This window comes from Panthera tigris, chromosome C1 (genome assembly GCF_018350195.1).
Source record: "Panthera tigris isolate Pti1 chromosome C1, P.tigris_Pti1_mat1.1, whole genome shotgun sequence".
Lineage (NCBI taxonomy): Eukaryota > Metazoa > Chordata > Mammalia > Carnivora > Felidae > Panthera > Panthera tigris.
Window position 1 is genome coordinate 213,428,181 of NC_056667.1, and position 123,629 is coordinate 213,551,809.

General features: G+C 50.5%; 4 protein-coding genes and 2 long non-coding RNA genes across 17 annotated transcripts; 2 read left to right on the forward strand and 4 right to left on the reverse strand.

The window, feature by feature from the left end:
• The first annotated feature begins 3,259 nt into the window (after window positions 1-3,259).
• Window positions 3,260-28,056, forward strand: LOC102959578 (UDP-glucuronosyltransferase 1A1). 3 transcript variants are annotated; one of them, XM_007082986.3, is made up of 5 exons: window positions 3,260-4,123; window positions 23,545-23,676; window positions 24,290-24,377; window positions 24,666-24,885; window positions 27,602-28,056. In XM_007082986.3, the coding sequence occupies exons 1-5, from the start codon at window positions 3,260-3,262 to the stop codon at window positions 27,897-27,899; spliced, it is 1,602 nt and encodes a 533-aa protein (XP_007083048.1). In that variant the 3' UTR covers window positions 27,900-28,056. The 3 variants fall into 3 exon arrangements, with proteins under 3 accessions (XP_007083048.1, XP_042851659.1, XP_007083047.1); XM_007082985.3 differs by lacking the exon at window positions 3,260-4,123 and adding an exon at window positions 14,766-15,690; XM_042995725.1 differs by lacking the exon at window positions 23,545-23,676.
• DNAJB3 (DnaJ heat shock protein family (Hsp40) member B3) lies at window positions 9,129-10,083 on the reverse strand. The gene has a single exon (XM_007083003.2). It carries the CDS (start codon window positions 9,989-9,991, stop codon window positions 9,269-9,271), a length of 723 nt encoding a protein of 240 aa, XP_007083065.2. The 5' UTR covers window positions 9,992-10,083; the 3' UTR covers window positions 9,129-9,268.
• LOC122241065 lies at window positions 25,505-31,524 on the reverse strand. The gene is made up of 3 exons (XR_006221011.1): window positions 30,974-31,524; window positions 27,743-27,847; window positions 25,505-26,218 (listed from the first exon to the last, which is right to left on the reverse strand). It is a non-coding gene; the product is annotated as an uncharacterized LOC122241065 (long non-coding RNA).
• A 49-nt stretch (window positions 31,525-31,573) lies between these two features.
• MROH2A (maestro heat like repeat family member 2A) lies at window positions 31,574-76,132 on the forward strand. Of its 7 annotated transcripts, none has more exons than XM_042995717.1 (43): window positions 31,574-31,995; window positions 32,553-32,651; window positions 32,884-33,068; window positions 37,564-37,695; window positions 37,984-38,146; window positions 40,273-40,371; window positions 41,169-41,320; window positions 41,793-41,936; window positions 43,863-43,955; window positions 44,189-44,267; window positions 44,415-44,528; window positions 47,209-47,285; window positions 48,232-48,351; window positions 48,653-48,763; window positions 49,560-49,707; window positions 50,473-50,513; window positions 50,961-51,102; window positions 51,288-51,340; window positions 51,779-51,886; window positions 55,142-55,261; window positions 55,517-55,639; window positions 56,647-56,799; window positions 57,936-58,058; window positions 58,992-59,071; window positions 60,519-60,627; window positions 61,426-61,521; window positions 64,048-64,152; window positions 64,839-64,962; window positions 65,537-65,655; window positions 66,506-66,658; window positions 67,069-67,223; window positions 69,189-69,348; window positions 69,428-69,621; window positions 69,968-70,105; window positions 70,203-70,317; window positions 71,596-71,742; window positions 71,891-72,073; window positions 72,528-72,683; window positions 73,147-73,335; window positions 74,113-74,244; window positions 74,892-74,994; window positions 75,252-75,317; window positions 75,907-76,132. In XM_042995717.1, the coding sequence occupies exons 1-43, from the start codon at window positions 31,953-31,955 to the stop codon at window positions 76,026-76,028; spliced, it is 5,268 nt and encodes a 1,755-aa protein (XP_042851651.1). In that variant the 5' UTR covers window positions 31,574-31,952; the 3' UTR covers window positions 76,029-76,132. The 7 variants fall into 7 exon arrangements, with proteins under 7 accessions (XP_042851651.1, XP_042851652.1, XP_042851653.1 ...); XM_042995718.1 differs by having other exon boundaries at window positions 59,004-59,071; XM_042995719.1 differs by having other exon boundaries at window positions 37,606-37,695.
• On the reverse strand, window positions 36,280-41,153 carry LOC122241064. Of its 4 annotated transcripts, none has more exons than XR_006221008.1 (5): window positions 41,065-41,153; window positions 40,337-40,815; window positions 39,786-39,924; window positions 38,446-39,610; window positions 36,280-36,525 (listed from the first exon to the last, which is right to left on the reverse strand). It is a non-coding gene; the product is annotated as an uncharacterized LOC122241064 (long non-coding RNA). The 4 variants fall into 4 exon arrangements; XR_006221007.1 differs by having other exon boundaries at window positions 38,441-39,610; XR_006221009.1 differs by lacking the exon at window positions 36,280-36,525 and adding an exon at window positions 36,965-37,173.
• Window positions 76,133-80,140: 4,008 nt separating the features above from the next.
• On the reverse strand, window positions 80,141-95,740 carry LOC102960346 (Holliday junction recognition protein). Its single transcript, XM_042995727.1, has 9 exons — window positions 95,571-95,740; window positions 95,166-95,232; window positions 92,039-92,094; window positions 90,655-90,772; window positions 88,174-88,235; window positions 86,755-86,847; window positions 85,861-85,939; window positions 82,177-83,746; window positions 80,141-80,420 (listed from the first exon to the last, which is right to left on the reverse strand). The coding sequence occupies exons 1-9, from the start codon at window positions 95,664-95,666 to the stop codon at window positions 80,381-80,383; spliced, it is 2,181 nt and encodes a 726-aa protein (XP_042851661.1). The 5' UTR covers window positions 95,667-95,740; the 3' UTR covers window positions 80,141-80,380.
• Between the last annotated feature and the right edge of the window lie 27,889 nt (window positions 95,741-123,629).

The following is a 123,629-nucleotide window of genomic DNA, read 5'->3' on the forward strand; positions in this document are numbered from 1 at the left end:
CATCAACTGATGAATGGATGAAGATGTGGTACATATTCACAATGGAATATTACTTGGCAATCAAAAAAATGAAATTTTGCCATCTGCAACAACGTGGATAGAATTAGAATGTATTATGCTAGGTGAAATTGGTCAGTCAGAGAAAGATGAATATCATATGACTTCACTCATGTGGAATTTAAGATACAAAACAGATGAACATAAGGGAAGGGAAGCAAAAATAATATAAAAACAAAGAGGGGGGACAAAATATAAGAGACTCTTAAATACAGAGAACAAACTGAGGGTTGCTGGAGGGGTTTTGGGTGGGGGGTGATGGGCTAAATGGGCAAGGGGCATTAATGAGGGCACTCGTTGGGATGAACATTGGGTGCTATATGTAGGGGATGAATCACTGGATTCTACTCCTGAAATCATTATTGCACTATATGCCAACTAACTTGGATGTAAATTAAAATAATAAGTAAAAAAACAGTTGTTTTTCGTTCTTTTGAGTATATACCCAGGCGTGGAATCGCTGGGTCAGATGGTAATTTTATGTGTAACTTGTTGAGGAACTGTCAAACTGTTTTCTACAGTGGCTACGCCATTTTATATTCCCACCAGCAATGTATGGATATTCCAGTTTCCCCACATCTTTGCCAACAGTTGTTATTTTGCATTTGAACGTTTTTTTTATTACAGCTATCCTAGTGGTGGAGAATTGATATCTCGTTTTTATTTGCAGATCCTTGATGACTATTGATGTGGAGCATAGTTTCATATGCTTGTTGGCCTTTGGGCAATCTATTCAAATCCTTTGCAAATTAAAAAATTGTTTTTTGTTGTTGTTGTTTTTATTGAGTGTCGGAGGAAGCAATTGGGAGGATGTTCATGCTGGGTTACATCTGGGGGCTGAATCCAGGCTTCTCTGCTCCTCCATTGTCCCTGGAACGTACGCTCTGCCCACTGTTATCACAGTGGGAGCTGTTTCCGAGGATGTAGCCTTGAGAGAGGAAGATATTGTTGATGGTAGACCATGTGGATGGTATACATGACTGAACCCAGTTAAGGGCTCTCTTAAGATTTGGCAGACAGGGGTGAAGATCACTTGACCTTGCAGCCACTCAAGACAAGCCTTGTGAGTAAGTTCCCTTGCTTATTAACCCCAACACCCATCAATCTAGAGTGGTCTGCCTCTGTCTTCGGTCTCTCCTTGCCCTCCATGTACAGTGACCAATTTGTGAGCCAACAGTTGGTGAACCAGCCAGGAAACTGAAGAAACGGGCTTTGGGAAAGAGGTGTCACGGGAGAAATCCCGAGTTGGCCATCAGCCTTTCTGTGGGAGGTGGCATGTATGTCAGATGCTTATGGACCCCCAGATGAGTATGGGGACACATGAAAACACTGGCTGGTTTGGTGCACTCGTTGGAGCCACTGTGCAGAGCGCTCTGTGGCAGAGAAGAGAAACAAATGACTGCAGGATGGGTGGGCTGCTACTGTGGGCGGCTTGGTGGGCCTCCCTAGCTTAACTAGAGGCTGAAGGTCTAGTTAGAAGGTTGGAAGAAGAGCTGAGGTTGGAGAAAGATGTGCGGTGCCCGCTGCTCTGCTGGCTTCGGGGCTGGCAGACAAGGCATGGGTTGGGCGCTACGACAGAGACGGCAGGAAGAGATGACCTCTAGAACTTTGGTCCAAGCTCTGGAAGGGGGCAGAGACCCGATGGTGGGTAGTGGGTTGACTGAGGTGCTGGCCATCTTCTGCTATGTGGCCACAAATGGGATCTTGATCCCCTGTTAACAGGGAGGAGCTAGCAATGTAATGGGTGAGGGCAGAAATAGGAGAAGTGAGTGCTCAGAAGAGTGGGAAACTCTACCCTGGCTCCTGGCCACCCTTATGCCATCCCATCCCCCCTTTCCCCTTTAGTTTCTGCACGCTTCTGCTTGCTGCCTAACATTTTACAGGAGTTTGTCATCATTTTCCGTGGGGCCACTGGTCTGATAGGAACTACTCCTCTTACCAGAAGCCAGAAATGCTTCTCAGTGAATTGAAAAATAGTTTTTGGTCATGTTAAAAATTCCCATCTGTAAATCTATAGCTTAATTTGGGACGAAACCAGGAGCATTTCAATGTTAAATCTAACCATCCAGCGTGGTATATGTCTCCTTTATTTATTCTAGCCAGATTTATATCTTGGAGTTGCCAAAGAAAAAAATCCAACTGAGTACACTTGAAGATCCACTGGCTTTATTAAGGACTCATGAATCGGCAGCATCTCACGTAGCAAGCAGAGGGCAGCTCTGAGGCATTGTACAAAACGGATGGTTTTCAAAGGAAGGAGGGTGGGGCAAGGAAGTTATTAGCAAACGACCCCCATCCCTAAACAGAATAGCAGAAGATTGGAGAAGAGGAGTTGAGACAGAGCCTGAGTCGAGGCTGGGTCATGGTGTCCACATGTTCCAAGGTGAGCATGCCCTGCACGAGGGTGCTCTCTGCCCCCACTAGGTCATCGCTAAGGGTCACCTTGCCCATTTATGCTGTAGATAACAGCAACTCTTATTTCGTGGAGTAAATATAGAATGCTCAACAAACACTCGTGTTGTCTTCAAGTCTCCAACGCAGGATCCTTCAAGATATTTCCATATTTGACAGCCACCTCAAGTCTTCCCTGACCTTTGCAAGAGATGTCCTGATATGGAAAAAAAAAAAAAAAAAAAGGACAAAACCAAAGAGCTAGTGCTGCACTCCCTGTTTAGAGAAAGCTGCCTTAGCAACATCATAGATCTTTCTGGGTGTGCTCCATGTTACCCGTGCATGGGAGGAAAGAGCATTAAGAGTTTTCAGTTAAGGGCACATCCACCAGAGAGGTTAGTTATGCTTGGAGACTGGGGCACTGGGGACTCCTCAGAGCTTGGTCACAGCCCTTTAGGACACCATTAACAGAAATAGGAGGAGAGCCAATGAAGCGGGTATCCACAGTCTTGTTCTGAGAATTGGATAAAAAGCAAGAGTGAGTTAGAATGATCCTTGGAGAGAGCAGCGAAGGCAGGTGAGTTTTCCCTAGGTACAGGGAATTGATCTCTCCCTGTGTGCAAGCAGAAGGGTGGGGCCAGTGGTGAAAGACCGGGATAGATTTAGTTTGTAATGATTAACATAAGGAAGGCACGCTGCCTGCCAGTTACTTGCCCTTCTGAGTGACTCAATGATAAGATAAAGATGATGGAAATAAATGCAGGAGACACAGCCTGATTGGAAAAGTCAGCTGCTTTGAGCTTCTACGGACATGGCTGCAGGATTCCTGGTTCCCCTGCCGGCGCTCACGGGGCTGTTGCTGTTCCTGTGTGTCGGGCCCCGGGCTGAAGGTGGGAAGGTGCTGGTCTTGCCCGCGGATGGCAGCCACTGGCTCAGCATGAAGGAGGCCCTGCAGGAGCTCCATGCCAGAGGCCACGAAATAGTGGTCGTTTCGCCAGAGGTGAATCTGCATATCAAAAAAGAGGACTTTTTCACCCTGATGACCTACGCCATTCCGTACACCCAGGAGGAATTTGATGACCTCTTTCTGAGCCAGTCTTATCTGGTTTTTGAAAAACTACATTTTCTAAAGATGTTTTTGAAAATCGTGGAAAATTTGAAAACTGCTTCTTTCATTTTTCAAACGTCTTGCAAGGGGCTGATGTATAACAAGGACCTGGTCGGGCACCTGAACTCCAGTTCCTTTGATGTGGTTTTAACAGATCCTGTTTACCCCTGTGGGGCAGTCCTGGCTAAGTACCTGTCACTGCCTGCCGTGTTTTTTTTGCGCTATATTCCATGCGACTTAGATTTTGAGGGCACGCAGTGCCCAAACCCTTCCTCATATATTCCTAGGCTATTAACAATGAATTCAGACCACATGACATTCCTGCAAAGGGTCAAGAACATGCTCTACCCTCTGTCCCTGAAGTACATTTGCCACATTGCTTTCACTCCTTACGCAAGCCTCGCCTCTGAGCTCCTGCAGAGAGAGGTGTCGGTGGTGGATGTTTTCAGCTCCGCATCCATGTGGCTGTTCAGAGGAGACTTTGTACTGGACTATCCCAGGCCAGTGATGCCCAACATGGTCTTCATCGGGGGCATAAACTGTGCCAACAGGAAGCCATTATCACAGGTCTGTATGGGTGCCTACAATGTTCCAAGTGGAACACATGTTTTTGTTTTTTTTCTTAATTTACTTCCACGTGTTTACTTATCTACCAGTCTCTCTAAAGATGTCTATCTCTCGTTCTCCTGACAGTTTGGTAAGATGAATGTTGAAGTGCCTCCACTAATCCAGGAAAGGTTTGCCAGGGTCACTGAGAAAAACGAGAGGCAGGGGTGAGCGTCTGTGATAGGATTGGCAAGTGCTGCTTTGAGTCAACCAAGACTGTCTTCCAGGCAGTCTCCGTCTTCATAGTTGTGCAATTTTCTCCAGCTGTGTAGGAGCAGAGAAACCGAGTTGTGGGCTGATCCATCAGGACGTTTTGCTTGTGGGTGTTTGCTCATCCTGGAGGATAAAGGAACTATCGCATTGTGTTTGTTGACACGGTCGTTTTTAGTGGCTTCGTCTTGGAAGGGACTAAAGTGTGATCATAGGAGACCTAAACACCAAAAGGGAGCAGGAGTGTCTGAGAGCTTGAGTAAATGAAGGGGAAGTGAGACAATGCAGAAGAGAGAAGGTGGGGTCTCTGTGACTCGAGAAAGTAACCGAGTTCAAGTTTTCAGAGAGGGAGCTGTGCTGACAAGTTTTCCGACCAGGTGTTGATATCTGGTATATAACTCGGGACTAGCAGAATTGCATGGCAGGTCGGTTGAATGGCTTGGGATGCTGAAGTCATCAAAGGCTGGTCGGAGGGACTAAGGAAGAGATAAAACTAGGAGCCTGTAAACCCAGTGAAGCGGAGGACAGTGATGAAAAGAATGGAGTCTAAAAGGGGAAAGAGTTGTTGGGAGGGCTGACCGCATCACCAGGCCCACCCTCCCAGCCCAGGTTTCCATGGTAGAAATTATTGCTTTACTAACACTTTCAGAGGCATCTGACATTAATCCTGGATATTTGGGTTTCATTGAAATAGGACTCATGGGAGCTATTTTATTTCTTAATTCACCGAGTTAGCCATCTTTTTTCCCCCATTTATGCCATATTCACTTACTTTATATTAACTTCCATGACTTTAGATCTTTTATAGTTTTTGCATTCTTACTTCTGTATCTCTTCTTATTTATGTACATATTATTGCACAGGACTCTAATGCCATTTCTCTTTTTGCTTCAGACCACAAGCGAGCTATACTATCTGGCTTTTTCCTTTGTGCAATGCATTTATTCACTTAAAAACTATATATTAGGCTTGTAAAAATTGAAAAATAGGAAGGCATTTAAAAAGTAACTGGTGCTGTTTTCTTTTAGTGTTGCTATGTAAATATATCCTCTGGAGTTAACTGCACTGGTTCAAATTCTCACTCCCGTTTTTCTAGCTGAACGGGCAGGTGGGCAGGTGACCCAACTATTCTGGCCTTACTATTGTCACAATGAGCATACAATAAATATTATCTATTACCATTATTTAAAAAGTGCCCAGCAGGACAAGGTATGTCATCTGGAGACCGTTAGATGTTTGTGCCAATTTATTTGGTATGCAAAAGATCATTTACACTGAAATTCTCAAGTATTATACGTGATAGGCACACCATTATCACTTTTGTTCCACTAAATTCTTTTTTACTTTGAGATTTTGTCTCCCTTACTTTGGTTTACACTTAGATGTGACTTCTTTCGGTACTTGACGGAAATTTTCTCCAAATATGAAAGATCAAAGTCTAAGTCTTTCATATTTTTGCTCCTTTTCTTTCTTAAGATTTCTGATGGGTGGAGTTCTTTTATTGGTTTTCTCATAGAAATAATTTTTGGAATTGCTTATTCTTTTTACTATTTTTATTTTCTATTTCATTAATTCCAGTTTTCTTTTTATTAATGATTGTCATTCTTGTATCTTTTGGTTTATTTTATAGTTATAGTTATTTTTCTAATTTTCCTTTGGTAAGCATTAAGTTCCTGTTAGAGTTTTCTTAATAATGAAACACTGAAGGTCATAAAACTTTTCCTGTGTTTCCTAGGTTTTCGCATAAATTGCTCATATATTTTTCCTTTTTGTTTTTGGTAACTCAATGGTTTGATTTTCTCTTTAAGCTCATGGCTATCTTCAAAGCTGTTTCTTTATTCCCATATAGTTAAGGTTTATATTAGCTATATTTCTCTTATTTTTCTAATCATTTTATATTTTAATCAGAGAATGTTTAAAAAATTTTAGTAGGCATGTTTAAAAAAAGGCATGAAGAGGGTTAAAACTAATTTTGATATATTTTATTCAATCAAATATATCTAAAACATTATACCTTCAACATAAAATTATTAATGAGATATTTCACATTATTTTTTAAAAAGTTTATTTATGTTGAGAGAGAGCATGCGTGTGCTTGAGAGAGCATGAGTGCATGAGTGGGGGAGGGGCAGAGAGAGAGGGAGAGAGAGAGTCCTAAGCAGGCTCTGTGCTGCCAGCATGGGGCCCAAAGTGGGGCTTAATCTCACTAATGGTGAGATCATGACCTGAGCCAAAATCAAGAGTTCGATGCTTAACCAACTGAGCCACCCAAGTGCTCTGAGATATTTTACATTCTTTTGCTTTCATACTAAATCTTCAAAATCTGGTATGTATTTTACACTTACAGCATATTTCAATTTGGACTGGGCACATTTCAAATGCTTGGTAGTCACGTGTAGCTAGTGGCTTCTATGATCGGTAACTTATTATTAACATTTGTAAATGTTCCATAGATACACCTAAAAATGTATATTTAAGTTTTTTTCTATTTAAAAAACCGTGACATCCCCAATTCTGAAAATGGTGTCTTAAACTACTTCCTTATTTAACTGGGGTTGCTCTGTGGGAAAGTGCTAGTGAGTCCACGGAGAGTCCACTGCAGGGTCTTTGAGATGGTCATCTTTTGCACCAAAGGAAATGCCATTTTCTCCACTCTGAAAGCCCACTCAAGCCTTTCCATAAAAGAGGAATATTGATATACAGGACTATGATTCTGGGGCCCGAGACATTTTTTAAAAGAGATTTTCAATTTGGAAAATTCTTTAAATAAAATGGTTTCTTTTTCTGTAAAAGGCAACTTTCCACTTAGCAGCACTAATTCAGATATATCAAAACTGGATGCTGTTCGCCCTCAACTGTTATAACTAGCACCATTCTACTTTGTCTTCACGAATTTGGCCACTCCAGGCATCTCATAGAAATGGAAGCATACACTATTTGCCTTTTTTGTAACTGACTTTCTTCACTTAGCCTAATGTCCTCAAGGTTCGTGCATATTGTAGCATTAGGTCAGAATATCCTTACTTTTTAAGGCTATAATAGTCCGTCGTATGGATACACATTTTGCTTTTATATTCATCCATTGACTCATCCATTGTAGGTTGCTTCCACTAGAGCTGTTGAGATCCATGGCTTCTGAGTGACCCCAGTATGCCACCCAACTGAAGACTTTCCTGAACAATGAAGACTTATGTTAACCAATTGTACAGACACAAATGCACTTATTGTGTCCTACACAGAGCAGTAGTTGTTAACTCTTAATTAGCATAACCACCATGAAAGTGTGCACTTTCCTATCACTTCAAAACTCCTGACATCCCTTCTCCCCCTGCTCCTCCTCCCCTCCCCACCGACAACGATGAATATCTTCACTGGTGAGTCCCCTTGCCTGGCAGGCAAATGAACTCATTTTTTTAAAAGCTCTGGCAGTCTTCTTTATTATAATACTTCTTGTACAATTAGTGGCTAAGAAGCACTACCCAGGATACCTCAGTGACCACTTGATGTGGTTTTAACAGACTGTGTGCCCTTGTGGGATAGTAATGGCTGAATCCTATGTTCCTGCTAGGTCTTGTATGCACACCATTCCATGGGGATTGGGCTTAACTCAACTTCACGTGTTCTGAATTAAGTGTGCTCAGGCCACATGAGCTTCCTGTAAAGAATTACAAATAATGCTGCACTTTTAGTCTATCCAGTTCGGTTGCCTTTTTGCTCCCATGTCTTACGCAAACTTTTCCTTAGACACAACCAAAGGGGATGGATGGCACATTTTGTGATGGGCTATCCCAAGGTAGCCATGCCCAAAACAGTTTTCACGACGGGGATAAACCGTGGCAACAGAAATGTATTCTCTCCGATATGCATATGCTGCCTCACCCAACCAGTATCCCAGGCTCTCCAATATTCCTGGCTTTTGTCAACCTATTTTAAAATAGATACATTCTGCACATGGCAACGGGATAGTTTTGTGTAGTTTTATGGAGATACTTTCCACATTTCCATAAATCACAGTTGTAGAACCAAGCTGGGTACAGGCTAGTAATCCTATTTGTGTTGGGTTTTGAGTAATCACTACCACTGGTTTACTGCTTACGTGACCTGAACGGCATCCTAAGGATGTTGTTAACTAATCATGTAACCGTGAAGAATTCACTTAAGTATTTTGCTCAAGAATTCACTTAAGTATTTCCCCCACTTTGGAGGGAATATGTTCCTGCTAACACTGATGTCAGTCCATGAAACTCACTTTAGACTTCCGACCTCCAGATCTTTAAGAGAATAAATGTGCCTTGTTTTAAGCCACCAAATTTGTGGTAATTTGTTCCAATAGCCATTGGAACCGAATACACCACTTTGTCAGGTTAACCTGTTTTTTTAAAAAGGCTACATTTAATACTATATTTAAACGGAAAACTCTTACTAGTCACTGGCATTTATGTGGGACTAAAAAGCATCTTTAAGCCAGAAGGATTAATATACTCACATCCTTTACTACCATGTGTTGAAAAATTGGAAGTAAAACGAGTTATCTTGGCAACGTTAACTTCAGAGCAAACTACCTGGCTCACATTTCAAACAAAATGGAAAGGCAAGGTTCAAGGTGCTGTAAACCTTTTGTCCCAATACTACGAAATAATCAGCATCTGCCTCGGGATTATGTTTAATAAACAGCAAAGTGCATACAGGTATTTACAACAAGTTCTAAAGACAAATGGAGGTCTAACTCGTATGGTCCCAATAATAACAACAAATAGGCATTGGCATGAACTGTTTATAAATTCTCGAGTACAGTTGTTCTGAAAGTAGAGTGCACTTGCAATCTTCAAAAAAAAAAAAAAAAAAAAAAGTCCTGCTGCTCCTCACAATGTTTTTTCAATTCAACTTGGACTGGAATTACTTGGTGTCAATGTGTAGCAACTGCTCTCTGCCGTTTATGACCAGGGACTTTAACTCTCCGTCTTCTTCCACCTCCACCCTTTCTTGGCCATTCTCAATGATTCTCTTGGTGGTGACTTTTCTGCCATTGACGATTTCGGTGGAAGTCGACATGGATTTGAAGTTGCCGGTCCCACCACTACCGTAAGACATGGCGAAGGAAGAAAGGCCTCCATTCCCCAGGGAACCAAAGGAGCTAAATCCTGTATCAAAAGAAGAAACACCACCCCCAAACACTGGAAATCCACTGAAGGCGGTGAAGAAGGGCGCGGTGCCCCTGCTTCTGCTTCTCCGGGAGCTCCTCCGACCGCCCACAAGGTTCCCCAGCGGGTCTCCAAAGAAGTCGAAGGAAAATGGGTCCCGGCCGCCGAAGAACTCCCTGAAGACCTCGGCCGGGTCGCGGAAGGTGAAGACGTGCTCGAAGGGGTCGCGGAAGGGCCCGCCGCCCCCGCCGCAGTCCTCCACTCCGGCCTCGCCGTAGCGGTCGTAGACGTCCCTCTTCGTGGCGTCTGACAACACCTCGTAGGCCTGGGCCACCTGCTTGAACCGCCTCTCCGCCTCCTCCTTGTTCTCGGGGTTTTTGTCGGGGTGCCACTTGAGCGCCAGCTTGCGGTACGCCTTCTTGATGGCCTCGGACGAGGCCTGGCGGGGCACGCCCAGCACCTCGTAGTAGTCCACCATGGTGGACGGCGCGGCACGGCCCGCGGGCCACGGGCACGACGAGGGGACGCGGGACCGAGTGCCCCCGCGACGCCAGGCAGCAGGGAAGGGGAGCCCTTGTGACGTAGCCCGCGCCTCATTGGCCGAGGCCGCATCCCAGAATGCAGCGCCGGGGGGCGGGACCTGCCGTGCTTCCGATGAGGCTCTCTGTGGCGTGGTTCGCTGGGGCGCGGACGCCCCGCCTACCGAGGCCCCGCCCACCACCTGGCCCCACCCACCCGCCTTCTGGCTGGGGCCGGTGACCTCCAAATCCCGCTGGAAAAAGAGGAAGTTAGCGGGTGGAAGTGGGGGCCCACGTTCTGGTGGTGGGGCAGAGTGGTATTTTTAAAGAAGGCTTTCTGTCAGACCCCCCCCCCCTCCTTCGCCCGGTGGGGGTAGACTGATGGCGGTGCGTTTAGTCTGACCTTGTGCTGAAGGTCACCCACATCGTTTGTCCAGGACAGCAGTTCTCCTGTGTTTTGGCCCCAGGACCCTTTTGCTTTAGTTTATATAGGTTGTAACAAGCAATACTAACACCGTTAGAAATGAAGGCACTCAAAAAAACCCTCAATAGTCAATTTAATAGCAATAAAACCATTACACGCTAAGATAAATCATATTTCTATGGGAAAACAACTTTTTCAAAACAAAACAATTACTGAAGAAGGGCATCATGTTACATTTTTTGTGTCTCTCTGGTTTAAAAGAAGAGAACTGGATTCTTCTGCTTCTGCAGGCAACCTATGGCTATATTACAGGTGATGTGGCCAGAGAGAGACTCCACTGTACATAAAAGAGATCATGTGAGTGAAAAAGCCAGATAGTATTATGGAAATAGTTTTGACTTTGCAAAATTCCCCTAAAAAATTCTTGGGTATTCCCATGGGGCTTTGGCCCACAGTTTGAGAACTCCTGGTCTAGTATATCAAAACTAGTAAAATTTGCTGGCAATAGGGACACCTGGGTGGCTCAGTCAAAGGTCTGACTTCACCTCAGGTCATATCTTGCGGTTTGTGACTTTGAGCCCCGCATGGGGCTCTATGCTAACAGCTTGGAGCCTGGAGCCTGCTTCAGATTCTGTGTCTCCCTCTTTCTCTAACACTCCCCTGCTTGCACTCGTTTCTGTCTGTCTGTCTCTTTCAATAATAAACATTAAAAAAAGTTGCTGCTGTGTTTACAGTGCTGGTCAACTTGGGTGCAGTAATTATTTCCACTAAAACTGCTCTACCTTGACTGTGATTTTCTTTTTGGCATTTTTGGACCTCTGACTTCTCTCTATTTTCTCCTTATTCTCTGACGCTGTATTTTTTGCTTTAATAAATGGTAAGTCAACACCAATAAAGGTCACTAAGCTCTAATAGGAAAATGATTAACCAATGAACTCTGTAATATTTCATCATAAAGGGTACTAGACCCAATAAGGCACACTCTGTCACCAGAACAAACTGCTGACTTTATGTCACCAGAACAAACTGCTGACTTTAGGTCATTTTGAGGGACCGAATACAATCCTATAATCATGGATTCGACATTTTATAATCAAGAAATAAACAGTATTACGAAGCGGATTTGGAGTAGAGTCTAGCGTGAACCAAGCAATGTGGGAAAAGCATGATTGGGCGAGGTCAAGTGCTCCAGAATGTCTGGAGGGAAAGGGGCAGAGGGAGGGGTCTAGTGAAAGGGCTGGAGAGGAGGAATGAGCTTGGATAGGTGAGCTCAAGGTCCATTCCAGTGAATTCTGAGGGCAAGCCCAAAGACTCTGAATTTTATTCTGGGTCCTAGGAGACTGTTGACCAAGGTTTCAGGGATGGTGGTGGGATAGGGCAGTGCAGGGGGCAGCTGATGGAGGGTAGACGGGGGTTGGGAGCCTTGGGGTCTGAGGCCCTGATACAGGACTATGGCATCTCTGAGACAGTGGATCCAGCACTTGCTTGCATGGATATGGGGCCTTGAGCAAAGGAGAAGGGAAGAAGGGAAGACACCTCTGTACAAAAAACATTTACTGAGTATTTACTGCCTGCAAAACCACCTGAGTGAGTGATTCCAAAGCCGAAACCCTGCTTGTAAGGGTAGAGTCATGGCCCCAAACCATGCAGGTGCAACAGAGGCCTCAAAAAGTTCTGAGGCTTTGAATGATGCAGGGAAAGTCATAAAATTATCACAGTGGTGACTGTGTGGGTTTACAGCCCTTTTGCTCTGGGCCATCTACAGATGAACTCTTATGACACTGAGAGTTCAGAAGAATGATTGCCCTTAATGTTTAAATTGGATTGTGAATTTCAGAATGGCAGATAGGGGTACACCCAAGGAGCCAAAACATTGCTACCTCTTTGCTACCCACTCGGAATCTTAGTCCTGGAGAATGGAAAGTGCTTGGGGTGGGGTGGGCGTGGGTGGGGAGCTTCGGAGCTCCCATGTGTAGGAGTGCACCTATATACAAGTAAGTACCAGACTGGATGTCTGTGGAGGAAGGATGGTGGGAAGGGAAATCTTGAGTACCTATTCTAGGCACCAGAATGAGGGAGGCCCTGTGAATATGCCCCACAGGACATCAAAACTTTAAAGTTAGCATTTTCTCCATGACCTTCTAACAGGTCCCTGAATATGGGTGGCCAGTGACGTCCATGGTCAAAATGCTGGGGTCTGTGCTCTCATCCTGGGATTGTAGAGAACAGCAGTGATCTCCAAAAGAAAGGGCAAGGTGATCAGTTCTGTCTGCACTTGGATTTGCCATTTCTTAGAGAGAGGCATTTTTAAAAAATGTTTATTTTATTTTTGAGAGAGAGCCAGCGAGCAAGTGGGGGAGGGGCAGAGAGAGAGAAAGGGAGACAGAGGATCCCAAGTGGGCTCTGCATTGGCAGCCGAGAGCCCGATGTGGAGCTTGAACTCACAAATTGTGAGATCATTGAGCTGAAGTCCAACGCTCAACTAACTGAACCATCCAAGTGCCCCAGGGAGGGGCATTTCTATTTGCCACTCCCATGCTTGCTCTCTGACCCTTCACTTGATCTTTTGGGGCTCCAGCTAGTGCTGGGTGTTGCTGTGGGAGCACATTCTACTTGGTCCCCAAATCCTGCCCTCTGCCTTCTCTCCATTTACTTCAATTGAGTAATGACCTTGGGAATCACAGCTTTACTTCTGACTCCTAGTTGGCTGTAAATTTTGAGCCCGGCTGTAAGATCTGGGAACTGCTAGAAGCCATGGGGAGCTGTAGGTAAGAGCGAGGTCTCTACACTCTGACGCTTAGGGCCCGGATCTCAGTCTGCCGCTTAGTAAATTCAGGACTCTGGCAAATCACCTGGTCTCTCTGAGCCTCAGTGTCTTCCTTTGTAAAATGGGAATAATAGTACCTGCTTTAAGGGGATACTTCTAGGGGATTACATAAGATGTGTTGTAAAGTGCTAAACACCACACTTGGCACCTAGTGCGTGCTCAGTAAATATACATTCTTACTGTTTCTGTTCACCTTTCCCCTTTGCTTCAATGGGGTCATCAGAATTTCTCAGAGTATCTGCTTTCCTTGGGCCTTGGGGCTGTGTGACAAGCACGGTTTCACTTACTTTTGCTCACTTACCGATTTTCGTTTCTGACTGACAGAGGGCTCTCTCACTGCCTCTCTGAGGGAACGCGGATCTGCCCTGGAAAGGCCTTCTGTGTGTGGCACACTCAGGTGGCTCTCCTTTCCCGCCATTCGCTAGCCAGCGGCGTTCATTTCCTTCCTGGCGTGCCTCTCATGCATCTGCTCACCTGTTTGCGTCGTCAGTCTGTCCCTTCCGGTGGAACCGGAGTTCTGGGGAGGTGGGGGACTCATCTGGACTCATCTCTGCTGGTACCCCAGACCCAGCCCCAGGCCCAGCGCTGTACACGCTGGACTCAGTAGGTATTTTGCTGGGTGAATGAATCAAAAAATGAGGCAGTGATTGGGCAGAGAGCCCTGAGTCACCTGTGGGGAACGTTCTTCAAGGTTACCATGGGCCCAAAGTAGGCTTGCAGTGTCTCGTTCTTTCCTTTCCATTTTATTTTTTTAATGCTTATTTATTTTTGAGAGAGAGAGAAGGGGGAGAGGGGCAGAGAGAGAGAGAGAGGGACAGAGAATTCCAAGTGGGCTCCGAGCTGTCAGCACAGAGCCTGACGCGGGGCTTGAACTCACAAACTGAGAGATCATGACCTGAGCTGAAGTTGGACGCTCAGCCGACTGAGCCACCCAGCTACCCCATGTTCTTTCTAAAAAGACCTATTCTGCTTTCTATTTCATTCCTGAAAAGGAAGTCTAATTTGTCACCCCATTGCCTTTTTCTCCCTCTCTGGTGACACTCTCTTGGTCCATGGAAATACTCATCTAATCCATTCAAAGGTGCTGGTGCTGCATTCCCTTCTCTGGCCCCTCAAGAACGGGACCTGAGTGGTTGGAAAAGAATTCCAGCCAGTCAAACGGTTGTTGTCTAATGAGAAACCTAGTACGCTCGTCCTGATCAGCACCCGGTGATGTAGGGAAGTGTTGAATCACCGTATTGTACACCTGAAATGAACTGAACTGAAATTACACTGTAGGTTTGCTAACTGAAATGAAAATAAGAACTTGAAAGTAAATAAATACAAAATAAAAATACTTGCGCGGTGGGGAAAGAGACCTAGAAAAGCTCTTAGCCCTCGTTAGCTGCAAGGGTAAACTTCCGCGATCTTTAGCTGACTGACAGCGACAGTCATGTGATACAATCAAACATTAACTTTGAGTGTAGATTGGTTCTTGCGACATATAAGTAGAGGAGGGCAAACTTTTGGCAGGTGAGAGGCTTGGTAGCCGATACAGGAGAACCATGGCAGCGAGGTCCCGGGGGCCACGTCCGCTTGTGCTGAGCCTGCTGCTGTGTGCCCTGAATCCCCTTCTGTCCCAGGGCGGGAAGCTGTTGTTGGTCCCATTGGACGGCAGCCACTGGCTGAGCTTGTTCGGGGTCATCCAGCGGCTGCACCAGCGGGGACACGACGTAGTGGTCATAGCTCCTGAGGCCTCCGTGTACATTAAAGAAGGAGCGTTTTACACCTTGAAGAGCTACCCCGTCCCATTCCGGAGGGAGGACGTGGAAGCATCTTTTACTGGTCTCGGGCTCGAGGTTTTTGAGAAGAAGCCTTTCCTGCAGCGTGTGGTCGAGACATACAAGAGGGTCAAGAAGGACTCTGCTCTGCTTTTGTCTGCCTGCTCCCACTTACTGTACAACAAGGAGCTGATGGCCTCCCTGGCGGAAAGCGGCTTCGATGCCATGTTGACAGACCCTTTCCTTCCTTGTGGCCCCATCGTGGCCCTGCGCCTGGCACTGCCTGTCGTGTTCTTCTTGAACTCACTGCCATGCGGCCTAGATTTTCAAGGTACCCGCTGTCCCAGCCCACCATCCTATGTGCCCAGGGTTCTGTCCCGTAACTCAGATCACATGACTTTCCTCCAGCGGGTGAAGAACATGCTCATTCTTGTGTCAGAGGGCTTCCTGTGCAATGTGGTTTATTCCCCATATGCATCACTTGCTTCGGAAGTCCTTCAGAAAGATGTGACTGTCCAGGACCTTATGGGCTCCGCATCGGTCTGGCTTTTCAGAAGTGACTTTGTAAAGGATTACTCCAGGCCCATCATGCCCAACATGGTTTTTATTGGTGGGATCAACTGTGCCAGCAAAAAGCCACTGTCCCAGGTGTGTATTTGAGGGGGAGCTTTACAAGCCTGTCTCCTTGCAAGTACTTTGGATGGATGAACTTGCCCCTGACACCTGCTGAATGAGCACGCTGAGGTAGTGTCACATGCCCTCTTTCGTTAGTTTCTGCTGTACAAATCCCGGGTCTGGGGTCGTAATTTGTATCTGTCTTGGGAATCACCTTCTGGGTTATTTCTTTGTATAGGACACTTTAAGAAAGCATACTTTGGGCTCCAGCGGAGAGTAATCAATTAGATGCAACAAAGGTTAATTGCCGTAAGCACAGAGCAGTGAGTTCAGGGATCCTTGCAGAGCACAAAAATCTGCAGCATGCACCTTGCTGCCCTTGACTGGGTTAGACACCCAAGGTTCAAGACTGCTAGAATAATTCTTTGACATCTATGGACCATGGTGGCACAAGCTGCCTTTATGTTTCTGGGGTTGAAGCTCCAGTTAGTCGATAGTCTGCTAGGAAGCCGGGTCCTGCAGTCCCCTGTCTTCTAATAAGTAAACATGAGACAGTCCGATCCTGGCATTCGGCAGAAAGGTCCTGAGTCTCAACCTCTGCAATGCTGCTAAGTTAATTTTTTCCCCATAGAGATTTGAGGGATGCAAAAACATAGCATTCACAATCTTCTTCCCACATCTCAATGGAGGTGATAGAGAATAGCAGGAGAGTCTCTGTCAGTTGGGAGGTTGGGAAGGATTCTCCAAGAAGGTCACATTTCAGTGGGCATTCGTTCATTTATGTCACAACTATTGGTTGAGGATCCATTGGTAACCTAGGCACTTTGCAGATTCTGAGTCTGGCTTCTACTAAAGGGACTCTACTCACCCTCAGACAGCACTGAATCTTATTTCCAGGGTGACTCCATTGTGATTCACATTTTAAACGATCATGTTAATGTCACGGCAAGGAGAAACTCTAGACAGCAGAAAGAACCCTGCGGGAGAATTCCAGTGCTGTGTGGATGCCTCCACTCCGTTGCTGCATGACCAGATCACCTCTGTGAGGCTCTGATTCCTCCCCCATAATGTGAAGCGACATCTGGTGACTCCTACCAATAAGATTCTGATACCCCAACAGACCAGCAGGCCTGTTGGAGAAGTATGTGCCTGATGAGGTTATCTGCTTAAGAAAGGAGATGGTGTTGAGTTTTTAGAAAGCAAAACGACAAAACCTCATGTTAATAGAAAACCAGTCATAATTCTCTTTCATATATAGGAAAAGGTGAAATATTACCAAACCAGTGGGCATATCATAGATCAAAGGAAAGAGAGCTATTCAGCATGGCCAAGTTAAGAGTGAAATTAAAGAGAAATATTTTTGGCATCATTATATAGGATACAAGTGAAAATGATTGTTTGACATTTACTTTGAAATTTAAAACTTTGGAGATGTGCATGCATAATAGAAACTCCATTTGAAATAGAAGGGTTTGTTTATAAACCTGCATGGAATGTCCCCAGTTACACTGGCCTTCTTTCTACTCCTGGGACATTCCAAAATCTTTCCCGGTTCAGGACCCTTGAACTTGGCGGTGTGTCCTTCTGGGATGCTGTGCCTGAGTTTGTGAGGTGGCTGTCTTCTTATTTTTCAGATGAGCTGCGATATCACTTCCTCAGGGAGTCCTTCTCTCCAAGATAGCGTCCTGTGCTATTTCCTTCATAGCCCATTAAATACCGCAGTCATTTCATTTAGATAATTGTTTATTGACCATCTCCTCCATACATGTGGGGGCGGGGACCACTTCTGCCCATCACTGCATCCTTAACACTTGGCAAAAGGTCTGCCTGTGATTGGTGTAAATATCAGAGTCTAATAGGCGCTTACCAAATGTTTGTTAAAGGAATGAATGAAAACCAACAAAGGGCGTGAACTGAGGACTAGTCACCAGATAGGCAGTGATCTCCACCAGTTCTCTGCACTCCTACAATTACATACAAATATAGGTACCTGTAGGTAAGTTTTTGTTCTTCATTTTACGAATTAGATAACAATATATCCCCACTGCTCACCTATCAGTATGTCCTGAATGTCGTTTTGATTCTAAATATTATATCTAGTTTTTAAAACTGTTCCATGTTTCATGGTATCTATGGGCCGCAGGTTATTCTGTTTGTCACCTAATATATATTAGCAAGGAAATTCTGGTGCTACTTCAAATATTATCTTAACCAAAGATCAAGTCGTTTGTAGTTTTCTTCATATTTTTCTGTCCTTTCTGGGTCAGATTTTCTTAAGTATTTTACCTTGTTTTTTTTTTTTTTTTTTTTTTGGTCATTACTGTGAATGTGATAGTTTTTCCATTTCTGCCTGTAGCTGGTTATCTACTCACTATTCAGCCCCAAATAAAAATTCAGCCAACTCAAAATATTGATTCTGTCATTTAAAAAACCAGTAGGCTGGCTTTCATCAATAAAGAAAATGTGATTTCTTCTGTTGTAAATTCCATGCCAACTATTGGTCTTATTTAAAAAATTTTTTTTTAATGTTTATTTATTTTTGAGAGAGAGAGAGACAGAGTGTGAGAGGGAGAGGGGCAGAGAGAGAAGGAGACAGAATCCAAAGCAGGCTCCAGGCTCTGAGCTGTCAGCATGGAGCCCAATGTGGGGCTTGAATCCACAAACCATGAGATCATGGCCTGAGCTGAAGTCAGACGTTCAACCGACTGAGCCATCCAGGCGCCCCTCAAATATTGGTCTTATTGAATTCACTAGAATCTTTCAAAATAATTGAATAATGTTGGCAATCACGAGGATTCTTGCTCCTGATTGTAATGAAGATTGATTTTCTTTTTTTTCTTTTAAGGTTTATTTATTTTGAGAGAGAGCGAGGGACCAAGAATGCAAGCAGGATAGGGTCAGAGAGAGAGGTGAGAGAGAGAGAATTCCAAGTAGGCTCCACACTATCAGCGTGGAGCCTGATGTGGGGCTCGAACCCATGAATTGTGAGCTCATGACTTGAGCCGAAACCAAGAGTCAGACACTTAACCGACTGAGTCACCCAGGTGCCCCCTGAAGATTGATTTTCATTTCATCATTTTGTATTATGTTTGCCATTGTTCTTTGGCAAATAGCCTTTATTTGTTTAAATGATTTTCTTCTTTAGGATGTTTAACAGGAGTGGCTACAGAATTTTATCAACTGTCTTTCTCAGTATCATAGTTTTTAGCATCATTTATTGATATATGTGTGTGTGTGTGTGTGTGTGTGTGTGTGTGTGTGTGTTTTAACGTTTATTTATCTTGAGAGAGAGAGAAAGAGAGGCAGAGGAGGGAGGGGTAGAGAGAGATAGAATCTCAAGCAGGCTCTGCACTGTCAGCCCAGAGCCTGATGCAGGACTCAATGTCACGAACCATGAGATCATGATGAGATCATGACCTGAGCCGAAATCAAGAGTCAAGACTCATCCGACTGAGTCACCCAGGCGCCCCTCCATATATTTTTTCCCCTGTAAATTTCTCTAAGTGGTGAGTTGTGTTGACTGAGTGTTAGTTGCTGCCTTGTTTGGTGCAAACAAGCCTCAGTGTGAGAATGTCTTTGTAAACTGTACCTGGCAGAAGCCCTCTTTGTCCTACTTAATATTTTTAATTTGAAATTCCACTTTTTTGATATTAATATCACCGCTCCTGCACTATCTTGCTATTTCCCTAGTGTCTTTTTGGCACCCCTTTGTCTTCAAGCTTTCTTTTTTTTCTTTTTAAATAACACGGAGCTGATATTTTTAGCCTGGTTGAGAGAATTTTGCCAGTTTGCAGTTCATTTAAAAATTGATAGACTGGATTCTAACTTTCCCAACTTACTTTATTTTTATTTTATGTGGTCATTTTTCCTTTTCCTGATTTTTGCTGGTCTGTCAAGCTGCTATTCATTTTCTTTTCTCCCTTTTGTTTATTTTTTATTTTAGGGAGAGAGAGAGAGTAGGGGAGAGGGGCAGAGGGAGAGGAGGGGAAAGAGAAAATCCCAAGCAGGCTCCATGCTCAGTGCAGAGCCCGATGTAGGGCTTGATCTCACAACTCTGAGATCATGAACTGAACCGGAAATCAAGAGTTGGACGCTCAACCAACTGAGCCACCCAGGCACCCCACATCCCCTTTGTTAATTAAAGAACGTTACTCCATGCTCCATTCCTTTGGCAGAGCTCGTGCTGGTCCCCATGCTCTTGGTCAAAGTCCTGATCTTCAAGAATAAAGATGCAGTATTTAGTTGATAAGGAGAGTCCACAGGGACTCTGGGAAGTCCCTACTCCATAGGGAAAGCACACCTGGCATCAGACATGTGTGGGATGCCTGATGGACAAAAGATAGTAGAACAGCATTGAGAGCAAAGGAACGAAGCTCAAGAATTCCAAGATATCGTTCCCCGCTCAGAGTGAGAGACCATCTTTGTGGACAGCAGCGATTCAGAGATGATATCCACCCAGACATGTTGGGTCTGAGGAAAACACCCAAAGGGACGGTGGGTGAGAACAGAGACTTAGAGGTGGAGAGAAGAGAGACTGGTGAGCAAGGAAGCTTGTGGTCTTTGTCAGCGGCTCTGAATGCGTAGTGATAAAGCAACTGGATTCCAACATGCCAAATGTTTACCAAGGGTTTTGAGAAACAGAAGCCATTTGGGAAGAGAAAATCTAATAAAGGCCTGGAGCTCAAAATACTAAACTCTCCGCAGAAGTTAGGATCTGTGTTAAAGACTTCAATGAGGTGGGCAGGTGTTTGCACTTCAGAGGTGGCCTCGTGCATTTTGGAAGGGGCTAAGAGGTGGAGGAATCGAGGATTATCTTCAGTTAACACACCGCCTCACTCTTTCACCATAGCAGAGTCTGTGGAGTTAGGGCCAGGTTTTTGGGAAGTTTTGCCAGTAGGGTGTGGACCTCACCATTATTAAATCCCAGAAGAGCTTGCCGAGAGTGGACGTTGCCCACGACAACACCAGCTCTGCAGTTTGCCCTTCCATGATCTGTAGATGAACTTCTGTGACATTTAAACTTTAGTCTTGCTATTTAAGTTTGGGTGTTTACGGACCTGTGGATTCCTTTTTATGGTAATCACACCTGGCTGGGTGCTGAGTGGGTGTGGAGGAGTGTGCAAGGAGGTGAAACCAGATATGGCCCTTTGTAGACATAGTTAGAGGAAGAGTGGGTTTCATGCAGGAGGGAAGGTCCTGGGAAGTGAGGTAAGCCGTGTACCTTCACTCAGGAGAAAGAACTCAAAAGGTCCTTGGAGAGGAGCCATCTTTCCCCAGGAAAGAAGGATGTAGTGCATCCTGGGGAGGAAGGACTTCAGAAAAGCCATCCTTAGGAGGTCTTTGCCACAAACCAAAAATGCAGCATGGCAGTGGGGAGGATGATGCTGGCCTCCCCAACCTTTCAGATGAGCCCCATGGAGAAGGCCCAGGACACAGCCACTAGGAGCTAGAAACCGTGAAGAAAGCTGTTGGGATGGGATGGGGGTGAGGACCAGGCAGGAGGCTCACCCCTGAGGAGATGTTGGGGCTTTCCTGGTCATGCTCTGAACCAAATTTGAAAAAAAGTCCCTTAAAATCATGTGTGCTGAGGCCTGTCAGAAGTCTTCTACGTGTCACTCCAGGGTGGCCAGAGTTCTGGTCTGTCCGGGACTGAAAGTGTCATATCCCAGGAAACCCCCCAGTTCTGGGCAAACCCTACCGCATCACACAGTCTCAATATCCGTGGCATTCTTGGGAGACATAGAAAACCATTTGGGAGATTCTAAGGGAGTTAATTAGATCATTGATAACCTACAGTTGGGGGGAAATTGCCATACTCACACCTTGCTCTATTTCCTCTATGTGGAATTGCCATGCTGTGTGTGTGCGTGTGTGTGTGTGTGTGTGTGTGTGTGTGTGTGCCTGTGCACGTGCATGTGTGCATGCTGGAGTGTGTATGTACTTTGCCTGATGACCACGTACTCTGGAGTTGGCTTTGAAAGTTGGGGTCAGATCAGACTGAGCTGTGATTATCGCTGAGGGTTGAGTCTGGGGGTTTCCTTACTCTCTTCCGGGGGCCACAGCCACCACTCATGACTCAATGCAGCTAATACTGCTATTTTGATTGGATTAATTTTTGGTTGCTACCTCTCAGAGCTTTTGTTTGACATCCGTCTCTAAAGTCGATTCCTTATTACTTCAGGGGTAGGGCCTCGATAGGTCATAATCTGTGATCTGCACTTACTAGTGGGGTCCCCACCATCACTGTCTCTCACTCTTATAACACACAGACACTTCTAAGATCCCATCCCCCTGCTTCATCCACGGGAACCACAGATCATTCATCTTCCAGTAGTTGTCAGGTTCATTATTCACTAGAAAACCACTCGCAGTTCAAATACACCAAAACTCACTCCATTAAAAAAAGTTGCTCCTCGAAAAAGAAGATGATTTCGTCGCAATAGAGCAGTATCTGCAATGGGAAAGGCTGACTTAGACCCCCCCGTTTTCTAATGACGTGGTCTTGCATGCAAGGCTCAGGTGGAGGGCTTGTCACACAGCCCCTCTCTGCTCTTCATTCCTTATTCCTTGGGTCATCTGGTCCAGAAGTTTCTTCAGAAACAAGCCCCACTGCTTTGTCTTGAGCTTTGTCCTAACAGCCAAGGCTGCAATGCCCGATGGTGGTCATTGTGTTGGAGGAGTGGAGCGGCCTTGCCGCTGCAATTTTCCTTGGATGGTGGCGAAGGATACACTGCTCGAAGGAATCAGGACACGGAAGCATCTCTGGAACGGGACATGAACACTCCAGGGGGGTCATGTGCTGGGTGGGTTGAGACTCATTGCCTGTTTATCCTTCCCCCCCCCGGTGGCTTGGGTACTCAGAGTTTTCTCACATGCCCCTGACCTTCTCTGAACTCCACAGAGGGGGCTCAGATCCTGATGCACACTTAGCAAGGTTTTCTCTTCCGCTTTCGTATCTTTCACACTTAGGGAGATTTTCTGCTCTCGACGGTACTTTATGAAACCAGCAAAAGAGAGATTCAGGTATCTTTCTGTATGTTCTTGCTAAGGCAGGAAAGTTGACTTCCATTCTAAAGAAAGCTCTTCTCCAGGAAAGGTGGGGAAATGCCAGGTTGACTGGTTAAATTTCAGCACTGAGTTGACATGAATATGATCCCCAATCACCCCCATGTATTGGCTGTGGGAAAGCAAGAATTGTTAAAGGTTGTCTTGGCTATTTGAGGGTCTTCCTTAATTGTGAGCCTCATCCTCAACACTATTTGCGGCTTCGTGCCTTGACTCATTCGTTCTTTCAACATAAAAGGAATATTCCAGAAGCCTTGAAAAGTAATACACATCTTTACTGTGGATTTTCTTAAAGGGGCTGTGCAGGAGTTTTAGAGTCTGCAGAAAGCTTTCTGAAATTCTCTTTGGGCGGCTTTCCTTTCTCCCAATGTCTCCCTTCACCAATCTGCTAAACGGTTCTCTCCCCTCTCTGTGACACTCATCCACCTTTCCTCCCTCCTTCCACACTGCCGGCTGCTCTCTCCATCAACCCCTTTCCTGAAAGCCTGCTTTCTCCCAAGATGCTCTCAGATGCTTGAAGCCCCTGGGAAGTGGATCTGGTCTTACCTCTGATTGCTTTTCCTTTGGGAAATTAGACACTACCTGGATTCTGCATCTCAAAGAAGAACCCAGAAGATAACCAGATAAGCAAGAAGCCTTCCTCCTGTGGAAGGAATAACGGGGGAAGGAAGTCTATAACATGCGCTAATATTTTGTGTCTCTACCACACACACGGAGACACGCATATTCTTAACATGAAGAGATCGGATTCATAGCTGAATGGATGCAGTTCCCAAAGAACGTGAGAAGAAAATTAACTGTAAATTTCTCTTCTGGTTCTAGGAATTTGAAGCCTATGTTAATGCTTCTGGAGAACATGGAATTGTGGTTTTCTCTTTGGGCTCCATGGTCTCAGAGATTCCCAAGGAGAAAGCTATGGAAATTGCTGATGCTTTGGGCAAAATACCTCAGACAGTAAGAACGTGCCATACGATTCTGTACCTTCTGTATCTGTATCTTCACGAGAGTTGGAACCCCAGACTTCTAGTATCGGAGTTAATCCTATCAGTTGGACTTTTGGCTTGGGGTTCCCTGTGACTTCCTGATTACTAATCCAAAGGTCTTTTTACCATGTCACTCTCAACTGTTCTGTTAAACCGCGGTCTGCTTTCCTTGGAGGTCTCATTTTCTCTAAGAAAGTCAACAGCGTATTCAGGAGAATTTATTTTATCGACAAAATGAACAGGACAGTGTTTCTTCGTGTTACATAAGGAGTATTTCTACAAAAAAAGCTGCTGGTCAGGACACAGGATTCATTTCTTATATTGCTGCGCCTATAATTCTCCATCCACTCATTTCATTAAGTAAACTTTCCCCTGAAGTGCAGAAATGTGCAAAAGTCATAAATGTATAGCTTGGTGGATTTGCACAAATTCACAGCTTGTTCCCAGTCCCCAGGAGCCTTCCCAGTTGCTACACCTCCCTCCCCTGCCAAGGTTATGTTCATTCAGTGGACTCTACATTCTAGCTACTGTGGCAGATGTTTCTGAATCATTGTGTTTTTAAACTCTGTTCCTGTCTCTGCAAGGTCCTGTGGCGGTATACTGGCACTCCACCACCAAATCTTGCGAAGAACACAATACTTGTCAAGTGGCTTCCCCAAAATGATCTGCTTGGTATGTGAGCAGGCTCTGGTGTGTAGGTCAAACCCAAGTGCAATTACGAAAGTGGCTTGCGTGTGGCTGTTCTAAAGGATTATTTAGCTGGAACATATCATGGCCAACATATTCCACGTTGCTTTTTACCTCGTGGGGTATCTCACCCCACGTTTTCCTCTGCAGACTTCTGCAAAAGCCACATGTGGGTGGCACTGAGTCCTTAGCATGCTTGCAGAGCATAGATGGTGTCAGACCGTGCAACTCGGTGACTTGACTGCTGGCATCCTTCCCTGTTTTGCTTCTCAGGTCACCCGAAGGCTCGTGCCTTCATCACACATTCTGGCTCCCATGGCATATACGAGGGGATATGCAACGGCGTTCCCATGGTGATGCTGCCCTTATTTGGTGATCAGATGGACAACTCCAAGCGCATGGAGACCCGGGGGGCTGGATTGACCTTGAACGTCCTGGAAATGACTTCTGAAGATTTAGCAAATGCCCTAAAAGCTGTCATCAATGACAAAAGGTAAGAGAAAACGTACAGAGGAATACTACTTGTATCTTGGCCATCTCATTCACAATAAATATTCAAATGTGAAAACAAATACATAAAAACCTAATTAATAAGTGAGATGACTTTGGGATTATTATTATGCATTTCATTAAAGGATGCTTTAATTCCTAGAGAACTTCTCATAGAAATGATTTTAAAGAGGTTTTTTTTTTTAATTTTTTAAGTTTATTTATTTATTTTGAGACAGAGAGAGAGAGAGAGAGAGAGAGAGGAAGGGAGGGAGAGCACGAGTGGGGGAGGGGTAGAGAGAGAGAATCCCAAGCAGGCTGTCAGTGCAGAGCGTGATGTGGGGCTTGATCTCACAAACTTAGAGCTCATGATCTGAGCTGAGATCAAGATCAAGAATCAGACATTTAACTGAGCCATCCAGCCGCCCCAAAACTGATTTTAAATATTATTTCCCTTGGTAGGCTTAAAACTTCAATTTGTTAAAAAATATTGTCACCAAGTAGATGTCTACTCTATGAGATTCTACAAAGAGAGAAATATTCCGTAATGAACCTAGTGTCCATAAGATAAAAACAAAGAGCTTAGAAGCATAGTTCTCCCTAGCACTGAAACCCGTGAGAAATTTTGTTCATGGGGATTTATAAATGGGGGGGGGGGTGTCATGTGATATCCCAAAGGCTTGTGATAAAGCAAAGGTGAGTTTATTCAAATACGGCTCTGAAAGAATTCAAGAGGCAAAAGCCATCAGATCAAATGGTCTTTGCGTGGAATTTATTGTATTGATGTCAAGTTCACTAGTAACTGCTTGGTCAAAACCTCGTGGGAAGAAGTGATAGCCAGGGTGGACTTCGTCCAACAATTAACAGTGCGTGTGTGCATGTGCATGTATGAGTACGTGTGCATGTGTGTGTCTCCATGAGAGCGGAGTCTTCACCCATAGTTGCTTCATCTTGAAAAAGACATCAGTTCGAAGGACAGATGTGAAAAACTGGAGTGTGTTCAGATGGGAGGAGACATTGCACAGGGTGACACAGTGAGGCTGGGCAAGGACAAATGGGGGAGAGGTGGGGTGCCCACATGTGTGGTGCCAATGGATGGAGAAGAAAAGCCCACATAACCCAGGGGTAAATGCCCAGAGTGCCCGGTGGGTGCCATCCCTCTCTTCTGAATGGCGCCTTCCGGCCGCCCAGCCTGTTGGGGTCGGGATGTGCTGCTCACACATCGGCGCCACGGAGCCCCGACTTCTCTCCACGTGCTGACAAAACTCGTTCCTGAGGTTCACATTCATAATGCAATTTTGATCTTTTGTTCCGTGATACAGACAACTATCTGGAACCTAAAGATGACTTAGTAAAAGTTCTCTTATTTTTATTTTTTATTTTTTTTAACGTTTATTTATTTTTGAGACAGAGAGAGACAGAGCATGAACGAGGGGAGGGTCAGAGAGAGAGAGGGAGACACAGAATCTGAAACAGGCTCCAGGCTCTGAGTGGTCAGCACAGAGCCCGACGCGGGGCTTGAACTCACAGACCGCGAGATCATGACCTGAGCCGAAGTCGGATGCTTAACCGACTGAGCCACCCAGGCGCCCCTAAAAGTTCTCTTATTTTTTAAAAACGTTCATCAATCAGCCCGAGAGTTTAGCTAACTGCATTTGCTTGTGAGTTCTCACTACCTAATTGTGAATCTCCCTGTTCCCAACACTCTACACGGGGACATAAAATAAAGACATCAGACGATGTGGCCAGGCTATAACAGGTGCTCAATAAATAATGAATGAATGAAAGTTATAGAAAATCTATCTTGTTTAAGAGAAGATTTATACAAAAGAAGATGTTTAACAGACCTTATGGTCAAATATTGCTATCACAATACAATAATGTATCCAAATAAAATGGCAGACCTGTTTAAAGGTGGCAATTATCATAATTACTCCTGAATAAAAGTGTCTTCCATTTTTCTCTTTCTTCTCCCTTTCCTTTCCTTTTTTCCTCCTCTACCTTCTCTTTCTTCTTGCAGGTTGAGAAGAGGGTTGAAACACTCTAAGGGTTGAAACTACTAAGGGTTGAAACATCTACACTAAGGGTTGAAACATCTAACCCAGTTTGGATGTGGATGTTCCGATTCAGCTACCAATGCTGTCTAAAATAAACAAAAATCCATTTTGTTTCCCAGGCTGCATAGACACAGCCTCATGCTACAGTTAGCACTTGGACGGTGTGATGCTTCACCAATGGAAAATATGCCGCCACCTTGCGAGGGCACTTACAAATGGCTTTGACTTTGAGTAGATGTGATTGTTCAAAACTGTGAGAGGGAAACTGCTCATAATTTCTGACATGACCTTTTCCTTTATTTCTTTCTCTTATAAAGAGTCATCTAATTCCCTACAAAAATATCATGAAAAAGAAGAGAAGAAAACAGGAAGCTAGGTTCAAATAATTTAATATTATAATTTTGGCTTCTTGTTTTCTTTCTACATTTTTTTTTTTAATTTCAGAGATAAAGACCAGTTAGTGTATGTGTGTGTGTGTGTGTGTGTGTGTGTGTGTGTGTGAGATGTATGGTGTGTGTGTGTGTTCTTTTTGGCCATAATGGAAACACATTTCCTCTACCAAGTTTGTAAAATCTGGGAGCCTTCCCAACCACAGCAAGCCTAGAGGGAGGATGGTTGGTATGGTTGGTGTTCCAGAATTCACGTCACTGTCTTTGTGTTTAGCTACAAGGAGAACATCATGCGCCTGTCCAGCCTGCACAAGGACCGCCCCATCGAGCCCGTGGACCTGGCTGTGTTCTGGGTAGAGTTCGTGATGAGGCACAAGGGGGCCCTGCACCTGCGCCCTGCAGCCCACGATCTCACCTGGTACCAGTACCACTCTGTGGACGTGATCGGCTTCCTCCTGGCCATTGTGCTGGGCGTTGTCTTCATCATGTACAAATGCTGCGCCTTCGGCTGCCGGAAGTGCTTTGGGAAAAAAGGACGAGTTAAGAAATCTCACAAGTCTAAGACACACTGAGAGGTGGGTGGGAAGTGAGGTGACCCAAAGTGGCAACCAGAGGCAACGTTATATTTATGTTATGCTTATTCAAGAAATACTTAGCCCTAAGGGAGATACCCCCGTGTTTTTTTTTTTTTAAATAGAAACAATCTAGGGGCGCCTGGGCGGTTCAGTCAGTTAAGCATTTGACTCTTGATTTTGGCTCAGGTCATGATCTCACGGTTGTGAGGTCAAGCTCCGAGTTGGGCTCTGCACTGAGCGTGGAGCCTGCTTGGGATTCTCTGTCCGCCCCTCCCCTCCCCCCCTCAAAAATAAACAGATAAACAAACTTTAAAATAAAAACAATCTAACTGCTAGTCACACCTAGAGGTAGAGATACTTGAATATGTTTTCTGCCCCCTTTAGGATCTTTAATTTGGACTATGTTCATCACTTCAGATGACTTTCCAGGGGGGTTGGACGGGTGCCTCCTGCACTTTGCATTACTTTTCTTACTCAGCAAATGAGGCTTGTTTGGGGACACAGGTTCCAGGTGGTCTTACCCCCCTCTACCTGGAAGGACAGCTCTAACATCGTCGTCTGGGTTCTGTAGACTGTTGCGATCAATTCTGTCCCCAGTAATGGCAGGTCCTAACTTGCATTCATGCTTCACAGATGTCACTTTGTGTATACAAAGAAGGAAACATTTGTTCCTTTAGGGCATAGTGCCTTGTACTTGAAATAAATGAATGACCTCGGGGCGCCTGGGTGGCTCATTCAGTTAAGCGTCTGACTCTTGATTTTGGCTCAGGTCGTGAGATCTTGCGTTCGTGAGATCAGGCCCCGCATCCAGCTCTGTGCTGATAACATGGAACCTACTTGGGATTCTCTCTCTCCCATTCTCTCTCTCTCTCTCTCTCTATCAAAATAAATAAAAATAAACTTAAAAAAATAAAGCATTGGCACAGGTTCTTTTGAGAACAGTGTCTGATTTCTGGCTTTAGGGAAAAGAATGATGTATAAAATTGATGAATGGTGGGCTCAAGGGTATTACCATGGCTTGTGCCAAATGGATCTGAATTTGAGAGAAGCCCAAAGCACAGTGTCTCACAAGTGTATTTTCTCTGATGTTTTCCACAACTAAAGACATTAATAAATTCATAGAAATTCTATTTCTTAGGTGTTCTTCTCTTCATTGTTGTTGCATTTATTTGCTGTTACACTACACGTGCTAATTCTGCAAATAATACACCAGTATGACAGAACGTTTGGTCGTCCGATCAGGAATGTGGAGGGAGGGGTTGCACAGGGAAAACATGGCCACCAGAAGCCATGACTGACCCCGGTGGTCAGGGGAGAGGGAGCTAGTGAGCCGGGGACAGGCTCCCGGATGTGTCCACTACACGTTTATGTTGTGTCCGTTTTCCCCACATCCTGCCTTGGTGCTTCTCGTGCATTTAAAGTCACGTGTTTCTACAGATACTTATTTTCAACTTAGTTCCTGTAGAAGCAGAGGTAGGAAGCCCGGTAGAGTGACAGCACACGAGAGTGGCCGATTTCATGAATGGATTATACGGGAGTCAAATGTTATTGCCCTACCCTGAAAAAGAAACCCAAAAAACATTTTCATTTCAGAAAACCAAGTACAGCCCTCTTCTTTGTCCTTGATCTCATCGCTTTAGTATCTCCTCTGGATAGTATGTGCAGGGCATCTCACCTTTTCCATGGCTTCTGTACTCATCGTATGTGCGACAAAAAAGCGGCCCCTTTCTGCACCCCTCCTGATAGCCAGGCCCTTCACAATGTGGCTTTGCAGCTCTTCCCATCGAGAGGAGGATCTATTTCCCCACCCCTCAAGTCCCGGCTGGCCTGTGACCTGCTTTGGTGGCATGTGACAGAGTGGGTGGGTACCACTTCTGGGTCTAGGCGTCAGGAGGCCTTCCTGTTCCTGAAGCCCACTTACCTACTGTAAAAACAGCCTGGGTGAGCCCTACTGTGTGACAGACATGTGTTCCAATCACGCTGGCCTCTTCAGCGGATAGCTAGCCAACTGCCAGGTCCCTGTGGGAGGCTGTCCTAGACCAGCCAGCCCTCACCCAGCCCACCAGCGGACTGCAGATGTACAAGCAACTCCATGGCTAGAGATGGCCCAGAGCAACAGATCTACCCACTGACCCACAGATTTATGAACAACAGTAAATGGTTGTTTTCTGTCCTTAAGCTCTGAGGCCGTTTGTTACACAGCAATGGCTAACTGATACATTCAGTGCTGGCCCTAAACCCACGATCTTCCATGGGTTGGGTCTTTAGACTGTCAGAGGATGCAGGCACGTCCTACCCACTTCTATATCCACTTCTACACGGAGAGCTGTGCTTAGCTGCTCGCAGCGGGCAGGCAGGTAGGGTCTGTGGAACGGAATGGGAGCCGTGTCATTTGAATGATCTTTGAAGGAAAAGAGCAGGCCCAGAGGAGAGTGGGAGAGGTAGCCACGAAAGCGAGGCATGTGATAACCGTCTTCTTGTGTCTCTTCCATATTGGTCAGTATGTCTCCAAAGGGCAGAGTGAGGAACGCAGGAATTTTACGGGGAAGAAGGGTTTAGCACCATGCCTGCGAAGCTCATTTTCCAACCATCTGGCTTCAACGAAGTAGAAATGGGCTGCAAAGGGCAAAAAGCATCCCGCTATCAGAGACTGAGGAGCAGGCCTCTTGGCCGCATGGGCAAACTTTGAGTGGGAATTTTCACTAAGCCGTCGTGGACCTACGTGGCTCTGAGTCTTGTTCTATTGCTCTGTAATGCATAGCAAGTTTCCAAAGGCCAATATTTCGTTGCTCAAACTTTTGATCTGGCCTGTTACAGCTACAACTGACGAGAAAATCTTGGGCTCCACTTTTGGTTCAGGAAATGGGGTACCTGCTCTCTTACCTGTCAGGGGGAACCCCCTGCCCCATCCTGTAAGCCACCCAGTCCTTGGGGAGGAAGAGTCCTCTTCCCAGGACCCCTCTGTCACCCATCCCACCCCAGCTGTCCTGACCACATCTTCCCACCCGGAGGTCCTATGACCACAGGGTGGAAGTGAAGAGGTCAATGAGAAGACATGACTGCCAGCTGACCTGTGAGCTGGACCTGGGAAATCGGAGGCTTCGCATCCCCTCTCCTGTCCTTGGAATGTGGGTTCTGCTTGCCTTTCCCACTCCCAGAGGATGATCCAAGAAGATCGTTTTGGGATACTGAGATGGTGTTGAGGCCACCTTGATGGTACAGGTGACTGAACCTGGTTAAGACCTCTGTATAAACTTGTAAGATGTGGTTGGCGGGTGCAGAGATTCACTTGTCCTGATGCTGCCCAAGATGAAACTCCTGTGTAAGTTCTCCTGCTTATGAAAACTGCCACCTGCCAACATGGAGTGGCTTCTTCAGTCTCTCCCCACCCTCTGAGTACAGAGGCCAGTTTCAGATTTCACCCTGGAAGCTTCTGTGGAGCTTAAAAACCAACAGGGCATCCCCAGGGGATGTGGTAGTTGATAACGCCCGCTCCCGCTATGCCCCTTTCCCAAACAGACCACCGTATTCCACCGCACATATGGATAAAAGAAATGTCTAATGACAACATAATGCGGCGTTTTAATACAGGGCCCTGCGCACCCCTTGAAGCCCTCAGTTGATCAAGACTCAGGAAGGCAGTTAGATCTCAGAGTTCCAAGGGTCTGCGACCTAACGGTGATGGTTCTAGTGAAACCCTCCCACCCTGCCAGGAGACCTCTTCCTCATCCACATTACGTCTGAGAAGCCAACCGTCCCACTTCCTTGACGACCCACCTGCCCTTGTCCACATTACCTTTGATGTGTATTAGGCATCCTCTCCTTGTGGTGCATTTTTGTCCCAACCAGGAGGGGACTCCGAGGAAAGGTCAGTAGTTAAGTCCCAGAGTAGCTCTTCAACAGATTCCCAGGAGGGAAAGAGCTCAGGACGGTGAAGAGCCCGTGGAGTTTCAGGCTTGGGGAACTCTGGTCAGGGGGCGAACGGATCTGGGAGCCTTCAGTCCTCCATTTTGACATCTGTGTTGTTGGTCAACCCTTGAGAAGCTGCTGATGTCACGAGAGCTCCTTGAGAGGAGCAACGAGGACGGCGGAGGTGGGTTTCTCATTAATCGTTAGTGTTCGGTGTGGAGAGAAGAGAGAGGAAGGGCCCTTCTTAACCAAGTTAGTCACTGCTGTGTGATAAATGGCATCAACTCAGTGGCTTAAAACAACACCCGTCTATCATCGCACGGTTTCTGGGGATCCGGAGTCGGGGGGGGTCTCACAGGCTGCCTTCATGTTGGCGCAGACACATCCTTTCCGGAGCTTAGTTCTCTTCCAAGCTTATGGGGTTGGAGGACTGATGTCCTCAGCTTCTTGCCACAGGGTCCCTTCCACAGGCAGTTTAGGCCACGCCGTTAACTTCAAGGCTAGCGTGAGACTCCCTCTCCCATCCCTAGGACACAGAGGCTGCTATGAGAGCACACGACCCTGGGAGTGGCTTCCTGTCACCTTGGCCTCGGTCTACTGGTTAGAACACGGGTCTAGCCAAGTCCTGGTTCTGCCCACACCGAAGGGGAGAGGGTTATGCAGGGTGTGACTCTTGGCGGGGGGGGTGGTCTCTTGGGTTGTGTTGATACACCAACGATTTTACAAATCTTGTCTCCGAAGAGCTTGTGGAGGAGATGACGGAAGGAGTGGTAGGCTCAGACGAGGGCCCAGCAGAGGAAACGGAGGACCCGGAACCCCTGGAGCCAGACGACGACGGAGGTAAGAAAGTCGGCCCCACCCCTGCATTCCTGTCCTGTCCAGTCCTGGCCATTGACTCCTTGAGGGCGTGTCCCAGCCTAGGTCTCGGTTTCTCTGTCTGCACGAGGACAGGGAGGCCCCGCCCAATCGTGGCAAGAGCATGGCTTCCCTGGCCGCGTCGGGAGGGCCTGGGCGCGGGAGCACTTCCCGTGACGGCCACCTCAGCGGGCACCCCTGCACCACCTTGTCTCAGGTACTTTCCAACAAGTCACAAACCTCCTCAACATCATGGACAGCGGGTCAGCAAAGACGGACACTGCTGGGGGGGCAGGTCCTGACATGCGGAAGATGCTGGCCTCGGTGATAATCACGGAGAAGGCCACCACGGAGCCCTCCGCGGTGATCAACGCTCTCATCCGTTGCCTGCAGGTGCCCGAGGTAGGGCCCGCTGGCCCCCGGCCCCGCCTCGGAGCCCAGCCACCCGTGGGTCAGCACACATTACTGACCATCGCAGGCATAGGGCTGGGTGCTGGGGCACAGACATGGGCAAGACCGTGAGGCTTTGACTCACAGGACCCATGGGAGCCTGGGGCTTTGGTAATTTTTAAAAAGTTGACTTATTCTGACACGGTGGGTTGGGGAGCCCTTGTCCTAGGGCTCACGAACGTAGTCACAAAGATGTTGAAGGAGTGAAGCAGGTAGACCTGGGGCAGCCAAGACGTAGCAGAACTGGGTGCAAAGTGGTGCTGGGCCAGCCTGGAGACTGCTTAGCCAGGAACAGGAGTGGGGTGGAGGGCGTAGGAGGGAGTGATGGGCGGTGTGACGGGAAATCGCGGTAGGCAAGACAGGGCAGAGTTTGGGGCAGAGCATCAGGGTCCCCTGGAGAGCTTGTTAAGACCCAGATTGTTGGGCCCTGCCCTGAGAGTTACTGATTCAGTAGGTCTGTGGGGCTGGCCTGAGAATCAGCATTTCTAACACCTTCCCAGGTGATGCTGAGGCTGCTGGTCTGGAGACCACACTTTGAGAACTGCTGGAGTTTAGACTGTCCTGTAGCCTTTGGGGCTGGGAAGTGCGGGAGATCTTTGTAGGAATTCTTTAGAGAAAGCTTGATTTTGTAGAAAGATGGGTGGCAGCTGTGAGGAGCAAAGACAGGCAAAGGGTTTTGTAATAGACTTTTAAAATGTGGGTTTATTAGGAGGTGCGGGGGGGGGGGGTGGGGGGGAGGGGACAGGCCATATCATGCAGGGCCACATGAGCAAGCACCAGGGTTGGCCAGGAAACAGAGGGAGCGAGGAGGGAATGGGGGCAAGAGTCTATATTGTGGTCTCTGGTGGGGGGAGGGGGGTGGGGCAGGCGGGGTGAGCAGGCTGAAGATGGGCTAGTGTGAACAATTTCAGCAGGCTCTGGGTATCGGGGCTGTCCCTGGTTGTCTGGCATGTGGCCCTAGGGTCATTAGGGGCAGGTGGATAGTGGCTCCCAGTGGGAGAGCAGGTGGATGGTACCGGCTTTGGACTGGCGGTTTGCATTTGAAAAGCATGCTCCCTGGGGAGCTGTTTGCTCTTGGTAGTAACTGGCTAAGCCTGGGAGGGGTGGGCTCTCCAGGGTCATCGAGGCCCCGAGGTGTCGGGAGATATAAAACATTTAAGAGCATGGTTAACACCCAGGCCATAATTGATGGGGTTTTGGGGTGATGGGGGGTGCAGAGCCGATGGCCAAGAAAGAATTCTTCAAGACGTCTTTGGTGCAGAAAGGTGATTTTATTAAAGCACAGGGACAGGACCCGTGGGCAGAAAGAGCTGCGTTGGGTTGTGACAGATAACTCATTATATACCTCAGGTTGGGAGGGGGTTGGGGACAGTGTAAGTCTCTAAGGAATTTTGAAGCAAGGTTTCCAGGTCCTTGAGGGGCTGGCTGCTGTTAGGAAAACGCCATTTATTACTGTTTAGTAAAACCTCAGTCATGAGACCCTTCAGATGTATATCAGGGGGCCATAAGCTTGGAGTATGATTGCCTGCATGTATCTTGGGGAGTTGAGATAAAGGAATTTTTATATGTTAAAGCAGACTTACAGGATCCTGGGGGCTCAGGATAACGTGAAGCCAAGATTCCCTTTTACCCTTAACAAAGTGTCATCATCGAGGCAGCTGAGCTCCTAGAGGGAGGTCACTCTGTCTGTTTCAAGGACTCGTCACTGGGCTGTAGGCAGTATGGGAATCTAATTTTTCATTTGCCTTTGTTTCCCACATCACCACGGCAAGCACTTAAACCCCCTTACATCTCGATGAGGGTCATATGAGGGCTCCAGGAAACGGAGTCTATAGGTTTCTGGAGATTAGGTTCTGGATAAGATTGCCTTTTTCTTGCCGTTACTAAGTCATCCGTAAACTGAAGGAGACTCCCGTCCTACGTGACCTCGATCTCCATCAGTCAACCATTTGCTTTCTTTCCTTTCCCCTCTTCTTGGGCAGCCAGGAGTGTCTGGGGGGAATATCACACGCATCCCACCTGGCGGGGGTGGGGGGAGGGTGCTGTCAGCCTGTACTTTGTCCTCAGCTCGCCCCATGCTCCCTCGTCAATAATCAGTGGCAATACATAGACTCTAAACACGTAGGCACATTCGAAATTAACCTGTTCCGGAGATTTCCGTTCTTCATTGAATAGTGAAGGAGCCAGCAGAATGTCAAAATCTGTTAAACCAGACAAAAGTCATTGACATTGCCAGGAACGGCAATGATTTTTGTTGCCAGGGAGGAAGCATTTGCATTCGTATCAGTTTCCTAGGACTGAGCTTCTGTCCCCAGATAACGTAGCCTAGACAATCACGGGGGGTCAAGGGTGCCCCCCGCTTGAGGCCCCATAATCTTTGAGTGGCTGCAGACAGCCCCAAGACCTCCTCTGGTGCCTGTCTTTAGGTCACTTTCCAAGTCTTTGACAGTTTTTGCCTTGCGACCATAAATATTCTCCAGAGATGCCTCTTGATCACAGAGGAGGCTGGTCTTATTAAAATTTACCTGGCTGTTTATACAGGTCCTGCAGGAGTGTTAATGAAGCCTACAGGTGTCCTTGAGTTCTCTTTGAAAATCTAGAGCATGCATTCTCCACGGGGGTGATACTGTTCCCCCTACCCCCGGCTAAAATGGATTCGCTGAAGAAAACCTTACTTCTTTATGTATCAAGTACAGAGAGGCACATAAACAGATACGCCATATACTCGGGGAATTAAGGCTTCATGCGTAGGGGTGCAATCAGGAAAAAATGTCTAAGAAGGCTCTTTAGGGAACGATCTAAAAAAAGACTGAGGGACACTGGTCCAGGGCCAGGCAGTACCGAACGGCCAAGGCCCCCCAGTTTTCTTACTTCCAGGGATTTTCATGAGGAATCTCTGGTTGGAGTTTGGAAGCCTCGGTTATTCGCTAGGGCGACACCAGGCAAACAAGGCCACGACTCTCTGGAGCAGATTTCACTAGGTGAACATGTAAGTTTGAGTGAATTTCTTCCTTCTTGAGGTGCCTTTTCCAAGGCCTCTGGGGCTGCTGGGAAGTGGCCGCCCTCCCAACAGAGAGGAGGCCCCTTTCCAAGGGCTTTGCGGGCCGTGGCCCCCATGTCAACGGCCCACACTCATTCTGTAAGAGCAGCTGGTCAAGCCTGATTCAGTAAGGGCTATTTTAATCGCCATGGTCTGGGAATACGGTCTCTTTGTCCAATTCTACCTTAAACGGGGTCATTTAAGATGGCGATAAGGCTATCTAGGAATCAAAAGGGAGTGAGAGGCACATTTCTTGGCATCGAGTGCTCCCCCACCAGGGCGGACTGCGTTCTTGGGCTTTCAAGTGGGCCGGTGACAAGTGTGTGGAGAATCTGGGGCGCTGACCATGTGACTCTTGTCTTGCTGACTCTGCCGGACCGAGAACAGGGAAAAGAGAACAGATTTGCGGGCCACACCGCCAGGGCCAGTTGGATGAGTCGGACGGGGGGAGGGCGGAGAACGGTGCTGAGGGTAGAACACGGTAGGGCCTGCCTCTTGGGCGGCTTGAGGACAACCGCCAGGTGGGGTATGACTCATTCTGGAACCAGTTGCAATGCGTGTGGGGTTCCCCACCCCCCTCCGCCACCGAGCGGTTCTCAAACACCAGTGGGGTGTCCCACAGTTCAGCTCAGTTCTGACCTACCCACCTGGAGACAGCATCGGATCCCATAGGTTAAGGGCTCAGTCCCACAAAGCTGCCCCCGCCCCTGCTTGTCCCCCGTGCCTCTGACCGACTGGCTGTCGAACTCCCTCCCTGGGTTTGATTGATTTGCTAGAGTGGGTCACACAACTCAGAGGAACAGACCGCTCGCTGGATTACTAGTCTATTATAAAAGGATCGAACTCAGGAATGGCCAGATGGAGGTGATGCAGAGGGGAAGCCACGGAGAACGGGTGCGGAGGTTCTGTGCTTTCTTGGGGTGCACCGCTCTCCCAGAATCCCCATGTTGTTTGCCAGCCCGGAAGCTCGCTGAGCCCTGATCTGCGATCTACGGAGGCCTCATTACAGAGGCACCGCTGATTGAATCATTGGCTGTGGTCAATGCATTCGGATTCCGGCCCCTCCCCCACTCCAAGACTGAAAGTTACGACCCTCTAATGAAAGGGATGGTTCTCCTGGCAACCAGCCCCCATCCTTAGGTGCTTTCCAAGTCACCTCATTAAGGCAACAAAGGACTCTTTCAGGGCTCTCATCACTTAGGGAACTCCCAAGGGTTTTAGGAGCTCTGTGCCAGAAACCAGAAAGGGGACAAAGATCAAATACACATATCTTGCCAATCACGGGTATATGGGAGGAGGGCCAGTGGAGGGAGAAGATGGTGGGCTGTGTTGGGGGCAGGGCTGGGTCCATCCCAGGCGCCACAACCTAGTCCAGGATCTTCCCGCCCGCCCGTAATCGTTTCCCAGATTTCCACCCAGCGCAAAGTCAACATTTACAACATCCTCCAGGAGATCATCCAGCAGGAGGGGGAGCTAGAGGATCAGGGCGTCCAGAGGCTGGTCGCCATCGCCTCCAAGGAGATGAGGGAGAGCCTGGAGGTAGTGAAGCCCTGGGTCCATCGGTGGCCTGCCCCCCTCCCCTGCCAGCCCAGGGGCTGAGATGTTGGTGGCCTGGGGTGGATGCAGGATTTAATTCTGCACGGAGAACATCATGTGCAAAGGCCCTGAGGCAGGGAGAGGCTTGGCTTCTCTGGTCCAGTGACCTCGGGGGGCGGGGGGGGGGGCAAGAAGAGGCGGAGCCTGAGCTGGAGCAGGTGTGGGGCAGGAGGGTTTTCATGGCAGCCCAGCGGGTGGTGGAGACACACGTCCCTCCCCCGTCCCCTGCAGGTGGAGGGCTACGTGAAGGCAGAGGTGGCCAGCGACACCCTGGTGGCTTTGTCCCGCAACCACTTCAACTTGGTCATGTATGAGCTGCAGCACCACCTCAAGCCTCTCAACCTCACGGACGAATTCGTCATCGTCACCTTGGCGAAACTGGCCAATGGCAACGGTAGGCGCACGTGGGTCCTCAGCCCGGGGCGGCGGCGGGGTGGGGGGGGGGGTGTCTGGCCCCGCAGGCCGGCCTGGCGCTCCCTCCCGGTCACTGCCTCTCTCTTCTCTGACCAGCCCCATTTCTCTCTTTTCTAGTTTTTACATTTTTTTAAGTTTTTCTTTTGAGTCCAGCGTAATATCAGTTTCAGGAGGGTCATCCAGTCACCTGACGATTCCATGCATTGCCCAGTGCTCATCCCGACACAAGCTCTCCTTCATCCCTGTCTCCCGCTTCAACCATCCCCCCTCTTACCTTACCTTCCTCTGGCATTCCTTCTTTCCGTCTCCGCGTCTCCCTCAGCTGTCGAGATTCCGTGTTCCTGCCTCTCATTTCTGTCTCTTCATTCCTCTGCCGTTCTTTCTCCAGACCGCTCTCCCTCTCGGGCCCCGTTCTCTCGTGTTCGCATCTCTTTTCCTTCTTATCCCCTCCCCCCCCCCCCCCATTCCACAAGCAGGTGCTGAGCTCCCGCTGCACAGTGGCAGTGAGTACAATGCGCTCGGTCCCGCCTCCATAAAGGACGGTAAACAAGTAAACAAGAAAATCGGCCATCATCATATGAGATGACACGTGGTGTGACGAGAACAGCCTGGTGGCTGTTTGAGATCAGGAGGGAGGGGCCCTCACCTCTGTGGGGCCCTCACTGGGGTAGCGACATTTCAGCTGTGACCCGAAAGGACGAGACGATGGTGAAGAACCAGATGCGGGAGGGCGTTCTGCACGGAGAACGTCATGTGCAAAGGCCCTGAGGCAGGGAAAGGCTCAGCTTCTCTGAAGGACTGAGAGGTCACTGTGGCTGTCGTTAGGGGGAGGGCAGATGGTGGAAAGTAGGGTTGGAGAGACTGGCAGGGCCTGGTGGGTGTGGTAGAGTCTGGACCTTACTTGAGAGCCCTGGAAAGCTGCAGGGTTGCCTTGTGACACGCAGGTTCCAGGAGGAACATTCTAGCTGTTGTGTGGGTGGAGAAGGGATGAGAGGTGTGTACGTGAGAGGCGATGGTGGCTGAGGCTGGGGCCAAGCTGGCGAGGGGTGCGCAGACGGGAGAGATGAATGGGGCTCCGACTGATGGGACTTGCTGATGAGTTCTGTGCTGGAGGTGAAGGAAAAAAAAGAGGAGCCAAGGAAGACTCCGAGCTTCAGGCGTGAGCAGCTGGCTGCCGGGCAGGTGCACTGAGTTCACATTCCTGTGGGACTTTCGAGGGGGCGGGGTCAGGTGGCCAGCTGATGCGTGGATGCGGAGTCGGGTCCGAGGGCAGGTGTGGGGGGCCTTCCTCCCAGGGTCTTTGGCGTGTGGGTGGTGCTCAAAGCCGTCCACGCCCACAGATGCAGACAGAGGAGAGGAGGCGGGCAGAACCCAGCTCGGAGAAACCCCACGTCAGGAAGAGAGTTGGCAGGGAGACGGGGACAGGGTGGCGGTGGTGTGGAACCTGCGAGAAGGGCGGTGGCTCAGGAAGGGCCCGGGGGCCAGCGTGTCCCGTTTTGCAGGGGCTCTGGTCAGGTGGGGCCGGGTGGGTGGAGAGAGTGGGGCGGGGGACAGGGGACTAGCTGCTCTGAGACGGCCGCTGGAGGGGCCAGGCTTGGAGGGGAGGGTGGCTCTGTCACCTGTTCCCTTTCCCCCAACAACGCCTCTTCTCTGCCCCCAGCGTCCCTCGGTTTCCTTCCTCTCTCTGCCCGCCTGTTGCCTTCTTCTGGTCTCTCTTGCTTGCTGCCTGTCTCCCTGTGTCTTTGTTCATCCAAGGACCTTGGTGGGACACGTAAAGAGCCAGGCATCTATCCAGGAGCCACGCTCAGTCTCCCCTCCCTGACTTTCTGCTCTGCCCGCTCCTCCCTATGGTTCTGTCTCCCCCTCCTCCTCCTCCTCCTCCTTCTGTCTCCCTGTCCCCGGTCTCCTTCCTTTCCTGCTTCCTCCCCCTTCGCTTGTTTCCGGTTTGTTCCTTTCACCTCCCACTGACTTCCACACTTTATCCTGTGGCCTCAGCCGCACGCCGGGCCCCGTGGGGGCGGGAGGGGGCAGGAAGCGGGCTTGTCCTCTGCCCTGTCCCTACTGACCCGCCCCCGACTCCCTGCCACCTCTCGTCCCGCTGCACAGTGTTTGAATTCATGCCATACATGGGCATCACCCTGGCCACCATATTCACGATGCTGAGGCTCACCAATGAAGCCAAGATGTGCCAGGTGATCTGCAGTGGTACGTGCCTGGTGGGGCCCGCCGGTGGGGCCCGCCGGTGGGGCCCGGCCAGGGGGCTGGACGAGGGCCCCGGGCAAGCGGTTGGAGGGGTTTGCTGAACAGGAGGTAGGTTGTTCACTTATTCCCGAGCATTTGTCCAATCTCCTGCTTCGTGTGGCCCCGATCGGCTCTCGGGGGGGTGGGGGGCACAGGCGGTGGAACTGTGGCCGGTGCTTTCAAGGGAACACGGCTTAGCGGGAGGAAGTTGTCTCTGTGACTCAGTTTACCCGGCTCTGTTTCGAGCGTTTCAGGAGGACGACGGGATTTCACAGGAGAGGGAACCAGGGAACATGGCTCTATGTTGGGCCCGACCAGGGCTGGTCTCGGATGCTCTTTATGGTCTGATCTCCTTGCCCCAGGTTTTGATTTCTTAAGTGTTTCGGGGGGGTCCCAAATCCCTGGTACCTGAGAAGAATAAGACAAAATGTGCTCACTGCCCTCTGTGGGACAATCCTCGGGCTGTGAGTAAGGAGTCATATCCTACCCTTGACCCCTGTATGTGAATCTCAAGGACTGGGGTCTGGACACACCCGTAGGCTTAACACCCCCCCCCCACACACACACACACAGGTAGAAAGCTTATAAAAATTGGAAGGCAGAGAGCACGGGCTGAAGAGAGGCATTTTCTAGGCTGTCTGAGGCCATCTCGCTCACCTGCTGGTTACAGAAGTGTGCCGACGCTTCTGGAGGGAGGTGGCCCGGGGAGACCTCGTCCGCTGCTGCCCCTCAGGGCTCACCGCCCCCACCCTGCTCCGTAGCCATGGAGACCTTCTGTGAGACGGTCCAGTTTTACCTGCGGCATCTGGAGGACAGTGTGTACCCTGTGATGACGGAAGATCAGTTTGCCATGAAGCTGTTCCCGATGTATCGCTATTTCGTGACCGTGTGGCTAAGGAACCACAACCCTGAGGTGAGAAGCACCCCTCTCAAGGGGGTCCTGTGGTCCCCCCCAGGTCCTGGCTCCCCAGCCTGTGTGGCTAAGGAGGGCTGAGAGACCACTGGGTCCAGCCTCGTTCTCAGAACCCGGAGAGACGGTGACCCGATCAATGGAGGAGCTGACCTGCACGGGCCCTGGGGCCCCGGGGGGCCTGGCTTGAGAAAGACCCCAGGAGTTGCTGGAGGAGGGTCCCTGTTACGGTGCGTTTTACCTAGAGGAGCTGTGCCGTAGGACCGGTTTACAAACGAGGAAACTCAGGCGCTCAGACAGGTTCTCCCAAGTGACAGAGCTGGGACTCGCAGGGACAGTCCGGGCTCGTCGCCTGCCCGTGGGGTCTTGGGTGGGGCCCCGACTACTCCCAAGGCCCTCTCTGTCACGTGCCCTGGACTCTCCGGATGGGGTGACCTCACTGGGCCTCGCTGGGGCTCCCGGGCTCCTGTGGTAGGTGAAGCTGGGGGTCATCAAGTCCCTGAAGCCCATGCTGACCCTCCTCCTGCCCAACGACGACCTTCGGAATCAGTTGTACGACTACATCCCCCTGCTGCTGGCGGAATACCGGGGCGGCCTGGAGGCCCTGTTCATCACGCAGGTGAGAGGCTGCAGGCTTGGCTCCTCTGGGTCCCGCGTCGGCAGGGGGAGTGTCACCTGAGTAGAAGCCGGGGCTCCGCGCTCACTGGATTTTTGAGAAACAAACACTGCTGTTCCAGGTGGAAGGGACGAGATCCCAAAGGGTCTTGGAGGCTGCGGTGAGGCTGCGTGTTAGTTTCCTGGGGCTGCCGTAGGAGAACCACAGGGTGGGCGGCTCCAAGTCACAGAAAGGCAGCCTCACGTTCCAGGGGCGCTCCTCCCGAAGGCCCTGGAGAGGAATCCTTTGGCTGCCTCTTCCGGCTTCCGGGGGCCCCACGCGTTGCTTGGCTGGTGGCTGCAGCCTTCCGTCGTCCCCCTCTCTTCACGTGCTCTCTTCTCCGCGTCCTCCCCTCTTCTTATAAGGATGCCAGTTGTTGGACTTCAGACCCATCTTAAATCCAGGATGGTTCATTTCATCTGAGGCCCTTACCTCATGACATCTGGAAAGCCTCATTTTCTTTTTTCTTTTAATTTTGTTAATGTTTACTTTTGGGAGACAGAGACAGAGCACGAGCGGGGGACAGACAGAGAGAGAGAGAGGGAGACACAGAATCTGAAGCAGGCTCCGGGCTCCCAGCTGTCGGCACAGAGCCCGACGTGGGGCTCGAACTCACAAACCGTGAGATCATGACCGGAGCCGAAGCTGGACCCTTGACCGCCTGAGCCACCCAGGTGCCCCTGGAAAGCCTCATTTTCAAATAAAGTCACATTCTGAGGCTCCGGGTGCACATGAATTTTCGGGAGACCCTTTAACCCACGATAGCCCGTAACCTGTGTGGGATGGAGCCTTGGCAGGGTTCTGAGTGAAGGCGTGACCTGGGCTGTGTCACTCACCTACAGCAGAGGCGTGGTCCTCAGCTACAAAAGCAAAGAGCAGAAATTAATACGATAGATTTAGGGGGCCGTCCTTCGATCACTCTGGCTGAAGAATGAGATTCGCTGCCAGGTGGATAGGGGAGAAAGGGGAAGAGGGCCTTGAATGCCATGCTCAGGGGCTTAGCACAGCACTTTCCAAGCATCACTGTGCCTGGGAATAGCTTGGGGGCTTGTTGACAATGCAGGATCGGATTCATCAAATCTCAGGCTGCATCAAATGCAGCCTGAGAGAGTGCATTTCTTTCTTTTTCTTTCTTTTTTCTTTTTATGAAATTTATTGTCGAATTGGTTTCCATACAATACCCAGTGCTCATCCCAACAGGTGCCCTCCTCAATACCCATCACCCGCCCCCCATCAACCCTCAGTTTGTTCTCAGTATTTAAGAGTCTCTTATGGTTTGCCTCCTTCCCCCTCTGTAACTTTTTTTCGCCCTTCCCCTCCCCCATGATCTTCTGTTAAGTTTCTCGGGATCCACATAAGAGTGAAACCATATGGTATCTGTCTTTCTCTGTATGGCTTATTTCACTTAGCATCACACTCTCCAGTTCCATCCATGTTGCTACAAAAGGCCATATTTCATTCTTTCTCATTGCCACGTAGTATTCCATTGTGTATATAAACCACAATTTCTTTATCCGTTCATCAGTTGATGGACTTTTAGGCTCTTTCCATAATTTGGCTATTGTTGAGAGTGCTGCTGTAAACATTGGGGTACAGGTGCCCCTATGCATCAGCACTCCTGTATCTCTTGGGGAAATTCCTAGCAGTGCTACTGCTGGGTCATGGGGTAGTTCTATTTTTAATTTTTTGAGGAACCTCCACACTGTTTTCCAGAGCGGCTGCACCAGTTTGCATTCCCACCAATGGTACAAGAGGGTCCCCGTTTCTCCACATCCTCTGCGTTTCTCGCCAGCTCCCAGGGGGGATGCTGATACCGCCGGCTGATGGGCCCCTCTGAGCCACAAGAGTCCAGAGTTCACTGACCCTGAATCATCGGCCCGTTCATTGCAGGTCTTGAGGCAGATCCTGGAAACGTCCGTCACCACCAACACCCCCGTCCCCCAAATGCAACTACACACCATTTTCACGGAACTGCACATCCAGGTGAGGCCGCGAGCTTGGCGGGGCACCAGCATTCTCGGGGTGCTGCCGTGGGGAGTGGGCGGTGGCGGGTGGTGTGGCTGTGGAGCCCCCATCTCGTTCATCTGGCTCCCGTATCCCACGGGGGCTGGGAGGCATTGGTTGCCCACGCAGCTCTGCCACGGCCGGGCCGCCCCGTACTTGCATCCCGCCTCTGCTTGTCGTCTCACCACCCTCCCTGCACGCCCCCTCCCCAGGTGTGTGCCAAGGCTCCTGCCCAGCAGCAGTACAGCAGCCAAAACCTGGCGGAGATCGTACACTGCTTCATAGCCCTCGGTGAGGCTCCCCCAGGTCCCCTGTGAGCCTGATTGGGGGGGGGAGTCCCTGCCCCCCCTGGGAGTCCCCGCCCCCCAGGGCTGCCTCCTCTGGCTCCATCTGTCTGGCCCAGGGGGCGTATGACTAAGGCAGCCTTCCCCCGTGCAGCCCGGTCCTACCCCAAGGAGCTGATGAAATTCTTCCTCGGTCAGATGGAGATGAGCCAAGAGGCCATCCGCGTGGGGACATTGACCCTGATTAGGGCAGTAGTGAGCGCAGCTGGTGAGCAGGACCAGGAGGTGGGGCGGGAGTCAGGGGAAGCGGGTCTCACACATATCTGGAACTCGGTCATTTCCTCTTTTGTTGACATCGCTGGCTGGGCCAAGGGGTCATGGCTGTCTGTTGCCTCGCATTTTCTGTGCTTGAACCTAACCAGCACCGTGACCCCCACCCCCAGCTGTGTCCGCAAACCCTGAATCCCGGCTTCCACCTGAGTCTGAATTTCCAACTTTTTTTTTTTAACGTTTATTCATTTCTTGATAGACAGAGCGTGAGTGGGGGAGGGGCAGAGAGAAGCAGGCTCTGGGCTCCGAGCTGTCAGCACAGCACAGAGCCCGACACGGGGCTCGAAGTCACGGACCGTGAGATCATGACCTGAGCCGAAGTCGGACGCTTAACCAACCGACTGAGCCACCCAGGCACCCCTCCAACTTTTAATCTGAATCTTAGAACTACCCCCCCAAAACTAAATCAAAGGCTTTATGTAAGGCCTAGTTATGTCATGTAGGCATAGCCCTAAAGCCCCACTGTCCCAATGCCCAATCATAGTCGAAACTCCTGATTCTGAATCCCTAAGCCCAAACTAGAACCCTGGCCCTGTTATCAAAAGGGGAATACTCTCCCCAGCTGAGGCAGCAGCTCAGACAGTGCCTCTGTGTGAACCGGGACAAGACATCCCTTGCTGGGAGCACGTGGCCCGGCAGGTTCATGATTTGGTGAGAAGAGCATGGCCACTCCTGTTCAGTCCTTCAGCTGAGTGCCCTGTGCAGTGCACAGACTGGGCAACTTTATATGAAGCACGTTCTGCTGACAGTGAAACTTCCTCTTAAAAAAAAAATGCAGATTTATCTGATGGACAGAGATCATAATGACTAGAGTTGGCCTCACCATTTTTTTGTAAAAGGCCTGATAGTAAAAATACTTTCAGCTTTATAGGCCATATGGTCTCTGTGACAGTTACTCAGCTGTGTAAAAGCAGTCATAAACTGCACAGTGGGGCTATGTTCCAATAAAACTTTATTTACAAAAATGGGCTTTGATCTGGATTCAGCCTGCGGGTTATACTTTGCTAATCCCTGTGCTAGAAAAAAAAAAAAAAGAAACTAGCTTCTTGTGTAAGTTGATAAAGCATTCTGGATGTTCAGTTGGTTAGGGACCAAAACTTGGGCTCAACAGTCCAGCTTCTTGACAATTGTCTGAAGGATATAATTGCCCGAAGGTAACTGGACAATGACGTTCATTACCACGTCGTGCATACAAGCAAAACATTAGAAACAACCTAAATGTTTTTCTATAGGGAATTTCTGGAATGAAGAATAGTATATACACATAGTGGAATATTACTCAACCTTAAAGGATATAGGCAATCTGTATTTTTTCATGGGAAAGAAGCCCTCTCTGTATTAAGGGTGATAGTATGGTGTGGGGGGTGGGGTGTTACATGATCTTGATTACTTGCAAGAAATCTATATGCTTAGCTTTGCCTGAGTGAGTGTAGAAGGACACAAACTGTTGAGCGGTTACCTTTTAGTTTAATTTCGCAATGAACACACATTATTCTTAAAATCAGAAAAAAAGTTTCTATTTTGCAGATAAAAACTCAAAATTGGAACCTGCTCTCTTAGTGCCTGGTTGCCCGCTACTTGTCCACCAGCATTGACTTGTAGTAACATGTAGCCTTGTGTGTACTGTGAGCCCGAGCACCCGACTGCAATTCTGTCCACACTGGACCTCTCCGGAATCTTCTCATGGCTCTCTTACCTCTCTCTCTCTCTCTCTCTCTCTCTCTTTTGTTTAAGTTGATTTATTTATTTTGGCAGGGGGAGGGGCAGAGAGAGAGGGAGAGAGAGAATCCCAAGCAGGCTCCATGCTGTCCGCACAGAGCTCACTGCGGGGCTCGATCCCACGACAGCGAGATCACGGCCTGAGCCGGTGTGAAGAGTCAGATGCTTAACCAACTGAGGCACCCAGGCGCCCCTCTTTCTTACCTCTGTCAATCTTCCTTCTCCCCCAATCGGCTGTCCGCAATTCTATGACTAACAAACGCTTCCAAAGCACTTCTTGTGTGCCAAGCGCTGTCATTACTGCTCACAGAAGCTCTGTGAGAGAGGTACTGTTGTTATCCACATTTTAAAGGTAGGGAAACTGAGGCACAGGGGGCTGAGGAATTCACCTGCGGTCACATAGCTACGTTGTGGCAGACACAGGGTCTGAACCCAGGCAGCCTGGTACCAGAGCCCGGGCTCTGCCCTGCTGTGCTTAACGGTCTATGCGTGCCCACCGTGTGCCCAGCCCACCATGTGCCCACCTGAAGGTGCTAAAGTGATAGTAGGTGGGGCTCTCACCTCAAGGAGGGCCCGGCTGGGTTCCATGAGAATCACAAAGCAGAGGCCAAGCTGTGAGGCATAAAAGCCATGCTCTCCCCTGGCACCGGGTGGGGTGGGACAGACATTGAGAGGACAGGGAGGTGGCCAGCGAGGCCTCTGAGGGAGGCGGCCCCGAGCCGCGGTGGGAGTCGGAGGCTCTCAGGAGGCGTGACGTGGACGAGCCAGCTGATGCCTGGCTCCTGGTAGAAGGTGGGGGGCAGGCCTGCTGCTCTGGGGGTCTCGCTGGGAGTCCCGGGCATCGCCTCAGAGCCCAGCTCTGAGGCCGGTGGCCCTCCAGGCTGGTGTTCCTCTTTCAGAGCCCAGAATGAATGTCAGGACCATCTACCTGGCCATCCGGGTGGTCAAGACCACCCTCTCTGACACCCGCTTCAAGGTAACGGGGGCAGACACCCGGAAGGGGATGGGGCTCGGGGCACTCTGAGGGGGCGGCGGAGGGAAGTCCGGTGGGCGGCCTTCACTCCTCTCCAGCTCTGTGGGGAGGGCGGCCTGCTGGAGGCACTTTGATGGAAAACCTAGCTTCCTGGCCAGCACCGAGTAGGGCTGGAGGAGTGTGAGGCCCACGGGAGCAGGACCACAGCTCTCCTCAAGGACCTGGAGTTGCCCGATGAAGGGGCCCAGCCAGCACCCTGGACAGAGGAGAGGCTGGGTGAATCCTGCGTCATCCAGAGCTGCGTGGCCGCCTGAGGGTTTTGTGTAGCCTTTACTGCACTTGAAGAAAGCAACTTGAAATTCGAAAGACGCACACCTTGCGCCCTCCAAATAAAGGCCCCCAAAACCCCACAGTCCAGTCTCCACTGTAGCCACGGCCACCTTGGAATGTAGCTTCAGTTCTGGTCGTGGGTCCAGGAGGGCGAGGGTCTAGAGGGCCTGGGGGGGTGGGGTGGGATTTGGGCTGGAGATTTAGGCCGCGCTGTTCTCAAAATGTGGAGGCCGTCAAGGGAAGAGAGAACAGGTTTGTTCTGTGCTGCCCCCACGTAGCGTTTTGCAAACGTGAGCCCAAGCCTGGGCGGGCCCAGGATAAGAGTCAGGCTGTCCCCTCCAGGGCTGCCTGAGAAGGGAGTAGCCTGTCTAGAAGGGAGTGTGTTTCCTGTCTCTGGAAGGCTCAGATAGGGCTCCTGGGTGGGCCTGCTGCAGATGGGCGCCCCTGGACGAGGCAGGGGGTGGGGGGCAGAGTGGGTGGTAGCCCCTGAGGCTCCTTCCTGCCCAGAGCACCCCCAATTCCTGGCCGTCTCAGATCACGGGATTCGGCGTCAGATGCTGAGCCCTTCTCCCTCGGAGCCCATCCCAGTCCCCCGCTTGTCTGCTGCCCGTCCCCACAGGTAAGGATGGCTATTCTCCGCATCATCGGCCAGTTGGCTCTGTCTGGCTACCAGGACAGGATCAGAGGCTGGGGCCTGAAGTACGTGTCTGTGCAGCTGACTCTATCCACCTATAAACTGGTGAGTGGCCCTGATACGTAGACCATGGCGCAGCCGGGCCTTGGAAGCGGCTGCCGAAGCACTGAGGCAAGAATCCGCCCCGTGTATCTGTGCTCGAACCTGCGTGAGTCTGCGTTCATGACACAGGCACAGAGACGCAGTGAGCCGTAGGTAAAGGTGTGAGCAGTCACGCCAGGCAGGGAATCCAGAAAACCCTGGAGACCCGGTTCCGGGGCGTGGAGCCTCACGGGGGTGAGGAGGCCACACCGAAGGCTGCAGGGCACCCGCCCGCGAGCAGGGACCCCTCGGTTCTGCCTTCCAGACAAATCGCCGGGAGAGCTTTTATCAGAGGGACCTGGAGGAGAAGATGGTCCACAAAGTCACCATGGACACCGTGCGGATCATAACCTCATCCGTCAGTGGGATGACCAATGTGAGTGGTCACCCTGCAGCCGACAGCTTGACTTGTGTGGGTCCCACACCAGGCTCGGAGTGGAGGGGGCGGACAGGGCAATGACGCATGCCCAGAGCTCTGTGTTGTTTCTTCTCCCAGTCCCGCTGCCTGGGGGGCCCGGAGGGCCTCCATCTTCCCACGACCCGAGCTCTTGTCCTTGAAGGTCCAGTTCCAGAGCTGGGTCCTTGGTGGGAGCTTAGCCCCCCAGACACTAAGGCAGTGCTTGGCACGCAGAGGGCCTCAATAGGTATCCGTTGGCTTATTGCCAGAAATGTGTCTATTACCTTAAAGCCCCTGCAGCCCTGGTGTTCGTGTGTGTGTGTGTGTGTGTGTGTGTGTGTGTGTGTGTAGATATGATTTTAATTGTTTAATTGCACAAGCATCCAGTGAGTTCCTAGCACGTGAAGACACGAAGGCTTATACTGCGAGGGCTCCGTGTAACCCCAAGGAGGTCACAAGCTTAAGAGGGAAACGAGGGTGTCAACTTTTCATTGCGATACAGTGTGATTTGGCAAAAAGTAGGAAAAAATTTACCACGATAGCATCAGGAGGGAATCCTTGTCCACTCTGTGAGACTCTGGGCTGGACGCTCCCTGGCCGGGGGCAGCTTATCTGAATAACAGAGAGAGTGAGAAGATTCACGGTGGCTACAGCCCAGGGAGCACCTGCTTAGAGCCAGTCCTGGACTCACAGGCCGGCACCGTGGGGCGGGCCTGACGGATCTCGTGTGGCCACGGATGCCGCCGCCGATCCTGCCCCTCTGCCCCCAACCCAGGAGTTCTGGCTGCGGCTCCTGTGCTACATCGTGGAGACAGATCACACCGAGGCCTTGACTCCCATCTGCATCAGTCTCACAAACCTGGCGGAACGCCAGCCGCACACCAAGGATGTGGAGGCCAGCGTGGCCAGCAAGAGCAGGCACGGTGGGCAGCGTCCCTGCGCTGGCTGGGGGGCTTGGGCGGGCCAGTCACTCCGTGTCTCCGAGTGTGTCCTCTCCCCGTTTTCCAGGAAGCGTCTAGGAGTCCAAACAGCCAGGCCGGAGGCCCTTAGCATATCTGAGGAGGGGTTGAAATGGAGCCAGCTTCCTTTGGCGGGTCATTCCTCACATCCCCTCCCCCTGCACCCCTCCCAGGACCTCACCCATGGAGGCTCAGGCTTTCTCCACATGTGACTTGTCTGGGTCCCATGGGAGTCGTCTGTAACCCCAGTGCAGCACTGTCCATGTCAGACTCTCCAAGAAGTGACTGGCCCCACCTAAGGGTGGAGTGACACTGCTATTCCAAGGGGGCTGTTCTCGTGGGGCTGGGGCTTTGCTGGATGGGCGTTGCTGGAGGTGGGTGTGATTTTAGGAGCCCTTTAGGAGCCAGGGATGGCAAATGGTGAAGGGTCTTCTTCATGACCTCCCCTGGGCTCTGGACTAGCTGCCCCCGCCCCCGATGTCTTCTAAGCCCCAGCGCAAAGCGCAATTCTCCCTTCTTCCTAGGATCAACCAATTAAAATGATGTTATTTATGGACCTATCACTGGTCCCTGTGTCAACCCATCCTCTGTTCTGGGGGCAATGGGACGGTTCAGGAAAGTACCTTCTAGGGCAAAGCCCTTCTCAGGGGCACAGGGGCATGGGAGCATGGGGTGTGTCCCAGTATCAGCCGGGCAGCTTCAGCAGGGTCACATCTCCTTCTTCCTCAGTGGATCTGCCCGCGCCCCAGAAACTGCTAGCCCGTCTCCTGGTGAGTGGCTCACCCAGGCTGTGCCCTGGGCAGACTGAGGCCAGGGCCCGTGACATCTCTCTCTTGAAAGATCCCCCAAGGGAGGAGGGAGCTAGACACTTGGCAGGACAGAGCTTTCCGGGTCCCTTTGATTCCTCTTGGGTACATGTGGCAGGGGCTGTGTGCTCGGATGCCCAGGAACCTGGTGGGAACGTGCTCCCACATTCCTCTGCTCAGCCTCTGAGCAGCCCCAGCACATCCCCAGAACACTGCCAAGGGCCCGCCTGCCCCTGGGGGCCTTGCACGCACGCGTTCTGCTCCTTATGTTGACTCTGGGCATTAATCCACGCTCTGCAGAAGCCTGGGGTGGGGAGAAAGCCCATGATCTTGCCCCTCTTCTTTCTGGGAACAAAGTGCCTGGGTGGGGGGCTGCCCTGCCCCACTGGCATCTGGGCGTCCCCCACCCAGGTGCTGATGTCATCCCCCTACAAGGGGGAGGGCCGTGGGATAGCCATGCTCAACCTCCTAAGGACCCTGAGCCGGAGCATCGCGCCCGCCATGGCTGACATGTGGGAGCTGGAGATCCCGCTGCTGGTCAAGTACCTGGAAGGTGAGGCGCCCGGGGGCCCCCTCCCCGCGTGCCTGCTGGCGTACTAATCACCTGGCTTGAAGTGGGGAGGGGACGACAGCATGTGCTGAGCCCATCCGTGGAGGGCTTCGAGTGCCTGACCCACGAAGGGGTCCCCAGAAGGAAGCAGCGGGAGAAAGTAACACAGGTGGGCCTTCTTTCTGCAGAACATACTGAGTTTACTTGGAATCAGAAGACCTGGGAGGACAAGCTAATTCAGGTGAGGACATGATCCAGCTTGCTGAGGTCAAGCCAGGAGAAAGGGGAAGGGTGCACGGGAGGGCCCTCGGTGGGGTCGGCATGGGGAGTTTAGGAGTCCTTGGAGGACACATTCTCCTTCTGTCCGAGAAGACTTGGGGAGCACCAGGCACGTCCAAGGCTGTGTCTGCAAGCAGGGGAGAACAGAGAGCCTTCCAACTTGGGGAACCGTGTGTTCAGGAAAGCAGCACGCGGTGACCCTCCTCCCTCCAGCATCAAAGCCACAGCTGTTCCCCAGGCTCACGGGATCAGGGTTTGAAGGGTCGAGCAGTCTGGAGATTGGAGAAGGGGGCCAGAGAGGGTGAGTCACCACTCAAGGTCACACAGCCCTCCCGCAGCCTGGGAGAGGACAGGACTGGGGTCCTTGGGCACCGCCCACCTACATCTTCTGTCTCCTCAGTTTCTGAGAAACTCCCTTAAGAAGACTCGAGGTTCCAACTGGAGCTTGCGTCTGAGCAAAGAGCTGAACAACCAGATCGAAAGTTTTGACAGCCCCTCCCTGGAGAAGGTTTGTCCTCACAGCATCAAGACAGTTCAGACAGGGAGGGGACACCAGGGACAGTGGGATGGAGTCCTGCCCTGTGGGTGAGCCCAGCTGTCCCTGCAGCTGTCCACAGGGTTCTGGGAGGAGAGGTGGGTGGCTTAAGTCAGTGGGTTTTTGTTTCTTGCTGTGTGTTGTTTTTCTTTGAAAGCCTGCATTGCTGAAGCTGGGGCCTCCTCTCCAGTCGCCATCTTCCCCACCCTTCATTTCACTTTCCACCTGAAGTGGTCTCCTAGCAGAGTCCAACAGGCAAGGGCTGAGATGTGTGAGCAGGTTTTGGGAAATAGTGAAAATGGTGAGGGTGACATTGAGCCACGGAAGGCTAAAGGGGTGGCTGAATTCTAGCTCGGCTGTGAAGATGAGGCCGGGAGGGGGACAAAGGAAGAAAGAGTGGGCAGGCTGGGTTTAGAGCTGGACTCCCAACTGTCCCCACCCCCACCGGTAGATTGCCGGATGTTATTCCACACATCCGACTCATCCAGCTACTGGCTCATGACCACGTATGTGTATTTTGTTGTAAAAAGGTTTTTACAAAACTGTGAACATAGTTGAGAGAAATCAGAGAAGGTCTCAATCAACAGAGAGGATCCCGTGTTCATGGCCTGGAAGATGAGATAGTTAAGATGGCACACTCCCCAAATCTATCTACGTGTTCATTGTGATTCCTGTCATAAACCCAGCTGGCTTTTCTTTTCTTTTCTTCTCTTTTCTTTTCTTTTACTTTTCTATTCTTTTCTCTTTTCTTTCTTTCTTTCTTTCTTTTTCTTTTTTCTTTTCTTTTCTTTCTTCTTTCTTTCTTTCTTTCTTTCTTTCTTTCTTTCTTTCTTTCTTTCTTTCCTTCCTTCTTTCCTTCTTCTTTCTTTCTTCAGAGATTGACAAGCTACTCCTAAAAGTCATGTGGGAATACAGGGGGCCCAGAATAGCCAACATAATTATGATTAAAAGAAAGACAAAAGCTGGAGGGCTCAAATGTTGCAATTTCAACACTTCTTACACACCACTGCAGTGAACAAGACAATGCAGTGCTGGCATAAGGATGGGCAGACAGAGTGAGGTAATAGAATCGAGAGTGTAGAAATAAACCTTATTTACTGTCAACTGATTTTGGGCACGGCCTTCTTAGATAGATACACTAAAGGCCCAAGTGATGACAGAAAAATAGATTAAGTCGGACATCATCAGAACTAAAAACTCTTATGTTGAAAATCAAACCATCAAGAAAGTGCAAAGACAGCCCCAAGAATGAAAGAAAATATTTTCAGATTAAGTTCTTAATAAGGGATTTGTATCTAGGATATATAAAGAACTCTTATAACTCAATAACAAAAAGACAGGCCAGTTGAGAAATGGGCGAATGATATGAACAGACATGTCTTCAAAGAAGGTACATGCAGAGTGAATAAGTACGTGAAAAAATGCTCGAGATTATTCCCATTAGGGAAAACACAAGTCAAAACCATAAGGACATACTACTTCACACCCACTCGGATGACTATAAGAAAAAAGACAGACAACAAGAAGCATTGGTAAGAATGTGGAGAGATTTGAACACTCAAATATTGTTGGTATGAATGGAAAATGGGGCAGCGGCTCTGAAAACCTGTCTGTCATTTCCTTGAAATGTTAAATATAGGGTTACCATATGACCTAGGAATTCTACTCCTAGTTGTACATGCTCAGGAGAAGTGGAAACATACATCCGCACAAAAACTATACATAAATGTTCATAGTGTGATTCATACAGCCAACCACAGAAGCAACCCAAATGTCCACTAGTGGATGAAAGAAAAAACAAAACATGGTCTATCCATACAATGGAATGTTGTTCATCTATTAAAAGGAACGAAGTACTGATTTATGGTACAGAAAGGATGACCCTTGAAGACATTATGCTAAGTGACAGAAGCCAGATGCAAAGGAATGCAAGTGACCACATATTATATGATCCTGTTTACTTGAAATGTCCAGAATAGGCATCTTTTTAGGGATGGAAAGTAGATCTGTGGTTTCCAGAAGCTGCAGGGAATGTCCAGCGATGCTAATGGGCAAGGGATTTTCTTTGGGGGGGGGGGGGTGACAAAAATGTTCTAAATTTAGATTGTGATGATAGTTACCCAACTTTGTGAATATACCGTTAAATTTGTAAACCTTAAATGGGTTGATTTTATGGTATGTGGATTATATCTCAATGAAGATGTCTGAGAAAAGGTTTTACAGGTGTCAGCCAAAAATTATGTTTATCCAAATAGATAGCCTTTGTAGGGGCGTATGTAAAATAACAAAAAACAAGTATATCTTACAGATAGTCTTCTATAGCTAAACATAAATTTGCAGGTGTAAGGTCTTATCTGATGTCAATTTAAGGGCAGATATCCTTTTTATTAAAAAAATTTTTTAATGTTTATTTATTTTTGAGAGAGATAGACAGAGCGTGAGTGGGGGAGGGGCAGAGCGAGAGGGAGACACAGAATCTGACGCAGGCTTCAGGCTCTGAGCTGTCGGCACAGAGCCCAAGCCGGGGCTCGAACCCACGGACTGCGAGATCATGACCTGAGCCGAATTCAGATGCTTAACCGACTGAGTGCCCCAGACGCCCCAGACCAGGCTTGATTTTATATCCTGGTTGTACCCCTCCCCACCTGGTTTTTCATCTCCCCGAACAGCAACTGCATTTACAGTCTAGAGATGCTGTGTGGGTTAAATGAAATAATGCGTGTTTGTTTTTGTTACTTTTCCAAGCACACACACAAAACTCTTACAAATAAAAGAGAAAACAGGAGAAATGAGCCACCAAGACAGGGGGAAAGAATACAGACAGGGATTCAGGGACTGGATCGTGAGAATGTGCAAAGGTGATCAGCACGGCTAATAATCAAAGAAATGCAAGAAAACGTGGATGGTCTGCCTCTCACTGGTAACGTCCTGTGTGACAGAGGAATGTGGGGAAATCGGTGTTCTTAGATTGGTTAGTGTGAGTTGAAACTGGTTCGACTTCCATAGGAGGGAAATTTGGTCCCCGCTATTTATAATACGCTTGCCCTCAAACAGTCCGACGCTCCAGAATAACCTCGATGCTTATTTCAAAGAATGTACGAAATGCATAGATATCTGTGCATTAGAGAAAGAAATCTAGAGTGTTACGTAGGGAACTCTCCACGGCAGTAACCCCTGGAGGGTGGAGTAGAGAGGCTCGAAGCTCCCTCTGTTCCTGTGCCTTTCCAGGGCTTTCTGTATCGGGCCCTGGGTTTCACACTGGCCACAGGCCTGGAGGCCGACAAGGTAGAGACATTGCTGCTGGAGCTGCTGTACAAGACAGACTATGGCAACGACTTTGACAGGGAGGTGAGGGTGCCCTGCGGCCCCACCCCCATCCACCAGACCCCTCTGGTCCCTCGGGGATATGGGCACATGCGTGAAAGCTTGTGTGTGCATGAGCATGCATGCATATGTGTACTGGTGTGTGTGTGTGTGTGTGTGTGTCTCTGTGTGTGCATAGGGGCGTCCATGCGTGTGCTTGTGTGTGTGTGTACGTGTGGGGGGCTCCTCCTCTGGCCGCTGCCCGCTGCCCTCATCCCCGCTGGCTGTGTCTGCCCGCAGGGCGTGATTCTGTGCTTTGGCCTGTGTGCCCGTGGCCAGGTGAAGACAGTGCTGAATGTGCTCCATGACTTTGAGGAGAGGATCCAGGAGTCGGAACAGTCCTGGCAGATCGGGGCTTGGCGGGTAAGACACCCTCGCTCTACAGTCAAGTCTCTGGGGGTCGCATAGACCAGTGCTTTCAGCACCAGCCAAGGTACCTGCTAGATCTCAGTAGCAAACTCCCCCCGGTATCACCTGTCCCCGAAATGACTGAGATCCGGAGGCCTCCCCCCAACAAAGCTTTTCAGGGTGCGTCCTTTCAGGGCCCAGATATTACAAAGGAGCGCTAGCCCACCGGGGGCTCCGCAGAGCAGCACTGGGTGCTGATGGGAATTCAGAGTCCCAGGCCTCACCCACACCCACTGGACCTGAAGAGGCTGCTCAGGTAGCACTCAGTATAGGTACTTTCCACGGGTCAATGGCACTGGGGTGCAGGGCGATCATGCCCGCCGTCATATAGGAGAGAGCACTGAAGCTTGTCCAAAAGCATGCAGACGGCCACTGAGCCGAGAAGCCAGGAGCCAGGCCAAGGGAGCCTGTGGGCCGACCGCCCGAGGGGGCCCCTCTGCTGCAGGGTCACAGGTTGGCTGAGGCCCCAGTGGGGTACCGTCCAGAGTCACCGATGCCTCAGGCTTTGGCCTTGACCCAGGACCCTCGCCCCGGGCGTCTGGTAGTTTGGATGGAGACAATCAGGAGCATCCCAGGCTCCTGCCCCAGCTTCTCCACAAAGCGGGATCTGAGATGTGGATTCGTATCTGAGGCCTGGCAGGGCACGGGCAGCCCTGCGCGCCCTCCGTGGTGGGTTCGGTGGCCTGTAGCACCTCATCCCGGCATCACGACAGCCCCTGGCCCAGAGCAGGGCCTGGCAAGGAGTAGGAGCTCAGTAAGGTGTGTTGAACGGATGAGTGAATGAATGAGCGGTTCAAGATATCAGTGGAAGTGCCTTCTGCTGACTCAGTGGCTCCTTTGGTCATGTGACTGGAGACTGTCCACATGCAGCTGGGGTGGCCATTGAACCCCGACACCCCCTCTCCTCCCCTCCCCGCCCCCCCCCCCCGCCGGTGTTCTTCCTCTTCTGGCTGGGCTCGCAGAAGGACCATCCCTGGAGGCGGGAGACGGTGAAGGGCGCCCTCATGGTCATGTACAGCTGCGTGGCCTCGTACTGCCATCCCCAGATGCTCCTCACCCACGTGGACACCCCCATCACCGCTAAGATCATTCACCACTTCTCCAGCAGCTGCCAGGTAACCCCGGGAGGCCGCACCCCCCACCCAGAGCAGGGCTGGCAGAGAGCCACCTGCCTTGTAATCTGAGCACCCCGCCCCCCACCCCAAGTAGGCACCAGGAGTCTCACCTGACACCCAGCTTTGGGGAAGCTCATTTTTTCAAACTGGGTGTTCTCGGCTCCAGGGGGAGGTGGGGGACAGCCTTCCCCACCGCAGTGCCAAGTGGGTGGTTATGGGTCCCGGAAGTCACGGGACAGGTGCCCCCTCTTCCCGGCCTCACTCTCTCCCTCAGCCCTCGCCTCTGCCCCCTCCCCTCCCGGCATCTGACCCAAGACAAGGAGTGGGGTCTTCAGGGATGTAGAGAGGCTCGCTACTTTCTTGGAATGGCAAGGTGGGGGAAGCACAGAAGGGAGCAAAAGCTATTTCGTTATTGTTTCTGAAGTTGTGGCAAGATACGCATAACAGACAATTTGCCATCGTCATCATTTTTAAGGTGTGCAGTTGGGGGGCGTTAAGTACATTCACATCATTGTGCAGCCGAGTCCACCAGCCCTCTCCAGAGTTCTTTGTCCCGTAAAACGGCCACTCTGGGCCCGCTGAACACGTGCCCACGTCCCCTCTCCCCAGCCCCTGGCAACGCCCGTCCCACTCTCCGTCTCTCTGAAGTGACACCCACAAGCGTCGCGTTTGACTGGGATCTCACACACAGGTTGCCTTTTTGTGGCTGGCTTATCTCACTTAGCCTCAGGTCCTCAAGGCTTGCCCATGCCGTAAAGGCGAAAACGATTTTTATCTCAACTTACGCTATCTCTTGGGCGACACGCAGGGCACGGTGCCCCTGGCCGGTGAATGGTGTGAGCTGACCGGCATTGCTGTTCTTAGGGGGGTTGAGGGAGGTGGCGTTTTCAGAACGCTGTGCCTTGTCCGGCTGGCACCCTGGCCTTGTGGCAGAAGCTCGGGCAAGGCGGCCGAGGGACAGAACGAGGCCTGCCATCTCTCGGGGTGCCCTTGACTCTGCCTCTTACTTGGTGCAGAGGAAGGAGTGCCCTCATGCCGTGGCGGGGTCCTTATGAGAGCTGTGGCTTGGGCAGCCTGAGTCTTTGGGCTCACTCCCGACGTGCTACCTCCTTTCCTTCTTCTTGGTCTGGGCGCAGGACATCTGTCTCAAAATGGCCTTCCTGAAGAGTGTGGTGCAGGTCACCGATGCCATCGGGAACATCAAGGAGCTGGAGGACTTTGAATTTGCCCAAAAGATGAGCCTCACTGGCATTATAATAGTAAGTCGGGTGAGAGGCGTCCTTGCTCCCGGGTGGTTTTGGGGTCTGACTGCTGACCGGCTTCTCCTCGCTCAGAGGTTTTCAGAGTCCCCGAGGGCATCTGAGGGACAAGGGGGCCGTGGGGGTCACTGAAGCCCCTCCCCGTCTCAGTTCCGCTCCCAGCCAACCGTAGGAGTTCCGAGTACCATATCTGTCTATCTGACAAAGGGTTTGATGGCCAGGGAGCCTGTGGTGCCCGGAAGCGGCTGGTTCCAGGCCGGGAGACAGAGGGCCCCCGGGTCTGCCCCGTGGTGGCCCCGTGTGTTTCTCCACAGGGGGAACCTAGATTCGGCCGCAGGCAGGTCTTAAAGCTCTTTTTTTTGCACAGAACTTCAGTAAGATCTAGAAAATGTCAACTGCCTAAAGGCAAGAAGCCGCGACAGAGGCTGATAGAGTTGTGGGAGCCACAGCCCTTCAGCCCCAGACCTCCCCACTCCCTCACGATGCCCTGGGCCCCTGGAAAGCACCGCAGCTGCTTTGGAAGCTGTGCCCGAGGGAAGTGACGTGGGGTGGAACAGGAGGCCCCGAGAAGGAAATGAGCACGCCTGCTCCCGCTCTGGGCCGGCAGCGGTCCGCGTGTCATTTCACGCTAGCCGGGCACTGTTTTACACGTGACGGCTCAGGCGGGGGAGGCAGTTTGCCCAGGGACGCACGGCGAGCAGGTGGCGGGCCTGAGCGAGAAGCTCCGGTCTGTCTGGAGCCCCCCTGCTTCTCACACCAGATTTTGCTGCCTCCCCGAAAATGCTAAAAGGCCACGTGATCCTGAAAAGAGCGAACGTGGTATGGGTGTCCGCACCCCACAAAGTGCCAGGCCTTGGACACTAGCCCCCCACACTCACTGTCCTCTCTGGTGGGCTCTGGGTGGCTCATTCACCGCCCTGCTGTGCCGGGCAGGCCACCATCAAGGCGGAACCCACCGACAGCCTGGTTTCTCCTGTGCGGACCATGGCGATAGAGGCCCTCTCGCACCTGAGGTGAGCTGGGCCCCTGTTCCGGCCCGGGTGTCTCCGTGGGGAGAGGCAAAGTCCAAGACCACCCCTCAGTGTTCCTTGGGGGGCCACACCCACTTTGCCTCCCTGCCTCTGCAGCAGGGGTCTCGGGCAGCAGCCCTGGGGCGCTGGGCCATCTAGTTGGGTTGGGTGGGGTCAAGGAATTCATTTATTGATACGGTACTGATGCAGTTAATACAAAGTAATATAATACCTGAGGTTTGCCCTCCTGGAGCCGTCCATTCACTGGTGGGGAAGTAGGGAAGAGGAAGAAGTTATGGAACATCAGTGGTTAGAGTGGCCGGGTGGCCTCTGGGAATTCTGCACCCGTCGGGGCAGATGCAGTGTTTAGTCTCATAACCACCTGTTGCCTGAAGTGGCAGCACGTAGGCAGATTTGAAATAAATTTCACACACATGTCTTTGGGGACTCGGAGGTAAGATGAACACATGCAGAAGGAATCATGGGTCAGAGCTGAGTATTTGTGGGTGAACAGCAATAACAAAAAAAAAAAAAAAAAAAAATCTGAGGCCAGAAGAAGAAAGGGCTATGAACAGGATGCAATTCTGTTGATACAACAGGGGAGATCAGAAGGCATTGGCATCTGGCTTTTGACCTGGGCTTACACAAAAGAAGACGATCTGGGTAGGAGCTGGAGGTCCCGGCAGGGTGAAATATAGGACCCCTTTGGGGGGCAGTAGTTTAAAGTTAAAATGGCATGGCGGCTCCCAACCAGGGAGGCACAATAGAGCCAGCTGGGGACCTGTGAACAATACCGATATCCTGGCCCCACCTCAGACCTTTAAATAAGGATCCCTAGAGCCTGGTTGTGGCCCTTGGGTACCTCAGAGCTTCTCCAAGTAATGCTAGTGAGCACCTAGGCTTGGGAACTATTGATGAAGGGGTAGGAGAAGGGCGCCCATCGGGCAGCCAGCTACCACCCCTGAGAATTCACTAAAGCTCAGCCGGCTGGGCTCCTCTCCAGAGTTTTTGATTCAGTAGCTCTGGGGTAGGGCCAGAGAATTTGCATTTCTAAGAAGCACCAAGGTAATGTTTCTGCTGCCGGTGCAGGTATTCCGCTTGAAAGCCCTTGGGCCAGGGCCAGCCTCTGAGGCAGAGTCCATGGTCAAGGCCAGGGAGTAGCAGTGGAATATTTCTGAGCAGGAGAGGGAGAGGCTGAGAGCAGGCAACAAGAAAGAGAGCTGGCCTTGGGTCCCCGGGTCTCCCCATCGATCGCAGACACAGTCACTGGATACTGGCGACCGGGTGAAGCCAGGGCACCTGGGGAGGGACGCATGCCTGCACCCTCAACCGAGGAAGCTGGTCTCTCCCTCGTTCTGTGACATGCCTCTGCGCCCTGGACTGAGCAGTGGGGCGGCTGGGTCTCAGTCCCCCTCTGACCACCCCTCTTGTCCACTTCTTCTTCCCTTAGCTGTCTGAAGCCTTTCTACTCCACAGAGGAAAACAATGAACTGATGGATATCAGTATTCACTCTGTCATTTCTCTTCAACCTCCACTAGAGGACAATGAGTCCATTCAGGTAGGTCCCTCTGGGCCACCTCATTTTCTGGGTCAGGTCTTAGAAGTTTCCAATACCTTGGGCAGTGCTGAGAGCCCACCATCCTCAACCACCTGTGAGTGCAGCAAAGTGCAGTAGGCTCTATTAGTTAGTATAAAGTAATGCTAGCTGCTGTAACAGCTAAACCCTGAAGTCTCCATGATTTAACAAGAAGATTTATTTCACACTCAAGTCCAGCCGGCAGTGGGGGTGGAGAGGGAGCTGCTGTGTGCAGTTATTCAGGAACCGAGGCTGGCAGAGGCCCCACTCTCTTCCATGCGTGGCCCAAGGTCTCCGTGGGTACTGACATCCAGTAGAGGAAGAGAGAACGAGAAAGCGTGTCGAGGATGTATAAGCCACTCTGCCCGCTTCTCATTGGCCAGAACTCAGTCACATGGCTATGCCTAGATGCAAGGGGTGCTGGGAAATGTAGTTCCTGACTGGATGGCTGTTTCCCAGCAACAAGGTGGAGAAGGAGGACAAATCTTTTGTGGACAGGTAGCCATTTCTGCCTCAAAGTCCTGGTCCTGGATGGGGAGTCAGAAGAACTGGATTCTGGGAGTTCAGTTTCCTCCTTTGGAAAATGGGTTCCTCTTCAGAGGTGGTCTTGTGTGTCACATGAGAATTTGGGTGTAAAGAACCCAGTCTAAGCAGAGGTAAAGGGGTGGTTTTCAGATCATTTCATACTTCCCAGCCCTGGCACGGGTCCTTGCAGAGTCCTGGTGGGTGGCTGTGCACACTCCCTCATTGCTGCCCAGTGCTCTTCTCTCTTGGCCATAGACCCTGTACGCAAATGCGCTTCAGGCCCTGGAACACCTGATGGAGGGCCTCATGCAGAGGCAGCTGGACCCCAAAGGGCTGCAGGAAATGGTGCACGTGAGTTCCTTGGTGGAGGGCCAAGAGCCAGGGATGGCCACGCCCCCCAGAAAGCTGGTCTGAGGGCGAGGTTCTATGGAAAACAGGGGTATGTGTTAAAAAATTGTTTCGGTAACTGTATTTTGATAAAATTTCAGATTTGCTGAAAAGTTGCAAAAACAGTACAAAGAACTCCTGTATACCCTTCACACCTTGATTCACAGTTCTTAACAGTTGTCACATTTTCTTTATCTCTCTTTCTCTTCCCTTATCTTTCTTGTTGTACACACACACACACACACACACACACACACACACACTTTTTGAACCATGGAGAGTTACTTGCAAACATCAAGGACAAGAATGCCCTCTTATATAACAAGGGTACAATGATAAAAATCATGAGGTTTGATGTTGATGATACCATGCTGTATTCTAATCGATGGCCAATACTGAAATTTCACAAATTGTCCCAATAGTATCCCCAATAGGTGTTTCCCCCATCTAGGCTCTAAACGGGATTACCCAATGTGTTTAGCTGCCATGTCTCTTTAATCTCCTTTAATCTGGAAAAATTCCTCAGTCTTTCTTTATCTTTCATAATATTGGCATTTTTGAAGGGCACTGGCTTGTTTTTTTTTTAATTGGGTTGTTTGCTTTCTTATTGAGTTTTCAGAGGTTTTATATATTCTGAAAGCAAGTCCTTATAAGATATGTGATTTATACATATTTCCCCCCAGTCTGTGATGTATTTTTCATTGATTTCATAGTGTCTTTTGAAGAACAGAAGCTTTAAAATGTTGATGAAATCTAATTTATCATTTGTTTTCTTTAATGGATCATGGTTTTGGTGTTATATCTAAGAAGTCTGTGCCTAACCTAAGCTCACAAAGACTTTCTTTTAGAAGTTTGTAGTTTCCAGTTTTATAATTAAGTCTATGAAACATTTGGAGTTAGGTTTTGTATATGGTGTGAGGTATGGATCAAAATTTGTTTGGGGGCCTCTGGGTGGCTCAGTCGGCTAAGTGTCTGACTCTTGATTTCAGCTCAGGTCATGATCTCATGGCATTGTGAGATCAAGCCCCAAGTCAAACTCTGCATGGAGCCTGCTTGGGATTCTCTCTCTCTCTCTCTCTCTGTCTCTGTCTCTGTCTCTCTCTCTCCCCGTCTCTCTCTGTCCCTCCCCTGCTTGCGCTCACATGCATGCATGCTCTTTCTAAAAACAAGTAAATAAACATTAAAAAAATTGTTTGTTTGCTTGCTTACACACAGATAACCAGTTGTTCCAGAACCATTTGTTGGAAAGATTTTTGTCCATTGAATTATCTTTGCATCTTTGTCAAAAATCAATTGGCCATGTATGTGTGGGTCTGTATCTGGTACCTGTTCTGCTCCATTGATGTATTTGTCTGTCTTTACACCAATGTCATCCTATCTTGATTACTGTAATGTTAGTTATAATAAGTCTTATGAACAAGATCAGATAGTATGAGGCACTGACTTTGTTCTTTGTTGCTGCATTTTACAAATATTCATACGTTGTGTTCCCATTTGTTTCAGTTAAAAATACATTTTAATTTCTCTTTTAATTTTTTCTTTGACCCAGGGGTTATTTAGAACTTCCCAAATGTTGGAAGACTTTCCAGAGATCTTCCTGTTTTTGATTCCTAATTTAAATCCGTTGTGGTCTGAAGACATACTTTGTATAATTTGAATCCTTTAAAATTTTTTTTTATGTTTATTTATTTTTGAGAGAGAGAGAGAGAGAGACAGAGGGTGAGTGGGGCAGGGTCAGAGAGAGAGGGAGACACAGAATCCGAGGCAGGCTCCAGGCCCTGAGCTGTCAGCACAGAGCCAGAGGCGGGACTCGAACCCACTGACTGCGAGATCATGACCTGAGCCGAAGTCAGTTGCTCAACCCACGGAGCCATCCAGGTGCCCCAAATCCTTTTAAATCAACCGAGACTTATTTTGTTGCACAGTATGGTCTATCTTGGTGAGGGCTCTGTGTGCACCTGTATATTGTGTTGGGTGGAGTGTTCCTAAACATCAGTTAGACCAAGCTGGTTGGTAGTGTTGTTCAAGTTTTCTCTTTCCTTCCCGATTTTCCATCTTCTTGTTCCTCAGTTTCTAGGAAAGAGGTACTGAGGTCTCTGAATCTCACCATCGATGTATTTCTCCTCCGAGTTGTAGTAGTTTGGCCTCATGCACTGCTACTGCTACTGCATGTGTGAACATTAAGGCCCTGGGGTGCAAGGTGGGCGACGATCCCGCCTCCTTCACCTGCAGGCAAACATTTGGAACGAGGCCGAACACATCAGCCGGGCGCCATCTTGGTGAGGATACCTGGGGACTGTGGACTCTCTGTCCACGGCCGCATCTCCCTTGCAGGGGTGCCCGGAAGGAGAGGCAGAAGTATCCAGAACCACCCAACACCTCTGGAAGTCAGAGTCTTGAGTGGGAGAGACGAGGCGGGCAATAGCCAGCTGGGAAAGGCTGGCCTTGGGATTTTAATGTCCCCTTCTGTGTTCTGGGCTCTACCCACAGCTCCTGGAAAAGTGGATCTTGTCGGAGAGAGAAGGGGAGCGGGAGAAGGCCATGAACCTCCATCTCCATCTCCTGCAGATCCACGTGCAGAGCGTCGGTGTCTGCGTGAGTCCCGGGGCACTGATCCCCCAGCCTGCTTCTCTGGCACCCACAGCAAAGTTCCCGTCTCGATCCCTGAGGAGAGGGAACACTTCATTTTTTAAGTTTATTTATTTATTTTGAGAGAGACAGAGAGAGTGCAGGAGGGGCAGAGAGAGAGAGAGAGAGAGGGAGAGGGAGAATCCCAAGCGGGCTCTGCACTGTCAGCATGGAGCCTGACGCCGGGCTCGAACTTGCGAAAGCAAGGCCGGGGCCTACCCTCATGCTAGGTTTGAGGCCACACGCTGTGCAGAAGGCATCGCTTGGATTTTCTGACATAATTCTCACAACATCCCCTGAAACGGGAGGCTCCGTTAGACGAGGAACACGAGGGCACCAGGCTAAGCAGCCTGCCCAGGCCACACAGCTAGGTTGGCGGGGCGGCGGGGGGGGGGGGGGGAGTTCACATTTGAACCCAGGTTTCAGTTACAGGAACAAGGCAGGTGCCCTGATATAGAGCCTGGGCCTGCAGCCGGAGGGGCAGGTCCTGAGCCAGAACCCTCACATCCTGGCTGCTCTGCCTCCAGGGGCCCCGCTGGGGTACCTTCGAGCAGGGCTCACCCTCTCTGGTTGCCCGTTATGCCACCCCTGGGCAGCCCCTGGTGTGCATGGATGGACAGAGGGTGTGAGCCTTGAGGTCTCCTGTCCCTCAGATCCCCCTGAAGCTGGGGCAGTTTGGCACGCTGGTTGGACTCATTGCCCCTCGCACCTGTGACTCACACACAAGAACCCGCATGGCCTCGATGGATGTCCTGTCCAGCCTGCTGGATCTTCATGGTACGGAGACATGAGGACATCGAGGCTGGGAGGGGTGTCAGCTGTGGGACTATCCTAGGGGAGCATGGCCTCTCTGTATAGACAAACAAGGGTGACCAGCAGAGGTAATGGAGGGGATGCAGAGCTTGCTGAGAGGCCATGGAAGTTTCTGGAGGGAGAGGCTCCCTGGTTTGGCACAACTCACCGAGGTCATGTCCTGGGTATTAAGGGGCCTCACTGGGAAAACGACAGCTCAAAGATACCAAGGACACAGCAGAAGCGGCCAGACATGACCTCAGGGGCACATGCGGGGTGGTGACCTTCAGAAGGGAAGACTCTGCCTCTGGCTCACTAGCTGGTGGCCTCCCAGAAAGCAGGCATTTGAGCTTTGTGCAGAGGCGGTGTGGGGAGACAGGACAATGAAAGCAAAGGCAAGAAGAGACGGGATGTTCAGATGCCGGGCGGTGGTCCAGGCCCTCAGAGCCAGGGAGCCCCTAACCCCAACCCCATGGGCCAGGGCAGGAAGCCATTTTGACGTGGCCTGTGGGTGGGTCCTTTGTCCTTCCGATCGTGTCTAAAATTGTGTTCCCCGCAGCAAGCCAGACCTGCTCTTTGTGGGGCCCTTCCGAGGAATTGAAGCTTGCAAAATGTAAGGAGGATCTCCAGGGCTTGGACATGGAGGAGATTTTCAGTGCATCTTCCAGAATCGCCAAGGTGACACGCTGGGAGGGTCGTGTGGGCTCCTGGGCTGGACTCCAGTGCCCGGACCATGTCTGAGGCCTGGGACCTTGCTCAGCCTGGCCACACAGGCTTCATCCTCCTCCAGGGGATCACAGTCCCCATGGCTTTTGGTCCAACCCACGGCCTCTGTATCTAAACGGTGTGCGATATGTAAGTTCCCCGCTGTGATGCCTGGCACGTGATAGGTACTTAACAGTCCCACAGTCCCCACCTACCTCGTCTCCATGCCTATGATGTGCTGCACTGAGGGTGGAGGGGCCCCAGGAAGAATTAAACTCGGGATCCCGCACAGCGGTGTTGGCCCATGGGCACACTAGACCCCCAAACTCTCAGAGCTGCAGAGGGGCGGGGTCACTTCCACCTCAGGGGGCCGAGGTGGCTTTCTGGAGCAGGGGGCCTGTGGGGGGAGGCAGGATGAAGTCACGGGGCGCCAGGGCTCAGGACACAGCTTGAGGGAAGGAAACATGGGCAACATTCGGGTGAAGCTTCCTGAGCAGAGTTCGGGTGGGGTGGGCGGCGTCGGCTAGGTGAGGTGTGGGAGAGGTTGGGGAACCTGCCAGAAGAAGCCTGTGAAAGGTGGGCTGAGCTGTGAGTCTTTGAGGTGGGGGAGTAACATCCCGAGCAGGCTGGTGAGGGGGCCGGTGAGATGCCGGGCAGGGAGACGGGTAGGAGGCCCTGGCGATGTTTTGAGGGATGACCGGGGCCTGGGCTGGGGCTGCGGTGTCGGGGGGGAAGAGGGGGGTGTCGGTGATGACAAGTGGGGGCAGGACGTTGGCCTGAAACTTTGTTGTTGAACCCCAGGAGGGCTGTGCTCTGGTCCTAGGTGGTTTGCATGCAATTTAACTGTGACGAGGTGGTCTCGCTCATCCAGAAGCTTTGTGAGAACATCGGGGCCATGGACCTGTGGCATGACAAGGCCTCCGTCACCTGGATAGGCACCTTCCTCCAGAGGCGGACCAAGGAGCTAGAGGACAAGGTAGCAGAGCTATGGCTGGGCCACCTGAGGCCTGGGGCTGCCGGGGGCGCCTAGGCTAGAGGGACACGTAAGGGCCCGGCCGCACTCTCTGAGAAGGCCTCCCCAAACCCTTGGTTGTAAAGAGGAGGAGACAGTAGAGTTCTAGAATGAGAAAGAGACATGCTGAAGGTAGCCCGGTTAGTAAGTGGCCAGTGGGCCAGACGCCCGTGGCTCTCTCTCCCCGAGCATACTGACCCCTACATAGAAGACATGATAAATTCCAGGAAGAGACCAAAAGATGAGCTGGTGGTTTGACCTGCCCGCTGTCCAGTTGGGCAAGAGTCCCTGGAGGAGGGGTGTGCGGTGGGGGAGGGCAGACGCCGGGGGGGGGGGGGCCCAGGCTGTGCCGGTGATGCCCCGCCCCTCCCCAGGTGGCTGAGATCCTGGGTGCCATCTTGGTCCACCTGCCCGTGGCGGACCACCCGGAAGTGCGGCGTCTCCTCATCGAGGGCATCCTCCTGCTGGCACACTACCACCAGGAGACGGTCCTCACATCGCTCCTGAGGCAGCCCCTGCCCATGGAGAGGTGGGCGCCCCGGACAGGGAGCCACACCCCCCGGGCCATGCCCACCTCGCCACCACCGACGTATCTCAGGACGGGGCCTTGAGTGGTGCCATGTCTGACCCTGGGCTGGGTCAGACGCTCTCCCTGCCTCTCCTGCGGGAGGCGTGGCCTCTGAGGACCATGGACTTAGAGCCCCAGGGTCACAGGTCCGTCCTACGGAGCTGGAGTCCAGACCCCGCAGTTTCTCAGGCGTCCCCTCTGGACCCTGCCCACAGCAGCCCTTTCCTTCTCTGTGGAGAACAGAACTCTGGGCGCCCTCTGAGTTTGGGCCGCTCTAGGACATGCCTGAGGACGTGGCCACCAAGGCCCGGGCGGGCCTCAGAGGGGCTCCACCCTGTCCCTCTGTCCTTCCAAGTGCTGCCCTGAGAGGGGATGTCCAGGTGCCCAACGGATGACCTGGCAGGACCTCATGCCCCTCAGGTGGCCTCGTGACCCCCTGCTGCCCGGTGTTATCCTCATGGACTGCTGAGTCCCCGTGTCTCTCTCACCGTGTCACACAGGCAGCTGGCAGCGTCTCACCCGACCGGGGGCGTGTGTTTGCGATGGTACCGGGGTTCCCTGGGCACAACCCAGAAAGGGGTGGGCGCTGCCCCCAGAGCAGCCAAGGCTGCAGAGCAAAGACAGGCCTGGAGACCGTTGGTGGAGGGAGAGGGGACAGGTGTCACCCAGCAAGCTGTCACATGAACAGAGAGGCCTCAGATCCAGAACCTCAAGGGCTGGCCCGGGCGAAAGGCAGGCCTGGTTGTGCTGTGGGCGGAGGGCAGTGCGGATTGCTTGATTTGATGGGGGCGGTGGCTTTTGGAGCAGTGCCGAGTGCGGGGGGCGTGCAGTGCAGGCCCCTGTGTGGCCTCCGTCGGGCTGGCGATCTCGGCGGCCCGGGTCACGCTGGCTTTCACTATACTGGTGAGCTATCGCTGTGTAACAAACTGTCCCCACCTTGGAAGCTCAGAACAACCCCTGTTATTATCTCAGTTTCCACGGTCAAGAATCTGGGGACGGCAGAGCTGGGGACTGTGTTCAGGGTCTCACGGGGTGGCGGCCAGGCTGAGATTTTCCGGAACCCAGGTCGTCCCTCAGGCTCACGCGGTTGTTTCTTGCCGTCGTAGGGTGAGGTCCTGCTTTCTTGTCTCCTTACACCCCGACGTCTCCTGTATGAGAAGTGGTTGCTGATGAGCCCACGTGCCCGTGCCTCCGTTCTGTTCCCGCCACCGGGCACCGGGTCGTGTGCCCTCCCAAGCCCACCTCCCGCACGCGTGTGATTGGCTTTGTGGATTCACACGGGCCGTGTCCGCCTCTCCTTGTTCCGTTGGATCTTGGCGGACTTGCCGCTTTGGCCCTTTTAGAGCCCCCCCAGGCCCTCGCTCCCCTGGACCTGTGCACACCCGGCCCGTTAACACTATCCTGGGGACCTTCCCTTCTCGGCAGAGCCACAGGCTTGGACTTGGGGGGCGGGGAGCTGCTTCAAATGCAGTCTGGCAGGCTACTTGGCCTCTGCAGGCCTCCTGCCCCCTTCTGTGCGCTACGGACATGAAAACATCGTCCTCAAAGGCGTGTTGGGAGCAGGAGGCGCCGTGATATCTGCAAGCTGCTTAGGACCCGACAGATTGGGTCCTTGGCAGCTGTTGCTGGACGTACCTATAAAATCATCGGAGAGGAGGCCTGGCAGGTGCCTCTAAGGTCACCTAGTGGTGGGGCCGCAGTTTCCCGGGGCGAGGGGGAGGGCGTGGCAGAGAAAGATAGCAGCGTGTGGAGTCACGGACCTGGGTTCTAGTTATGCAACCTTTAGGCAGCTCACTCCACCTCCCTGATGTTCAGCCTCCGGAGTCTGACCCCTACTCAGGGGCTCGCCTGAGGGTCCAAAGGGGCTCTTAGCTGCCAGGGTACGAGGCGGGAGACCCACGGTCCTCGTCTCTTGTCTTTGGTTAGCCACCTGACGGAGGTGTGGCTGGCCGTGGCCGAGAACGTGCCCTTTGCCCGAACGATGCTCCATGGGCTGATGGGCCGGCTGCAGGCGAGGTTCACCCCCAGGGCCAATGCCACCTCCAAAGCTGACATCTGGCGCCTGGCCGCGGTGGACCCTCTGATGGTGAGTCACAGGGGCGGGCCCCGGGGCTCCTTGGGGGCTCAGAGTAGGAGCCCTGACGCCTCAGCCCTTGTCTCTGCAGACCCTGTGCACCATTCACCTCCTCATCCAGAAGATGGATATGGACGACAGGGTCCTGGACCTCTTCCCCGACCTCATCTACACCCTCCTGCTGCAGCTCAGCGGCAGCCAGGGGCCAGAGGCTGTGTCGCCCGTCCTCAAGACGTGGAGACTCGTCCACGTGGGGACCCTGCCCGAGGAGATCAATCTGCAGAGGTGCTCTCGAGGGCGGGGGTGGGTGGGTATGGCGGGCAAAGCCGTGGGCCCGAGCTGGACGCCGCCTCTGGGAAGTCACGGATCCCAAGAGTCACCTCCACCAAGAGGCCTCGTTGTCCTCTCCTGATGGGGAGAAGCTTCCGGAAGCAGATCCCACAACCCTCCCTCACACGAGTCCGGCACGGTGTGGTTTTCGCTGTTCGAGGACCCACTCTGCCACGTGATCGCCCTTAGCCCCTTGAGCTCGGCCCGGCGGACAGCGGGACGCCCTCTTCTCTGAGCCGGGTTCAGTGCCTGGGGGCGCCCGGGGGGAGCTTTGTCGAGACGTAGCCCCGCCTTCCTCCAGGATCACGATCGAGTCCATGCAGCTTCTGTTCGGAAGACTCAGCAGCGAGCAGCTGGTCCGCACGCTGGAGGAGCAGGGCGTGTGGAGCCTCCTGGAGACTAGCTCCACGTTCCTGCAGGGCGCGGGCCTGCTGGCCAGGTGGGCATCCGGGCTCCCCGTGCCGGGCAGTGGGAGCGGCTCCACGGGGCAGCGGCCGAGCAGCCCTCCCGGCCCCCTGGCCCTGTCCCCCCCGCAGGTTCTGCATGCGGAACATGGAGGGCTACAGGCAGCGGCTGTCAGAGCTGGTGCTCAGGGGCATGGACTCGGATGTCCTCAGCTGTCGCATCAGCAGCACGGCGGTCTGCGTGGAAGTGAGGCTCAGGGCGCGGAGGGCCGGGTGGGCTGGGGTGGGGGCTGGGGGGTGCCCCCCCAGCCCCTCTCCGGGGCAAGAGCCCAGGCTCTGAGGGGCATCTGAGTCAGGGGATGTGTTCGTTCACCGGTTCGTCACACGATCCGGGGTGCGCATCTAAGTGAGGCGTGCTGTGCTGAGCGCCGGCAACACCCAGGGGCCCGGATGAGGGCACCTCGGCTCTCGCCAGGGTCGATGGTGCTGGGGGAGGCCTCGCAGGAAGGTCTCGAGGGGTCAGCGGGGCTTTGCCAGGCAGGAAGACCGGGGAAGGGTGGGATGGCCGCTGGGGCCCAGTTCCCCTTCTGTGCAGTTGGGGCACTTTCGGGGGCCTGAGGGAATTGGCCAGAAAACTTTTAGGAGAAATTGTGCTGGCTGCATGATGCCCAACATGCTTTTAGGAGCCCAACATCACCTAGGGCAGCACTGGCAACCTTTTTCTGTAAAAGGCTGGATAGCACATTTCCCATTTTGGAGTCACCAGTTCGGTGTTTCGTTTTCTTTAGGTTTATTTTTAAAAAATTTTTTAGTGTTTATTTTTGAGAGGTGGGGGAGGGGCAGAGCGAGAGGGAGACACAGGACCCGAAGCAGGCTCCGGGCTCCGAGCCGTCAGCACGGAGCCCGACGCGGGGCTTGACCTCACGAACGCTGAGATCATGACCTGAGCCGCAGTTGGACGCTAAACCGACTAAACCACCCAGGCGCCCCTTTAGGTTTATCGAAAACACATTCATGTGTGCGTACGTGTGCGCGTGCACACACACGTCAGAGGGGTCCCCGTTGGCCGGAGTCCTGGCATTTTGAGCGCTGGGCCCCTTGTGACTCTCGGACTCCCGGATGAGTGAAGTTCACGCTCCTCGTGCACTCCTGTCCAGGCCCAGCAGGCACGGCTCTTGGACACGGTGGCTGCTTTGTCAGGGTAACTGAATGAACGTAAGGTCACAACGTACGAGGTTTTTCCCGTGTATTTCTCCATGAAGCCTCCCGACCATCCTGTGAGGCAGGTACTGGTGTCAGCCCCTTCTTACAGGCGAGGCCACGGAGGCTCAGAGGAGTTAAGTGACTTGCCGGGGGCCCCAGCCGGCCGGCGGAGGAGCCCAGAGCTGGTCCGGGGGAGCTGGGGCTCCGAATCCTCTCCTCTTCGCAGAGACCATTCTGTGCACTGGGTCTAATCACACGTCCCATCCCGAGGCTGAGAAAGGGGCCTATATGGGCGGTGACTGTAGAAAGTTCTCTCTTCTAGCTCATGGGCGACCCAGTTCTGTACCAGGAGAAGCTGCTGAAGCCCACGGTGTTGATGCTGGAGAAGGGCGTGGACCAGGAGGACGAGGCCTTGAGGGTGCTCTCCCTGCGTGCCCTGGGCAACATGGCCCTGGGTGCCCCCAAGAAGGTCCTGCGCCCGACCCTGAGCTCAGGGGCCCAGGGTGCAGGGCCTGGGGGGGCTGAGGGCCCGGGGCTGGCGTGTTCTGGCCGATGGGGGAGGTGAACCAGGTGGGGACTGAAGCTCCCCGTGGCCCCCTCCCCCACCCGCACCCCAGGTGAGGCAGTACCGGAAGCTGTTACTGGAGAAGTGCCTGGGCTCCCTGCGGGAGCCCGTGGTCACCAGTGTGACCTCCGAGGGCATGGAGGCCCTGGCCAAGATCCTGGCTGAGCTCCGGGAGGGCGACGTCGGGTCCTCGTTCGGCATCATCTCCGAGCGGTGCAGGGCCTTCTTCGACAACGTGAGTCCAGATCGTGGCCTTACTCGGTCCCGGCCCTCGCTGGGGGCTTCCCACGTGCCCACACACACGGGCGAGCACCTCTTATCCCCGTAAGAAAGGACAAAAGACGTGCTCTGGGACAGGAGGGGCCTCAGGTCTGACTTGGTGCCCACGCATCCGTTAGCCGATCCTGGGGTCCCACAAAAGGAAAACAAAACCTCTTGTTCTAGGACTCGTGGGACCCCTCCCCTGCGCGTAGGGTGTGAGCCTCTCCTCCTAATGCCTCGCAGCCTGCAGAAGCTCTCCGGGCACCTGGGTGGTGGCGGGCGGAGGGCCTCCATCCTGAGGGAATGATCCAGAAGCCTTTGCGGGGGCCGAGGCAGCCCAAAGGGTCCACGGAGAGGCAGGTGGCTGGGGTTTCGTTGGGCTTCTTGTGTCCTGAATTTCAGGACTCGTCTGTACATGTCGACCACAGGAGAGTGAGCTGCTGCGTTTAAAAGCCTTCGTCCTGTTTGGGAAGCTGGCAAAGCTGGTCAGGATCTCTAAGAAACACTTCTTCAAGGAGGAAGTGAAAAAAGCCTGGATTCCCCTCATGCTGCACTGCCGGGACCCCTGCTCCGAGGCAGCCCAGGTGAGTCGCGCCCTCCTCTTTGTGGCCCAGAGTGTGGGGACCTCTGGTCCCCGAAGGAGAACGTAGGCGGGTCTGCGGGCTCAGCCTCTGCCCACGTCCCTCTTGGTCGGCCCCGTTCCTCACGCGGGGCTGGGGAGGGGGTCCGGCCGGCTGACCCGCCAACCGGCCTACTGAGGCATCTCGGCGCTGTGGGGAACACGGCCCGGCGGTCTTCTCCCCCAGTCACGGCCTGCAGGCACCCTCTGCCCAGCCTCCTTTTCCTTCCAGCGGATTCCACAGCTTGCCATCATCACCCTTGGGTGTTATGACCCGCTCACGCTCCAGACTTGCCTTAAATCCCTCCTCAGTGGCCCGTTTCCCCTCCCTCTCGGGGGGCCCGGTTCTTCCCCCAGTTCGGGCGTGGGGAGGGCAGGGGAGACCCACAGCTCCTGCCTGTCCGACCGCCTCCCCTCACCCCGTGCAGGTCCGTGACCCTGACCTCTGCCTTCTCTCTCCACACGTCTTCCTGTGTGGACTGGGGCAGGGGGCCAGGGAGAGGGGGCTGAGATTAGGGGCAGTTCTGTCCCCTCCCCGAGAGCTGTGGGGCACTCAGCAGCTCACGCTCCACTACTGCCTCAGTCTCCAGTTCCGGGGTCCCGGGAGTCCCGCCCTGGTGAGCGTTGCGGGTGTCCACGCGGGGTGGGGTGGGCTGGCGGCACCTATGGGTTGCTGAGGGGCATCCTGTGGGGCACTCCTGACTCCTGCTCGGCCTCGGGGACTCTGGTGACCCAGCCCATGAGTTCTCAGCCCTCAGAGACTCTCTCCTCACAAATCCATCAGTGGCTCTCACTGTTCTTTCACCTTGTATCAGCAGCTGTCCCGCGGGGTGAGCCTCAGGGAAGGAACGCCTGGGAAGGCGGCCGAGAGGGTTTAATGAAAGAACGGCAAAGAGGGGTGGGGGCTGGGGAGGCCACAAGGGAGGCAAAGGCCTGGGCTGGTTCCGGGCACACGGTTGCCACGCGTGTCCCTGGCGAATAGGTACCCCAACCCCTCTCCACACTCCCCTGCCCAGTCTCCTAGCCTATCCTCCCGTGAACTAACCCTGCCGGAGGCCGGAGGCCGGGGGGCCCGGTTGCTGCAGTGCTCAGGGAAGGTCTGGGAGTGAGAAAGCTCACCCCGGTCCTATCTGTCCCTGCCAGGCCCCTGACCCCAATCTCCCAGAGGGGCAGGTCCTGGGCAGGGCTGCTGAGGGCACGGAGGTTGCTGACTGAGGGACAAGAGGGCTGCGTAGCTGGCGGGGCTCCGGTCACAGGTACACTTCCCCGGGGCTGCCCCCTGGCTTCTCGACGGAACGCCAGCCCTGCCATCCCCACCCCTACCCCCAGACCGTGTGAACCCCCTCGGTCTGCCTGGCGCCCTCCCTGCCATCCCCCGCCCTGTGCCCCTCCAGGCCTGCAAGACCACCATGTTTCAGTGTGTGCACTTCTGGGGCTGGAAGGCCCTGGAGAACAGCCCGGGCCGAAGTAACACCAGTGCGGCCGAGGAGATGACTGTTTTCCAGATGATGCTGTGCTCCATCCCGGTGAGGAGGCTGAGGGCGTGGGCCTGTTGGAGGGCCGCCCGGGGCCTGGGGCTCTGGGTCACGGCTGCCATAGACCTCTCTCCCGTGACCATGTGCTCACCTTCCTGGCGTGAAGCGTCAAGGCCAGCGCGGTCCGACAGAGAGAGAACGCAAGCCGCATGCCCCCACGTTTTCTAGTAGCCATGTTAAGAGAAGAGAAAGAGGGGAAACCAAACAATCATAGATTTTATCTGACCCAGTAGATCCAAACCATTGTCATGTCAACATGCAATCGATGTGCCAATTATTAACGGGGTATGTTCCAGTTTGGGGGGTACTGTCTTCAAAATGCAGGAGGCACCTGGCACTTAATTCAGACCAGTCACGTTTCGAGTGCTCAAGGGCCACGTGTGGCCAGTGGCTATGGTATGGGACAGCCGCAGAGTCTAAAGGCCAATGTGATCTCCTCTCTGGGTCAGACAGAAGGTAACAGGGGGCTGAAAGTCCCTAAGTTGCCCAGCTAATAATTCGCTGTGCGATGCTGGGATGTGCACTTGCCCTCTCTGGGCAGACCCTCCCGCATCAGACAGATGGGAACCCGCTCTGTGAGCAGCCCATCTCTAAGGCCTCATCCTCCATGGCTCTGTCCATCCTGTGTCTATTTGCAGACTCAGAAAAAGCCTGCTGTTCTCTATAGCTTCTTGCTAGAAACGATGACCTACGTTAATAGTAACTTGCCCAGGATCAGAACTGCTGCGTGCGACCTGGCAGGTGAGCGAGCAGGTGTCTCCAGATGCAGGAGGGACCTTGAGGGCCACACCCAGGCCTGGAGCGGGAGGTGGCCGAGGAGGGGCCAGACTCAGGCGGAAGCCCCCCGGCACGTGTCCTGTCACACCCAGCTGCACACCTGCCTGATTCTCAGCTAGGCATCTTCAGCGGAAGCCTAAACAGATACCTCCTAAGGTCAAACGGAATCTCCCACTGGCCTAATATTTGTGTGATGAGCATCTCGCTGGCTCTCGTTTTAGGAATTATTATGCAGCAGATGCCTGCACATCACCTGAAGAAACTGGACTTTCCGGCACTACGGAATTGTAAGTAGAGAAGACCCAATTCTACGGAGTCCTCGGCCTCATTCGGGGAATTTAGAGAAAGGGCCTGGGGAAGAGCCAGCACACCCTTTGTTGTCTTTTTGTTTTTTTCTTTTCTTTTCTTTTTTTTGTTTTTGTCTTTGGCGGGGTTGAGGGACGGGGGCGTGCAATCAGGGTGCACAGAGATGGACGAGCCTGCAGGGGGCTTTCTGGAAGAAAACGATTTGACCCGGGAGGTCTTTCGCTCATTTCTTTGGGCCTTCTGCCCGCCTCCCCATCACGAATGTCTACGAGATGTTTCCACCCTGAATCCCTCAACTGAATCCCTACACCGCATGCGACTTCTGTGGGCGATCTTTCTGTCCCTGTTAGAGAAGTAACAGAAGGCTGAGATGGGGTGTGTGTGTGCGTGTGTGTGTAGACGCAGATCCCCTGCCGTCTTCTGATCTCAAGTACAAAGGGTTCTGCTTCTGCAGCCTGTGTGAGCCCCTAGCCGCACAAGCGGCTTCGGGACCTCCTACCAGCTCCACTGCCCGTGGCAGAGGGCACGGCCGAGCGGGGTCCCGACTCTCCTGTTTGTGCCCACTCTCAGCTCTCCAGGAGCTGCAGTTGGACTTGGATCCTGGGGTCCGGAGGGCAGCCCTGGAGACCCTCAAAGTCTTGGATACTTGCTGTCAGCACCAGCTTTTGGCTTCTCCCGAAGGAATTTGCTAGATGGTCCGAACGCAAAGCGCAGGCTGCCTCTTCAGAGTGCCGAACCACAGCCGTGCAAGCCACTTTTTAATTTAGTTTGTACGAAAAGCATCGTTCTAAAATAATCAGTGTCCCTTTCTTTCCTTCCCTTGGAAAATAAGCCTCCATTGCCGTTTGGAGTACGGATTCCTGACTTGGAAGGTGACAACGTCCCTGAGCCCAGGCAGTGGGGCAAAGGGAGGATTTACTTCCAATGGGGTCGTTTTACTTCCGCTTTCCCCGGATCGTGTGAGGGTCTGAATCCACGTTTGTGCCCCCCACGCTGATGGTGTGTCCCCTGCCAGGCGCTGTGCCGGGAAGTGAGGGGAGGCAGGCGGCCGTCTGGCCCCTGCCCCCCAGGACCCCACCCTTGAAGGGAAAAGAGGCATCTCTGCCGGGGACTGTGATACACATCCGAAGAAGGAGGGTGGAAGTGCCCCAGTGGCGCAGGGGTGGGTGGGAGGGGGGAGTGCCCACCAGCCTGGGGACGATGGGGGATGTCTCCAGGAAGCGACACAACACCAGGCCTGTCCTCACTCTTCCCATCGTGGGGCCGGATGGGACAGGCTGGGGCAGGGACCCGGCAAAGCCTGGAACAGAACCCGGTTGAGGGGCAAGAAGGGGAAATAAATGAAGGTCATGTCCAAGCAACAGGCAGGGGACAGGGGAGGCGGGCAGGGAAGGTTCCCTGCACTTAGGCCGTCAACAGAGTAGTCTGTGGTTGCCTCCTGAGCAGGTAACGGCGGGACTCTCAAAGGCAGTCGCCACCCCGGGCCCCTCGGTGGGAGGGGGCTGCTGGACAGCGCAACGCATCATCGTCGCTGCGCCACAGGCTTCCCGGGACCCCACTGGTTTCCCCACTGTTTTGTGGCTCCCGTGGGATAGTGAGGGTATTTTCAGACACAGGCGGGAACAGACAAGCCATTCACTACAGGCACGGAGGAAAGGGCCACAGGTGTGGACAACAGTCTTCAATCCCCTTCATGCCTGTGCAGAACATTTCCAGACGGCTTATAGGCCTAAATTTGGAACGCAAAGACGCAAGACAATAGAGTGTTTTTTAAAAATATTTTCTTAAAAAAAAATTTTTTTTTAATGTTTTATTTTTGAGAGAGACAGAGTGTGAGTGGGGGAGGAGCAGAGAGAGGAGACACAGAATCGGAAGCAGGCTCCAGGCTCCGAGCTGTCAGCACAGAGCCTGATGCAGGGCTTGAACTCACGAACCGCGAGATCGTGACCTGAGCCGAAGTCGGACGCCTAACCGACTGAGCCACCCAGGTGCCCCCAAAGGATTTTATTTTTAAGTAAACTCTACACCCAATGTGGGGCTCGAACTCACAACCCTGAGATCAAGAGTCACATGCTCCACCAACTGTACCAGCCAGGTGCCCCACCGATAGAGTATTTTTTATCCTGAGAGTAGGTTTTCTTTAAAAGGTAACAGCAAAGGCCAGAAAAAAATAAAGGATTAAGCTATCCGATTCTGTTAACATGTAACTTCTGGGCAATAAAATGCCATAAAGTTAAATGACAAATCACAGATAGATCTGTGTTAAATGACAAATCACTTGCAGTTTATATAAACGAGATTGGTTCATATAATTGGACGGGCATCCAGAACATATCCTACATCGGTAAGAAACAAAGCCAGTTAACAAGAGAGGCCTGAGGGGACGCTTGGAAAGCCAGGACCCCTGAAATGCAAACTGCGATACGTCTCACACCCCCCAAGTGGCACTGACTGGTGGCAATAATGTGGGAGGTGGGACCTCTCCTATCGCCAGAGCGCAAACTGAAATAACCGTTTGGGAAAGCGATTTGGCAATAATTAGGGAAGCTGAAAACACCTGTCCACGACCTCTAGACGTAAGCCACAGGTGAGCCCATGCACGCACGCATCACGGCTGTGCGTGTGTCCTTAGACATCCAGCAGGACGGGGTGGGGGGGAAACCAGCCACCTGAACTCTTGAGATACGAGACACCCGCACCTATCACCTCCCGTCAAGTGCAAACACCTCTTGTGAAACCAAGTTGCAGAATGCGAGCAGTACTAAACTGTGTGCACGTTGAAGACACAGACCACCTCACATATAGCCTATGGGCTCCTTCATTGGCGGATCCCATAAATTAGCTAAGACCCCTGGCACCCGGGTGGCTCAGTCGATTAAGCGTCCAACTCTTGACTTCGGCTTAGGTCGTGATCTCATGGTTCGTGAGATCGAGCCCTGTGTCGGGCTCTGTGCTGGGCATGGAACCTGCTTGAGATTCTCTCTCTCTCAAAAAAAAAATAGTAATAATTAGCTAAGACCCATGCCCAATCTCTTCCCCCTTGCCTTCTTCCTGTAGATGATAATCAAACCCCCTGTTTCCCAGTCTCTGCAGCAGCCGGGCCTGGCCTGGCCAGAGACAACAACACAGGCCTACTACGGATGAGGCAGGAGGCGTGGGGGGGGGGGGGGGAGGGGGCGGGGCTTGGAGGGGGCGGTGGTGTGGACAAGGCACGTTTAGGCTAAGGGTATTTTTTCCCGACAAAGAGCAGAGACTGGGTTGTGCTCTTCTTAGGAACACAAGGGAAAGGTCTGGAACTGCAGGGGCCACCCCAGCCTTGTTGGTGCCTGGGCCAGCGGCCCCTTGCCAGCCTGTGCCGAGAAGAGTGAGCTGCCCGTGAGGGGTAAGGCTCTCGGAATGTTCTCCGCTGCGAGCGGCACAGCCCTTCTGGTTCCCACGGCTCTGGACTGAACGTGAACCCCCAAATCCACATATGGAGGTCCTAACCTCAGTGTGATGGAATCCGAGGTGGGGCCTCCGGGAGGTGATTCGGTTTAGAGGAGGTCACCAGGGTGGGGCCTGCACGAAGGGATTAGTGCCCTTTTAAGAAGAGACACCGGGCTGAGGGCCCTCAGCAGAGCAGACTGTCCGGGGCTCGGATCTCTGACTCCCAGCCTCCAGAACCGTGGGAAGTAAGTTTCTGCTGTGTAAGGTCCCTGGTCAGTGGGATTCTGTTAAGGCGGCCTGAGCTAATTCCTACACTCGGGTAATGTGGTCCCAGCATGAAGGTGTAGGCGGAAAGGGGCACATATCAGTATCAGGAGAAGGGGATGGGAAGGAAAGGTGTGCAAAATTTAACATTTCTGACTTTCTATTTAAAAAAATTTTTTTAAGGCTTATTCATTTTTCAGAGAGAGAGAGGGAGAGTGTGGGGGGGAAGGGGCAGAGAGAGAGGGAGACACAGAATCCGAAGCAGGCTCCAGGCTCCGAGCTGTCAGCACAGAGCCTGACGCGGGGCTCGAACTCACGGACCATGAGATCATGACCTGAGCCGAAGTGGGACGCTTCACTGACTGAGCCACCCAGGCGCCCCTCTGACTCTGTAGTTAAAGCAAGAAATCCACAACACACGGCAATACGTGGGCTGGCACACTGGCTGTCACTGTTTTCTGAACGTGTGAAATATTTTATTTAAAAAGTCACCGTGGTGGGGCACCTGGGTGGCGCAGTCGGTTAAGCGTCCGACTTCAGCCAGGTCACGATCTCGCGGTCCGTGAGTTCGAGCCCCGCGTCGGGCTCTGGGCTGATGGCTCGGAGCCTGGAGCCTGTTTCCGATTCTGTGTCTCCCTCTCTCTCTGTCCCTCCCCCGTTCATGCTCTGTCTCTCTCTGTCCCAAAAATAAAATAAACGTTGAAAAAAAAAATTAAAAAAAAAAATAAATAAATAAATAAAAAGTCACCGTGGTACCCTATTATAAGCAGTGGCAACGAGAACCACGAGCCACGAGGGGAGCCCTGTGGCGGCAAGAATCCCGGGACTGAGAACAGCACGTTTTCGGCTAAAGACATGAAGAGGTTAGGAATGGCCTGTCATGGGTGAGTTACTTTCAACTTGCTCCCTCCTAATACGGGAGAGAGCAGGTCCCTGGTTCTGAACCTAAACCGTGGCAGCTCTTTCCGCGAGGGCCATCGTCTCCAGGGCTCACACAGGTATCGGGGCAAACGCTGCTCTCTACCTACAGGGAATAAAGAGCATTCTCAGGACATGTCTCCAGTTTAAAAAGAACACATGAGAAAAACAGGCCTATAAAGGATGACACGAAAACTTTTAATTGAGCAACTTTATTCAAATAATTTCGATACCGAGAACTCAGAGTCATTTCAATGGGACCAATTTCACAGAAATTTGCTTTGAAGGGCAGGGAAGTGAATCCAAGTCTCACATATTCTTGAGGATTAAAACAAAAACAAAAAACTCACACACGTAGAGTAAAGGAGAAGAGGGACAAAAGTCTAAAAGAAGTTGGCTGTATACTTCTCCAGCTTTGAATTTTTCTAATACAAAATCACTTTTCTCTTCCATCTTGAAAGACGTGTTGTTCTTTCCTTTAGAAAAAGAAAAAAAAAAGTGACAAGGGAAATGATTTCAGTACAATTCCACTAGAATTCCCAAGCCACCGAAAGCTGGACTGTTTTATATTTATTCCACTGCCTATACGTAAATATTGGTGGGTCCACTAGAGAAAATGCCACCACACTGAATAAACAGCGTAAGGGAGGTAAAGACCCACCCGAAGGCAATCCCCCTGGGCAGGCGGGTAAGCCAGTCGTTACGCCCACTGGCTTCAAGTCCTGGCCCAGCCTCGAGTGTGAGTGTGGACTCAGGAGTCCTGAGGCTTCAGCTACATTCGCTTATTTGTAACAGAAGACACAGAACCTGCCTACTGGATGACCGCGATCTCATCCGACGGTTCCTGTGCGGGTTGAGGCAGAAGGGTGTAAGGAAGGTTCCACACAGAAAGCACTCACACGTTAGCCATTCAAATTCCTTCTGCAGTCACAGCTCGGGAAGATTTGGTCCCTTCCCTTAAGACATTTATGATTTAAGTAGGGAGAGAAGAAAAATATGGAAATGGTTAAGAATGTTTGTATCACGGGTTCAGACAGAACTGCGAAAGGCCCCCGGGGGCGGCCACCGCGACTTATCAAATTCCAGGGGAGCCGGGAGGACCCCACGGAGGGCTGAGTTCTCCCCGTGCTTCACTGCTGGGCACACGAGGCACGGCTCATGGCCGTGACCTTGGTGTCTGCTCCACGTGGCCCTGGATGGGCAGGTGAATGAGAAGCGCGGGGCTGGGGGGGGGGGGGGGCGTCTTCCTCACCCAGCCCCATTTGTAGCCAAAGCACCGGCGGGTTTTGGAAATACCTGCCGAGAGGGGAGCCACGTGGGTCCGAACGCTGAGAAGCGCGAGTGGGCAAAGGCAGGGCAGGAGCAACGGGGTCACTGAGGGGCGGGGACAGTGACAACTCAGGGCTCATCGGGGCTCATCTGGGAGAGGAACGCACTGTCCCCGGGGTTGGGTCACAGGACAAACAGGCACAGGTGGAAAAGGAGAACACAGACACTCAGGGCAGAGGAGGCCCATCTGAACGACCGCCGAGGGGGCCGGCCATCCGCACGGGGAGAGGAGGGGAGAGGAAACCTCACCACCAATGCATCAAACCCCACACGTGCACCCGTCAGAAGAGCCGCGTCGTCCGGGACCCCGGCTCGCAGACCCACCAAGTGAGCGCTGGAAGGCCCGGAGCTCACGAGATGAAGTCTAACAGCCCGCGGCGACCCGTCCCACCTCACCGCCACTGGAGAAAGCAGAGTGGCGCTCGTACGTGCGAACCTGACCTCCGTGATCTGTGCAAACGCAAGTGCAGGCCGAGGTGGGACGGCCCAGGTGCACCTCAAAGCCCAGCACGGATACCGTGGCCCCGGCGGGCCGCCCCCGCTCCGGACCCACTAGGGAATCCAGAAGTACGAGGAAAGGCACTGCTTCCAGATCAGTTCTGCTCTACGACAGCTGTTTTCTGAGTGAGACCAGGAGAGGTCGGGAACGACAGTGTGACAAGGACAGACCGAGCCCTCCTGAGGCTTTTCAGAGAAGTCCCCTAAATGCATCCCAGGGGAAAACGTGTAAAACATTCCCTGTGAGGACATGTCCAGCCCCACCATGATGCATCTCACACAGGGACATGTGCTTGATATACATGCTGATTTCAGCAGAAGGAAAAGAATCTGGGAGAAGGTTTGGAAAACGAGCACAGAAGCATCCTGTCGTAAAATACCCACATTCAACGAACGGAAACGCACCTTTTTTTCTCAGCTGGGCTGTGAGGAGACGACCTCTCCCCCGGCCTTGGGATGGGCTGGCCCACCACTCTCGAGGAATCCTGGGAACTGGCCCACTGTCCACACAGCACAGAATCTGATAATCGGCGTCTCTTTGGAGGGGACCGATGGCCCCTAGCGGCAGTGAGCACAAGGCGTGTTAATGGCTGAGCCTCGGTGGCGGTTAAGCGCAGTGGATGTTCTATGCTCTGCTGGGGTGACGCCGACAGCTTTGGGGGACTTTGGAAGCCAGAGTCTGGGTTTAATGTTCCTAAGGTGCCTCTCTGATGCTGAACTTCCAAACTTGCTTTATCTGGACACGCTCCAACGCGTAAAAGTGCCTTCGTCCGCGGAGGCGATTGTTGGCAATACTTTTGATGAAGCTTGTCAAATTTTTCTTTTATTTCCTTGTAACGATCTCGGCCACAGCTTAGAGGCTGCACCCCTGCTACTGAAGTAGGTCTGTTGGGTGAGGCGGACTTTCTAAGTATTCCAAGACTATTGTTTCCCCAAAAAAGGAGTGTCTGCTCAGAGCGGCGTGGGCTCTGCACGGGGCTGGTCTCTGGAAGCGGGGGAGGGGAACCCCTTCTCTGCAGGCATCTCCCTGCTCCCCTGGCTCGATCGCCCAGCTCTTCCAAGGCCTCATTTAACCTCTTAGCTTCCGCTGTGCCGAAGGTTCCACTGAGCCTGCGGGTTTCGAAGCCCCGGGGGCCACGAGGGCTCGCCGGACCACCCCTGTACACGTCCACGGCCGAGGATCCCGGGAGGGAAGTCAGGACGGGCTGCTTCCGGGGACTGGGGCAATACTCCTGATGAAGCTTATCAAATCTGCTTTCAATTTCCCTGTAATGACTCCCTCGCTTGCCTGGGAGTATTCTTGGTGTGGAAACGATTTTTACAGGGGAAATGAACCACTTTAAGGCCTTGTATCTATTCTTCTGATGCAGATGACACACTGCACGGGAGTCTCCATAAGGCAACAAAGAACGCCCCTCGGGTGTTAAACTCCTCAACTCCTTAAACTCTTTCCAACTTGGACCCCATTTAAGGGCCTGGGGTTTGTTTACTTCGAGAAAAGCTTTGTCCAGTTTTAAACCCGTCTTCTGGCCAGAAGCGTCTAGTACGTTCTCACAATCTCTTAAGGCGCCCCTGTCCCTCCCTGGCCCGGCACGGACTGGGAGCCTCTCCCGGGAACCCCTGTGAGGGCGCCTGCCGCCTCGGCAATGAGTCCCGTTCACTCTGCTCCTGGAGCATCTCCTCCTCGAGCTCCAGTTCTGAAGGACAAACGAGGTTTTGGTGGAGAGGATACAGGACGGCTTTGCGCTCAGCAGCAGGCTCATCGAGTGCAGCATGCCCGCGTACAGGTCGCTGATGGTCACGTCACAGATGTCGTCGGGCTCGAAGGACAGGCTGCTTGAGAAGCCGTGCCCCCCGGTCCCTTGTAACGAGACACTGGCACTTCTAGGCACCACGGCCAGGTCTGCTGAGCAGGGGCGTGAAGCCGGCTTCACTGGGCCACCAGGACTCTCTCCGGACACACGGCCACGGCGTCCTGGAGGGAAACACACAGAGCGAAGTGTTACCGTTCAAGACGGTCCATCTGCAGAGACCACAGAACGAAAAGGGTGGATCGTGAAGACAATTCAAAGAACAAGAGAAAAAACTCCACGAAAACGTGAGAATAGATTCTCCTCCGAGATTTCTTTCTAGTTATCAAACTCTAATTCCTACTTTCGACCCCAGCTTCCCCAAAGGGGTCTTCCTCCCCCGTGTGATGGTTTACACGTTGGATGCCCTTTCAAAGTCTAATTAGAAACCCAACAATTACGCCGATTACCTGTGGGGACAGGTGACGGAGGCAGAGGACTCCTGAATATGCCTCTTCGTACAGCTTTGACCTTCACATCATGTTAAATGTTTTATAGATTTAAAAAATAAAATTAAACCGGGGCGTCTGGGTGGCTCAGTCGATGGAGCATCCGACTTCAGCTCAGGTCATGATCTCACGGTTCGTGAGTTCAAGCCCCATGTCGGGCTCTGTGCTGACAGCTCGGAGCCTGGAGCCTGCTTCCAATTTTGTATCCCTCTCTCTCTGTCCCTATCCCCCTCATGCTCTGTCTCTTTCTCTCAAAAATTAATAAATGTTAAAAAAAAAAAAAAGTAAATAAATAAATAAATTAAACCAACAAGGATAAGGAGAACTCTAGAAGTGAATACAAAAAAAAAAAGAAAAAAGAAAAAAAAAGAACCCAAGTGTGTATCGAAGTGATGACAACGGAAAGAGAAAAAAGGATCTGAGTGACTTTGAACACAATCCTCTGAACGTGCACCCTTGGTGGGATACTGTCTGAGCATCCAAGAGCTGCTCAGGACTCCTGAACCTTCTTCAGCAGACTGGCAAGCATGTGGCAGCAGGGGCCGTGGTTCCGAAATCAGTCCTCACCGCACGACCAACCAAATGAGTGCAGGACTTTGGTGCTGGCCACACCTGTGGGGTCAAGGTCATGGTGGGGGGACAAAGTGCTCAAAAAGAGACAGGACAGGCAGGCCAGAGGTCAGGGAAGCCAGCACGAAGGGCTCCTGCAGGCTGATCTGGGACAACTGGGCATCAGTGGCTACTAATATGTGAATTAAAAAAAAAAAAGCCCATGGGTTCTTATTGATTCTAGAAAAAAAATTGTTTTTAAAAAAGTGAAAGCATGTGGGGATAAAGGAAGGAACAGAATTAGGGCACGAAGGGCCTCGGCGTCTGCTTACGGAAGGATGCCAACAGGTACACACGGAAGGAACGGCCAAGCCAGGGAAGGGTTTGCGGGCGGGGACGCAGGCGGGAGTCGTGGCCTGGCGCCGAAGCCTCGGGGTGGGGTCTGCGGGGACCCAGGTGACGGGCACCCGCAGACGATGCCAAGGAGAGGGCACTTCTGTAGTGAGAAACCTAGCGGGTCCTTCCTTAGCTAAGTGGCCAGGCTCATGTGTCACCAACAACGGGACAGAGTGACGTGATGTCCTGAGAGAACACACCGTCGCCTGGGCAGCATTTTTGCCAAAAGTGTTTAACATGCACTTAACCTTAGAGGAAACCACCAGAGGAGTAAATTGAGGGACGTGCTGCAACACAGCCGGCGGCCGGGACTCTTCAGGAAAGTCGTGATAGGAAGGTGCCCACAGAGACAGAGCTCGGCAGGGAGCTTTCTGGACTGCGGTGCGGGAAACGAGTAGGCCCTGGCATGCGCCCCGCAAGCACTTAAGGAGAACACGTATGTGACTGCAGATGACGTACATGGTGTGCGCATGTCCGTGTGTGCACGTGCGGGGGTGCTGTGTGCGTGGGCGTGGGCGCTGGGTGTGCAGGGGACGGAGAAGCAACTGCGACAACAGGCTGATTGTCAAATAAACGCGAGCAGAGGGTGTAGGAATCCTGTGTTTCCGGAGAGTCAAAATCTTTCACCGCGGTAGGTTGAGCTGAAGAGCTAACCAGCAGTTAGCGCGCTGGAGTCCCAGGGGAAACAAGCAGTTTGCCGACTACACCGGAGGCTTTCGCCTTTAGGTGCCGGTGTCTCTAACAGTTTATGTCAAGCACACGACAGGGTGCCCGGCGGTGGGGGCGCCGCGGCTCTGCCAACAGCGATCGGGAGGCGGTTCACGCAGTTTCTGTGTCGCACTTACCAGGGGCAGGCCCGGCAGGCGAGGCCAGGGGAGGGCTCAGTGTCACGCGTGCGTCCTCTCCACCTCCGTCACCAGTACACTGAAAACGAAGCCCGCGATGTGAACACGTGTCGACTCTGGGCGCCCTCAGACGCCCCCCGCCGCAGTGCCGAGCCCCGCGGGTCGGCGAGGTCGGCTGCTCCTCCCCGACGCAGCGGCCGCGGCCTCCGGCCATGGTGGGGGGAGGTGTCTTAGTAACCTCTGGGAGCTTGGCCCACGTGACCTCCAGGCTACCCCCCCCCCCCCCAGGATGCCCTCCTGCTGCTCCAGGTTAAAGGGAAAGGCCGTTCCCGGTACCCCCACCAAATCAACGGGCCTCCGACCCAGCGTCCTCGCCGGTCAGCAGCGCAGTAAGGAAACGTCTATGCTCTTGTTTGCTGCCTTTGAGATAAAGTAGTCAGTCATCCCACAACGAGTACCTCCTACTTATTTGACATGAAGATGTTTTCTTTATGGGAAGACGTGACAGAAACTAGGGTTGGCACCCTTGCTCTGTCGGTCACGCTCTGGGAGCCCCCGCGTGCTCCACGGCAAGGTGACCGTGGACAGGGTGGAAGGGGGGAGAAGTGGGGCGGTGGGGGCAATCCCTTCCCCAGAGGGTGGGGCCCCCTACGTTTCTGTGAGCACCCCCCCCCAGAACAGTGGGCGACGGAGGGCGCACCCCACGGGTTTCCCTGATCGCCCCCACAAGGCGAGCGTCCGTCTGCAAGCCTGGGAGAGAAACGGTTGGGAAGCAATTGCTCCAAAGGCTCCTTACAGGCTCCACGGAGAGCGAACAAAAACCTGATTAACCCACCTCGGTGTCACTAGGTTATGATTCAATTATATGAAGACACGTCTTGGGAAACACATTACCTCTAAACACCCTTCATCCTGTAGCAATATATCCACTTGGGTCAAGTACTTCCTTCGTAACTCATTTTTCAAAGGGCTCCAGGGCTCTGCAGGCTGACACAAGAGAGAATCAGTGTTCTTAAGAGCTTTTGGGTCCGGATGAGCTCTCAGATTCTCGAGCTAGCTGGCAAGTTCATTAATTACACGTGGGTAAATGAAGCCCCTCGAAGTCATTTTTCACTCCTCGCTGTTAGCGGTGCAAAGTGGGCCCGCCCCTCTGAAAATCCACCTGACCCAGAAATCCAACTTTAGATAATTCATCCAGTGGCAACAATCCCAAAGTAAAAAGACAAAAAACCCCCAAAACACAAAAACCACCCTCATAAGCCTGTTGGGAGGTGTGTGATGGCATTGCTAGGAAACAATTCAAAACCATCTGAATATTCTTGGGTGAGTTCAGGACTCAACGATTAGCATTAGTCCCAATCAGTGTGCTCACAGGAAAGGACATTCAGCACTCTGGCTCAGGAGGCAGGCCCCCCATTCCCTTCCTGCCCACGCCCTGGGGACAGGGGGGTCTTGACCCTCACTCTCTGCACCTCAGTGGCTGCAGACCAGGGATAACACACACGCACACTGTTCAGGAAGTTCTTTACATCTGGGGGCACCTCGCCCTGCACCACCGCCCCCCCGTAATGCTCCAAAACGTACAGCCTTTCCCCCGGACCCCTGTCACTACCTTATTTAGTTAGACGCCACAAGTCACACATTGGGTGTTTGGGCAAATTCTTCACAAAAAGAGCAGTCTTCGAGAAAAGCCACACACAGCGGCCATTCTAGCGTCTGAGTCTGGGGCCAGGAAAGACCCCCCAGCAGACTGCGTTCTTTGTGTATTCCCGTGCATCCCACTGGAAGGAAGGGGAGATGAGACCCCGTCGGGGGAAGAGGAGACAGGTGGTTCCTGGGACCACGGGGGCACCCTGGGAGACACCGAACAATGGCCTGATCTCGCGACCTCGTGGACTAAATGGGCTTCCAAGGGCTGACCTGGAAATACTTCTTAGAAACACCTTCCTTATGACATTGTCTCTTCGGGCAAAGACCAACTTAGAGCCTAACTTTCAACACCGCGTGCTCGATCAAGGGTACTGGGCACACCGTGAACTGTGACGGTTCCGTCTGCACAGGGAACACCACCCGACATACATGTGAGTTCAGGAAATCCGGCTTGAACCGGGGGCAGTAAGGGCTGCCACGCACCAGATGGAAGGAGGCCCCTGCTGCCTTGAGGGATGTGAAGGGAGGACCAGAGACGGGAGGGGTGGTGTCAGCAAAGGGTGAGCCTCCCAAGAGGACTTCAAAAAAGACACCGGACATGAGGACACACACACGCACCCCAAGCCCTGGCTCGGTCCCTTCGTCACAAAGGGCAGGTCTTACCGTGAAGGCCCCAGCAACTACATCTTCCGGACACAAAGACGCATCATCACCGCTTTTTGAATCTAAAAGCAAAAAAAAAGGAAATCTCAATCAGAATTTTATTTATTAAAATATTTTTAAATTTTTATTTATTTTTGAGAGAGAGAGAGAGAGAGAGAGACAAAGTGTGAGTGGGGGGAGGGGCAGAGAGAGAGGGAGACACAGAATCCGGAGCAGGTTCCAGCTGTTAGCACAGAGCCTGACACGGGGCTTGAACTCACGAACCGTGAGATCATGATCTGAGCTGAAGTCGGACGCTTAACCGACTAAACCCCCAGGCACCCCAAGAATTTTAAAGAAAGCTTGCGTTTTGCTCTCAAGAATAGTTTTTACACCCCTCGAGTATGTTCTAGGGTGCTCCCTTTAGTAAGGACACAGCCATCTGTTGCTGTCCTGATTATCAGTAATGCGACAAGTGCATCAGAACAGGAACACGCCTCAGGGGATAGAGACCAGAGAAGCAGCTTTCTGTCACATTGAGCGCCTTCGGTGGCTTCTGGTCCTCGGAGCTGGGTCGCTCTAGCCCAGCACCGTCCTAGTCTGTGATGGCAGAAAGTTCCCTGCCTGCCGCCTGGTATGGCAGCCACCGGCCACGTGTGGCTCGTGAGGCACATAAATAAAATTTTCCATTTGATTTAACTTTCAGTTCCTCTGACTCGCCACAGGAGGCTGGAGCCACCACACTGGACAGTGCAGCTCTAGGATAAACATTTCTAGTTATTTTGAGCAGTCCAGAAACTCACGGACCTAAGGATCTGTGGGGCCAAAATCTCGATCAACACCAGTCAACAGATAACACCTGTGAATAAACACCTTCCTTAAGGTCCAATTCTACCCTGAATGACTGCCAGTTTTCCCCGTGGGACTCAACCCATTTTACAGACGGCTAGAGCAGGCAAGGTGCCGGACGAGGGCTGGGGAGAGCGGACAGAGGCTGCAGGTCAGGGCCGGCAGGAGATGGGGGTTCAGGACCAGTTACAAACCTGTCTACCCAGCTGGCTAACTGCTACCAGGAGGAGAGCCGGTGTAGACAGCTTGGGTGAAAGTGGGGGGTCTGTTCTGATGGCAGGTGTCAGCAGGGGCGGGGCTGGTACCGTGGGGGGTGCGGTGGGGCACGGGAGCAGAGCCGCACAAGGGACAGTGGGAGGCAAAGGCACAGGAGGGGGACGTCTTGGGTATGAGGAGGGCAGGAGGGGCTGGGTGTCTGGCTCATTGAACAGGGAAGACGGTGGTAGGCCTTGAGCCAATAGGAATTCTGCTAGGTTGACCTTTCCAGTTTAGATTTGCCGAGTTTAAACAAAGTCTTCAAGAAGAGAGGCTGACAGGCAGTAAACACATGCAGACTGGGTCTGGGATGGGGGTTCCGCCAGAGTGAGGGGCTCAGACCAATCTCAAGAAAGGGCATCCAGTGGAGAGGGGAGTTAAGAGGGGCTGGGAAGGAAGAAAACCCAGCGGGCACAGGGCCACAGGCCAATTACAGGATTTCCAGAAGCTTCAAATGCCACCAACAGGGCAATGGGATAGAAGCCACAGGATGCCAGTGGGAGTCGCCAATGGGGGAGGCTGGGACCACGGACAGTTACGCCTTCCCGATGGAGCCCGGAGCCTGCACAGAACTGGCGGAAGAGAGGGTGGCAGTGGAGCAGAGCATCGGCTATAAGTTTGTTCGAGAAGGGAAGTGACCCATGGCAGGTGGCTACAGAGGGACACGGGACCGGGAGAGCCGTGAACTCTTCTGTGTGCTTAAGGTGGAACCTGAGCACGTCCAAACAGATGCATCCAGGGCAGACAGAGACACCAGAGAGAGAAAGATGGTGATGACAGACTCCCCGGAAAACAGGCTGGGCTGGGGTTTGGGCAGCAAGACGTTCTGTAGAAGTCAGCAGTTCAGGGGCGCCTGGGGGGGCTCAGTCGGTTGAGCGTCCGACTTCAGCTCAAGGTCATGATCTCACAGTTTGTGAGTTCGAGCCCCGCATCGGGCTCTGCGCTGACGGCTCGGAGCCTGGAGCCTGCTTCAGATTCTGTGTCTCCCTCTCTCTGTGCCCCTCCCCGACTTGTGCTCTCTCTCTCTGTCTCCCAAAAACAAATAAAGGTAAAAAAGAAAAAAAGTCAGCAGTTCAAACACGGCCTGCACAGCAAATCTGGCGCTTCATTATATTTTTGACATTAATTTTTTTACGGAGGGGGCAATAAGTTAAAAACCGATGGGAGGGCGTATGTCCATTACTCAAGAACGCTTGAGCACTGTTTCTGTGTAAGCGCCACGGACGTAACAGCAAGACAGCTCCTTTGGGGAGTGCAGACAGTAGTGACAGGCACTTTAAGATGCTCCCACTTTTAAAAAAGCCTTGGAAAAAGTCATCGTGAGGAATCTGGGCTTTAAATGACATCACAGGGACGCATGTCCCTGCCGACCCCAATTCCTAGTGCAGGGACACTCACCCACTCCCAGGACTCGTGTGCTGGGCTCAGGAAGCGCCAGACCTCGGGCTTCGGCTTCTGCGGGGTCACTGCCACTCCTGCTGTCTGGGGCATCCTCGAAAGTCTTCACTGAGGAGTCCTCGAAAGCACGGAAGTGGATAAAGACACGCTTGATTCAGTGAGAACACATTTCAAAGCCACCGTAACAAACCTACACTCCTTCCTTTAGCATATGAGAGAGCAGGGGTCTCATAGGCCTCTCTTCTGGTACAGTTTGTGAGTTTGAGTCCTGCATCGGGCTGTCGGTGCCGAGCCTGCTTTGGATCCTCTGTCCCAGCTCCTCTCTCCCTGTCCCTCCCCTCGTTCTCTCTCTCAAAAATTAAAGATTAAAAAATAATAAATAAATAAGTAAATAAGTGTGACTGAATTGAACAATGGATGATGAAAAGAAATGATCACAGTGTATAGTATGTAAAGAAGAAGGGGTAAAAATATGTGTATTATAGGCGGGAATTACATTATACTAAAATATCATCAGTGACTATAGGAGTCAGGTTGATTTTAATGGTTGTATGTATTTCTAACATTTGTACAACCAAACGTATTATGGATGTGATTCAAATAATCAGGAAGAAATTTTATTTCAGAACTGCTGTTCCTTGCTTTGGAACCCTAACCCTGACGTTTTCGTTCTGGGGTACAGGCTTCTGGGCTGGGAGGCAGTCGTTAAGGGAATTCTAGACATCCCTGCAAAAAAATGACGGTAGCAAGACTCCGTGGGTCTCCCAGGAGGCGGGCAGGCTGTATCGGCACCTCCCGTGAACATAACAGGCCGAGGTGCCCCAGCATCAGTGGATATATCCGGGAGAAACCACACCGGCGTCTTGGAAAACAGCTCCATGCGGAAAAGAAGCGTGACCCTGTACCCTCTCCCTACTCTCTTCCCCTTGCAGAAGAGAAAGGAGGCATGTTTCTTTCCTCAAAGGAACTGGGTTGGGGCTTTTCTATAAAGGACCCAACAAACTAAGCTCACAGATGCAGCTAAGGCTGGGGCAGGGGCAGGGGCAGGGGTGGGAACAGGGGCAGGGGCAGCAGCAGGGGCAGCTTTCTCCCACTGGCCAGCCCTGCATGTGGGGCTGTTGTCAAGAACCCCTTGGCCTACAGCAGAGGAAACGGGGGCAGAAAAGGCTTAAACATCAACGCAGCTCCTCCTGCTACCTGACGAGCAACAGGAGAAAAACTTCTCAGCAAATCCTTAGAGGAAAAGGGGGGAGTTCAGGTGAGAAAGACCTAGAACAGAAGCCCCGTGGCGACCTTGGTGCAGTCACAGCTAACCTACGCCTTTATTCACATCGATATTCCCGCACGGCAGCACATGGCAGCAATAAAAACGGACATTAAATACCTGGATTTGTCCTTTGTTTTTCTCCTTTACTAGTCCTCCACCCCAAATTCTCAATCCTTCAGAAAAGAAATGAGAGAAAAGTTACCGCTTAAACAATCCTGACCGCTGAATGTCTGTTCAGTCCGCATTCAGAGAAAACCAACGTGATGGGCCAGAGAAAGACGTCATCTATGGAAACCAAGCCGCGATCCTGATACCTGTTGTTCTCATCTTTGTGAGGCTGGAAGTCTTTTTTTTTTTTAAATTAAGATTAGGGGCGCCTGGGTGGCTCAGTCGGTTGAGCGTCCGACTTCGGCTCAGGTCATGATCTCGCGGTCTGTAGGTTCGAGCCCCGTGTCAGACTCTATGCTGACAGCTTAGAGCCTGGAGCCTGTTTCGGATTCTGTGTCTCCCTCTCTCTCTGACCCTCCCCCGTTTGTGTTCTGTCTCTGTCTCAAAAAAATAAATAAACGTTAAAAAAATTTTTTTAAATTAAGATTAGACAGGGGCTCCTGGGTGGCTCAGTCGGTTAAGCATCCAATTTCGGCTCAGGCCATGATCTCGCGGTCCGTGAGTTCGAGCCCCGCGTCGGGCTCTGTGCTGACAGCTCAGAGCCTGGAGCCTGCTTCGGATTCTGTGTCTCGCTCTCCCTCTGCCCCTCCCCTGCTCACGCTCTGACTCTGTCTTTCAATAGTAAATAAACATTTAAAAAAAATTAAGATTAGACAGAAATCTGTCATTAATGGAAATCTCCTACCTAGGAGGCAGATTATCCAATTCCGTCATTAAGCCACAGAGTTAAGCAGAAACAAGGAACACACATGTGCCAAGTATCGTACTCAAAATATATTTATTGAGAGCAATCTATATACTATGTATAGACTGGAAGCACTTTCTGAGGGCAATATAGATGTCTAGAACAAAGCCTAAGCGCAGGGTAAACACGGAGATCAGGAGTCCTGCCACTTACTCGTTAGCAGAACCGGGGCAAGAATACTTAATCTCTCCCTAAACCTCCATTTGCCCCCAGGTAAATTCAAGTGGACAAGAAGGGATCCTTGGGTTGAGATGGTTGCCAACGAGGACACTAGCAAACGTTCACACACGGCGCTTACAATGCTCCAGGCTCTATTCTAAACACTTTCCAAGTACACCTCATTCAGTGTGTACAACTCACCTGTACAGAACTCCTACTTTCCAAGCTCACTGGCCAGACGGAGACACAGAGGCAAGGAGTGGGTCCAGCAACCAGCCCGGGCTGCTCAGCCATGTGGTGGAGCCAGGCTGGGAACCTAGGGGAGTGACTCTCTGTGCTCCTGGCCACTGTGCCCTGTGGCCTTTCTGGAACAGAGTGAGGCCGTGCAAATGTGCTCCGTCAGGTCAAGGCTTTGCCAGTTTGGCTAAGTGACATGGGGCTGGTTCCTTTACGTTTCCCTGGGCTAAGTGACATGGGGCTGTTTCCTTTCTGCTGCATCCTCTGCTAGGAAACCATGATCCTAAGGACAGCACCTACCCCAAAGGGCTGTTGAGAATCAAAAACACAAGACTCTCAGAAGCAAAGGGCACACTTTAGCTATCCACACATGCGAACAACTATTCCTCCCCTCCTGTCCTCGTCATAATCGGTGTGGGAGTGTTAGCTCCGATCTATACCGTACGGCGTTGCCTTAAATCGGGAGTTTATGCTACAAGGGTGATCAGCTAACCCTAATCACGGTGGCGCTCCCCTGAGTACCTCTCCAGGCTGAGCAACAGGACAGAGGAACTGTACTATCAGCAGCCGGGAGCTCGTTAGACCTACTCAATCTGCACCCAGCACCGATGCCAGAGGCCTCAGGGATCCGTTTTAACAGGCTGTTCTCATTAAACTGGAGTCAGAAGTGAGTTTCAGCAGTGAAGTTAGTGGTATTCTAGATATGTGGAGTGGCCAGACCATTCCTTGCGTAAACAGCGCATCGGAACATAGTGAATGAAGCCTGTTGATGGCTCCCTGGGAACGATTCCTACCCAGCCCTGGGTCCTGCCTTCGGGTTAGATTTGTCATTGCCTGATGAGACCAGAGAGTAACAGAGGCCTGGAGCTGGACTATCTTAGCTTCTGTCTTCACGAACTTTTCACCCAAGGTGTGGCTGGACCAGCTAAAAATGCAGAGAGCTCAAACTTTATTTAACTTCAGAAGCAGATCTTATGAAGCTTTTAGTGCCTGTCTGTCCAATGCAGAGCGGAACTGGATCTGAGATCTGCCTTCATTAGCAGGTCCTAATGAGTTGGTGACAAGACAGAGGGGGAGGAACTGACGTCACCCAGTGCAAACTTTCTTCACCCAGCTACCAAAGAGAATCCAGGAGATTTAAGTCAGCTTACAACATCAACCACTGAACAGAATGGCTCCTTCTCCTTATATTCAGGTCAAGTTCCAAGTACTCAGAATCTCAAGGAGGACAGCTAATACTCCAAGTCAAACAGGTCAAGAAGTAGTCGGTAAGAGTGATTACAAGAGCCGGGCCTTGTTCCAAGAGCTTCACAAGGAGCTCCTGTAACTTACAACATCCCCATCAAGTAATCTACTTGATCTTCCCATTTGACAGGTGAAGAAACAGAGACACAGCCTTGGCTGTTAAAGCAACCAGCCCACAGGGTGCCTCGGGTGGCTCAGCTGGTTAAGTGTCCGACCTTGGCCCAGGTCACGATCTCCCGGCTTGTGAGTCTGAGCCCCGTGTCGGGCTCTGTGCTGATGGCTCAGAGCCTGGAGCCTGCTTGGGATTCTGTGTCTCCCCTCCCTCTCTGTCCCTCCCCCTGCTTGCACCCTGTCTCTCTCTCTCTCTCAAAAATAAACTTAGAAAAAAATTACAAACCCCCCCCCCCCCCCCCCAAAACCAAAAAACATCCCAACCGGCCCAGACCGACAGGGTCAGACAGGGGTATTTTTAACCAGCGTGCGTCTATGGACCTGCAGAATTCTGTTTTTAATAGGTAATTTAAAAAATAAGTAATTTATAGGCTCAAGGGAACTAGGAATGTTTTAGTTCTTATTAGGCGGACAACATTTTCACAAGAGAGCAGGGATAGCATTTCAAACTCTGGGACGACACTATCCTGTTCACACTCTGAACTGTAAACATTCAGAAGTGGGGGGATGACTCCGTACCCTGGGGTGTCTCATAGGTCAGCGTGGACATCTGCACCAGCGGGGCATCCTCGAAGGGCTGGTTGTACTGCGGGAGAGAAAGGGGCATCCCCTCAGCTCCGAGGGCCGCGAGGAGGCCCTGACCCGGCTGAGGAGGCGCCAGCACAAGGCTGGAAGTCTGCAGGCCCCCCCAATCCCGCCCGCCTCCCTCTCGCCCCCAAACCACCTCCCCTGTCTACCCCAGCGCCCCCAATCCCGCTGCCTCCTCTCCACCCCCTCTCCCCTCCCCTTTCCACCCCGCTCCCCCACCTTCGGCCCCGCGCTCGGCCGCCTCCACCCTTACCCCAGCCCCGTTTTTCCCGAAACTTCCCCATCGCGCCCGGCCTCCCCGACTCCGGCGGGCCGGTTGGGGGGCGGGGGGCCTACCTTTTCTATCAGCCGCTGCATGCGCGTCTGGAAGCGGCGGCGGCTGTCCCGGAGCTGCCACAGCAGCGCGTCCTCCCCCAGGGGCTCGCCCTCCATGGCTCGAAGAGACCCGCACCCGACTCCAGCGGCAAGACGTACCGCGGCCCCTTCGGCGCCCCGGTTCAAATAACGACTCCCGCCCCCTCTGCTTGCCCTTCCGGCTTGCTATTGGCTGGTGAGGAGAGGCCGGGCGCTGATTGGGCCTTTCAAACGCGTGGCGCATCTTACTCCCGGCCAATCCGCGGCCGAGCTTCTGCCCCCGCCCCACCCGAGCCCGGCCCGGCCGCGGGGAGGAGGCGGGGGCGGGGGCGGGGGCGGGAGGTGTCCGCCACCGCGCATGGCTTAGGGCGATGGCCCGGTGGAACCGGCTACGTTCCCGTTAATCGGCAGCGCCACTCGAGAACCCTGTGGAATTATGGGATTCCTCCGTTGTGCACCTGAGATGACTGGGTGACTTGCTGGGGGGCGGGGGTCTCGCGTCGGTGTGAGGACCGCTGTCACCCAGATGTTACCTGGCCAGTTTCCTCCCCTGGCCCCCCTCCGGGCCCGGACCCGACGCAGTTACGACCCCGGGGCGGGGGAGGGAGGGTGCCCAAGAAAGACACCACCAAATTACCAATGCAAAAGGAGGAGGAAAATGACCATACGTTTAGGAAGAAATGCCATAAATGTTATAGAATCCAGGAAAATAAAATATGTTTATGGGAGCACCCGAACACATAAAGCAAATATTAACAGACCTGAAGGGAGAAAGACACAGCAGTACAATAATAGAGGACTTTAATATTCCACTCACATCAATGCATATACCATCCAGACGCAAATCAATAAGGAAACACTGGCCTGCGTGAAGTGTTAGATCAGATGGATTTGGATACATACAAACAAAACATTCCGTCCAAAAGCAACAATACACATTCTTCTCAAGTGCCCCTGGAACATTCTCTAGGACAGATGGTGTGTTAGGGCGCAAAACAAGTCTTAATAAATCCAAGAAGATTGAAATCATCAAGCATCTTTTCTTAATCACTGAAACCAGTAATCGAGCACATGAAGAACAGCGGAATATTCATAACTTTGAGCACCATTAGGTCCCTTGGATGGACTCTTCACCTCCTCTCAGCCCGCACCCCAATCCTATCAGGCCATTGGGTAGAAATTAGGGGAGAAGTAGGGGGTGAGAACGGTGGGGCGCGTGGAGTGTAAGCGTCCAGGGAATATATCGTGAAGGGCACAGAGATGTGCCGCCTGGATCTGCCTTCAAGATGCCCGGGCTGCTGGAGGGCTGTCCACAGGTGCTTACAGCTGGCAGCCTCTTCAGGAATCGCCTCGGTTGCAGAGAGCCCCCTATCCATGGTGTGCAGCCCCAGGGTGGCCCAAATCCACTGAGAGCTCCAGGGGGGGAATAGGAGGGCTGGGCCTCCATGTCAAGCGGAGGGAGGCCCTGATGATTCATTCCAGCTCCTGAGCTCTGCGTGGGATCAGTGGAGGCAACGTGTCCCCTCTTGATTCGTCCCCGCCCTTCCACAGGTGTCAATGGTGAGGGCACCTCCTAACAAACACCCTGCACCCTAACTCGGTCTTCCAGTGTGATCTCTGGAGGACCTTGATGCAAGTGGCCACTGAATCTACACATTCAGTTTCTCGCTTTTCTGACTTTCACAACTAGGCTACGTTTTCTCCCTCTCCCTCCCTTGGGAGTGTTCAGAAATTTAACATGCTGTTCCCTCAACTCTATGTTTCCACGCAAGTTACTTTCAAACATTTAACTTACCACATGCAGAGATTTGAGACCTCAAAACTGGGCTTTCCCAGAGCTTGGTGCCCACTCCTAGGAAACCACTCCCGGGTTCCAGGGCTACCCTCCCTCGCTTCACTGACTGTCCAAGGATCTGCCTCCGACCCAGGGGTTCCTGGACAGCTTCAGGGGAACAATTTCTCAATCTCAAGTTTATGTCTTTAATTGAAGTTCCTCAAACAGACTCACATTGGCCAATCCTCTCTGACCCAGCCAAAGCCGATGCCTGACTCTTATCCTTCTGGCCACGTGGTCATCCAGTCCTCTGTGACTGAATTTTTCCCATCCCGTGGTCCAAAGTGGTGGCCCAACTAAGGAAGGAGCCCTGCAAGATGCTTCTGATTTGGCACCATTCTGTACAAACAACCTGCCCCACTGTAGCAGCCTATACATGTGACCTCAGGACCCCAGAGGTGCTGTGCAAACTCCTTCCACAACACTCCCAAATAACAGGGAGGATCGCAACCTCAGTCTGCAATTTCTCTGGCAGTGGAAGGGGAACAGCACCCAGGGTCTCAGAGTTTCCATAGCGGCAGAGAGGAAGGCATGCTCAGCCCTGCAGCCCTATTTCCGCCTCTGGTTGCACCTACACAGCGCCCTCTGCTGGCCTTGACAGAATTTTCAACCCTGGAAGTGTTTAAAATTATGGGCATAGGACAGGGAAGGAAACAATCAACAAAGTTAAAAGGCAACTGACAGAATGGGAGAAGATATTTGCAAATGGCATATTGGATAAAGGGTTAGTATCCAAAATCTATAAAAAAAACTTACCAAACTCAACACCCCAAGACCAAATAATCCTGTGGGGAAATGGGCAGAAAACATGAATAGACGCTTTTCCGAAGAAGCCATCCAGATGGCTAACAGACACATGAAAAGATGCTCAGCATCACTCATCATCAGGGAAATACAAATCAAAATCACGATGAGATACCACCTCACACCCATCAGAATGGCTAACATTAACAACTCAGGAAACAACAGATGTTGGCGAGGATGCAGAGAAAGGGGAACACTTTTGCACTGTTGGTGGGAATGCAAACTGGTTTAGCCACTCTGGGAGACAGTATGGAAGTTCCTCAAAAACTTAAAAATAGAACTACCCTACGACCCAGCAATTACACGACTAGGTATTTATCCAAAGGATACAAAAATGCTGATTCAAAGGGGACACATGCACCCCAATGTTTATTGCAGTGCTACAAACATTGACGATAGTCTATTTGACTATCGTCAAAGTATGGAAAGAGCCCAAATGTCCATCAACTGATGAGTGGCTAAAGAAGATATGGCATATACATACAATGGACTACTCCTCCTCGATGAAATCATGCCATTTGCAACAATGTGGATGGAACTAGAGTGCATTATGTTAATCGAAAGAATCAGTCATAGAAAGACAAATATCATATGATCTCACTTACATGTGGAATTTAAGAAACACAGCAGAAGAACATAGGGGAAAGGAAGGAAAAATGAGATGAAAACAGAGAGGGAGGCAAACCATAAGAGACTCTTAACTATAGAGAACAAACTGAGGGTCACTTGAGGGGAGGTGGGTGGGGGATGGGCTACATGGGGAGCGGGCATTAAGGAAGGCACTTTTTGGGATGTGCACTGGGTGTCATATGTAAGAGATGAATCACTGGGTTCTACTCCTGAAACCAGGACCACACTGTATGTTCACTAACTTGAATTTAAATAGACAAAATAAAATTATGGGCATAGGAAATAATTGTCACTGGAATTGTTTTATGACTGCTCTCATAAAATACGCCTAAATTTTATAAAATTTTTATATAATAGATGGGTGTTTATTCTGCAGCATTTCCATGGATATAATGTGTTGGAAAGGTGTGGAAATGTCACCACCATCTGTGGTTGGGGAGACACAACTTTGGCTGGTCCCAGGGTTGACATAACCACTGCTATGTCATAGTGAAAACGTCTTTATGAGATGAATTATCAGCCACAGGCAGCAAAGCCCCATCCATTAGGCTGCCAAGAAAAGGGGTCACTCCCTTCCATTGGTCTAGAGCTGATGGAAAGAGACTGTCATAGCTGACCATTTGGGTTTCCAAAAGGTGTCCGTTGAAGCTCACAAAAGGTGTTTATTCTTTGATTTAATGAGTCTACTTTTTGAAATCTATTTTATTTTATTTATTACAATTTTTTTAAAAGTTTATTTATTTTGAGAGCGAGTGAGCAGGGAAGGGGCAGAGAGGGGGAGAGAATCCCAGGCAGGCTCCACATTGTCAGCACAGAGCCCTATGTGGGGCTCAGACTAACGAACCGTGAGATCCTGACCCGAGCCGAAACCAAGAGTGGGACGCCTAATTGACCAAGCCACCCAGGCACCCCTGAAATCTCTTTTAAGTACTTAAGCCTGTTGGCAAAGATTTAGGTTAAGGACCTTTAATGAAGCACTGTTTACAAAGTCCAATACTAAAAGGGTGGTTGAATAAATGGCAATAAATATGCACTGAATTCCATTCACAACAATCTTGAGACCCTGTATTCATTGCCATCTAAAACGTATATGATTTTTTAGTATAAAAGGTTATAAGCCTGTATTATGTATCTGCCCTTAAAACATACATTGTATGTTTTTAAAATTTGACTATGTTTTGTATCAAAATGTTTCCCGTGTTATTTCTAGATGATGGTATTATGGGTTATTTTTAATATCAGTTTTCCTTAGCTGCATTTTCTAGACTGAACAGGTATTCTGCCATTGTGAGCAAACATCACTCATGTAATAGAAAACACAGTCATACGTTTTACCTTGGTGCTACAAAATTAAAGACCACTTAGGCAAATAAGACATGCATGGCTGCAAACATTCCCACATTCTGCTGTCATACAGCTGGACAACATTTTATCAAAATGATACCTCACCTCCCAGCTTTTACCCAGAAGTGTTTTTGTTTTTTCCCCAGGAAAAGTAGGGCTCTAGCTCTCTTTGGTGATGGTCCCGTCTCAGCTTTGTGTGGTGGGAAATTGCTTTTTATTCTTCACCTTAGGCTTTTTGCAATGCAAGTAGACTTTTAGGGTCATGATTAATGTGTTTTAATGGACTATCCATTTTAAAAATCAATGAAAAGAATTTATATTAAAAATAGAAGGCAATTAGATTGATTTGGATGACCTATTTTTAATCAACCCCATTTATGGATCTGAAAACTCTCAGGACATCTTTCTCTGAAGCATTCAAGGGTCAGGTCTTCTGTTATTATGTGTGAATAGTTTTAAAACAGGAGGCACCAGGTTACTTGATAATATGCTAGCTACTTAAAAAAGGACTACTTACCTTAGAAGTGTTCCAGGATTACCCCCCCCTTTCAGAGGCCTTTGCAATTCTGTCTTGGCCCCCATCAACTGCGGTGAGTTTGAAAGGAACAGAAGACATTGTTCTGTTTCTTTGCAAAGTTTCAGTGCATCCAGTCCTTACTTAAAATTAACCTTTACGTTCATTGCATGAACTCTTCTCACAACTCTCTTTATCTTTTTATATTCAACTACCCTCACCATTGCCTGTAAGGTTTTTTCTTGCAGGAGATAAGAACTCCTTCTGTGTCTCTCTCATTTATCACAATTATTCCTTAATGTTGTTATAAAGTGCAGAGAATGTAGGCTTTTTAGGAATTCTCTTTTGTTTTCTCCTCTTCTGAATTTTGAGGTCTTGCTTATATCTCGGGTTTACTATTGCTGAGTGCGGTGTGTGTTTTAGAATTCTTTACAAATTTTCTTCTGTCATTTTGGAAGTATTTGACAGGAAAAGTAATAACTCCCATTTCAAAACCTACTCCTTTCTGTGGTTCATAAGCAGTGTTTATAGCACACATAGAATTTATTGTGAAAACGTTCATTTGCAGTCATTCCTCCGAAATTAATGATATAATTTGCTAGTAGTCAGAGGAGGAGAAATGACAGAAACCGATGTGTCCTTTATCTGGAACATTCCTTAGTTGTTTGCAGTGTCCTTGAGTCTGTTCATCCCTGAAGGAACTGTATGAACTCCTTATATCCTAAGGGTATCGATGCAAAAATGAACAAACCTTTTAGAATCTCTAAAAGTGAGACAGAGAGTTTTATTCGAGCTCGGGTTAGGACAGCTGCCCAGGAAACAGGCTCTTTGCGGGGAAGAACGTGCTCTGGAGGATGAATAGCTTTCACAGGATTATATACTTTTTGCATCTTGTAAAATCTCAAAAGATTATAGATTAACACATAGGCAGGACTCACGAGTTTCATCGTCAAGGAGTACGCCCCGGGGTAGGAGCATTGATCTGTATCCCGTGGACAAGACGATTTTCCTTCAGGCCGCTCATTCTCAAAGCAGATGCACAGACTTATGGCGGGCCATAAGTCAGGCTTTGGGTTTGAACAAAGTTTACATACAGACATGTCGACTTAGAAAGAATCTAAACTGACTTCCTTTGTCTACCAGGCCTTTAGAGAGTTTTTTCTCTCATTGTTACTTGAAAAATTTTAGTCAGTTTTAGTTAGGTATAATTCATATCTACTGCCATTTATTATTTTGGTGTAGGGTCTATCAGTTTTGACAAATGCAAAGTCACGTAGTAGCTCCCATGACCAAGATATGGAAGAGCTTCATCAATCCCCAAAACTCTCTTGTGTTTTTTGTTGTCAAACTCTTACCCACCCCCAGGCCCTGGCCACCGCCTTATCGTGAATAGATTTCAAGTGTAATCCTGCTATGGATAGAATGCACACTTTGTATGATTTCTGTTCTTTTAAATTGGCTGAGGATTTTTTACGGTCCAAAATATGGTCAATCTTGGTGATTGTCAATCGTTGTATGTCAATGAAGTCAAGTTATATGATTGTGTTAATCAAGTCTTCCATATCCTTACTGGTCTTCTGTCTACTTGTTTTATCAACTATGGAGCGGAGAGTTTTGAATTTTTCGATTGTAATTGTGGATTTGTCAATTTCTTCATTCAGTTCTATCAGTTTTTGCTCAGTGTATTTCAAAACCCTGCTATTACCTACATTTAGGGCAGTTATGTCTTCTCAGTGAATTGATCGCTTTATCATTTTATAATGTCTTTCTTTATTTGTGGCACATTCTTGCCCTGAAGTCTAATTTGTGTGTTATTAATATAACCATTCCTTCTTGGTTTTGGTTAGTGTTTGAATGGCATAACCTTTTCCATTCATTTTCTTTTTATTTATGTCTTTATGTTAAAGATAGATTTCTTATAGACAGCCTATAGTAGGGTATTGCATTAAAAAAATTCAATCTCATATCTCTGCTTATTAGTTAGTCAGTTTAGATCATGTACATTTAGTGTAATTACTGATATAGATGGAATGCAATCTACCTTCTTCCTGGTTGTTTTCTCTTGTCTCTTCATTTGTTCTCCTGTCCTCTAGCTCAGTTTATGTTTAGGTTAATTATTTTCTACAATTCCGTTTTACCTCCAGCTGTTGGCTTAACCATTTTTAAATGGTTGTCCTACAGTTTACAACATAATTTTTGATTTCTCACAGTCTACCTTCAAATAATATTGTATCACTTCAAATATAGCATAAGAGCTTTAAATCAGTGTATTTCCGATTCCCCCATCCTGTCCCCTGTGCTATGATTGTCATACATGTTATTTTTACACATTCTACACCCTGTAGTGCATGGTTTCTATTTTTGCTTTAGACAGTTAATTATTTTTTAGAGCAAATAAAAACATGAAATTATTATTATTTTATTTTATTTTATTTTATTTTATTTTATTTTATTTTATTAATTGTTTGAGAGAGGCAGAGAGAGAATCTTAAGCAGGCTCTACACCCGGCACAGAGCCTGACGCGGGGCTTGATCTCACGACTGCGAGATCATGACCTGAACCAAAATCAAGAGTTGGACGCTTTACCAACTGATCCACCCCCACACCCATGAAATTTTTTTGTATGTACTTTCATTTTTACCATTTCTGGAGATCTTCATTTTTTAAAATTCGTTATCATATTCCTTCTCCCTGAAGAATTTCCCTAACTTTTCTTATAGGATGTCTGCGGGCCATAACGTTTCTTGGCTTTAAAAAGTAACCTTTTTTTTGGGTCTGAAAAGCTCTGTATTTGGTCTTTCGTGTGAAAGATAATTTCGACGGGGTCTGCAGCCTAGTGTAGCAGTCGTGAGCGGGACTCTGGGCCAGCCTGGTTCAGAGCCTGCCTCTGCTACCTCCTAGTTGTGTGGCCTTGGGAAAATATTTACCCTGTTTGTGTCTCTGCCTTCCCATCTGTGGATAGGAAAAGCACCCTCCTCATGGGGCTGTGATGAAAATTAAATGCAACGGTGTTTTTAAAGTCTTCGGTTCCTGCTACATAGGGCATGGGCCTTAAGCATTTGTTGAGTAAGTTAACTCTTTAACAGCTGCTGAGGATGCCATTACATGCATATACCCGCTTTTATCTAATGGACTTACTACCACTGGGCAGATGGCTCTCATCTTGGATCTTGAACTATAACAAAAAAACCCAAAAAACAAACAAACAAACAAAAACCAGAGCTCTGCAATTCCTTGTACCCGCATGCGGCAGATAGAGAAGTGTGTGGAGGTGAGCAGCATTAATTCAGAGACAACGAACCAGTGAGCCAAAGGGTAATCATAGGTACTACTTGATAGACTGCGAAACTGCCTACTTTGGGGTAGGCACCCCTCAACAGCTGACAAGAAAAGTCCCCCTCAACATCACATCTACTCTTACCGGAATCTTTGACCTTCGCTCCTCTCCTCTGCTTAATCTAGGTAAATTCTTGGCTCAGTTTAGTTTTCGTTATTGTGTTGAACATGTTTTTATAGGTTAAATGGCCACTGCTTTTTTTTTTTTCTTTTTGAAAACTGTCCTTTTTTTGTCCTTTGTTCGCCACAGGCTCTGCCCAGGGGATCCTGGGCCTCGAGGCTGGTCCTGACTGAATGAGTCTTTGAAAGGGTCATGTAAGGGGAAAGGGAGTTGGATCCTGGGACAACCCACCTTTTAACAAATTGGCAATACCAATAACCCTATTAATTGAGCAGGTTGTGCTAAGCAGCTTACTTATATTGTATCTTGCAATCATCTTGTCAAAGGAGGGGACAACCCATGATGAAGTCCCAACCCTGCAACTTGTAACTAAGGCCACCTTGGGTGATTGATCTGACCCTCAGTTCCGTCATCTGCAAAATGGGAATAGTGTTTACCCCACAGAGTTGTGGAAGTTTCATCAGACCAGCTCTGTAAGTGCAGCTGACCCAGTGCTTGATTTGAACAGTGATGGCTGCCAGGGAATGTAATTTGCAGGTGTGAGGCTGGAGAACAGGCAGAGAAGAGGGGTTACTTCTAAGTCTCATTATGATGCCCTGAGAGGCAGTGACAGGAGCATGTAGTTGGAAAGGACTCTGGGTGGAGGCGCCATTTTCCAATTAGCATCTTAGAGCTGGTGGTTTTTCCAAGGCCCGAAAAGAACTACCAACTTATTTTAGAGAATAGCTCTTGGATCTAGCTTCCAAGTTTTAAAGAGCCAAATGGAAACCAAAGAAGTATTAATGCAAATATAAAGACAGAGATTTCTAAATGGCTCTGGAACAGGGGCTTAAGCTAAATTACTTTCCTTGTGTCTTTCTGGAGGCCGGCACTTTTGCAGTTTCCAGGTGCCTGCTCTGTGCTTGCTTTCTTGGCTTTTACAGGACACCTACCGTGTTGCTGATGGAGCCTAATGGACCACTTTGCCCTAGAAAGGCCTGACAATATCACAGTTCTTTGCCGCAGCCTCGAGTGGCCGTGAGCAGGCAATGTGGCCTTTCAGGCTGTGGCTTTCCTCCTTCCCGGAGCGTGAGGCTTTTATTAACTTTTCTGAAGGCTTTGAGACTATGGCAAGGAAATTTCTAAGTCATGGTGTTTCCTTGGGCTGCATTCCCCGGAGCAGCTCATCTGTTGGAAAGATGGGGTTCGGCTCCACTCCGTTTGTGGGGGATTATTACACCCATCTTGGTGTCTATTCGCTTTCTAATTGAATACAAGTCTCAGGAAGGAGAGAATGTCCATTTATGTCACAGAGAGAGTCATTTGATGTGAAACTCACATCCTGGAAGTTGGGCTCAGACATCCCACTGCCAGGAAGAATAGATAACAAGAGACCTGATCTCATTATTTGTAGAAGCAGGTCAAAAGGGCAGGCATGACTTTGTCAGACAACCTGAAAAAGCCCTCATTGCTACTCGCCTACATTGCCCTTACTTAGAATTCCTCTATATCAGGAAACCTAGATGACAATGTTTGGGAACACAGTTGTCACACAGCCACAGCTATCCATCATATTTACAGGGAAGCCCAAGTAAATAAATGGTCTTCCCTTCTTTCTGCACATCGGAGGGGACAGAACCCAGAACAATGGACACTGCCACCACTAAATGGTAACAGTGAAAGAATGATGACAATAAGTACACTTTTTTTTTGGTGAAATCTTTTCTTTTTTTTAATGTGAGATCTATCATTATAGAGGACTGCATAAAACACCCATGTACAGGTGGAAAGAGCATTCGTAGAGCGAACGCCACTGGAAACCCACAAGGATCAAGAAATGGGACGCCACCCCAGAAACTCCCTGTGTGCCCACTCCCACTGAGGTGACCTCTGGTCTGACTTTGTGATGACAGCACCCTCACTCTCCTGCAGTTTTGCAGAACGTGAGTGCATCCCCAAATTATTTATTATTTGGCCTGTTTCTGAGCTAAAAATGTATGGTGTGGTTTCCTTTGTAATGTACTGCCATATCAGGTTGGGAGGAAGGCTTTAAGGTAGAGTCTAAGGCAGGAGGTGTATTTAGGGTACTTGGGATGGACCCCTGTGGGAGGGAGGGATAGAAATGGGAGTGGACAGAGGGAGAAGTCGGCCTCTCCCATGGTGGTTCCGGTGCTAGATGGTTCTTTGGGTTGCCCCTCGTTGGACCAAGATGGCCAGGCCTTTTAACAGCTGCAACCATCAATTGTTGGATCTGGACCACGCAGTTAGAGCACCACCTTGGGCAGGCACCTCTGCAGATGAGGCGAGTCCAGAAGAGACTGCTGCTGAAGGTGTCTGCACACCAAGCAGCTCGAGGGGCGGCTTTTCCACTGGCACCGGAGGACGGTGCAAAGGGTTATTCAACTTCCAAGAGCCACAAAAACATTTGAATTACTTTTAAAATCAGAAGAAAAAAATGGATATAGCCCAGCTTGGATTATATTAGTCTTTATACCAATGCAGTCATGAAAATACAAATTTTAATATATATGTATGCATTTTTTTTTTTTTTTTATGGAGGAAGAGATCCATGAATGGAGCATTACCCAGGGCTCGTGAGAGTCACTGTGCTGCCCTGTTCAGTCCTGGGTTGCAAAGGTCTGGGTGGCACAGCACAGCATCCCCTACAGTCCATGAGCATGGCATTTGCTTGTGGCACAAGATAATTCTTTTTTATGCTATTAAGAAATCTCTCCACTTCCCTATCCCCCAATTTTGCTAAATATTTTGATCTTTAATTTTACTGACCACCATTTTGGTATCTCTCAGTTTGATGGTGTTGGTTTTCACCTTTGCCCACCTACTACTGTAAATTGTCTTCATTAATTTCCCAATGTTGAGTAATCCCAGAATAAACCCCAGTTGGTCAAAGAGCTTTGTTCCTTCTCCTGCTGCTGGACTTTATTTTCATCCATCATTGTAAGGAGTGGGATCCATAATTTTCTTTCTCTGTTTTGTCGTATTTAGGTTTTTGTTGTCTTATCAACTGCTTGTTGGGTTGAGTACATTGGGAACCTTTCCATCTTGTGTGTGTGTGTGTGTGTGTGTGTGTGTATGTGTGTGCGTGTGTGTGTGCGTTGAAAACGTGTAAATAACATGGGGATTATTTGTTTAGCAAAACTGGCAAAACATTCTGATAAAGCTCTGTGAGATTTGAGACATGTTTAGCATGCAATAAATGTCTCCTGCCTGATTCTTTTACGTTATAGGTCTACCTTGGCATTTCCCAAAAGGTGCTTCATGGAAAAGTTATTTTGCAAGATCTTAAAAAAAATATTTCCCTGGTTGAAAACTCTGGTTTAAGCTAGGTTAAACTACTTTCTTTACAAGATTCTCAGAGCATTTATATACTAGCTACATCTTGTAGAAGTGCTAACACATTTTATCACTTCTTAAAATTGTAAGACCCTCGTGTCCTGCAGAACACAATCTAAGGAATATTAAAATATGTTCATTGTTTTGTCTCTTCGCTAGAAATTTTAATTTTTACTCCTTGTTGTCAACAGGCCAACTTTTGCTTCACATTTCCATTATGCTGCTTTAATTTTGTTTGGTGAACTGGAAACCATATAGCAAAACTTATTAGAAGTATGTCAGAACTAATCATACACAGATTCTTTATGATCTCCGTGAAAGTCTGAGGTAATTTTCCATGGATGAAGTGGTTTCTACACATAAAAATGGTAATACCCACTTTGGCTACTGAGTGATCAAATCTTCCTGGGTTCTTGGCCATGTTCTTGACCCGAGCTGTCCAGTGTGCTTACAGACAGCCATGTGGCTATTGGAATTAAAATTAATAAAATTAAATTAAAATTTCAGTGACTCAGTCACAGTAGTCACATTTCAAGCCCCCAATAGCCAAAGGTGTCCTGGTCAGTGGCTACCATATTGGACCAAGCAGCTAGGGGCCAATAGATCATCATCAAGTTTTGTTGGACAGGCTGTTCCAGATAGTTGATCACGACAGATAACTGATGAGTCTGTGTTTTAAACCAGGACTCATAACTTAATTTGGAAGATTATCTACTAATGGTCTTATATTCTAACTAGTATTTTAGTCTCAATTAATGTCACTTTTCTGAAATAAACTCTCCAACTAGAAGCAGGCAGCATTATTTATCCAGTAAGGGAGGACCTGATTTCAATATCATAACAATGTTTGATGTGGACAGTTTCAGATTCAGTAAGGAGTTGCTTTCTAAATTCCTTAAAGATTAATTTTATCTCCTTAGGAGACTGAGTGCTTACAGACAAGGACCACATCTTTGTGCCCATGGTATTAATCCCAGGGTTGTGCATGTAATGGAAATTTGTTACCTGAATGATTAATTTTCAAGATGATCGAGTTCACAAAGACAAGTCATTTCATTTGAGCCAGAGACAACCTCTCACAGCAGAACTTCAAACAATACTTTAGCTGATGAGTGTTTTAATAGCATCTCTGTTAATGTGCATTAAATGGTCCAAGTCTGCATATATATAGGGTAAAGCCGATTGCTTTAGTGATAAAAATCCAGGGGTGCTTGGATGGCTCAGTCAGTCGAGTGTCCAACTCTTGATTTCAGCTCAGGTCATGATCCCGGGGTTGTGGGATTGAGCCCTGTGTTGGGATCTCTGCTGAGAGTGGAGCCTGCTTGGGATTCTCTCTCTCTCTCTCTCTCTCTCTCTCTGTCTCTCTCTCTCCTTCTCTCTCTCTCTCTGTCCCTCTCTTCTACTCATGCTCTCTCTCTCTCTCAAATAAATAAATAAATAAATAATCCAAAATCGTTATCATGGTTCATGAGACACTGTGTGATCTAGATCTGCCTATATATTGAGCCTAATCTCACAACCCTCTCTTCTCTTTCTAGAGTGCTCCAGCAATACTGACCTTCTTCTAGGTACTTGAATGTCTGGCTTCTCCCTCTGGTCCTGGTGGATGAGCTCAGCAACCCATTCTTCCAGAATGAAATGTGATTCTGGTGGGGCTGAGAATCATATGGCCTTACCTCCTCAGAGGTGAGGGTGTGACTTAGGATAGGCCAGCGAGATTCCTTTATAGAAAGATGCTGGGAGAGAAGCCTTCTTCCTTCTAGAGTTGCCGGCCCCAAAAGCTGTCTGTGGCTCACACGTGTCCAGGCTTCGCCCCCTGGCATCTAGGAAGCCGTGCGCGGTAGGGGAGAATGAAGGCATCACTCAGAGAAGCAAAGCTGAGGGGGGAAAGAAGTGGGTGAGGACAGAAGCCAAGCACAAAAATATATAAACAGTAAAAAGAAATGGAGACACTTGACCAAATTAAAAATTTAGAACTATACATCAAAAGATATAAAGTAAAGAAACAGAGTAGGGGAAAGGCATTTGCAACTAGAACAAAAGAATATGTACTAATACACTAATACACAGTATATTTATTCCAGATCAATATGAATCAATCAACAAGACAGGAAACACAGTAGAAACATGGGGCAAAGATTTGAACATGCCCTTCTCAACAGTGGTACTCTCAGTGGCCAGTAAACATGGGACAAAGCACTCTGCATCATTAATAGGGGAATATGAATTAAAGCCACAATAAGATACCATCATGCACTATTGGTTTGGTAAGAATTTAAAAGTCTGGTAATGAGGGGCGCCTGGGAGACTCAGGTGGTTAAGTATCCAACTTCGGCTCAGGTCATGATCTCACGGTCCGTGAGTTTGAGCCCCGCGTCGGGCTCTGTGCTGACAGCTCACAGCCTGGAGCCTGCGTGGGATTCTGCGTCTCCCTCTCTCTCTGTCCCTCCCTCACTCATGCTCTGTCTCTGTCTCTCAAAAATAAATAAATATTAACTAAGTAAATAAATAAACTTAAAAAAAAAGTCTGGTAATGATACCAAGTGTTGGCGAGGATATGGGTCACCTGGAATTTGAACGTCCTGCTGACAGGAATGTAAATCGGTTCTACTATGTTGGAAAGCACTTGGGCATTATCTACACATTTGCAACCAACCCTTCTATGCCTGAGGAGTATAGACCCCCCAAAAAGCTTATGTCCCCTTAGAGAAGGGGATATGTGTGGCAAGGAATACCTATGAGAATGTTAGTAACAGCCCCAAACTGGAATCAACCTGCGTTCATTTTCTAGGGCCGCCATAACAAGGGACCACAGGACAGGGTGGCTTAGACAACAGAGATTTATTTTTTCACAGTTCTGGAGGCTGGAAGTCTGAGTTCAAGGTGTTGGGAGGGTTATTTTCTTTGAGGCCTCTCTTCTTGGTTTAGAGGTGGCTGTTTTCTCCCTGACCTGTCTTCACACGGTCATCTCTGTGTGTGTCTGTGTCCCAACCTTCTCTTCCTATACAGGCACCAGTCATACTGGATCAGGCCCCGCCTTCTGAGGTGCTGGGGGTTAGGACGACAATGGATGGATGTGGTCAGGGGCAGGGAGTGGGGGACACCCAACTGGGATGGCCCACACCCGTGACTGATCACCGTGGCCATCTTGGCCCCATTTGAGTCAACTCCAGAGGACCCAGCGGTCAGCCAAGGCTGTCACTGGACCTGAGTTGCAGCTCAACCCTCTGTCCACCCTTGCTTCTGCCCCCAACTTTCCCCTGCACACATATTCATTCCAGGGGAAGTCTTCAGTGAATATTCTGTGATCTAAACTCCATCCCAAAGTCTGCTTCCTGGGGAACCCAATGAGACAGTTGATTCCAAGGGAGGTTCTACAAAGAAGGTTGTAAGTAGTTTCCTAAGGCTGCCCTGACAAATGATCACTCAAAATAGTAGTCTGGAGACTAGAACTCTAAATCAATGTGTCCGCAGGGTTGGCTCCTTCCCAAGGCTCCGAGGGAGAATCTGGCGGCTGCTGGCGATCTTTGGTGTCTTGGCTTGTCGATGCTTGGCTTGGCTCCAGTCTCTGTCTCCTCTTCGTATCACCTTCTCCTCTGTCTTCCTGCCTCTTCTCTTACAAAAACACTTGTCATTGGATTTAGGGTCCCCTCTATTCCAGGATAATCTCATTTTGAGATCTTCGCCTTAATTACAACTGCAAAGATCATTTTTTCCAATACAGTTACATTTACAGGTTCCAGGAGACATAGCTTTTTGAGGGACTATTGCTCAACAGGTGATAAGATGGGGTTTTGGAGTCTGTCCTGATGGGAGGCAGGTACCAGGTGGAGGTGTAATTGTTGCCACTTTCTCTAGTGGTGGATGGGGCTGGTGTTGGAAGGGACTGTGTTAGCTGGTGTGGTGTTTCAGGCAGTTGGGACAGGGGGAAAGTGGAAGTTCTTCAAAAGAATAGGATGCTTGTGATACACTGGGCTGATGTTCTGGGCATAGATAACAAAGCCGAGAGAAGAGGTCTCTTTGGTAGCATAGGAAGAGACTCATCTTCTGCAAAAGAGAGGCAGAGAGAGTGGAGGTCCCGGCCCAAGACTGAATGCTCAGTGGGGCTGAGCTCCGGGAAAGGTGAAATCCCCAAACAAGGCAGGTCTGCTGTGCCCAGGTCAAGGTCCTGGTTGGAAAAGAATGGGAATATCAGGCTGGTGTCTCCAGCAACAGGGCCCTCCCAGAACCTTTGGAAAGAGCTCACTGCTCCTTATGGGTGAGCACTCACTCCCTTGCATTTGGAGACGATGCAGTGGCTTCACCCTCCCCAGACAGCAGCACGTGCTCTCTCCTGCCAGCTCCGTGGCAATAACTTGGGACAAGTCAAAACAAAACCTGGCAGGGGCTGCACTGGGTCTGCCCCAGGCTGCAACCCCAAGGCAGCAAGTTCCAGAAGCAGCCAGGAGCCCACAGCAGTAACTATGACAAAATCACAGGGGTATTTCTGTGCAGATTAAGAAGATAAGGATGTATGTTAATAACATTGTATCTATACAGTCATAACTGTATCAGTATTAATATAAAGAGCTGTCCAATGTATCACGTGTAAAAAAGGAAAGAGTTTAAACACCGGGATAGAATAAACAAGATGATTTGCCGGCGATGTGATTGTCCGCTGAGAAAATTTAAAAGAATAAACCAACCGAGAAACATGTAGAATTAAGTAGGGATTTCATTAAGTGACTGAATTTTTTTCCCCTTGTCTCCCTCCCTTTCTAGGTAACGGAAATTACAAGACATATATAAATAAAATTCTCTAGTTTTCCCACATACCAACTACTAACTATAATATATAGTAGAAAAATAGAACAATTGGAATAGAAATAATAAGAAATATCTAGAGTTGACATGATTGTAACAGCAACATTTTTTGAAGGAGGCAAAAAATTTAAAAAAAATAATTGAGAGATATACCATGTTCTTGAATGACTAGACAAAATATGGTATAGTAGAAATGTCAATTCAGGATTAATGGATTAATTGGTCAATTAGATATTTAACTATGTAACTTTCTGTTTTTTTCCAAAATGGCTAAGTATAAAAAATTAGTCAAGTAATGACCTGAGTGGAAGTCAGCAACTTAACCGACTGAGCCACCCAGGCACCCCGAACTTGTATTTTTCATTTGGCAATATATCATGGACATCTTTCCAGGTCAAATATATATACAACCACACCATCACAGCATTCACTTGGGATATACTAAGATTTACATGAACGGTTCCCTATTCTTGGACATTGTTGTCATTCTTTTCCGTTATTAAAAATGCTGCGAACATACCACATAGTTAATATGTTTATCATAATTCCAATAAATATTCTAACACTTTTTTTATTTATAAAAGGGATAGAAAGTGCATCTGGAATTATAAATGTACAAGATTAGGCAGGAAATATGTGAAAGAGAAGGAACCATGTGGATTATTTGTCCTACAAGATATTAAAATACTTTCTACAGCCATAATGATTAGAATATGAATAGACTAGCCAAGTTTCAGAAACAAAGCAAAATAACCATTTAGAAAAAAGTAGAAGTTAGATTCTAATCTCTCACCATGAGCAAAAGATACATTTCAAAGTGAGTAAATATTAAAATTTTTTTTTAACGTTTATTCATTTTTTGATAGAGACAGAGCGTGAGTGAGGGAGGGGCAGAGAAAGAGGGAGACACAGAATCCGTAGCAGGCTCCAGGCTCCGAGCTGTCAGCACAGAGCCCGACGCGGGGCTTGAACTCACAGACTGTGAGATCATGACCTGAGCCGAAGTCGGATGCCCAACCGACTGAGCCACCCAGGCGCCCCAAGGTAAGTAAATATTTAAATGTAAAAGGTATCAGGACAAATTATAGGCAGTCATTAATATGATTGTGGGGCATGGAAAACTTTCTAAGCCTTGTACTGAAAGCCAAAACCATAAAGGAAATACCAGATAGATTTTACTTTAGTGAAGAAAATTAAGAACTTCCGTACACAAAACACTACATCTTTATGATGTAGAATAGTTTGACAGAAATAGGACGTGAGCCACAAGTATGAGCCACATATGTAACTGTAAGCTTTACTAGTAGATACATCGAGAAAGTGAAAAGCAGGTGACATTATTTCAATGACATATTTCATTTAATTCAATGTACCTAACATATTACCATTTCAACATGTAATCAATATTCAATTACTAATGGAATATTATATATTCTTTGTTTCCATGCTAAGTATTCAAAACCTGGTGTGTATTTTACACTAATAACACGTCTCAAGTAGGACCAGCCATATTTGAAGTCTCAAATGCCACACGTGACTACAGGTTGGTGTAATAGATAGTATAAATTAGGGGCGCCTGGGTGGCTCAGTCGGTTGAGCGTCGACTTTGGCTCAGGTCATGATCTCGTGGTTCGTGGGTTCGAGCCCCGCGTTGGGCTCTAGGCTGATGGCTCAGAGCCTGGAGCCTGCTTCCGATTCTGTGTCTCCCTCTCTCTCTGTCCCTCCCCCGTTCATGCTCTGTCTCTCTCTGTCTCAAAAATAAATAAACGTTAAAAAAAAATTAAAAAAAAAAGAATAGCCTCATTTCTGTAATCAAGGAAGCTAATGGCCAAAAAAAAAAAAAATTGTAAAAATTGTCACCATAACTTTAGAGGGTGGAGGGCAGGGGAAGTCACTTCATTGTAAGGATGAGGTTGATTTTGATCCCAACAGCTTATTCTTTCTTTCCACACCAGCCACAGGAGAGAAAGAAAACCTTGAAGTGGAATCTATAATCTGTCCCTTCAAAGAACACATTAAAGTGCCCAGTCCTAAGTGGTTTTAAGCACACAGCATCACAGGACTTGATAAATAATTGATATAAATTAATGGCCAATGAAAGAAACATATCCGCACTGATCTATAATTACTGGAAGCAACCTCATATATTTTTCATAAACGTGTCGTTTCGTTGAAGTTTTTTTTTTCTAAAATTCAGTGTATTCAGAATTTAGATTGTTTTCAATAAATGCTTTCAACTGCTTTCAAATGGCTGTGCTTCTCCGTCAAAATGGGCATCGGAGAAGCCCGTGTTTGGGCGCTCCTTTCTTACCTTCTGATTCTTCCTGACTCTCACCTGGGATACCCAAGAAGGAAATCGGGATGACCAGGGACACCTGTGGAACACTTCGGCTTCCTGACACTCTGATCATGGCTCCCACCAAGCTCAGGGGGGATGTCTATTGCTTCAGAAGTTTGTGGAAGCAGGAGCCAAGTCCAGGGTTGGCACGACAGCAAGTTTCCAGTCCAACCGACTGACGGTTCCATTGGGTACGGCGTAGACGTATGATTCCACAGTGAGATGAATCTCCGAAGTGATGATTGAGATTTCAGCTTGGGTTCTGAATTAACTGCGCCAAAACGATCATCCAGACAAAACAACAACAACCCAAACCAGGTCCTGATCTGGAAACTGACTTTTGTTATTAAGAGCATGGTTTCCGGAGCTGGACAGATCGCAGTTTGCTTTCTGGCTCCGACACTTGTAGCTAAACACAAGCAAGGTACCTCCTATTTTTGAGCCCCGACTTCCTCATCGGTGAAATGGAACAATGACGCCTGCTCCCTGGGGTGGTTCAGAGACCAAATGGACTCGAATATCCAAAGCTTTTGCTACAATGACTAAAAGCTGGTATTTCACAGCCAATCAGGACAATTGAAATGGGTCATTTTGAGAAGACCTGTCTCCTAGCGTGCATGTGGAACATTAAATGTCATATGGCGGTCGCCGGGATAAGGATGTGGAGACTATGACCCAGGTGAATGAGACCCTCCGTTTGTATCCTAGTTTCTCGTAGGTTCTGGCTAGTTGTTCATAGACCCTATTTTCTTTTCTTCCTGGTCGCATAACTAGACCATATTTGCAGCCCCTCTTGAAGGTAGCTGTGACCAAGGACTGGGTTCTGGTCAGTGCGATGTACTTACAAGCAGTATTTGTCACTTCTAGGCCCAGCCTCACAATTTCTCACTTCCCTTTTGTCTGCTTGAATTTCACAGATGACCTTACAGAGGACTTCAAGGCCCAGGGGATGCCAGAGCCACAGAATGGCAGAGTCTGGTTCTTGAACACCACGTGGGTAGATGTCTGCTGAACACCCACACTCCACTTGGGCATGAGGAAGAAATGCATTTAAAAACTTTTTAAAAAAATATTTATTTATTTTTGGGAGAGGGACAGAGCACGAGTGGGGGAGGGACAGAGAGAGAGGGAGACACAGAATCCGAAGCAGGCTCCAGGCTCCAAGCTGTCAGCACAGAGCCCGACATGGGGCTCGAACTCATGAACCATGAGATCATGACCTGAGCTGAAGTTGGACGCTTAACTGACTGAGCCACCCAGGTGCCCCAGGAAGAAATAAATTTTTCAAATCTTTTTTGGGGGGAGGCGCTGGGTGGCTCAGCCAGTTGAGTGTCTGACTCTTGATTTTGGCTCAGGTCATGATCTTGTGGCTTTGTAGGTTTGAGCCCCACATCGGGCTCTGTGCTGACAACACAGAACCTGTGTGGGATTCTCTCTCCCTTTCTCTCTGCCCCCTCTGCTCTCTCTCTCTCTCTCTCTCAAAATAAGTAAATAAACTTTACAAAAAAGTTTAAGAAATAAACTTTTTTTTCATTCATCCTCAACGATGAATGGGTCAACGATTCAGTGGGACCCAATCCCCAAGTCCTGTAGACTCTTGATTGAGAAGGTCCTTTCCTTTTGTTGATTGGTAGATTGATGAGTATAAATCAGCATTTTTACGTGCTGCCTTTGGGCGAGGCACTGCTACTTGTTGAAGACAGATGAATCGGTGCTCAAAGATCATTGGTTCAGCTACACTGAATTCTTAAGTTCCGTCTATGATACTGTCCAAACTCAACCATCTGCCAAGACCAGGCGGTGATGTCAATGTGTAGTCAGGCTGAGCAGACGCAGGAAACCAGAGATTGAGGGAATCAGCCAAAAGTGCCCAAGTGAAAGATCTTAAAATACTGTACTGGCCTAAGGAAAAATGTGTTTGGGTTGGGTTCAGCCCACCTGCTCCCCAGCTGGTGACTGCTGCTCTAAAACACCCCCAAAGATGGGCTTGTGATCTGTGCACAAGCCAATCATTGAATTGCAGCTGATGAGAACAGTAGTTGGTTAGGGTTGACACATGACTTCAGTCAGGCCAATCAGAAGCCTATAGATTCAATTCTGAGACTTCTGTTTGCGTGGTCTGGGGAGTGGACACTCCCCCCCCCCCCCCCCCGCCGTGTTCTTTGCACAAGAGATGATGTAACCCTATCTGCATGGCCATCCTAGAATTATGAGTAGAAAAACATATCTGAGAACAAAGCCCAGATAGAGAAACATATAGACAGAGGGTGGATCCTGGTGATGTAATCTGAGCCCCTGACCAAGCTGATCCTTAAGACGGTATGACCCTGTAGGGGCGCCTGGGTGGCTCAGTCAGTTGAGTGTCTGACTTCGGCTCGGATCATGATCTCGCGGTCTGCAGGTTCGAGCCATGCGTCGGGCTCTGTGCTGACAGCTCGGAGCCTGGAGCCTGCTTCAGAGTCTGTGTCTCCTTCTCTCTCTGCCCCTCCCCCACTTGTGCTCTATCTCTGTCTGTCTCTCAAAAATAAATAAATGTTAAAAAAAAAAAGACAGTATGACTCTGTCACTTTGAGTTTCCTGAGCCAATAAATCCCACATTTACTTATACTAACTCAGGTTTGGGTTGGGTTTTCACTTATTTGCAGTAGAGAGTCAAACCTATATACCGATCCCTTTGAAAGATCTGGTGAGTCAAGTTTCTCCAAGTCTTTAATATGATAGATATGCCCCAGAGGGTGGAGAAAGACCTAGTAACTTTCAAGTCTGAGCATCAGTGGTTGGGCTCAGAGGTGATATTAGAAGGGCCAAGAGTCCCAACACACTGGTGAAAGAGAACGTACAGAATGAGGAGTGAAAAGGCAGAGAGAGACAGAGAGACAGAGAGACGGAGACAGACAGAGAGAAGGAAATGTCTTTCACAGGAAAAGAATCACGACGGGAAGAAAAGTCCTCGCATGCGTTTCTGTTCCATTTTGCAGCCTGAATAGCGTGGACTTGTTGTGAGTCCACAACGGATGAGTTTCTGTGATTTGAGCCCAGAAACAGAGTTGTCTGCAAACAAGAGTCTCTCGATGAAGGAGACTTCTTATCTTCAAGTGACGTTGGAAAGGAGCCCATGTTCTGCGGACGTGGAAACATAGGCAGGGGACCTACTGGACCTTAGTTTCTCTTTAGAGAAATGCCATTGGGAGGGACACTGGCGGTGTCCTGATGAATCAATCGACCACTATGTATGGGGCACTGGCTGTCCCAGGAGCCATGGGAGGCACAGGGATGGTGACGTTGTCACCCTCTCTAAACCTGAGATATAGCATCACACAGTCACTAATTTTCCATTTGTTCGTCGTTTGTAAGAAAATGAACAAGAAGGCATTGATCATATTTGAGTCTGAATTATTTTATCTCGTTCTAGGATCAAGAAAAGGTTAGTCAGGGGCCAAAAGTCAGGGGCCACCCACCAATTCACCCGTAGTTCCCGGGGCTCCATGTTAATGGACAGAGTTGTAACCTTCTTTGCGTGAAGACCGAAAATGGGTACACGGGGGCTGACCTCCATCCACAGCCTGCAATTGATCAAAGATGATGTATTCAAGGGGAAGTTCGAGGCTTTCTTCTACCGTGTTTCATGGTAAAGAAGCTAATGTAAGTAGTGGTCAACACAGTGATAAAAAACAAGACAGGGGATGTGACAGAGTGATGGGCTGTAGATCAGGGTGGGTTTCTCGAATGAGTGGATGGTTTCTGAATGCTTACTGTGTGCCAAGTGCCATTTCCCATGCCTTACATGTGTTAACAAAGCCTCACAACATACCTATGAGGAGGGTGTAATTATGATCTCCCTTTTACAAATGGGAAAACTGGGCACAGAGAAGTCAAGCAACTTGCCCAGGGTCACACAGGTACAATGATGGAGCTGGGGTTTGAACCCAGACAGTCCCCTTCTGGAGTGTGAGCTCTTAACCTCAGCTCTAGGCGTCCTCAAAGCAGCTGTGTGCTAGGAGACCTGGGGGAAGAGGGTTCTAGATGTGACAAGTGGAACACGCCAAGGACCTGAAGAGGGACAAGAGGTGGGATGCTGGGGGACGAGGTCAGCAGTTTGCTGCGGGCCACTGTATAGGCGTGGATTTTCTCTTGGCTACAACGGGAAGCCGTGTGAAGTTCCCACAAGGGGACTGATAAGAGCTGACAGGTGCTTTGAGGAGATGGCTTTGGAAGACGGTGGAGAAAGGGTCGTGAGAGAACAAGTGGGAAGGGGCAGGCCAGCTAGGCGCTGTGCCGGCTTCCAGAAAAGAGACGGTGGTGGCCTGGGGGGGAGAAGGTAGCAGCAGCGACCAGAGGGACGGTTGGCTTTGGGGTACACCGAATCGGGGCTGGAGGCAGAACCCACAGGAGCTACTGATAGACTGGGTCTTGGGGGGAGAGAGAGCCAACGATGGCTCCGGGGGGGTGGGTGATGGTCACCAGCCGCCAGGGGGGAGGCGCAGGTTAGGGAGGGGCGGTGTGGACTCAAGTGCTCTGACTGGGGCGGGTCAGTCTGAGATGCTTCCTGGACACAGAAGTGGAGACATCAGGTGCGCTCCTTGGAAGTTCCTGAAAACGAAATTTAAGCCACATGCGTGTGGCTGAAGAGGGGAGCCGAACAGCGTTGACTTTCCTTTGATTTTGTTAGGGCCGGACTGCCTCTCTGTGCCTCCTACCTGAGTAGCTCTGCGTGTGTGTGTGTGTGTGTGTGTGTGTGCACCTATAGCACAGAACTTAAGCGAAAGGGCCCTGGACACAGACAGCCTGGATTTCCAACCTGCCTTTGCCACTTGCTAGTTCTATAACTTTGGGCAAACTACTTACCCTGTCTGCGCCTCACTTATACTACCCGTAAAATGGGGCAGCCACCCGCAGATTTGTTGGGAGCTTCCGTGAATCGGCACGCGTACAGCACTCCGAACCGTGCTTGGTGCGGAACAGGCAGCCGGCAGAAGGCGGCTACTGTCACAGGTGGGTGTGGACACACGCACGTGACACGAGGAGTTTATGATTGTGCACTTGTTAAAAAGAGCGGGACCTTCCTGGGTGGACGGTCCAGTACTTTCCTCTCTGAGCTATCATCAGTATAGAATGGGTGCAAGGAAGAGGCTAACAGCAAGCCCCTCCGTCCTCTCTGGGGGCGGGGGGGGTGCCTCACCCACACAGACCGGGATCCCGCCGTGATAGACTCCTGTTTCCTCATTACCTACCGCGATTTTTATGGGACCGAATTCTTCGGGTACAGCGTTCTGCCTTCAGCGTGTTTGAACTTGCAGCCCCCGCCCCCCGGGACCTGGTCTGATGAATGGGGACGGGGCTTCGGGGGCCAGCGTGTTGTGGCGTCCCCCCCTCCCCTTAGGAAACGTCTTTCCCGTCACGTTAGTTTGGGGGCAAAGGCTCAGTTGTCATCTGGGGTCTCTTGGCTATTTTGGTTTCTGGCATTTGAACCCTTTTCCACTCAGGGCCCATTTGGGGGAGGATAGTACTTCTGATAATCCTAATTGCCCACCGCTTTTCACGTTGTCTTTCCATTACACTCCATCACCTGTGGCCACCATGCCTTTAAGTAGCATTCAAGCGTCCTTCCCGTCTCGGGGTGGGTTTCTCGTCCCCCGGAGCGGGAGGTGAGATGGCTTGGCTAACCCAAGTGGGCCTGTTGTATCGCCCCTCGCAGTTGGCGACCACATCAAAGTGGTCAGAAATCACTCAGCACTCACTTTGTCTCCTCAAGCAAAGTTTCGGTAATTTGGATAAAAGGGCGGAAATGGGCTCTTAGTGCCTCCAGCTCTAAAATGGGATGGAGAGAGGTCAGATAGGCCAAGTTGACTCCTGTGTGAACGCCGCGTTGTCTCATTTTCTGTGACACTCAGGAGCTGAAGCTCACTCGGGCTGGAGTCAAGGTGAAAATAGTTCCTCAAAAGACTCCCCCTCCCCCCCCCACCTCATTGCCCTGTTTGCTTTGTCTGTTTGAATTGCAGATTTTTTAAAAAGTTCATTTATTTATTTTTAAGAGAGAGAGAGAGAGAGTGTGAGCAGGGGTGGGGCAGAGAGAGAGGGAGAATCTCAAGCAGACCCCTCCTGGCTGTCAGCACAGAGCCGGACATGGGGCTCGAACTCACGAACCGTGAGATCATGACCTGAGCCGAGATCAAGAGTCGCAGGTTGAACCGACGGAGCCACCCGGGGGGCCCCTCCCTCTGTGTTCTTAAAAATTACGTTTCATTGTGGCAAAGCACACGTAGCATAAACGTTTGCCATCTCACCCGTTTTCAAGCGTGTGGCTCATTGGCACTGAGAGCGTGTGCATCGTGGTGGAGCCATGACCCCCAGCCATCCCCGGTCCATCCAGTTTCGAAGTTTTCTCCCGGTGCAGAAAATGGAAAAGCAAAGCTGAGAATCCGGGGCTCCAGATTGGGCAGGGAGCATGCTGACAGGCTTTGCTCGCCTTGTGGGGCAAAGAAGGGTCTGGAGGAAGATGCTTGGCCCCTGTCAGTAGTCACCTACGAACCCTGCTTTGAAGACACAGGTGCGGGAAAACCGCTCTGCTGCAGCCATGACTTTGCTCAGACGAGCCACCTTCTGGCACTGAGAGGTAATGCAACGACCTAGCCTTTCTTAGGAAGTCTTTCAAAATTCCTCATGCGAGTGACATCATCTGACATCGGGCTTTCTCGGATCGACTTATTTCACTTAGCATAATAGCCTCCCGTTCCACCCACATTGTTGCAAATGGAAAGATTTCATTCTTTTTGATCGCTGGACTTTCTTTATCCATTCATCCGTCAACGGACATTTGGGCTGTTTCCGTACTTTGGCTATTGTTGATTGCGCCGCTGTAAACTTTGGGGTGCATGTGCTCCTTCGAATACAACAGATGAAATAGGGGAAGGGAAGGCAAAATAAGAGAAAAACCCAGAAGGAGGCAAGCCATAAGAGATTCTGAAATACAGAGAACAAACTGAGGGGAGGTTGGTTGCTGTAGGGGAGGTGGGTGGGGGGATGGGGTCAAATGGGGGGCTGGGCACTAAGGAGGGCACTTGTTGGGATGCGCACTGGGTGTCATATGTAAGAGATGAATCACTGGGTTCTACTCCTAAGGCCAAGACTACACTGTATGTGAACTAACTCGGATATAAATTTAAAAAAATAATAAATAAAATGTCTTTAAAAAAAAATCGGTAGAGGAATTTGGGCATTTTGTTAAGTCTTGGGGAAAATGGCAAATGTAGGTTTTACATCTGTGCCTCTCCCGCGTGCGTACCTATGTGTCTATGCCCCCTCTGTCTCCATCCCAGTGTGTCCCCATGTGGAGACTTCTCTGTCTCCATTCCTCCAGGACATGAGAGGATTTGCAGCAAGGATCCATTCACTTAAGACTTTTAAGATGTACTGAAAACACTTGACTAGAACTTGTTTAGGATCCTTAGGAGGATCCTTTGTTATGGATACAAGTTTGGAATTAGGGTGAAAATTGGGACAGAACAAAGAACCTGTTGGTTGAAGAATCAGACAGTGAAGGAGGAAAGCCCACACGCTCTTGACCCGCCTCACTCTGAAGGCGGGACAGGGCCACCGGGCTCCCAATGTTACAGGAAGAGCCCATTCCGTCACCCTGCATAGGGTGACTTGGCTGTGCTGAAGGGGGGGGGCGGGGGGGGGTGCCACAGGCTCCCATGGGGCTTCTCTGCTCTTCCCTGGGCCACCCGTGGTGGTCCCCGCCATTCCCAGGGACGGGTCAACGACCCCCTTTACACCGGACCTCGGGGCTGTGCCAGGGCCGCTATAATAAATACCACAGGCTGGATGATTTTTCCTCATAGTCCTGGAGGCTGACTTTTCAAGATCAAGTTATCAGGTTTGGCTTCTTCCGAGGCCTCTCCTCTTGGCTTGCAGATGGCTGTCCTCTCCTTGTGTCCTCACGCGGTCTTCCCTCTGTGTGTGTCAGCCTCCCAATCTCATCTCCCTATAAGGACGCCAGTCATATGGGGTCAGAGCCCACCCCAAAGACCTCATCTTAACTTGACCTCTGTCAGAAAGACCCTATTTCCAAATACAGTCACATTCTGAGGGATGGGGGTTCGGGAACCCACACTGGGCCCAGAACAGGGGCTGCGTCTAGCCTTCGGGGGGCAGAAGACATATGGCAGGTGCAGCTTCTAGGCCTGGGGTGTGGAACTGCCCTCTTCACTCTCAGAAGGCACCGGCTTTCCCTGGACCTCCCAGCGACCGCATCCCTGGAGACCCTCCTCCTTGCAGACCGACCCCTCCAGTCTGTGCCATGTTGACCTTCAGCGTAGGCCTGACTCTTGCTGTCACTGTTAAGGACCTACAGGGGACCGCCCGTCCAATCAAATCCGAGCCCCCAGGCTTGTACTCAAAGCCCATCATGGTGTTACTCCTGGGTGCCATGACATCGCAGTGTGGATTCTCCCCAACACTGCCCTTCTGCCTCAGCCCCCGCCCCAGCCTCCATATCCTTTGGTCCTTCTCTCAAAGTATATTTTATTTTTATTTTTTATGGGAAAAAATGTTTTTTAATGTTTTACTTATTTTTGACAGAGAGAGAGAGAGAGAGAGAGAGAGACAGAGCATGAGTGGGGGAGGGGCAGCGAGAGAGGGAGACACAGAAGCCGAAGCGGGCTCCAGGCTCCGAGCTGTCCGCGCAGAGCCCGACGCGGGGCTCGAACTCACGGACCGCGAGATCGTGACCTGAGCCGAAGTCGGACGCCCAACCGACTGAGCCACCGAGGCGCCCCTCAAAGTATATTTTAAACCCAAGATGAAACTGTTCGCCCCAGTTTTGCAACCTATGCCAATCGCTTGGCAACATGGATTTTGAGTCTTTCCCCGTAGATACGCTCCAATCAAGACGCTCATGGGCTCTATAATGTTTCACCTGCTGAACGGGCCATGCTCCACCCCGTTTGCCCACATCACGACCTTCCCCTCTGCTACCAGCTTC

Excerpts from the sequence above, each read along its gene's own strand:
- LOC102959578 (XM_007082986.3), top strand. The coding sequence starts at position 3,260 with ATGGCTGCAGGATTCCTGGTTCCCCTGCCGGCGCTCACGGGGCTGTTG. Across the intron at positions 4,124-23,544 it reads ACAGGAAGCCATTATCACAG|GAATTTGAAGCCTATGTTAA; the intron begins GTCTGTATGGGT and ends TTCTGGTTCTAG. Across the intron at positions 24,378-24,665 it reads TCCCCAAAATGATCTGCTTG|GTCACCCGAAGGCTCGTGCC; the intron begins GTATGTGAGCAG and ends TTTGCTTCTCAG.
- DNAJB3 (XM_007083003.2), bottom strand. The coding sequence starts at position 9,991 with ATGGTGGACTACTACGAGGTGCTGGGCGTGCCCCGCCAGGCCTCGTCC.
- MROH2A (XM_042995717.1), top strand. The coding sequence starts at position 31,953 with ATGTCACGAGAGCTCCTTGAGAGGAGCAACGAGGACGGCGGAG. Across the intron at positions 44,529-47,208 it reads GGCAGTAGTGAGCGCAGCTG|AGCCCAGAATGAATGTCAGG; the intron begins GTGAGCAGGACC and ends TTCCTCTTTCAG. Across the intron at positions 48,352-48,652 it reads CTCTATCCACCTATAAACTG|ACAAATCGCCGGGAGAGCTT; the intron begins GTGAGTGGCCCT and ends TCTGCCTTCCAG.
- LOC102960346 (XM_042995727.1), bottom strand. The coding sequence starts at position 95,666 with ATGGAGGGCGAGCCCCTGGGGGAGGACGCGCTGCTGTGGCAGCTCCGG. Across the intron at positions 85,940-86,754 it reads AGGATGAAGGGTGTTTAGAG|TGTACTGGTGACGGAGGTGG; the intron begins GTAATGTGTTTC and ends CTTCGTTTTCAG. Across the intron at positions 80,421-82,176 it reads AGCCCAGCTGAGAAAAAAAG|GAAAGAACAACACGTCTTTC; the intron begins GTGCGTTTCCGT and ends CTTTTTCTAAAG.